This window comes from Nannobrachium achirus (assembly GCF_963921795.1).
Source record: "Nannobrachium achirus genome assembly, chromosome: 11".
NCBI lineage: Eukaryota > Metazoa > Chordata > Actinopteri > Myctophiformes > Myctophidae > Nannobrachium > Nannobrachium achirus.
In genome coordinates, this window is record NC_137820.1 from 46,081,761 (window position 1) to 46,209,260 (window position 127,500).

A 127,500-nucleotide genomic window follows, 5' to 3' on the forward strand; every position below is an offset into this window, starting at 1 on the left:
CACCTATGACTTATAGTCAGAAAGTTGAAAAAAAAGCCTTTATTTATAACTGCTTAACTCTACTCTCCTAACTGCTAGCTGATTCATCCTGCCTTATTGCCAATGTTCTCAGCCAGAATCAGAATGCTTGTTACATTCAAAGTAATTTCTGCTTCTAAGACTCTCTGCCAAAGTCATTTTGGAATGTAACAAGCATTGTGATTGTCTTAGGATATAGGCAATGAGGCACAATGATGCAGCAGCATTGGGAGAGTATAGAGCTTGTGAAAAATGTAAATTTGACCAAAAAGTGAGTTAGGCAATTTTGCAATGAAGTTAAAGAATTGGAAAATGGTACAAAATGAGATCCATCAATAGCATTTGAGCAATTTTGTGGTACATCATGAAGAATCTTAGTTCGCTGCTGACAGGATCGATTAACCTTGTGTAACTTATCAGAGAGATTAACCTATAAGAACCGTGAGAAGTACTCAATAAATAGTAGAAATAGTCTGTTACAAGTAGGCCTACAAATTCATTATTCAAAATGTAGGCTATTTGAGTAAAAGTACTAAAGTATTAGCATCAAAATGTAGCAAAGAACCAAAAGTAAAACTACTCATTATGCTGAAGGTCCCACTTCACAAGTTTTCAAATGTATAAAATGCATAAGAAATCCTTTGAAAATAGTAGATCCGCAAGCTCACAATGCATCACAAGGCAATGCGTTGTGAGCTTGTAGATTGGCTATTTTCAAATAGCCAACGTTTAAATGGAGCTGAAGTGGTAAATGTAGCCAATGTTTTGCAATAATAATCAAAATCTACAAAAGTAACTAGTAACTAAAGTTTTCAAATAATTGTAGTGAAGTAAAATGTACAACATTTGCCCCTGAGATGTAGTGGAGTAGGCCAGTGGTTCTCAAAGTGGATTTCAGGGACCTTCTAGTTTCCTTTATGGGGGTCTAAATTGACCTTTACAAGTCTGTATCTTTGACAGTGTACAAATGGAACCAAATGGGCCTGTTAGGATCCATTTGGTTCCATTTGTACACTGTCAAACTTAAGGGGAGAGCCCGGGAGACCCTCAAATTCCAAAGTTTGAGAACCACTGGAGTAGGCTAGAGTAAAAGTATAGAAACTTGGGAATACTCCTGTAAATTAAAAGTACCTCTCAAATTTAACTTTGTACTTACTTTCCACCACTGACTAAACAACTAAACTAAACGGTCAAAGCTGTGGTTTAAAGGAAGATAGAATACTGACCAATGCGTAGGCTGAACATGATTCTTGTCTAAGGTCCTGTTGTATGATGTCTTCTTGTCTAAGGTCCTGTTGTATGATGTCTTCTTGTCTAAGGTCCTGTTGTATGATGTCTTCTTGAGGTCATAGTATTCTAACTGGGTGTCTGACTGGTTGTCTCCCTTTCTCAACACTTCCCGTCTTACTTGTCCGACAGGTGCTATCCTGGTCTATAAGCCACGCCCCCTCACTCTCAACTAACAGCCACGTGATGACTACAACAATCAAATAATTTATACAAATAAAAAATCTCTTATGGAATCAAAAGATACTGTACAATGAGCTTCTAATATTCAGATAATAAAAACAAACACAGTGATTCCTGTTTCCTGGCCGGCCATGTCCTTTATAGACAAACAATACTTACGGCCTACAATGATAATGCCGGCACATTGTTTGTCTTGGTGGGGCAGAGCTTTGTTCTGTTTATACATCCATAGTTGTAACAAAGGTCACAGACAGAAGTCTGAATAACAAACTAGTGCCCCATGCAGGCACGGACTGGTACAGAAGATCGTTCCTGGCATTTGTGGTATTCACTGGCCCTAATACAGCCCTAAGACACCATTATGTTTTGGTTTGTATTTTTTGTCTCAGCTGTGGCCCCAGAAAGTGTGTGTGTGTGTGTGTGTGTGTGTGTGTGTGTGTGTGTGTGTGTGTGTGTGTGTGTGTGTGTGTGTGTGTGTGTGTGTGTGTGTGTGTGTGTGTAATAAACGTATGGGTAATAAACATTATGAAGATTGTGCTGCTTCAGGTGCTCCCCCAGGCAAAAGATCATATTTGACCTGGACCCTATTAATTCTAGCCATGAATAAATTATTATTACTATACTAGTTTTTAGATTTCTAGTCTGTCTAGGTGAAAAAAGTTGTAATGTGGGGAAGCAGGGGTCATCAATATGTACGTACAGACTAGATGTGGCAAGACTTGGCCTCGTAGTCCGTGCCAAATTCTAGATTTTGTTTTTACACACTATACTGTGTCAAAACGAAATGTTCTTAGTTTGATCATAAGTCCAAATTACTGAATGTCAGTCTCCAGGTTCTCTTCAGAATATGTATAACACTGATTTACTATGACACTGGCACATTAGGAGTCCACTAGTAGCCTACTAGTGGTTCTCAAATGTTTTATTTGAGAGGACACCCATAACCAAATGGACCTGTAAGGGTCACTTCACTGTCATCTGGGGACACCCTAGCTCTGGTCCATAGCGTTAGTGAGTTAGGGAGAACTCCACTGACGCTATGGACCAGAGCTAGGGACCCCCCAAAATCCCTCTTCTAAAAGAGCACTTACAAGTGTAAGTAACTGTACACATTTCTGAGCGGTACTCCAACATCTGGCTTTGTCCGGTCAAAAACCGATGGGAAAACGTGTTAAAAAATGTCCGGGGCCTCAATAGGGCCTCAATGGCTTGGGCTATCTGTACCTCAGTCAGTACATCAATCAATCAATCAATCAATCAATCAATCAATCAATCAATCAATCTGTGTGTGTGTGTGTGTGTGTGTGTGTGTGTGTGTGTGTGTGTGTGTGTGTGTGTGTGTGTGTGTGTGTGTGTGTGTGTGCGTGCGTGCGTGCGTGCGTGCGTGTGTGTGTGTGTGTGTGTGTGTCCAATTTTACTTACGTCTTTTGTCCACACGGTGGGGCCGTTTCACTATTTTACGTTCTACAACCCCATGATCCGAAGTTCTGAAAAGCAAAAACGAACTTGAATCTGATCCCATAATATTGGGCCTACATATTTTACTATGTAGGCCCAATGACAACACAATTAGTCAGTTGGTTGTCAATTACACACACACACACACACACACACACACACACACACACACACACACACACACACACACACACACACACACACACACACACACACACACACAGGCAGTGGGAATAAAATACAAGACAAACAATAGGCCTATTAAACGCCACCTTGTTACATAGGCCTAGTTGGCTATATTGTAATTAGCTGCTAGCCTACATTTATTTAAATTCAAAGCAGGCCTAAAATATTGTTGTTTAGGCTACCTGTCTTAGATCAGTGGTTCTCAAAGTGGCGTCCGGGGACCCGGACCCCAGCTAAATGATGGTTTAAGATAGGAGTCAAATGGACCCTTATTGGGTGTGTACTATGTAACTGGACCCTCCATTTGTTTCCATTTGGAACACCCTCGGAGTTAAATTGACATTGATTTTACAATAGGCTATAATTTAAGCGATAGAAGTGACATTAAATGTTTGGAAATCACTACTAGAGCCGTAAAAAGCTTCTCTTATGGGGTCCCTTGCGTATCTTTTCAAATGGGGATCCGCGGGGTAAAATACATAAAAAAAAGAACCACTGGTCTACTAAAATATTGTTGTTTACCGTTTTAGATGTCCTTGGTTGCCCTGGTAACCAGGTAGCCAATCACACCACGAGAGTCGCTTCGAGCGATGGGATGTAGTTGTACTCTCGGACAAGGAATATCTACAAGGAACAGACAACACCCGGAAGTTGGCACGCCGGGTGGCCACTTTTGGGTGGCGGAAGTGACGAAGTGCTCATAGACGCTAATGTTAATTTTGGGTGGCCAAAGTGTCATGGCGGCGTCCCATGGAGCCTGAAATGACGAAAATGACGTTGGTGTCCGTTCCTTCTTTGATCTTCCTTGCTCTCGGATAGGAAGTGACGTCCTGCCAGTGCAAGTGGATGGAAAAAAAATTGCAGCTGCAGGAAAAATGGCTACAAACAGCGCACCGCTAGAAGGTGGGGAAATTCATATTTATTATCATAATTATTTTTACTGTAAACGTGTACGTATACAACTTTAAACCCCGTATTTAAAGAACGTTCGCCTGTTGTAGTTAGACGTGTACTTGGGATCTTTAACTCCATGACATAAGCCATTATTTCCTCGTTGCTGGTGCTTGTAGGCTACTTTTGTTGGCAGAGCTGTGGCTGAGTTGCTTTAAAGTGTTGAATCAAGTTGTTCCAAAGTTCACGAGAGTGATCCGTGCTTGATCTCATCAGGATGATGCTATAGTTAAATGTTATCGGAGCTTCTGCGTGCTGAAGAAGTCTGTTTTTCTGCTGCTGTCTGTCTGTGGTTAGGAAGCAGGGCTATAATATGTGGGGGTTGTTGTTGAACCCCTTGCAACAAAGTTACTAAAACTGTACTGGCAACTGCGAACAGAGTCAGACATATCCCTCAAATGTCCCCAGGAGTTGTTATAACAGTTTCGTTATATGACAACTCCCCAAGAGTTTTGTATATCCACTTGTAACTCCGAAACTGGTACAAATGGGGATTTTTACTGGTGCTTTTGGTTAAAACATTTTTCTCACTCAGAAGTCGTTAGGATAAATGTACCCTGGATTTTACTGTGTGTGTACCCCTGAATGTAAGATAATATAGCCTACTGCAATTAAAACTATTACAGTTCCGGAGTTAAAGTTATTTTTCATGGAATGTAAAATGTATATACAGATGATATACAAATGAATAGTTTAATGAAATGCCCAGGAAGAGGGGGCATACTTATGAGAGAGAGAGACAGAGAGAGAGAGAGAGAGTTTAATCTGTGCATAAAACAATCCCAAATCAATGTAAAGCATTAGAAAACAGTCAGGGAAGGCAGTTAGTTATAGTTGCAACTGGCTAGCAGTGAGCAGTTGTTGACTCTTCCACAGTCAGGTGAGTGTCAGCCGACAGGTGAGCAACATTATCCAGCAACATTATCCACATTCAGTCAGTTATTGAACCAGTTTTCCATGTTTAGTTTAACATAAAGAGAATGCTCCCAGGTCACCACCAGGTATTATATATTTTTGTGTCAGAATTTGAATACAGTAGGTGTTTTATATGTTTTCTTAAAAAAGATAATGTTGAATTTGAATTATAATGTGCTTGTTTATTTACAACACTGGGGAAAACACTGGGTATTGCACTAGCCTGTTTGTTGAAAACAGAGGCTCAATATTGGTGCAGAAAAGCTTAGTCGCAAAGTGCTTTATCTATCAGTCTCTCTTTAGATAGTGCTGCTGCTGACCCAGGCATTTTTACCAATGGTGGTTAACAACTGGAGAAGCAAGAAGTAACACAATTCTCTGAGCCTTACTGTCTCTGAGAGAGAGAGAGAGAGAGAGAGAGAGAGAGAGAGAGAGAGAGAGAGAGAGAGAGAGAGAGAGAGAGAGAGAGACTGATCATGTGTGAGGATGTAAGTGCTTGTTGTAGGAAGGAAGTAAAAGAACCATGAGAAATAGTGTGTGTGTGTGTGTGTGTGCGTGCGTGTGTGTGTGTGTGTGTGTGCCGTGTGCCGTGTGCACGTGTGTGTGCGTGCGTGTGTGTGCTCACTTTGGGGTGTAATCTGGTGAATCAGCAGCTTGGACAATTAGGCAATCCTCTGCATTACACATTCCATAAATCTAGAAATAAAGTCTAGTTTTTAGGCTTCTTAGCTTTGCAGGCATTCACCAATGCACAAGTTGGTTATCTTCAAGGATAGCCTTTGATTCCACTGATTCGTGTTGTTATTACTTTACTGTCATCATGGGACACTGGCCTTGGGGACGACATGTGGAAGACTGTAGCTCACATCTGTGTACCCCACCACCCGATCTAACACCATGTCCCCATGACAGTAAAGCCTGATAGTGCTGGTGTCAATCTTCTGCACACAATGCGCCAGAGCACGACGTGTTGTGCGGGCTGCAGTGAACCCGCATGCAACTAAATCTAACTTAAAACCGAGAAAGCATCTGTGTTATTTTAGATTTGAGCTATTAGATATATCAACATAAGTTTTTCAGAGGACCCCTTAGTTGAGAGAGAGATGAAGCATGTGTGCTTTATGTGTGTTTTAAATCTGCGATTCCACATAGTTTCATCGTTTGACAGCACAATCATCATTGTATTTTGGATTCATGTCAATTTGTGTGTTCAGATATTTAACCACTTGAGCCGTCATTACCTAATAAACTTGACCTTTTACTCTGTACTCTTTTCCCCCTCTACCCGTCCCCAAACCTCTTTGCCGAAAATAGACGATATACGAGCTCACAACACCTCGCAGTGCAAGGTGTTGTGAGCTTGTAGATCTGCTATTTAGAAAGCATTTGTAGAATCGGTTAAAGGGTACTGTCGTGCTGTTTGTATATACTGTAGGTCCAATGTTATGAACAGGCCAGCGTCAGTGATGGTTAGCCCATAGGAGAACATCCGGCGCTGCTCTGTATCTTTACTGAATCTTTATTTTTGAGCGGTGGTTACACCGTCTCCTATACGTGGCCGTGTGTGTATGCGTGTGTGTGTGTGTGCGTGCGTGTGTGTCTGTATGTAGCCTGCAGGCCTGCAGTACCTTTTATGACCACACATGTTAAGGGAGGGGCGCTGTTGTTCAGGCCAGGCCAGACCAGGCACACACACACACGCACACACACACACACACACACACACACACACACACACACAGGGGGGAAGGGGGGGGGGGTAAACCACCGCTCAGTTCACACGGGTGTGATTTTTGTTTTACCCAGGAGCAGCGGATGACCATACAATACATAAAGCTCATAAAGTTACCCTGGTTACTTATTTCCCATGTTTAATGGTGTTGTTTTGCACTTTGATGGGCTTCTGTTGTCAGTGCTTTGTTAACATCTGCTATACTATTGGGAGTGAAAAAGCTCAAGGCTTTGGAAAGCTTATATCACTACAATATCAGCCCTATAGTGTTATTTGTCAGTAGAGGCCACGTACCACAAAAATACCCCATCCAGCTTCATTAGACCAAAATGGAAAGGACTCAGGAGATTTTCCTCACTCTAACGTAATAGAAGATCTTAAAATAGCCTGTGTCTTGTTTGTTATTGCGAACCCTTTCCTCCAGTCAACCAGGCTTTTGTATTGGAGTGTTGGGAATATTATTGGTAGTATCGTCTGCCTTGACAGAGTAACAGCCTGCCCAGCTTCGTATTGTGGTCTCTCAAGACTCCAGCAGTGAAGTTATCTTCAATATGTACTTGACTCTGTACTCCCTCATATGTCGCACTACCTGCTTCCTTTTATGGACTGGAAGAACTTGGGCCATCTTGGGTCATAGCTTTCTTTTATTACGGGAGGTTGGCTCCATTCTGTTATCGATCCAGTAGTGCTTCAAGTGCATAAAACATTTTTCTTTCACTGTAATTAGGGTAGATAGCCGACATCTGTACTATTCAATTATTCATTACCATTTAAACCAAGGCTGCTCACTGCACATTAGTGAACAGGACATAAGGGATAAATGTAACCCCTGCACAAAACCAATTATTTCTTTACAGTAATACAATTTAAAATAGTCAGACAGAATGTTTTGAATAAACATACACTATTCGTGTCTTTAGATCAACACCATTTTTCGCTTATAACAATATATGTGAAAAATAGTATTACTTTAACTTTAACTAACTTTAACTTATAAGATAATATCCAATACAAAAGAACAACTTTCAATCTAACCTATCTTCATATAATTGGTCCTCACTAATGATATGGTACCATTTTTGTCTAATTGGTCTGTGTCTAAGAGGAGGGCTGTGGATAGTTCAGACACCCACCTACCGATGACATCATTATTGATGGGGAATACAAGCTAATAGAAACGGTCTGCTTTCTATTCCTGGAAAAGTTAGCATGCTAAAATGGAAGCCATTGTTCTAGCTTTAATGAAAAAAATAAAAAAATAAAACCTGCTTAATGATGATGTCACTGGTAGGTGGGTTTCAGATGTGTCCACAGCCCTCCTCTTGAGAGACAGACTCAGCATTAGTGAGGACCAATTATAGCCTATGAAAAATGTAAATGGGTGACGTCGTCTTTTAATTCTCTTTAATGCATATATTTTATAACAAACTAGTGATGACCGTCTTGTTTATCCAGGCATTGAAGTTTAAATTATGAAAAATTCCCCTTTACATAACATGGATGTCATGCAATAACATTGGCTTAAAACTAAAAGTGTATGTGGTTTTAATGTGTGGACCTGTGTGAACCTCATTTGAATTATGGAAATATGTTTTAACCGAAACGTCCACCACCTTGAATATTACAAAATAATAGACAGCAGAACATTCAACTGGATGGTTCTACCTCTTTGAAGATTGACTGAAGTCTTAATAATAAATAAACAACACCTCTATTCAATTATGTGAAGAGAAAGACTCAAAATTAGGATCTGCATCTGTGCAGTGCACCCCTCAAACAAACCATTACATTACATAATAAGTTAATTTAACAACAATGTTCCCTCATTTGGTTGAAGGTGTGTCAGTTAGTGAAATCACTTGGTGAAGGGTTGTTTAGTTTACACTAGAGATGTCCCGATCTCGTTTTTTTAGCTCATTTGATTTTGAGTATCTGCCAATACCGATTTTTCTTTTAATATATATACAGTATTAAAAGAAAATCCATATATTTTTCTCCCGATTCCGACCTTTTGAAAATCACCCGATCTCGCTGATCACCCGATCCGATCGAGGCATCCCTAGTCTAGACTTAAATAGTCTAGATCAATCCAGCACGTTACCAGAATAGCCTGAGTGGCTTCTCTTCACACACTTGGTAGTGAAATGTTTAACGAGCTCTGCTACGTTGTCACTGCCTGCTGGAGCGTGGCCACGATGCTGACATTAACGCAGCTGATGAGAAGACAGCGGCAGGCCTGCAATATGCCACTAATCCACAACTTTCCAACATCCCATCGTGCATTGCGCAGAAGGTGTTCTTCCGGTGCTGCAGCCGAGTGTGATCTACAAGCTCACAACGGTTGCATCTGCGACGCGACGTGAGCTTGTATGTCTGCTGTTAACCGGAAGTGTCCCACAGATAATGCAACAGTAAATTCTCGCGGAAACAGGTGGATAAGGGCTGGGCGATATATTGATATCATGTTGGTTGATATGAGACTAGATATTGTCTGGCATCTTGATGTTGCAATATCGTGATACTGTATGGAGTAATTGTTGTGTTTTCCTGGTTTTAATCAATTATGCCTCAGAACCTTTCATGAAGAGCAAAAATATCCCATTTGCTCATCTACCCATCAGATCTAGGAAAAGGATGGTTACCATAATTACTATCACAATATGCACATCAAGGATTATTTTTTCACAAATATTGTACTATTCTATTAAAGCAATATTCCGCCGCGCCTCAAGGGGAAATCAGGCCGATCCGGCGCATCTCACGTCGGACACATATAATTGAATAAAGATGGCACTGGAGCAACTCGATTGGAGCCTTTTTATTTTAATAGCAGGATGCAAAGCACAGGAAAAAAAACTGTCGACAAAGTCGACAATGTTTCCTACATCGACATTGAACAATGATTATTTTTCTGTGCTTTGCACCCTACTATTCAAAAAAAGCCTCCAATCATCTGAGTTGCTCCAGTGCCTTCTTTATTCAATTGTACTATTTGATTTGTCCTACTAGGACTGCTAACACAGCAAGGAGGGAGACAAACGCAGTTTTATAGCAAAGTTGTAAAAACAGTGAGAAAAAGATGGGGAGACGGGTGCAATAATGATGGTACAGAAAAAGAGGAAGCGAGACAGAAAGACAGAGAGATGAGACAGTAGTAGAGACTGACTGACAGTCGAGAGAGACATGAGAGACAAAAAAATAAATAAACAGAGGAGAGAGAGACATGCTTGTGAACTGAAGAAGAGTTACAGACAGACAGTCAAGGTGCACGCAAACTCAGACACAGAGAGAGAGGCGGGGACAGACTGAGAGTGAGACACAGAAAGCCCTTTGACTACCGGCGGCAGGCCTGCAATATGCCACTAATAAGGGCTGGGCAATATATCGATATCATGTTGTTTGATATGATATGATATATTACTAGATATTGCCTGGCATCTTGATGTCGTAATATTGTGATACTGTATGGAGTAATTGTTGTGTTTTCCTGGTTTTAATCAATTATGCCCCAGAACCTTTCACGAAGAGCAAAAATATCCCATTTGCTCATCTACCCATCAGATCTAGGAAAATGATGGTTACCATAATTACTATCACAATATCCACATCAAGGATTATTTTTTCACAAATATGGTACTATTCTATTAAAGCAATATTCCGCCGCGCCTCAAGGCGAAATCAGGCCGATCCGGCGCATCTCAAGTTGGACACATATAACTGAATAAAGATGGCACCGGAGCAACTCGGTCGATTGGAGCCTTTTTATTTTAATAGCATGATGCAAAGCACAGTACAAAAACGACAAGTCGGCAATGTTTCCTACATTTTTTCTGTGCTTCGCGCCCTGCTATTAAAATAAAAAGCCTCCAATCATTCGAGTTGCTCCAGTGCCTTCTTTATTCAATTGTATTATTTGATTTGTCCATATCACAGCCCTACTGGTAACCAGTGTTGGGCAATATTACTTAGGAGAGTAATCGTTACTTATTACTTATTACTCCTTGGAAAAAGTAATAATATTACAGTAATATATTATTAGTAATTCGTTACTGCCCAACACTGCTGGTAACACAGCAAGGAGAGAGACAAACGCAGTTTTATAGCAAAGTTGTAAAAACAGTGAGAAAAGAGATGGAGAGACGGGTGCAATAATGATGGTACAGAAAAAGAGGAAGCGAGACAGAAAGACAGAGAGATGAGACAGTAGAGACTGACCGACAGTCGAGAGAGACATGAGAGACAAATAAAACAACAAACGGAGGAGAGAGAGACATGCTTGTGAACTGAAGAAGAGTTACAGACAGACAGTCAAGGTGCACGCAAACTCAGACACAGAGAGAGAGGCGGGGACAGACAGAGTGAGACACAGAAAGCCCTTTGACTACCTTGCATGCCAAATTCCACAACTGCACAATAGCACCAGGCCAGCCTGAACCCAGCACAGCCAGCCTTCAGCGCCACAATGGCAGAGAGAGAGAGAGGGGTGGGGGGGTGATCATTGGATGAATGGGTTGCTTTGAAAAAGTGCCATGTCATTTCAGGATATCAAAACACAGGTTACAGCAATGTTTTGCACATGATGTCACACACACACTGCTAATATTAGATGACACGTAGGTATGTTAGGCTGGTTGGCTATTTCTTAAAACAGGGATTTGAAGACTAAGGTTCTGCAGAAGAACTTCCGTGTTTGATAAATGTCCAATTTCCTTTGCTATTGCTCCAATACAATAAGGCCACTTAAAGTGAATCGGTGATTCCTCGCACATACTAGTTTCTCTGTTTGTTTTAACTGTTTGATTTGTAGGGAGGGCTTCTTTAAACTGCAGTGTGTCAACATAATTCAAGACTAAAGCCATGTTTCCATAAACTTATTCGAATTAGGGAAGCGAATTATCAGAAATACGCATTAAGACAAAGCGAATTTAGCCCGTTTCCATTAAACTGGTGAAATTATGCGATTCTTGGGAGATCCTGCCTGGGTCCGTGTAACCGACGTGCTTTAAACACTTCCCGAGGGCTTGCACACAGTGCACAGAGCTGGGATGGGGCAGATTTTTTCAGACCGAGAGACGTGAGGGCACTGCTGTGACTCGCTGCACACGCATCCCGACCCAGAGCCGCGACGCACCGCCGTGGAGAAAGTGCGGCCGGCGGGAGCACAGAGCAAGCGACTCCGGCCGGGGTGCCCCGAGGGGCGTCCCTGAGCCGAGGCGGCCGCCCCACCGCCCGGTTGAGTCCTCCGGGCAGACTGCATCCTGCAGCATCGCAGATGCGAGCTGCTGTGAGCTTGTACGGCCACTTTTGGTACGCGCAACAAGGTGTGATGACGAAGGGTCACTACTCACTCCGTGTGTAACAACCGGTTTGTTTTGTGGGCTAACGCTATACAATAGACGTTAATTAAGCTGCGGGGGAAAGTGTTATAGGAGGACGATATGGACCAGAACGTCATATTTTATTTGCATTTATTGTCTGACCCGTTTCCATTCACTTAGTTTATTCGATAAAGCCTCAAAATCCTAACCTGACTTGCGTCAGATGGTGGCAGTAGTGCGTAGGCTACCGCTCTACTTTACCATCTGAGATCTCTCGGGCAGACTCGATGTAAGGGGCGGGCCATTTTTTGAAATTCTTTAGCAGGTGATTGGATGTGGCCGTCTCTCTGTCACAGTCTGGGAGTGCCAACTCCAACCACTCATATTGGCCTGTCTGCATCCACGTGGTCTGCAATCAGACTCTATTGGCTCAGAGCCGCTCAGATCAACTCCCACCGAGAGATCTCAGATGGTAAAGTAGAGCGGTAGCCTACGCACTACTGCCACCATCTGACGCAAGTCAGGTTATCAAAATCCTCCTCCTCCAAGCGGATAATCTTTTTTGCGGATAATTAAAGTTTATTCGCATTTTGAAGTGTTTCCATAAAAACATTTTGCGAATAAGCCGTTAATGTGCAAAAAGTGGCTTTATGGATAAGTCTATTTATTATTTTATTCTATGTATATATATATTTTATTTTAATCTCAGTTTCTACTCTACTGTGTTTCATGCTAACTGCTGTTGCTGCTGTGACACCTGAATTTCCCCACAGGGAGCAATAAAGTTCTGTCTGTCTGTCATAGAGAAGTTGAAGTTTTAGTTAGTGGCCAGCTATCTGAATCTGACCAGTGCTAAATCTAATCAATATGAATGTCATACATAGGCAATGTGGAAGTATGTGACCTCACTGTTGTCCTTGACTCCACTAGCAATAAAAGTAATTATTGGTTTTGCAGACATGACAAATGACAATCAATAGTTGCCAAATGTCAGGCATTATTGGTTGTCCAGAGATGGGACAAATGACAGAAGGGTCAATAAGGCATTAAAATGTGAACGTTGATTGACGGGGCATTCCGTCAAATGCATTGAAATTGACCAGGTTTTTAATAGTACATTTTAACTTGTAGATTGGCCATTTTAAGCCATTTTTAAATGTTAATGCGCTTAACCAGGCATTTTCTATGGACCCCTCTGTGCACTGCCTGTGCATTGTATCAGTAGGGGTGTCATGACTTCCCAAGGCAGCATGAGTCAGAATCAGATAACGTGGCTGAAACTTGTGATTATCTTTCTTTTCCCCTCTCCCTGCAGGCTGTAGTACTGTAGCTACTGTATCAAAGGCTTCATTTACACTGGGGAGGGACACTGTCTGGGGCTGTTTCTCTAGTAGTCCACCCATTCTTTTCACCTCCTTTTCAGCCACACCACAAATCTTTGATGTGATTGAACCAGTGCAGAACTGTTAAACTGTTGTGTGTGTGCCACCCAATTTGTGGACTTTGCTTTTGGAGGCTTTTTGACGTCCTTACTGGCCAATAAGAAGACCTTCTTGGTTGGAAACAGCTGGCTACCAGCCAATAGGGATGCATTACGGGCGGGGAAAGGTAACTGCAGATTTTGTGTGAAGCAAGTGACAGACAGACAGTAGCAGTGATTGGGGTAAGCAGAGCAAATAAATGTTCTGTTTGGGCTTATTTATGCAAATACACTGCAATATATGAACTTTTGATGCCTTTTAACTTAATGAAATTCTTCATTATTTTGATAATAGTCGATCTAAAAGCTCATAACGTGTTACACTGTTATGAGCTTGTAAATTTGCTACTTTAGAAGATTTACAAAATTGTTCACATTTAAATTTTCTTTTTGTCCAAACTCATTTTTGGGACAAAATGCCTCAAATCATGCATGCAGCGTCACATTGCGTTAAAGGCCGCAGAAGACATGGCACCCTTTTCACATTGGCCTTTATAGCGCCACCAGGAAGCCACAATAACATACCTGACCTGGTGGAGACCTGTGGTCGGAAGAGCACTGCTTCTAGTTTTAATAATAATTTTGGAAAAGGAAAAAATAAATAAAAATACAAAATAAAACAAAATAAATGAAAAGGGTAATTTAAAAAACAGCTTGCGTATTAGGAGGACGGTATGAGTCACCCGAACCAAGAACAGGTGTTTTTGATTAATCTATTATGGTTAAAATGGAGTTTGAAGTTACAATGGGTTTGTATAGGAAGGGGGTGTGTCTGATAAAATGAATATCAAATATCTAAATATTGAATCAAGCAACTTAACTGTCTGGGGTGTTTCCAAAAGCCTAATTAGACGATAATATGATTTTTTAAAATCAAATACTGGACTGTAGTGGAGAGAGGGAATTCACAATAATTTGGGATTTCAACAAAAAAGAATGTCCCAGCTCTTTTCCATTCAATGTGATACCCCTCTACTATGTTCAACGAGTCCACTGCTTCAGGATGCAACAGGAGCAAGCTTTCAGCTCCAAGTGTGTGTGTGTGTGTGTGTGTGTGTGTGTGTGTGTGTGTGTGTGTGTGTGTGTGTGTGTGTGTGTGTGTGTGTGTGTGTGTGTGTGTGTGTGTGTGTGTGTGTGTGTGTGTGTGTGTGTGTGTGTGTGTGTGTGTGTGTGTGTGTGTGTGCGTGCGCCAGGCAGACAGAGCAGAGGAATTGGCCTATTTCTAAATTATTTCAATCTGATTAAACATTTTCAATGCAGCTAATAGCATTTACTTTTCATTATTTTTTTTACCTTGTCCATGTCAAACGTGTAATTATTCATTACATTATATCCTCTTGTATTTCCTGTCAGAAATCTTATCCATCATCAGCATTTTCTCCCACTCTTCAGAACATGGTCATGTGCCAGCAAGGCTTGTGGAGTAGACATTTGGCTGATGGTTAATGTTGATCTGTGATCTTTTATGTGGTTCAACAACTAACTTTATTTTATATCATCTTTTTACAGGTGTTTAAAGAATCTTTGTCCGGCAGCATTTTGAACCACTCTGACCTTCCAGCTAGTTCCATTCATGGCACCCTCCAGTTGACACCATGGCCCAGATATCTAGTGGTAATGGGTGCAAGTTGGACGTCCCCCCGCCTAAGGGGGTTGTGGGTAAAGAGGAGGCCCTCCGCATGGAGGAGGAGGCTTTCGCTAAACTGCAACGGGGCAAGAGAAACACTCTTCCCGCTCCGCTGCCCTCGTCTTCCTCCACGGCCTCCTTGTCTTCCTCAAAACGCGCCGTGTCCGCATCCACAGCTGCTGCTGCTCCTCCTCAGCCCTCGCTACACGCCGGCAGACCAGAGAAGGACCTCATATTCTTCCCAGAGACAAAGAAGCCACCAGAAAAGGATAAGTTCAGTGACATTGACGTGGACAAGTTGACCAACGAAGAGCTGGAGAAGCTGCTACTGGACGACAGCTTCGGTTCCAACAGCATCAACGCCCTGGGCCGGCCCTCCTCGCTGCTGGGCTTCAACCTCAGCCACTCGTACCCGGGGGGTCACGCCTGCAACCCCTCGCCCTTCCAGAGCAACCAGTGGACTCCCGTGCTCTCCACGCCGTCCTCCGGCTCCAACGTGTCTACGCCCACCCATCAGCCGGGTCCTCTGTTCCCCACCGCCCCGTTCCCCAAGCCGGGGTCCTTCCAGAATGGATTCACGCCAGCCATGTCTCCCTTCATGTCGCTGCAGGCCCAGCAGCCCTCCTTCATGGCGTTCACTCCCATCCCGGCCGCATCGCCCATGGTCTTTCAGCAGCCTCCTGTCGATCCGCAGATGGCCAAGCTGTTCGACAAGATCGCCAGCACCTCGGAGTACGTGAAGAACGGCCGGTCGGCCAGCATGGAACTGGACTCGGTACCGCAGGCAGGGGGGGTGACGGGGGGTGCTCTGACGCCCAACCCGCCGCCTCAGCAGCCAACGGCTGTGTCGGCAGCGGCGGAACCCTCGAGCATCAGCCGCTTTGATTGGTTGGACCTGGACCCGCTTAACAAACGTAAGGCTGAGAGTGAGGATGCCCCCCCGGCAGACGGGGAGGCTTTGGTGCCAGCAGGAGTGTCTGCTGGGGACCCTTGGGATGCCGTGTTAGAGACTGAAGGGAGTAACAGCAGTAGCCCGCAGACCGAGCCCAAGGCCTCGCAGTCGATTCGCTCGCAGCCCAGGAGGGCTTCCACTGGTGCAGCCGTCACTCGGAGCCACTCCCTCAACATCCCTGGAACGTCCTCTCCACACAAGCCCAGCAATCAGGTAGGAGCATTTTTGAAACACTGAAACCTGTGTCCTGTCCTATCACATCCTATCACATTGTTGGAACACTGAAACTTATCCTATCACATTCCACACCGCCATCAGAATATTGAGCATACTACTACATGCAGGTCCAACACTGAAGTTGATTGCCTTAGTTCACCATTGACAAAACAATTTTATATCTGAAGGGTTTGTGGTCTTTAATGGTAGTAGAGGCTAAACTTAGCTACTTAAAAGAGTCAAGAGTTACTTTGAAGCTCAGGCCCGGGTGTCCCGCATGAGCGACCAAATGTCTACGACTCTGCCAAGAATGTTAGAAAGACGCTGGCTTTGTCAGGGGAGATATTGCATTATGAGCTTCAGGCAATAGTTATCAACCAGTAGATGTCCTACAGTACCCGACACCAGGGTCTAAATCTTTCAATGGCAGATAGACAGAGTAGTGCGATTCGAATGGGGGGACATGCTGCCAGTGTGGAGAGACACAGTGAAATACATCAGTGTGTTCACATCAAGAGCAACAAAACACAACCACAGCCCAGACAATGAAACCGAATGCAAGTCAGGTTTCACCAGAATAGAAGGTTGTGGATGTTGTTGCTCAGCCAGAACCAGAATAGTCAGAGGTCCATCAAAGATATGTTGTCCTATTTGGGGAAAACAAATTCTTGAAGTTAAATTTGAAGCCTTCTTACATCCATGTACATGCCCACATTCACTCAAAAGCTCTGGCAAAACAGTCATTTGACTACTTTGTCCTGTAATTAAGTTGTTCACTATGATTAGCCTGCCCACTAGTTGACCCCAACATTTACTCTTGACTTTGTTTTGAGGCATATTTTATCCTCTTGTTAGAATAATCTCATGTAGCCCATCTGTCTTATGTCATCATTACCACACTTTATTTGTACAATAACATACAACAGATTAGGAGCTCCTTGCTGGCAAAAAGTGCACTATTCAATATTCACAGAAGAGAAGTAAAGAGCAGGTGACAAACATAAATGGCTACACATAACATGCAGGCACGGACACATTTTGATCTCAATGCTGAGTATAGCCCCTTGGCCCTTGCACACAGAGTCAGTTTTTGATGCCTGCATGTTTTATGTGATATTGTTGAATAAAACAAAAGGTTTCTCTTTTTTGCAAGGATGGCTACATATAATCTGTTGTATGTATGTATAATAACTGTATGTATGTACAGTATAATACCTATATTCATATACCAGTCACTCACAGATGGCACTTTTTCATGTTTAGCTGGAGGGAGGACAGTTCCCTATACCGTAGTCCATCCATCCAGACTTCACTTGATTTGGAATAGAACTCCAAAAAGACTTAACTTGGAATGGCTATTGGGTGCTGAACTAACTTGAAATACTGTCACCTACAAAAATATTGGCTGATAGATGATGCTGAAGAATCACTGTTGGGGAAAAAATAAGTAAATGGAATCAACCAAAAGCATATATTAGTCAAATCAAATCAAAGATCTATTTCCACAAAGGTATACGGTATTATGTGTCAAGCTAGCAACATACGCTTACATAAAAAAAAATATATATATTTAACGTCTAAAAGGCAAATATTGCACTTCATTTAAGTAGTCACTAGTCATAATTCTGTGGTGTCATAGTGTAATACGTATAATGTCAATCTATAGGGTTGTTGTTGAACTTGTATAATGTACGGTAGTTTCACTCACAGCATCTATAATATGAAATTGTCTTCCTCTAACATGAAATCATCTTCCCCTCCTTGTTCCCTATATATATTATATAAAATATACTTTTAAATACACATCCTATTTTACTAACCCACACATTGTGTGCCCTGTTCACTGTGAGGAGGACCCGTCATTCTCTACTATTGGGACATTGTGTCATTCCCTCTTTTCCCCCTTTTTTGTCTTTTCTCAAAAAGCCTATTTCCGGCTTTTGTGTGTGTGTGTGTCAGGGCAAAACAATTGTCCACTGTGCTGTGTTGTTTCCCACACAAGCTGATGATTATAGCCTAACCTTAGAGCAACAGCAGCCATGCAAGGCTCTGATATCAGAGAGTTGTGCTTCGTATCTGTAGGCCCGAACAAACATTTGAAACGTTCCGGCTGTAAAGAGCACATTTCCTTCAGCATAGGACTGAGACGTCGTGTGGACTGGAGAAGGACGGATTTAATGATTCATGAATGTCTGGGAAAGTAACCGTATGACAAAACCTCTTAGTGGCACTGGGGATGAAGGATGTCATTCCTCCCTAAAAGGACATGAATACACATTGATCTTAGTCGCAAACCCACAGTCATTTAACACATTGTGCAGTACTTTTTACTTGTTGTCTAGACTTATCGTCACCTATAAAATGATACGGCCCCGCTGACAGTTTTACTACCCAACCACTATGAGGGTATCATGTTACTTACTGAGCAAAGTTAAGAAAGTGCAGATGAGATATGTGCATGCTGCACAGTATGTTAGTGTGTGCATACAATATTATGTGCAGTGTGTATAAAGCAGTGTCGGTGTTCTCTATACTCAAACTATGCAAGTCGTGTAGTGGCTCCTAATGGTCTGCTCCCCACTGCCAACAATGACATCGTTGATATACCTCAGTGTTTCTCAAATGGGGGTACGTGTACCCCTAGGGGTACGCATAGGTACTACGCAGGGGGTACATGAGAGAAAATGGAAAATCTATTTTACTGTTATGTTTAATGATAAAACATTGACAAATGTATGTGAACGTGCTGCTCTGTAAAACTGTAAACCAAATTAAGTACTAATTTTACTGTTATAGAAAACAGCCTACTTACTTTTATTTTCAACAGTCGATTAAAGGGGGTACTTGGATCCAGCAATCAGGAATAGGGGGTACCGAAGCCCAAAAAGTTTGAAAACCACTGATATAGTACCTGATATCAAGTATTTCCTCTCCCGTTTAAACATCCTTCTATAAGATTCTGTGTGTGAGTACCTGTCCTTTATGCATCTTGAGAACCGCCTGACCGATGACTTCCACGGGAGTGCGGTGCTCGGCGTGAAGTCGGTCGGATTGGCGGTTGTCCGACCAATATGCCCAAAAAGAGTGGAGATCCGGTTGTCCAGATCCGACCAATATGCCAATAGGGATCTCTAAATGAATGGGCATAAAAGGGACACAAGCAGATAGTCAGATGTATACAGATATCACCATATGCTGTATGTAGACATAATATACAGACAGACAGACTGATCAATGTGATCATGTCAAGATGTGTGAAGATGCAGGTACACGTTTATCATAATCAGTACTGTACAGTTTGGCCTAGCGTGGAAGTTTTTGTCTTACATGCTAATTGCTGCAAGCTACATTCCATAGTCTGTCTATTGTATGGTGCTGTGGTATAGCATTGCATTTCTCTCTATTCATTATGTCAGTAATGAATTGCTCATTTTCATAGTAAGCGTAGGCTGAATTATCCTAATATCTACGACCAGCGCTGTGTGTACAAGTGTCATATGGTGTATGTGTGTTTATCCATTTGTGTGTCTGTGTGTTTTGTTGTTGTCGGTGCATGAATTCACACGTGTGCATGTGTGTGTGTTTGTGAGAGTGCGCGCGCGAGAGAGAGATTGAGTCATACAATACATGCATGCGTGTTGCATCACCTGCATGCCATATTATGTGTGTCTCCACAGTCCACACTCAACTATATGTAGCAGTCTTGTGGAATGGAGTGACGTTACTTTGTAGTGAAACATTAGACTGTGGCGTTTGTCTGTATGTTATGTCTGGCGGCTCTCTGTTTGTTAGACATGGCTTCTGGTTTGGCTAACGCCAGCCTTTGATGTTCTGAGTGTCATTCTGTGCCTGTGATGTGATGTTATGTGTGTGTGCGCGCTGTGCGCACATCTAGTGCAGACATCATATGATTCTATTGTTAGTCACAGTCAGTACTTGCGTGTCTGTTTGTTTGTCAGTGGAAATGTTGTTTCATACAGTACATCATGTGTTTGAGAGCTCTAGAGATACTGGTTGTGTGTGTGTGTGTGTGTGTGTGTGTGTGTGTGTGTGTGTGTGTGTGTGTGTGTGTGTGTGTGTGTGTGTGTGTGTGTGTGTGTGTGTGTGTGTGTGTGTGTGTGTGTGTGTGTGTGTGTGTGTGTGTGTGTGTGTGTGTGCGTGTGCGCGCGTGTGCGTGTGTGTTTTGATATCAGCAGTAACAAGTCCCTGCAGCTCCTGTGTGCCCTACAGCATATTCCCTCACAGGCCACACCCACTCTAAGGGGTTGCCATAACAACATCTGCACTCACAAGATTTGAGAATGAATGTGTGTGGTGGTGTGCGTGCGTGCGTGTGTGAGTGAGTGTGCGTCTCTTTCTGTGGTGTTTGGTTGCAGTCTTTGTGGGTTTGTATGTTTGTGTGATCTTATCTGAGTATGCAATGCATGTATTTTGTGTAGGAGATAGTGTGTGTCTTCATATTGTGTGTGTGTGGTTGTGTGGGTGTTTGTGTGGTCTAGGCAAGCACAATGCTGTGTGGACTTACTGGACTCACAATGGATAAAAAAAAACTAATGTTGGCCCGGAAGCTGGCGTGGGTCCGGGCACCCTAGGCTGCAATGCCAGCCTGACAGTGTGTCGCGGGTTCGAATCCCATTCCCGACGACCTTTGCTGCGTGTCACTCCTGCGTGTCACTCCCCATCTCCAGTCAGTTTACTGTCCTATTAAAGGCATAAAAGCCCCAAAATAAATATTAAAATAAAAATAAAATTCAATATGGCAAAATACAATTGTTGCCAACTCAGAGTTATGGGGGTCCTTGAAATTAAAAGGTTTGAGAAAGGTTTATTCTACAAGATAGTTCCTAGGAACTTCCTACGCAGAGATTGTCAATGTCTGTGTCAAATAGACAGAAAGACCTCTGTACCAAAGACCTCTGTGTCGAAATTAGTTAGACTTATTTGTCATTGGGAACCGGACGGCAACTACTGGCGATGGCAGGCCATGAGGCGATAGTGGAAAACGTCGCCCAAAAACATGAACATTTTTGGACGATTGCCCGCTGTCAAAACGTAGGGTGACTCTCTCTCTTTCTCTGTCTCTTTCTCTCTTTTCTGCCACTTTCTTTGCATACCTGCCTCCCCTCTCTTTCTTTGACGATAATATTTTATCATTGAATCTCTCCGTCACTGTTTTTCATCTCTCTTGACTCTGTCTTCACAGTACCTACCTCACCCTTTCTCCCTCTCTTGCACTTTCTCCCCTCTGTTTTATCTCTTCTCTCCATCTTTTCAGACTGCCTAACCCCTGATTTATACTTTAGTCGCGCACGGAAATAGCCAATCTACAAGTTCACAACGCACTGCAGTGCACCACGTTGTGAGCTTGTAGATTGACCGCTCTTGGTACGAGACACTGGCACGCAACGAAGTATAAATCAGGCTTCAAAGCTCCAGTCTGCAGATAAGAAGTAGCATAACAAACACACAACTACCTGATGTCACGCCTAACTGCACACAGTAACGCACGCACACGCACGCACACACACACACACACACACACACACACACACACACACACACACACACACACACACACACACACACACACACACACACACACACACACACACACACACAGAGAACACAGTGTTTGTTTCCTTGTGTGTGGCGCGTGTGTGTTTTATTTCTGTATATAAAACTGATTCTGATTCCTCTCTGGTCCCTGAACACCACATTCATTATTACTTAAAAACAGGGTTGTTTTTCTCCAACTAGAAAACTATTGCCCACATTAAAGATTTTTTTGTTTTTGTTTTGTACTAGAGCTTGTTACTTGTTCTGTTGTAGTATGCTACGTGCCTCACTCACGTGCTACTCTACATACAAAGCCAAATATGTTCAGAACTCAGCCGCCTGCCTCCTAACTCATACCAGGACATGACAGGCTAGCACATCACCCACCAGGACATGACAACAACACGTCACCCCTACTCTCAATAACCAAATGAACTCTGTGATCCTGCTGCTGACATACAGTGAGTAAGGCAAAGCAAGGCAGTTTTGTTTGTAGAGTACATTTCAACAACAAGGCAATTCAATGTGTTTTACATAGAAGATCAAGCAAAGAGAGCACAATTATACAATATGACTTTTAGGATGCATAAAACATAAGAAGTTAAACATAACAGATACAGTTACAGTGCAGAAGAGAGATGGGGGGAAGAGAGAAAAGTAACATGTCTTAGTTATTATTATTATTTGTTTGCAGTTTTCTGAGTTTGTTTTCAGATATGTGGTACATAAAAACGAAATGCTGCTGACAGAAAGCAGATCTTTGCCAGATTACCTGAGAGATCTGGATGGTTCATGATAAGATCCATTTAAAGCTTTATTGACCATCAATATTGCAGTAGTAATTTGAAATCAATTATTTGACACAAATGGAGCCAGTGTAAGGATTTAAGAACCGTAGTGATATGCTCCACTTTCTTGATATTAGTAAGGAGTCGTTCTGAATCAACTGCTGTCACCTGATGTTTTTTTTAGGGAGACCTGTAAAGTCACTGTTACAGTAGTCTAGTCTACTGAAGATGAATGCAAGTTTTCTAGATCCTTATATAAGTTTAACACAGTACTTTTTACTGTATAAGGATGTAAATGCATCTGCAGTTCTGCACTCCACCAATCGTTATATCACTCAGAGAATGCTCCTCTACTCCAGAAGAACACCATTAACATTATGTTTTTGAGATGTGTAAAATATACTGCTGCATTGCAACTGTTGATTAGCGATTAATGATTTATTGAATCCTAATAGTCGGAAAGTGTGTGTGGAGGGAGGTCCTCACTCCTCAGTCCTCACCTCTTATTGAACCAGGGTGTGAGGTTAGTGAAATGAAAGCTGATGCTTTTTGGTGGCCACGCACGCAACACATACTGTATGTATTGTTATAAACTGATGATAATCATGTGAACCTTTGTCATTTTCCCCCTCTACATAAAATTGCTTCATCGAAAATAGCCGATCTACAAGCTCGCAACGTGTCGCGTTTGTGACATGTTGTGAGCTTGTAGATGTATTATTTTCGCCAAATGTTCTCCCCCCCAGAATAGAGTTCATGATGGTTTAAACTAAATACACATGTTAACATTGCACAGTGTTTTAATCTCTTTCTTTTAACACCTCCACGTCGTTCTGCTCCAAATGTTGCCTCATTAACTGCAATTAGCCCTTCGCTATGCCCCTCCTAAACCCGTGCTTGCCCAATGCCACGTTTAGCGACAGGTTACTAAGGCGGGTGCCTTGGCAAGCTGCCATGGCGGCGTGCAGCAATAGCACCCAGCTGCAGACTAACCTGCCTCAAACGCACGTCTAGGAAGAAAACAATAGCCTGTACTAAAGTCAGATTAACATACAGTACACAAGTGTTACCAGTTATATTTTCTCATGAAGTGCTCCTAAATTATTCCTGTGGGTTTGTGTAGGTCAGTGCAATCCGTTCTGTTTTTGTTTCAGTGTTTGTGACACGGAAGCGAGTGGGTGGGACGTTCGCGAACGAATCGAGTCTTTTGAACGGCTCTTTGAAATGAACGATATGATTCGGTTCACAGTAGGGAGCCGTTCCTTTCTAATGAACAGTGTTGGGAAAAGTAATACATTTCTTTACTTAGGTAAACATATCTGCAATCAAGTTTGGAATGTTATTAATGTACTTGAGTAAAAGTAAAATAGTATTGGTATCAAAATGTACTTAAAGTAGCCTACCAATATTAGAACGTAGGCCTACTCATTATGCAGAATGTCCTGTTTCACAGGTTTTCCAATGAGTAAAATGTAGAAAAATCATTTGCAAATAGCTGATCTACAAGCTCACAATGCATTGCAACGTGACACATTGTGAGCTTGTAGATCACCTATTTTCAAATGCCAGAAATGTATCCAATGGCAAAAATGTATAGGCCTATTTGGGTGGAAGTGATTTACAATCATAATCAAAATCTACAAAGTAACCAGTAACTAAAATGAGGCAGTCTTTTGAACGGCTCTTTGAAAGGAACGGATCTCAGAGATCCGGTTCACTTCAGAGAACCATAAATCCCATCTCTATCTAGCAGCCAGACTCGCGGTACAGCGATGCGCGCCGCCATGGCAGCTTGCCAAGTCAGCTGCGTTAGTAACCTGTTGCTAACTTGGCATTGGACAAGGACGGCTTTAGGAGGGGCATAGCGAAGGGCTAATTATCCTCTAATTACTCTCCCATTATAGCTCTCTGTTCTTGCCCCGTATTTAATCTGCGTGTGAATCTCATTCCTCTATACGCTCTGCGGTTTTTAGGGAGGAAGTTGCAATGCATCGATACCATCGCGGATTCCCGTTAACACTGTGACTCACTGAGCAAGCACTTCCCACCGTCTCCCCCGGCCCTTCACATTGTGTGTTGGTGGTAAAAGTGTTGGTGGTAAAAGTGCAAAGGAATTGTGGGAAATGTAGTGAGGAAGCGTCCAGGTCATCTGGGCTTCCAAGGAATGGACGCCAGAATGTATTGCTGGAAGAATAGCTGTGTGTTTTGTATTTGCAAGCAAAACGTGAAGTGCATTGATTCAACTGGTGAGAGTGAGAAGTCTTTTCCTTGGTTGTAATTTACTTGGAGCTGGGTGATTTTACTACCACACTTAAGCCTATTATACTTAGTTTTTCCGACGTGTTTCCCCAAAACTGCAATTTTTGTTATTATTGAATATATATAAAATAAAATAATAATGGCATGCACAGTGCACACAATAGGGACATCATGTTGAAAGTGCTTAAAAATGTTACCAGGACATTTATGCCCCAATTATGACGTTCCACAAGTCAATCTGGGGTCAAGGAAGAACATGTGCCCTCCAAATATGGAGAGTAAGCAGCCAGTCCCATTACTAAACCCCCTGCCTATACATTCTCCTATAATTCATTTTAAATGTATTTGTTCTAGCATGATACATTATGATAACTAGCCCTTACCCGTTCAAAGATATGAGCTCCGAAATGATGTGCAGTGTGTGGGTTATGGGATGTGCACTGTGCACACAGTATATGAGGGATGGAAAGTAACTTTAACTGGTGCTTGCATGATAATATGTAGGAGCATCAATGTAAGAAATACCCGTTTCGTTTAATGGCTACAGAGATACTGTGTACCGATCTGCATGATTTTTGGACAAAATCTGTAACAGGGCAAGACAAACGACCCCCCGGCCCCGCCCGCCCGCCCGCCCGCCCACACACACACACACACACACACACACACACACACACACACACACACACACACACACACACACACACACACACACACACACACACACACACACACACACACACACACACAGAGCTGGTGAAACATGTTGCCTCATGCTAGATGCAGAATGAATATGCCTCAAGCTAGATGCAGAATAGATATAGATACACCATAAAGCTAATATACAGCAAACGATTTGTGAAAGTGACAAACGGCCTTCACAGTTATGTCAGGTGTGTTCATATGCTGATGGTGATGCGATTTCAGATCAATTGCTCCAGCCACCGAGGAGAAACGCTGTTACAGACAGACAGACAGACAGACAGACACTCAGACATTCGCAAAATTATAGTATAGATATACATATAAAGTATATACATAAATTCAATATTAAAACAGACCAGGATAATAAGCTAAGCTTTCCTATTAATAAGTGGGCTTAAGGAAGTGATTTAAAAGATCTTGTCACTGAAATAGAATTAATAGATAAAGATCTTCATCTGCATAAAATGTCAACATGTTTTCTTTAATCCCTTGGTTTTCTTGATGAGAGATGTTATTCTCATATACATAGTGTCAGAGTCAGAGAGACAAGAAGTCAGTGACTTCCTGTTTGAAAGGGGAAGTTGATTGGTTCTCAGCACAGCTGGGTCCTCAGATGTAAAACAGGCCTGGACAAGATAGCAGATGTCACTGACCCAGCTGTGTGACCCAACTAAAGTACTGTATATGTGCAAAGCTCTGTTTACTAAAATACATGACAGTATGGCGGAATGTCTAAAAGTAAACACTTTTTAGAATGCTGTCTGACTTGGGCTTCTGCCCAAAATGAATGCTAGTGCATCCAAAATAGGCTTGTTGTTCTCCATGAATCACTGTCTGATAATTTGCAGGATGAGAATTTAACTCGACAGTGAAATGGTGCTAAAATGTATCTAGTATCATGCTGACCCTGTCCTTACTGATGCACAGTTTACTATCAGAACCGTCACAGCTTGTCCGTATCCATCCGTACTGGTAACGCCTGACACTGTGGTTCCCCTGACACATCACTGTGACATCACAGGTGACATCACAGGGATGTCAGATACTCAGAGCAGGGATAACGCCTGACACTGTGGTTCCCCTGACACATCACATTATTATTGTTATGATTATTAATTTATAATTAATATATTAAATCAACAAGAATTAATACATTTAACATGACATTCATGGCTGGCAGCAGGCTGTGTTAAAATGCTATTAATGTCATTAACCTTTTATTTTTGTATTAGAAAGTATCTGTTCTGGCAACGTTTAAAAATACAGTTTTGTATGACACGAGAACACAGCATGATGAATCTGTTGAGACAGAAAGAAAGCGATGTGAGTCATGTCAATGTTCCCACAAGGGGGGATAGCTGTGGGGGGCTTGGAGTATTGGTCAGTGTGTGTGATCTGAGTGTGTGTGCACATCTGTGTGTGTTTTCTTTTATCTGTGTGAGTGAGAGCAGTGTGTTGTTTGTGTGTCGGGGGTTCATGTGTATTTGCATATCTGTGTGTGTTGTTGTTTGTGCTCCATGTTTGTATATGTGTATTTTGATTTATTTGTGTGTAAGTGCACAAGTATCTTTGCATGGTTTTGCATGTCATGGGTTCATGATGTGTATATTGTGCATTTGTGTGAGCTGCGTTGTGTGTGTGTTGTGTGAATGTTTGTGTTTCGATTCAACCAATCTTTTTTCAATCAAATTATTTTCTGTCAACACCAAATCTCGTCGCCATAAATAGCAGATCTGCAAAGTAGTCACATCGCATTGCAATGTGACGTGTTGTGAGCTTGAGCGTGTTGTGAGCTTGAGCTTGTAGATCTGCTATATTTGGCTTATGTTCCCCCACAGAATATGGATGGTGGGGTTCAAGTGGTAAAGGGGTTCCGTGTCTATGGTACTAAATGAACAGTGGACCAAACAGGCATCTGATTGGCCTAGACCAGGAGTCTTCAACGTTTTCAGGCCAAGGACCCCTTAGCTGACAGGGAGATGAAGCAGAGACCCCACTATATTGTATACAATTGTGTTCAGATGTTCTTCGATTTCATCGATAGATTCATAGACGTGTTTGAATGCACTGTCATCAGTCTATGTTGGATTCGTGTTCATTTGTTTTTTTAGACATTTAACCACTTGAATCGTCGATACTTAGTAAATTTGACCTTTCACTCCAAACCTACCGTATTTTCCGGACTATAAGGCGCACTTAAAAGCCTTTAATTTTCTCAAAAAACTACAGTGCGCCTTATAGTCCAGTGCGCCTTATATATGGATCATTCATTGACATTGACATTCCCTTTAGCACAGCTCCATCTGTTGGATGCATAACGCAACGGTAGTCTATTATGTGCGCCTTATAGTCAGGTGCGCCTTATATATGAAAACAGTTTGAAAATAGACCATTCATTGACAGTGCGCCTTATAGTCAGGTGCGCCTTATAGTCCAGAAAATACTGTATTTGCCAAAAATAGCCAATCTACAAGCTTGTAGATCTGCTATTTTTGGCTAAAGTTCTCCTCAGAGGGATACAAGGGTTCAAGTTGTTCATTTAAAAAGATTATCCTATTACACAAAGATTTGGAGGACCCCCTGTTGTACCTCTGAGGACCCCCTAGGGGTCGCAGACCCCCTGTTGAAGACCCCTGGCTAAGACTCAGAAGTGCAGGGTTTGAGCCTTTTGAAAAACATATGTTCTGTAACATCTTTCAGTGAGGTCTTTGGGGCTTGCTATTTTTACTTTTCTTTTTTCTTTTCATTTTCATCGTTTTTAGTCAGATTTTGCTTAATTTAGGGTTAGGGTTTAAATGGAGACTGGGAACCGAGGCCAGAGAGGGAAGAGAAAATGCAAAACAGCTGCCAGAATCAAACCAGGGATGATTGTACTGTATCTAGTTCATTCAGTGGTTTTCACCTTCTTTCTTCTTTTTTTTTTGCCCCCAAGGCACACCAGTGAACAAGTCGAGATCTCAAGGGACACCTAAATTCATAGCAAAAATAGCAGGTCTAAGTTCACAATCTGTCATGAGCTGGTAGATTCCCAAAGTCCCAAAGTGTTCTCAAGGCACGGGAGACGAGAACAGGTGCGCTTCCTCTGATTGCTGCCACTGATTTGGGCAGTGGGTGCTTAGCTCTAGGTACAACTGAATTCAAGGATCCACATGAGTGGAAAAAGCAGCACACCAGAATGAAAATACAAGACGGGCTCAGATATTAAGTTCCATTTTATTCTGAACGCTTCACTCATGTGGATCCTTGTTCTCAAGGCACACCTGTACTTGTCTCATGGAAGCCCGCTTGGGAACGACTGATCTTACCATATTCAGTTAGTAGTGTGCCCCTGTTTTCATTATTTCATATTCATATTAGTCTGTACTGTGTGTGCATATGTGCCTCAAATAGGCCATGTTTCACAGAGAACTGGTCCTATCAAGTTTTCTTTTAACCCGAGTTGTACTTCGTTGTCGCAATGCAATGCTTTGTGAGCTTGTAGATCTGCTATTTTTAAGAAAGAATCAGGCTTATGTGTGTGTATGCACTATGCAGTTAATCCCCATGCACTTTGTACAAGGACATAAACCTGATGAGAATCCTGAAGAAATTCGACATTGTTTTGTGAAATCCTCACTTCCCAAGGGGACCGTTCTTAGGGTTATGGGTTAGTCTTGAGGTTAGAATTAAGGTTGGGTTAAGATTAGGCATGTGTTGGTTAGAGGATAGTGGAGGATTATGGTTTACCAGATGAAAGGTCTCAAAATATAGTGTTCCAAATATCACAGCGATAGACAGACAGACAGACAGTGAGGGAGGAACCATCATGTGATATAGGGGCCTCATACCAGCCGACGGGTTTCAACACATGACAAGTTGAGACAACACAGGCGTGTGGAGAATGATGATGGCTGTTGGAAGACATGGCTGTGGCTCTGTGGTGGAAGAAGTACTCCGGTATTTTACTTAAAGGACGACTTCACCCATTTTCAACCTATATTCATATAATTGGATTCCCCATCATCGACGTACAGTCCAACCTAATAGAAATTGCAGGCTTTCTATTCCTGGAAAGTTAGCATGCCATACAAGGAAGCCATTGTTCTTGCGTTAATAATAATAATAATAAAAAAAAAGAAGCAAAACCTGCCTAATGATGATGTCAATGGTAGCTGGTCTCCTGAACTGCCCACAGTCCTCCTCTGAGACACAGACAAAAATGTTCAGATGGAGGTCTACGGCCAAATACATATCGATTTGGGGATCCTTGACACAAAAGGTTTGAGAAGCACTGCTTTAAGACATGTGAGTGTCTCTGCAGTCATTAGCTGTAGCAGCAGCAGAAGCAACAGTGGTTGCTGAGGGTTGTACTTTCTGGAGGACTGGCTCCGTTTCTGTTCTTTTTGGGTTCCACTGCAGGTCAGCGCTGGACCATCTGTATTTTTAGATGCTTTGAACTTAGAATTCTATTTTCAAGTGCTAAACACGGAGCGAGCTTGTGCGAGCGTGCACTACATGATTGTGACAACTGCATGCACGCAGACAATGTCATACTGTACATACACAGCTCAGGCATGTGCTTGAATTTTGAAAAACGTGCTGGCAAATTTGTGTTACTTAGTTACCTTAGTAAAATAATGCAATGCATAGATAGACATACATACTTAATTGTCCATAGCCTAGTATGACCACAGTATAGGCTCTTTATATGTTCAAAGTGAAGGAAACCAAATGTCATTCCAACATTGGGCTGGCAAAAAGTGACTGATTATCTGTGGATTCCTTTAAAATGTGTGGGAATGGGAATGAATAATAATCCACCTTTTTCCTGCTTGGATTGTGCCAATAACATCTGCTGTTCAGATTCTAAATTAATGATCATCTTCTGTATGGACCGTTACTCAGAACAGATACTGTACAATAGGCCAGGGCTGTTATCCATTAAATAAAGTCTTATTGGACTAATAATCATAGGAATGTGTCAACTAATCTAATTAGTTGATTTAATCAACAAATTATCTGCAAATATATAGTGTACTGTACAATCAATGAACAAAGGTTATGTGTTAAAGGTTATATGTCTGCAAACACTTACATATGTTATTTAAAGTCATATACTGTATATATAAGTACTAACACTGTATTAAGTGTTTTCAGTCAATTGTCTCAGCCGTTACAGGTTTACTTTAACTTGCTGTAACACAAGTTGGTTTATTGATTAAAATTGATTACAGTACTAATGGATAGGGTAATTTAGGACTTGGTTGCACATTGGTGTCGCACACCGATGCGATGAGTAGCCTACAGTATAACTCGATCATAAGGTGTAAAGGTAGCTCTCCACTGCACCAGTTGCAGTAAGGTTGGAAAGTGTCTGTTGCCGAAAATCTGCTGTTGAATGGCCAGTGGGTACGCTGTCGTGTCATGGCGCAAGTTGTATGGAAGCGTCGAATCGACCTTTGAATAGCAGCGGGCTCATTGTTGAAAAAGATGCCGTTGTCAAGCCATAGGTTATTTTTAGCACCATACTTAGCCGTCTGTCGATGTCGGGCTGTAGACTCTCAAGTGCATTGAGCAACTTTTTTTTTTTTTTTCACACATTCCAACCGACTGATCTCCCGACGTAATTCGACTGCCAGTCTGCAGTAATTTGTAGTACTCTGTTTGGTGGAGAGCTACTAACTAACCCTAACCCTTTAGCAAAAAGGTCACGCTGCAAAAAATGCAAAGTGCTGTCATGGCACAACTGAAGTCAGCTGTGTGTCTGCTTCAGGCCTCCATGCTCCGGGTCCTGGGGGACGATTAAACTTTCACTTAACAACATTCCACACATTTCTGTGTCTGTGGCTTTGTATCTGCTTCTCCGTCTCTCTCTCTGTTTCTCTTCATCCTTTGGAGATATTCAGAGATCAACTGGTGGTTCTCTCTTCCCTGGCTGGGAAGCGCTGATGATGTCATATTCAGAATTCCGAGCCATTCTGAGCCATGACTGAGCACTTTTACAGACTGCAGCAGGAACACAGGATAAGTCAGGCCGGGCCCTTTCGCTTCTCGTATCCTATGCAAGTCAGAGGAAATGCATTACATTCCTGGCCAGGCAGGCAGGCAGGCAGGCAGGCAGTGGGAAATGTATTACATTCCTGGCCCTGGCAGGCAGACAGACAGGCAAGGAAGCAGGCCCGGCATACAGATAGATAGACAGTATGGTATAGTAGAAGAAGGACTGTCCCTCTGGCAGCCTACGGGCCTCCAGGAATTTCTCATGGCAATCCCTCAGGGAGCTGTCTGGCTATTGTGTGTGCATGCGTGTGCGTGTGTGTGCGTGTGCGTGTGTGTGTGTGTGTGTGGTGCAAGATATACCTATAGAACTGTATCCACAGCAACGTAAACAAAGGCAGAACATCAGTTTGTTTTTCAGAATGCTTTAATTTATCAAACAGAGCTGAGTCTTCAGCAAAGCTGTGTAGTAAACAACTTAGTTGGAAGAACTTGAATTGTAGAGTGGATAGAAAAATAACATGACCTGGGTCACCCCGCGCACGCGCGCATACACACACACACACACACACACACACACACACACACACACACACACACACACACACACACACACACACACACACACACACACACACACACACACACACATTCTGTGTTTGATGTCATCTCTTTTTTGTATTTGTAGTTAAATGACATTCTGTGTTTCTTTGTGTGTGTGGTTCTGTCTCTCTGTGTGTGTGTGTGTGTGTGTGTGTGTGTGTGTGTGTGTGTGTGTGTGTGTGTGTGTGTGTGTGTGTGTGTGTGTGTGTGTGTGTGTGTGTGTGTGTGTGTGTGTGTGTGTGTGTGTGTGTGTGTGTGTGTGTGTGTGTGTGTGTGTGTGTGTGTGTGTGTGTGTGTGTGGTTTCAGGATAAGGTTCGTAGTCGAGGTTTGGTGAAGAACTCCACTCTGGAAGAGTCAGACGCTCAGAATCTGGAGGCGGTTGCCTTCTGTCAGCACATCTCAACCACGTAAGAGCCATTCACATGCACCCTGGTGCTGCATTTGGACAAATCAGTACATAAGTAATGTGGTATTATATAATGGGTTTAGGTGGAGTGGTGATGTAGCCGTGCTCAGGGACCTCATCTCATGGCTAGAACAATACCAACACCCACAAACAGTCCTACTTCTGCCCTGTCTGTCTGTCTGTCAGCTTTTTGAAATTCAAATGTTTGTTGTTATTTTAAAACTATGAGTTATAGTGGAAAACATACTTTTAATTAGTATTGATAATAGCAGATCTACAAGCTCGCGGTTGTGAGCTCCTAGATCGTCTATTTTCTTTAGTTTGGGTCCCAGGGAGACATAAAATTTCTCTTTTGGGTCTCCAGCTTAAAACGTTTGGGAACCACTGGTCTACAGTACCTGTCTGTCTGTCCGTCCGCCTACCTCCTTGCCTGGCTAGTTTGCTGTCTGTCTGCCTGCAGCACACAGTCTATGTGCTCCCTGTTGAGAAGGAACTTTAGGTTCCATGAGAAAATATCTGAGGAACGGACAGCAAAAATAGACTCACTACATAATCATCTCCCGAAACATCTGCCAACACACTGCTGGCATATACAGCATGCACGCATGTACGCACAGTCAGGTTTTGTACGGTTATGATGACATGATCCACTTTGTTTGTGTAAAGAGTGACTTTGAGAGCTATTTCACCTTAAAATGTAAGTTAAAGGGGAGGCAAATTAGAATTGTTAACTTTCAATCAATAGGAGCAACTAATGAAGATATCTGGCCAATGTTTTGGAGTTGCATCATTGCAAGGTAACTGCACATCCCAAACCCTTAGCAAAGTGTCACTTTGTTTTAAGAGACCAAAGCCCAGTAAACACGCATTGTTCTTGTTGTATTCATGCCAAGCTGCACTCCAGGCCTGTTGTTCCTAATGCAACAGCTGAAAAATCACATCTTAGAACTATTTTGTAGAGATCAGTGTTTTCCCTAGACTGTATTTTAATTCATGCATTTTAGGCATCGGTTTAACTCTTAATTTGCATATTGTTTTCTGTGGTTTCGTCAAACGTTCCTGACATAATATGTTTGTATAATATGTCAACAGAACCTTCCATTGGCTTTACTGATGAAATGTTACTTCTATTTGGAGCATTTTTTTTTCAACCCATTAACAAGTTTGTTGCCAAGAATTAAAATTGACTAATGTCTCTTTTGCCAGAATTGCCAGAATTCTACCTTTTTCATTTGTTTAATGTGCACGGGTCATGCACGGATAATGCACGGATGATGCACCACACGTGTGCTGTGCACGCCATTCACAGCTTTCAAACAAAAAAACCTTTTCACGTCAAGGACCCCCAAAATCATATGTATTTGGCTACGGATACCCATCAAAAATATTTTGCACCATGGACCCCCAGAAGTAGGAGCTTGTGTCACCTATGATTATGACCTCTCAGTTCTGTTCTGTTCATAGCTTTTTTTCAAGTAAAGGTGTAAATGTCATGTCTCTTTCTGTTCTGTGTACATCCAGAGTCCGCTCTCGGTTCCCCCACGATGACGTTTCCACCAACCCCGGCTACGTCCTCAGCCCCGTCATCGTCCTGGGCGACGGGGGAGGAGGGGACAGTGGCTGTACCGTCAAGGTGTCCATTGAGATCTCCGACTCCCAGGAGCCTGTCACCTTCACCTGTGACGGTAAGACCACAACACCAACAGCAAACCAATGTCCATCGAGGGCAGAGCTGGAAAAAGTACTCAACTCTTATTTATTGACGAATAATTGTTCGCAAAGTATAACATTCCTCTTGTTGGTTTTTTTTGTGTTTTATTTTATGGGCCCAGGACACACACATACTGTAAAAGCGTAATGAAATGCACACATACAAGCTTAATGAAACACACACTTCCAATGTGCTCCAGCAAATACATTGAATGTATGCAAATGTTGAATTGGATCATCCATAATGATCAGATTTCCATTAGTCATGGTTTTCATGGGGTGTATTTTAAAAACACAACCCCCTCACACACTCAAATCACCCCTGCTTTTTTAATTGTGGTCAACGATTTGGTATAAAATTCCCCTCTCTCTCTCTCTCTCGTCATGATCATTCCCAACACCTAAAAAAAAAATGATGTGTATTGTCCATTATAATGTACTTGCTTTTGCAGAGCACTGAAAATCTGTCTGTAGACGGACATGGCACTCCACTGCTTGTATTGTCCAAAGATCAGCGCACACACACACACACACACACACACACACACACACACACACACACACACACACACACACACACACACACACACACACACACACACACACTACTGTACAGACTAGTGTGGGGAAATGGAGCTGATTCCAATCTTTAACAGCCACTGGGCCCTGCCTGCTAGCCTAGCAGGAAGCCAATGGAAGGACCCCTTCCCCTTTAAGAGTGAACCACAGAGATTGGAGATAAGAACGCCAGGCGAGGAGGCTCTGGAGGAGGAAACGGCATTCACAGCTGCCAGCTTCCAGCTCCTCTACCCCTCCTCCCTCCCTCTCTCTCTCTCTCTCTCTCTCTCTCTCTCTCTCTCTCTCTCTCTCCTCTTTTCTTGTTCTGTTTTCTTTTCTCCGTCGTGGGAAGCACACCACGTTCCTTTTGAGAACAAATAAAGGTTGTGCCCTCACCCAGACGAGCAGAAGACAGGCTGTGTTTCTTGTTCCCTTGCCCACTGTGGTAGGCCAGGGCAACTTGTTGGCAGTGTAGCCGAGTGTGTAGGACATGCCACCTACACTGCCTGGGGTTAAAGAGTGATAGAAAATGTGTGGGCCAGTGTACTGTGGCGCTGTGAGGCGTTTCAGCGGTGAAGAAAAGGTGTTTGTTGGGTTCAGGGGTGAAACGATTCATGTAAGATTCGGTTGAATTGATTGTCTGAAGATTAATAGAGTTTTTGTTTATTATTTGATATAGCCTGGGCAGTGGTAGCCCTGAAACATGACGGCCGACACCGTATCTCACGACCGTCATGGATTGATTGATTGATTGAAGACTTTATTAGAAGTTTGCATAGGAAAAGGTACAGTTTCATGACGGTACAGTTCACTGGTACAAGGTCTACTAAAAGGAGATCCATGAAAAGACTAAGCTTATTTCCACTGGGAACCATTGAAGTATCTCATATAACATTGAATGACAGACAAATAGAAAACAGTACTATGCAGTAGATATGTAAAGAAAAAGAAAAAAGAAAACAGTAAGTCTAAACAAACAGTATATACAAAGAAGGGGCAGGGGAGGGTAGGGTTGGGCTAGGTTCATTTTTTTACCAGTTGCGAACGGCTGCTGCCTGTAAGTGGTTTTTCAGGGCAATTTTAAAGGATGCTAGTGATCCACACTCCTTTATGGCCTTCGGTAAGGCTTTCCACATTTTGGTGGTATAGCAGAAAAACGAGTTTGACCCTTTGTTGGTTTTGACTCTGGGTTGGAAGTGATCTGTGGCGCTGCCTCTGGTGTTGTAATTATGGACATCTTTAATGTTTATAATGTATTTTGACAGGTACTTGGTTATCATAGTGGTGTAGTGTATCTTGTACACCAGGCCCATTGCAAGTTGCTGGATGAGGATTGGTTTCGGGTGGATGATGTTAAATTGCCGCTTGCGTCTACACAAACATTCAGATTTCAAAAATAAAGTGCTTAATCAAGGCTCGCACATGTCTAAATACTCTACGTCCTACTAGAATTACCTGTATCCTTCGTATATAGGCCTAGAATTATTGAATGCTTTAACCAGTGAAAAATAGCAGATATACAAGCTCACAGCGTGGCACCGAGTGCCGCGCTGCGAGCTTGTAGATCTGCTATTTTTGAAAAAGTTGTGAAAATGTGTGCAAATCTTTGAATATATGTATTTTCAAAGCTAACGTTTGTAACTAAAATTTTGCTTCTGGGTGGTCCCTGGAACTAAATATTTTGAGATGGGGGTCCGTGGCCAAATACATATCATTTTGGGGGTCCTTCACATGAACCACTGACATAGTAGTCTCTCAAGAACAGACTAACTGAGAAAAGGACCTTTTCTTTGACGATTGCTGGCCAGATTGCTGACATAGAAACACCGGTTTTTCAAAAAACCTTAGAAGGATTCAAAAGACACTTATAGAATCGGGTCAAAATTCTAATTTTCACGTTTTTTCAAAGTGAACTTGTATATCTGCTGTTTTTCAATAGTTAAAGCATAAAATAATGATACGCTATAATGTGTACCAGTTCTAAATGGGTTAATAAGAAGCATTTTAATACGATAGTTTTCTGTTTTTCCATGTATTTCATGGTTTTCCCCATGCGCACGTTACAACCGATAGATGGGTGTGTTGTTTGTGTAGACGTAAGCGGCAATTTAACATCATCTGCCCAAAACCAGGTCAATCCTCATCCATGACGGCCGTGAGATACGACCATCATGTTTCAGGTCTAGGGCCGTGGATAACCCTGCCAGATCTAATTGTATTCCCTAGACATCTAGACAGGGTGTAGGTACAGCAGGCAACCAATTTGAATGACATTTTTGTAATCTAAAAATAGGTCTTTGCTGCACATTATAAAATGTAGATGTAAGCCATTTACCATGAGAGGGAGTGGGTTGTTGGAAACAAACAACCCTGAAACAGTGGTAAATCAGCCAACAACCCACAACCTCGAATGGTAAATTGCTTTTCTACCACTTTTACCATATACAGTAAATGAAAGAAAACACAGTCGTAACTTGCAAGGATCTTTAGTTACACAATCATTAATTGTTTCAGTGGGCGCGGTCCATGAGCCAACTCAAGGTTGTTGACTGATTTACCACTGTTTTAAGCCAATCAGAATCCAGTATTTGAACATGTGTCCACAAAAAGTGGTAGAAATGTCTGTTTGGGTTCATATAACTTGTGATGATCACAAGTTACAAGTTACTCTCTTGATAGTCTTTAGTTAATTGAGCCTTAATTGAGTAAGGTGTTTTGTTATTGGATGTGCACTGCTGTCACTGATGCCAAGCTCCCTGCTGGCCGGCATCCAATCACTGCCTTCATGTCAAGACTAATAATCCTAACGGTGTAACCCAGGGACGTGCAGAGAATGTAGCAGACCTCCAAGCTCACAACGCGCCGCACTGCGAAGCGTAGTGAGCTTGGATATCGGCTATTTTCGATTGATTTTTTCGATTGATTTCTACACAGACTCCGAGAGGGCAATTATTTCAACATAAGATGCTGCATTCAAGTTCAGGAGAGTTTGGACAAGGCAATTCTCTTGAATGCTGCCTTCAAGTGTGTTATGAAAAGGGGAGCATTTTGCATTTCTTTCACCGTAGTGAAAACTGCATTCATGGTCTGGAGAGAGCACTTTTTACAGAGGGATAAAAGGGCAGGGGCTCAAGCCCCCTTTTATGTCTATGTGTGCACGTGCCTGGTTTAACCAACTTCTGTCTGTCTAGGGCTATGCACTCTCCATCGGAAAAACAAAGTTACTTGTTTGTGTGTGTGAGTGACAGAGAGTGATCTGATAGTACTCAGTGCCTGGCAAAAACGTGTGTCCTTTTCTACTCACTGTGTGTCAACCTTGTCCCACTAACGCTTACAATAAAAGCATGTCGTCATGTGTGTTTGTGTCCAGGAACACTGTGTCTCACTCTTTGTAACAGTCATTAATGTCTCACTTCCTTTCCTCTGAACAGCCCGGTCTAACTTCAACAACCTTGGAAGTGCCTGCTTCCTACTCTCTGCTTTAAAAAAAAGAAAAAGAAAAGTTAGTTCTGTACTTCCTAGAAACCTCACCTTCTCGGTGTTCAGTTAATGTCAAGTTCCACATTTCAATTCTTGTCAACTCAAACTTTGAGGTTTGATTCCTGGCTCCGGCAATGTGTCAGCTCGGATATGTTCATTTTATTTCAAAATGTAATTATATGATGAACACCTTGAGATGCATCATCTTGATTTTGACCTATATCTGCATTAGTTGATGTGGCCTAAACTTAAAGGTATTGTCATACAACAATGTTGCCCACCAAAAATGTACAAGCGCACAACGTGTCACGACGGTGAGCTTACCTTGTAGATTGGCTATTTTCAGCTAGCGACACCATCATATAACTAGAAAATATTGTTCCTTCGAAACAATTGTGGGCTCGCTTCAAGCCAGAAAACAATGGCTATAAAAGTACAAAATGTCAAGATCGCAGGCAGTACTCTCTTTGACGTTACTGACACAATCGGACACTGCATGCATGATTTGAGGCATTTTGTTCCAAAAATGGGTTATGCAAAAGTTGACTACGGTTCAAGTGTTACGGGGCAAAACGTAAAGTGGGCCGGTATAGCGCCACCATGAGGCCGAGTGATGTAATTATTTTTCCATTCATTCTTAAAATCATTATAAATCTCCTCTCCGAGTTTTGAAACTGTAGCCCATATGGTTTGCGAGAGAAAAATACTTTAAAGTGATTTTTTGCATTTCCCCATTATAAGTCAATGGGGAAAATTAAGCGCGGTTTTTTGCCAATTACGTCGCCATGGTAACGCGGATCAGAAACGAAAGATAATAGCACACCATTCCCGGCCGAGCCGCACGTTTTGATGTATATATTGCGGGGGGTTGCGTAAATGGTCCGGCACTAGTTACATGCCAAACTTTGGGGAAACGCCATGCATGCATGCCTGTCTGCCTGGCTTAAGTATGAGCGAGTACAATAAGTGTTTTGCCATTGCATGGCAGGCACACGTAATAATGACAATATCTAAAGTGTGCTCGCCTTACAGGCGAGCCCACAATGATGTATAAACCAGAACCACACTCTGTATTGTGCACAAGTAGGCCATGTATGGCCTACTTGTGCGCCAGCAGAGCGTGCCATGAGGTGCGCTCACCACTGGCGTCACCACTACATACAGGCTTAAACAAACACAGACACAAACATACCTACATACGTAGCCGAACGCAGTACTTGCGCGCTCTGCTGGCGCAAGTAATAAAGCTTCAGTGTCTTGAGTGTCCAGAATGAGACACAGCTTTAGAAACCAGATTTTAATCGCATTCTGAACCACCTAGGAATGTGGTTCAAATCTGTTTTTTTTAACCAATTATTTGTACCCCTTTTCGCCCCAATTTAGTTGTTGTACCAATTGATTCCTCCCCACACACATTTCTGTGTTGTCACTGCTGTAGTAACCTACTGACTCACTCACCTGCCAGTGAGGAGCCCCCACCAGGAGGACATAGAGCCTTCGTCCTACTCCTCCCGCCCAACACTCCCTGCTGACAGGTGCCGCCCAGCCCGTAGGAATACATGCTATGACCTGTATCATCCCTTCCCATCCGGCTACCCTCTCGCACAGACGCCCGACATAGCCGGTTGCACCACAGGGGATTTGAACCCACAACCATAATTTTAGTCAAATAAATCAACTGTATATTGATGATATATAGTCAACTAAAACTAGAAATCTTGTCAAAAGACTATGACTAAAACTGTCAAAATTAGAAGAAAAAAAAAAAAACTCTTTCTGTGGACGCTGCCCCCTATTGTTGTCAGCTTGAAACCAGTGAAGATAGTGCAGATTAATCTCTGTTCACTTCCTACAGTGTTCTTCCCAGGTCAGGTCTAATTTCCTTCCTTCACTCTCCAGCTTCCTACGTTCCTCATTTACATTTACTTTCTCTCACTTCAGAGTTGAACTGAGGTCACTTTGCGTCCTGTGTCCCAGATTCCTTGGGCACTTCCTATCCTTTCTAATAATCCCTATTAACCTTATTAACACTCTGGCTTCCTAAAATAAATACCCACTTCCTACTTGCTGTATATTAGGCCTTTTCACCCATTAAGACTTGAGGCCCATTCTACAAATACCTTCTAAAATAGGTAGTTATCAAAATTATGACATTTCTTTCAAAAATGTTCAAAAATAGTAGATGTACACAGCACGGCATTAAAGAGTGAGCTTGTATATCTGCTATTTTTGAATAGCCAACTCTAAAAGGACTTTGATGCTTTCCCATTGTTAAGGGTTTAATTGACATCTGGAGCTTCTAGTTTACTTTATGTTCAATGCCCGCCGGATCCTTGCAGTCCATTTGGTCTTTCGTTTCCGAGGGTTCTCGCTGCCTGTTTCCTGGTTGACTCCCAGGGTTGTGGTGGGCAGTGGGTGCTGACCCAGTTAGTTTGTGTTTGGATTCCTCTGATTGGCTACAGTGACCAAGGTCAGATAGCTGCACTCAGGAACAATGGGCCTCAGTTCTCCTCAAAGCCTAGACAGACAGACAGACAGACAGACAGACAGACAGACAGACAGACAGACAGACAGACAGACAGACAGACAGACAGACAGACAGACAGACAGACAGACAGACAGACAGACAGACAGACAGACAGACAGACAGACAGACAGACAGACAGACAGACATCTCACTGCCTGTCTGTCTTACTTGTTTAGTTTTTTGTATCTTCGTTTTCGCTTATCCTGTCCTCTCCATCTCTCTTTGTATCTCTGCCTCTCTGCCTCTGTCTTTTTCTTCTAATGTCCCCCCTGACTGTTTGTCAGAGGCCTTACTTCTACCCATCCGTTGCTGTTACCTTTTCCTAAACGCGGTTCTAGGAAAACCGACACGGGGAATGCACTCCTCTACCAAGATAGATGACTGTTCTCTCCTGCTCACCCCCGTTCCAGTGTTCCTATACACTATCCTAGCTGCCTCTCCCCCTGTGTAATGACTTATTTAATGGCTCAGACTTAAGCACCCTGTCATTCTATCCTCGTATTTCTTTCCAATGAGGCGCCATTGGTTATCGTCCCCAAAGAAACCAGCTTCCAGGAGCAGAGTTGTCACATTTAGGCCTAGAATTATTGAATGCTTTAACTATTGAAAAATAGCAGATATACAAGCTCACAGCGCGACACCGAGTGCCGCGCTGCGAGCTTGTAGATCTGCTATTTTTGAAAAAGTTGTGAAAATGTGTGCAAATCTTTGAATATGTGTATTTTTAAAGCGAACGTTTGTAACTAAAATTTTGCTTCTGGGGGGTCCCTGGAACTAGATATTTTGAGATGGGGGTCCGTGGCCAAATAAATATCAGTTTGGGGATCCTTCACATGAAAAGGTTTGAGAACCACTGACATAGTAGTCTCTCAAGAACAGACTAACTGAGCTCCATTTAAGTGAAAAGGAGCTTTTCTTTGACGATGGCTGGCCAGATTGCTGACATAGAAACATAGGTTTTTCGAAAAACCTTAGAAGGATTCAAAAGACACTTTTAGAATCGGGTCAAAATTCTAATTTTCACAATTTTTCAAAAATAGCAGACCTACAAGCTCGCTGTGAGCTTGTATATCTGCTATTTTTCAATAGTTAAAGCATAAAATAATGATACACAATAATGTGTACCCGTTCTGAATGGGTTAATAGGAGCATTAAAGTGCAGTGTGAAATGCAAATTTGTCCTTTTGACGTGTGCCTAATATATTTGAGAAGAAGAGTTGATTCTCTTGGCGTTGATGTCCGACCACAAAGCATCAGAGGATTCCTGACATTCTCTGGAGGGAGAGAGAGAGACATGGGGAGGGAGAGAGAGAGAGTTGGGGGGGTGAATGTATGCTGGTCTTGGGGAGGTTGGAGCCTCTTTGTACTTCTCACTTTTCCTTTTGACCTTTGACCCCTAAACTCCACCCACCTCTCTCTCTACTGGCTTTGAATTGTTCTTTAGATTTTTTATTTTTTTGTCCATTTATTTTTTTGCTAATGCGTATTTGTACGGTATTCTCTGTCTGTCTCTCTCTCTCTGATCTTACTGGTACTGTTACACTGTTTATTATGTGTCACATGTAGTGAAGACACAGTAAATATGACTTCTGGTACTTGTAGACATGCCCAGTTTTGTTGTGGATTTAATTGGAGGGTGATTTTCATGAATGGTGCAGGTCTCTCTTGTGTGTCTCTCTTATGCATGCAGTCTTTATCACTATGCGTCTCTCTTTCTCTTGTCTATGTTCCTAGCTGTCGTTGTTGAACCATGCTACAGTATATTACTTTTTTTGCAGTGGTGTAAGGGGAAGACCACCCATTTTCAATATTGAACTATGTCATAATATACCTTAGAGGAGTTGTGTGGAAATAGAAAAAAAGTTCCCCCCCTTCTGTGTTGCCTAGAACTGGAGGATTGATTTTGGGGTTTGTATTGTAAAGTACAACTTGATGACATCACACATTGTACTTTACAATACAAACCCCAAAATCAATCCTCCAGTTCTAGGCAACACAGAAGGGGGGGAACCTTTTTTCTATTTCCACTAAGGCTGGGACTTTAACTGATTAATTGCGATTAATTAATTACAGAAAATTATCGCACTTCGTTTTTGCACCACAGAACTTTCAGTTTCGGTCATACCGATCATAGCGATGCACCAACCAAGAAGAGACAACAAACGCAAAGGGAGAAGTAGCCAATCAGAGCGCTTTGCTTGGCCCAGTGGATGCGAAATTTTGATTTTAATTCACTCGTACAACAAAATGTGTTTTACTTGAACAAAAATGCTTCTCAGGTCAAATATCGATGTGCGATTAATTGCGATTAATTAATCACAGAGCCTGTAATTAATTAGATTAAAGTTGTAATCGCATCCCAGCCCTAATTTCCACACAACTCCTCTAAGTTATATTAATGACATATTTTAATATTGAAAATGGGTGGTACAATTGTTTTGTATTTGTACCTTTAGGTATTTGTATACGTTTACTTCTACTCCACTACATCTCGGATCCAAATATTGTACTTTTACTCCATTACATTTATTTGAAAGCTTTAGTTACTACTAGTTAACAGATATTAATTATAATAGTTGTACTTCATATGTACGGGTGTGTGAGTCTGTATGTCTGGGGCAGACGTCTCATGGCCATATCTGCGCACATCAGCTAACACTTTGGATGTGTAGAACATAGATCCTCCTGTCAGCACTGTCTGGGGATATCATAAACAATCAATGGAATGACATGTGCATAAATGGGCACGGTGCACGAGACACACCTATCATTTCTGCTTTTCGCTACAGTTAACGGGTGGGGCTACCGTACTTCACATTCAATAATTTGATTCCCTTTGTCTCTCAAATACCGGCAGAAGTGGATGTCTCAGTTGACGCAGTTTTCCACTTGGGGTGATTTGATGGCGTGAGAAATGGGATGTGTAGCGTGCGTGTGAAGAGCGTCATTTGAGCGTGTCTCGCACTCGTTGCGTCAGAGTTGGCAGCTCTGCTCACTGCGTCTCCATTTCACCGAGCTGTCCAGACTCCTCATCCACAGCATTCCCATTATTCTTTTCATAATAAACATCTTCTCACTGGAATTGGTTAGCTGTGTTTTGTTGTGTTACAGACTTTAGGAGTATAGAATAAATATAAAAAAATGTTCAGAGTCTGATTAACACATTAAGACCTGGAACGCCAATAATGTACGTTGTTATACCTTTCAGTCTGGGAACCCCCTTATTTAACATTTATTTTATTTATTTATTTTCAGGCCTGGGGACCCCCCAAAATCGTATTTGAACTTGGGAGTTGAGGCATTACATTTATCGTTTCCACTGATAAATATTGTGAAAATAGCCGATCTGCATTGTGATCTTGTAGATCATCTATTTTCATAATCGTTGCCTCTTTCTTTTTTGGCCAATGCTTGACCAGTTTGTTGATTAGTTTTGATTACTTTTTGTAATTATCAAAGAGGTCTTAAAAGTCCTTAAATTGTCACTTTACTGTCATCTGCCCCAAAAGGAAAATCATGTGGGGACGCCACTGGGTGTCCTGACCCACAGGTTGAGAACCCCTGATCTACACTCCCTCCCCAAGACCAAATCAGTTGTAGTCAGCAGTGACAAGGGACAATGGGGAATTGGCATAACAAGTAAATTAGAAGAAACTTTAAGAAAAGAAAAAAGGAAAAAGAATTCTATGCTGCATCTCTGGAATCAATGTATAACACTACAGGCATAGGAAAATAAAACCGCTAAAAACAATGGTAATGGTTTACTTAACATTACTCATCATTTGTTATGGGAAATGTCTCTTCCCATTTCCACAGAGTTATGATGCTATGACATACTGTATCATAGCCATGTAATTATGCAGTTTTATGCTGTTCCGTTTCACCTCTGTTCTGTTCTGGTTTATTCTTCCCTATTCTACTCTATTCATATCCGTCTGTTCTATTCATTGTATCCTATTCAGGTCCAGTCTAACGCTAAGAGATGGTCTATATCATTCCACTGCTGGGTGTGTGCTTGTTATTCGGTCTCCCCTTATTCTGTGTGTGTTCGTGCAGCCATGCGAGCGTGTATGTGTGTGTGTGTGTGTGTGTGTGTTTGTGTCCAGAAAGTTCAGTGTGTGCCTAGTAAGGCTGGGCGATATTAGGAAAACCTTCGCTATTCGATAACGTTGTTGAATACCTCGATATCGATATTACTCACGATATTAGTAAAAACAATTGCATTATATCGTTTTTAAAGTTTTTCTGCTTTAGGTCCACTGCCTGCCTAACCCAGATAATGAACAGCATATCCATGCATGCACATTGCACAGTACACATAGAATAAAGAAATGAAATGCCTTATTTCGATTTTCCAACAATTGATTTATTGAAATAACCACACCTGGTTACAGATGGACTGCTTTTTTGCATGTGATACGTGCATGCATAGTGTGCCTGTTCATTAATTTGACACATACACCAATACCTCATTTCAAGCCGTCTTCGTCGATATGTATACCTTGCATGTTGATAAAGTACCTCGATATAGGTACATTTTTTATATATTGCCCAGCCTTAGTATCTAGTCATAGTGTCTGTGTGTGTGTGTGTGTGTGTGTGTGTGTGTGTGTGTGTGTGTGTGTGTGTGTGTGTGTGTGTGTGTGTGTGTGTGTGTGTGTGTGTGTGTGTGTGTGTGTGTGTGTGTGTGTGTGTGTGTGCGTAAATTTAAATCCTCTATACTTGGTAAAACGGACCTGTAAAAAACATATTTTGGTACGCTTTTACTTCACTTCACACAAATTCATTTGCCAATAATAGCCAATCTACAAGCTCATTTTGTAGCCTATTTTTGTCAAACATTCCCCCAGAATAGGGATGCTGGGGATTCAACAAATGTGCCATTTTAAGTTTTAAGCATTGGATTATCGCGATATTATTAATCGCAATTTCGCTACAATATGTAGCAAAATTTAATTTTCCATCCCTAGCAGCAACCAAACTGTATGTATTTAATGTCTTGTCCTCATTGAACATACTGTATGTAGGCTGTGTACTGGGCTGTACTCACACACACACCATCATTATCATTATACCATCATCATCATCATAACCTTTATTTAGCTAGTGTTCCCCGAAATAGAACCATGTGGGACTCCCTTTTCCAGGGTAATGGGATCTAACACAATGTCTCCACACGAGACACATGGCTTTTGAACCAATGTATGAATGTACTAGGCCCTAAACCGGCCTTAATGAGAACTTTGAAGTCAATAAATAAAGCAACGTAAAACATTTCTTATCAAGAGCAGCCCTGATATCATCTAAGACATTCAGGCATGCCGTAACAGTACTATGATTTGTACAATGAAAACCATACTCCATAGAGTTAAAAACACACACACACACACACACACACACACACACACACACACACACACACACACACACACACACACACACACAATGTGACCGGAGGGACATTCTCAGCGCAGATTGCCTAATTAGTTGCAGCTTGTGTAAATTAGATGTTAGTTCCACGCTCATTGTGACCACAATGCATTCTCTACCAGTCTGCTGTGCTGCTCTGACAAATCCAACCGTGTGTGCGTGCGTGCGTGCGTGCGTGTGTGTGTGGTCAGAGAGCATGCCAAAGACTCCTGAGAAGTGCCAAAGCATCAGAGTAATGTGTTTCGTGTTACGTTACATTCACACCCAGTGCATAAACGGTACAAACCGTCTTAGTGCGCTGTTTATACAAACAAACCAGGGCTGTCCACTAATCCCTGTTCACCACTTACACACCTAGATGGAATTGAAGGCTGCAGCATACTCCAAATTGCTAGTTAAGAACTACCAAAGAAAGATCTGAAAGGAGTCATTTGGATCTTATTGAATTATCTCACTGCTCCCTTCTCCCCCACCAGTGGCCAGGGACCACTGTTGTTGGGCCCAAATAACTGCCAAAACACATAGATTTTAATGATGATATAACATTAATATAAAATCGTTATGCCAATAAATAAGAATTTGAAGTATACTACTGTATGATAGTTCCTTTGAGCCAAGGTGGAACACAAACAGTTGATGTTTCATTTATTTATGTGTCATTGGACGTGGTGATTGTCCAGTTACATTTATTGAGCCAACGTTTTGATGACGCGAGAGACAGTTAATAGCATACAAGTTGATTCATTCTGTTTTTTATTAGCGCTTGAGTTGGAAATAGTCACCGATTGAACTTCCTTAATCAATGGCTCTGCTCATAATAAGCGATGAAAAACGGTTAGGTTCCGTACGGAACCCTTGTTCATTTAATACCGGAGGGATGACCCCCCTATGGGACAACGCCGTCTCGCGTTGCAACAGAGTAAACTCATGCACTCCCGTACGACGATTCGTCGGTAGGGCTGTCACTCAAATCGGGGGCACCGCCCCGAGTGTATAAAAGCCAGCCCATGTAACATGGCGTCCTCTAAAACCGCTTCTCTGATCGCGACATACGAACAGAGGGGCCTAAGCCGGGGGGTCATCCCTCCGGTATTAAATGAACAAGGGTTCCGTACGGAACCTAACCGTTCATTATCATACCTTCAGGATGACCCCCCTATGGGACACATAAACTCCCCGAGAAGCCATAAACCGACACTCTATCTCCAACCCACCCCCCAGCAGCGAGGGGACACCGTCCGCAACGGACGTGACCCCTCCCCACCGGGAGGTCCCAGACCCACCGGGCCTGGGTGTCAGAGAGAGAGAAAGAGAGAGACCCTGACAGACCGAAATCTGCCTTATTCACTAATAACAGACAAAAGGTCTGCCTTATAAGAACACAGTAAATATAAGGGAATCCAGGGTCCCCCAATACCCCCATGGCAGCGGCATGCTGAACCCAGGGGAGGAAGAAAAAACCACCCCTTCACACCGTAGAAGGGGCAGCCGCACCTAGCACTGAATGCGCCAACGCAGATGGCGCCACCTCCAGGTGGTAGTAAGCCGCAAAGGTAGAAGGCGAAGACCAATTCGCCGCCGTACAAATCTCCATAATGGAGACACCTTTGGTCAAAGCCCAAGAGGTCGACACACCCCTAGTGCTATGGGCCTTGAGTGCCTCCGGCACTACCGAACCCGCACTAGTATAAGCCAACCTGATAGCGTCCACAATCCACCTAGACAAGGTGGGTTTGGACACCGCTTTTCGTTGACGGGCGTTGCCCATAACCACGAAAAGCTGGGACGTAGACCTGCAGCCCGCAGTCCTGTCACAGTAGGCCTTCAAGGCCCTAACCGGACAAAGACAGTGGAGACGTCTGTCCTCCTCCGAGGCAAACGGAGGAGGGTGAAAAGCCGTTAAGACAACCGGCTCCTTAGGAACCACCTGGTTCTTGGGAATAAACTGCAAATGCGGTTTAAGAAGAACCTTAGAATCCTCATTAAGGAACCTCATACATTCAGGACTCACCGAGAGAGCCTGAAGGTCGCTCACCCTTTTTGCCGTAGACAAGGCAAGCAAAAGAGCAGTCTTGAGACTTAAATGTGACAAAGAAACCTTCTCCAGAGGTTCAAATGGAGCCCGACACAGGCCCTCCAAAACCACCTGCAGGTCCCACGCAGGGAACAAAGATCTAGTCACAGGTCTTAAACGGTCCACACCGTGCATGAACTTAATGACCTCAGGGACTTTAGACGGGCCTTTGCCAGACACCCCCAGGTGACAGGCATCAATAGCCGCCAAATAACCCCTTAATGTCGAGAACGCCAGACCACGGTCCAAGCGGTCTTGTAAGAACTCAGTAATGTCTTGAACAGACGCTACATGAGCTACCAAAGGTGGGTTCCGAAGTCCACACCAGTCCTCAAATGCATTCCATTTCCCCTCATAAGACGCCCTCGTAGAGGGCGCCTTAGCACTCTGAATCGTAGCCACCACTGCTGGAGAAAACCCAGCAGCTAGCAGATTCTCCCTCTCACGGGCCAAACCCAAAGATTTAGACCTTGGGGGTCGGGATGGAAGATCTCGTCCCCTGCCTGGCGGAGCAGATCCCTGAGCTGAGGGAGCTGCCACGCTGGTTTGTAGAGGAGCGGGGTGATCAAGGACCTCCATGTTCCCCTGAACGGTGCTATCAGAAGCACCTCCAGGCCGAACCTCCTGACCCTCTCCAACGTGGGAAGAATCAATTCCAGAGGTGGAAACGCATAAAGCAGGCCCTTCGGCCAAACGTTCGCGAACGCGTCCACTCCCAAAGGGGAGGGCCCCTTCACTGCAAAGTAAAGAGGGCACTTCGCGTTCTCCTGGGACGCAAACAGGTCGACCATCGGTTGACCGAACCTGCCGAAGATCTGTCTCACCACCGACGGGTGCAGGGACCAGTCTTCGTAACGAGGCTCCCTCCTGGATAACAGATCGGCGCCGCCGTTCTGGAGACCTGGGACGTGGGAAGCCCTGATGGACCTCAGGCGCCGCTCGCACCAGAGAGTCATCCTGCGAGCCAGCTGGTCTAGTGGACGCGATGACAGACCGCCTTGTTTGTTGATATAATACAAGGCCGTCGTGTTGTCCGTTCTGACCAGGACATGGCAACCCAGAATCAGGGGCTCGAACTTCTTGAGCGCCAAGAAGACCGCCATTAATTCCAAGAAATTGATGTGATGCTTGAGCATCGCCGGGGTCCAAAGACCCCGCGCCGAGCGACCCTCGTGGACGGCTCCCCATCCTAAACGACTGGCGTCGGTCGTGACCACCTTGTGTGACACCACCCCGCCCATCGTAACCCCGCTCGTCAGGAACGCTATGTCCCGCCACGGGACCAGCGTGTCCATGCAGGTCTGGGAGACCACCACCTTCTTGTACGCTTGACGAGAAGGAATCCTGAGAGAAAGCGCCCAACGCTGAAAAGGTCTCATATGAAACCTGCCTAAACGTAGAAGTTGAACAGCTGATGCCATCAGACCTGATAACTTCATACACTCCCTGTATAGGACCACCTGGTCCAACTGGAAGGAGTTCAGGCACGCCAAAAACCTGTCCACCCTCTCCTGAGAGAGACGGGCGGACAGATCGGTCGAGTCCAACAAAATCCCTATAAAGGAAATTTGTTGGGCCGGAATCAACATACTTTTTTCGAAATTGATGTTGAAGCCCAGCGCCGTCAGATGAGCTAACACTGTCTGGGTGTGGAGCGACGCCTCCAGGCTGGACCCCGACGAAATTAACCAATCGTCGATGTAGTTTGCGAGTCTGATTCCCCGCTGCCTCAGTGGAGCAATGGCCGCTTCGGTCACTTTCACAAAAACCCGAGGGCTCAGAGACAGACCGAATGGGAGCACCGTGTATTCGTACAGGCGACCCTCGAAAGCGAACCGCAGGAACTTCCTGTGAGGAGGATAAATCTGAATGTGCTGATAAGCATCCCTCAGGTCCACAGAGCAGTGGAAATCCTCCTGTCTCATTGAATTCAACAGGGCCTGTGACGTCAGCATTTTGAATTTGAACTTTTTTAGGTGAACGTTCAGACACCTCAAGTCCAGAATAGGACGCAGGCCGCCCCCTTTCTTTTGAACCAGGAAATAACGGCTCCAAAAGCCCAAACGGCTCTGGTCCCGTGAGAGCTCCACTATCGCGCCCTTGCGCAATAACGAGCTTATTTCCTCCCTCAGAGCATCTGCTTTCAAGCCGCGGGCTCGAGTGTAAACTACTCTGCTGGATAGCGGGGGTTGGTCCGCGAATTGCAGTCTGTAGCCCCTTGTCACCGTACGTAGCACCCAGTGATTTGGATTGCATAGTCTCCATTGTTCCAAACAGCGTGCCAACGTGTTTTGGAACGGGGGAGAAACCCGTCGGTTGTGCGGGGGAGAAGACACGTCGGGGATTAGCGCATCCGTATCCGGGAAGCGCACTTCCGTATCCGGTGACGGCCGCGCCGACGGGCGTGACGTCAACACGTTGATCGGTGGGTGAACAGGAAGAACAGAACGTGCAGCCTGTGAGGCATGGCTCGTTACAAAACATACACTTTTCCCGGTGCGGGGAAAAAGATCTACGCTCACTCCCTGTTCTGAGGCCTTTATTAGTTTCCTGCGCGGAAAACGAGGCCGACTCAAACCCAAACTCACCGTGCCCGACGCTGTCTCCTTCACGTTGGTTGACATAAAACTCCTGTCCTGAACTAAACCTGGCACGGTAGTGCCGCTCAGTGGAGACAGAGAGATATTGCACAGAGGAGAAACCTGACCACTGTAATTGACCGTTAACATTGGTGGGAACCTTTTGCATGTCAGAAACACTTCTTGATTGTAACCTGTCTGCCAGACTGGAAAATCTACTGTATTGTGAGTGACTAGAGAACCCTGCATGGGTGTCATTACACTGACTGGCTGCATGCAAAATGGCGTCGTCTGTGCTAGTGTAAGAGGAGGAGGAAGGAACACACATTGTTTCTTCACACAATTCTTTATTCCACACATTGGACACAAAAGCGGCAACATATTCACTTTCCCTGCTTGGGTTAAAGGATTTAAACAAGTGCGCTTGGGGGGAGGGGGGCTCTGTGCAGTCAGAGACCCCTGAAACAGTCCAATGTCATTTGCGCTTCCCCTTCCCACGGGCCCTGAAGGAGGAGGAAGGAGGGGGCCTGGTGTCCTTGTGGGGAGGGCGGCTGTCCTCCCGGTTGGGCACTACCACCTTACTGCGGGGTTTAGACCCGCCTGAGTAGGAGGGGGTTCTGGGAGGGGGGGGGGTTGTAGGTCTTGGCCCTGGCTGAGGTAGAACGGCCTCTGTCAGGCTGGCGGCCGCGGGAGGCACGCCCACGGTCCTCCTTTTCCTGTTTGGGCTCCGTTGTGGCCTCTAGGATTTCCCGGGTGGTCTTCCTAGACTCCACTGTACCCTTGAGGAGCTCCAACCCGCCACCCATGAGGGTGGTGGGGTGCCCAGGCAAGGCCTGCATGACCTTGTTGGTTTCACCCTCGGCGGAGCCAACTAGCTCCACTTTATCGAGCCACCTAGCTCGCTCTGACTGGATGGCGTAGTCCATCCCGTGACCCATCCATTTGATGGCGTGGACGTTCACGTCAATCATCATCTTAAAGGTCTTTTGCAGCTCCGCAGCTGTCTCAGCGGGCACCCCGTCGAGGCCTTCGACGAGGAGCTTGGCGGAAGTGAGGAGCATCTGGTTCGCATTCAGGTCGCGTGCGGCGAGTGCAGCGCACCTGTATGAATTCCTAGTTTTGGCAGAGTGGGCTTCGTCCTCCGAGATGGCAAATCCCGGGGGCTTTTTAACAGTGCCCAGGTTGAAAGGGGGTCTGCCGTTGGGCCCACTCTTGCGGAGATCAGGCTTGATGCTGCCCATGAATGATTGGGCCAGCAGGCCATCCATGTTGGGGCATAAAGGGATGCCAATCTTCTCTGCATCGACACAGTCGATCAGAAAGTCCAACTTTTTAGGATCCTTGTGGTCGGTCCATGTTGAGTGGAGGGCACTCTGGAAGCCCGGAACCACAGGTAGTTTGGACATGCGTGGGGGGGGGGCGGGAGTGGGGTCCTGGCCAAGGACCCTAATCTCCCCCTCCTGCCCGACAGGATTGGCAGCGATGGGCACCTCGATGGCACATCTCACAGCAGCACGCTCAAAGATAGTCAGCTCATCAAAGTTGAAAGATTCACCACTAGGGGCCGCCCCACTCTCACCCTCCGCCGGCATGGTGGAGGGAAGGGAGGCGTTTACAGCGGGGGAGGGGGTTGTGCCCTCGGCTTGAGGGCTCACCATAACTGTATCCTCCGTCTGGCTGGAAGGTTGTTGGAAGGAGGAGAGATCCTCACCTTCTTCCTGGTCATCCTCCTCGTCGAATTCCTCGCCGCTCATCCTCTGTTCCTCAAGCGAGTCGCCATCGTGGGCTTCGCCGTCGCTTGCGTGGTAAGAACGCTCGGAATTCGCCCGCCCGGAGGAAGCTGTGGCCTCCGCCGAGTGGAGGAGAGGAGAACCGCCCTGTTGAAGGTCATCGAAGGACAGGGATCTAGCCACCAAAGAGCCAGCCACTCCCGGCATGGGAGCAGCTGTGGTGGGAAAACAGGCTCTCTTACGTGGAACGGCGGCAGCCGAACCCGTGGGCGAGAGAGTGGGAGCCGGGGCCTGGTTACCTGGAGCAGTGGCAGTGGGGCGAGCACCAGGACCGTTGGTGTCGCCGCCAGGCGGAACGGCTGCAGGCTGCACCCCGGGCCGGGGAACAGCGTGGGGGCGTCCAGTGCCGCTAGGCCCCGGAGCAGGACGATCTGGTTGGGCGCCGCCGGATAGCGCCGAGAAGGAACCAGCGCTAGCCGAAGCCAGGTCGAAGCGGCCTCTCAGCGTGGCCGCGTCGTAGGTCAGGCAGGCCGGACAAGAGACACCCGGGGCCCGGGACGGCGGAGCCAGGGCACCGATAGCGTGCGCCACACCCAAGCAGGCAATACAGAAGGGGTGACGGTCGTCGCCTGCGATAATGTTGTTACATTCACGGACCCCACAGGACTTGGGAACGCTAGCTAGCAGCTTGCTAAGAGAAGGGCGTTCGTTAGCAGACATCGTGGTGGAGAGCTAAGAGGCTAACAGCTAGCGCTACAAACAACTCACGGACGATGAAGGCCTGAGGGATCGGTGGAGCGAAGAACTTTCGAAGAAAGGTACGTAAACCCCGTCGAACTGGAACTGGAAACAAACTGTGAAGTTAGACGTACGGGAAACTTTCCGATAATACCCGTGGGCGTCTTCCTAGACGCCGCCGAAGGCTGTAGATTGTAGAATTTTAACCGGAATGGCTGAGTTCGTTCTGTCGCGATGAGAGAAGCAAAAAGAGGACGCCATGTTACATGGGCTGGCTTTTATACACTCGGGGCGGTGCCCCCGATTTGAGTGACAGCCCTACCGACGAATCGTCGTACGGGAGTGCATGAGTTTACTCTGTTGCAACGCGAGACGGCGTTGTCCCATAGGGGGGTCATCCTGAAGGTATGATAATGAACAGACTCTGCCCTCCAATACAGAGCATTTACCTTCATGTGTGAAAGCATCTGAAACCGACATTCTCCTGTTCCATGCTACATGATGTGTGGAAGGCCAACACCGACCTGATTCCCTGGACATTTTCCAGTGTTCAAATGAGAAAGGGGGAAAGCATCTGTGTCATTTTATATTAGAGTTGGCTATTCAAAAATCGCAGATGTACAAATCTTGAAATCTTTTGCAAATCTTTGAATACAATATTTTTAAGCAAACATTTTTAACACATCTAAATCTTTACTGGAACAACATATTTTGAGATGAGATTATGCGACCAAATTCATTTAATGTTGGGGGTCTGTAGCAACTCATAATGTAATAACGGCTCATAATGTAATAAGGGCTCATAATGTAATAAAAAAAATGTAATAAAAACTCATAATGTAATAATCAGCTCATAATGTAATAAAAAAACGAGCGCATAACGTAATAACAGATTTTTCAATAATGTAATAATGTAATAATGTGTTACATTAAGAACCTCCACATTGGAGGCTCATAATGTAATAAAACTTCATAATGTAATAATGGCCTATTTTTTTTGTAAATATCATGGTATTTGCGACCGACCTCCAGGGACCCCCAGGGACCCCCAGGGACCCCCTGCCACCACCGCCAAATAGTGCAAAAATGACCAAATCAACACCCCAACTGGGCTGCTCATGGGGGAATTCCCAGGGACCACCGACTCCTGCTACTCCAACAGTCCTTCACCTTCATTGGTTTAACTTTGCCCCGCCCCCTCCCCTCATTGGCCGAAAGTTTATTTGGCTTTACTCATCAACTGTTTGTCGTACAAACTTGTGGGTGGTGTCAATTGACTTGATTAAGAGTCCTTAACCTTAATTGGTTTAACTTTGCCCCACCCCCTCCTCTGATTGGCCGAAACTTTATTTGGCTTTACTCATCAACCATTTGTCGTACAAACTTGAGGGTGGAACCAATGCCACTCACAGGCCTTTTTGTGTACATACTGTGACCTGATGGTCGCTTATCTCCTGATTAGGGAGCCTTACTGGTATCATGGTAGTATCATGTCAGTATCATGGTCATTATCCTGGTCAGTATCCTGGTCAGTATCATGTCAGTATCCTGGTCAGTATCATGCCAGTATCATGTCAGTATCATGGTCAGTATCATGCCAGTATCATGTCAGTATCATGGTCAGTATCATATCAGTGGCATGGTCAGTATCCTGGTCAGTATCATGCCAGTATCATGGTCAGTATCATGTCAGTATAATGACCGTATCATGTCGGTGTCATGGTCAGTATCCTAGTCAGTATCATGCCAGTATCATGGTCAGTATCATGTCAGTGTCATGGTCAGTATCATGTCAGTATCATGGTCAGTATCATGTCAGTGTCATGGTCAGTATCATGGTCAGTATCCCAGTCAGTATCATGTCAGTATCATGGTCAGTATCCTAGTCAGTATCATGTCAGTATCATGGTCAGTATCCTGGTCAGTATCATGCCAGTATCATGGTCAGTATCATGTCAGTGTGATGGTCAGTATCATGTCAGTATCATGGTCAGTATCATGTCAGTGTCATGGTCAGTATCATGTCAGTATCATGGTCAGTATCCCAGTCAGTATCATGCCAGTATCATGTCAGTATCATGGTCAGTATCATGTCAGTATCATGGTCAGTTTCAGTCAGTGTCATGGTCAGTATCATGTCAGTGTCAAGGTCAGTATCCCAGTCAGTATCATGCCATATCATGTCAGTATCATGGTCAGTATCCTGGTCAGTATCCTGGTCAGTATAATGTCAGTATCCTGGTCAGTATCATGCCAGTATCATGTCAGTATCCTGGTCAGTATCATGCCAGTATCATGTCAGTATCCTGGTCAGTATCATGCCAGTATCATGTCAGTATCATGGTCAGTATCATGGCAGTATCATGTCAGTATCATGGTCAGTATCATGTCAGTATCATGGTCAGTTTCAGTCAGTGTCATGGTCAGTATCATGTCAGTGTCAAGGTCAGTATCCCAGTCAGTATCATGCCATATCATGTCAGTATCATGGTCAGTATCCTGGTCAGTATCCTGGTCAGTACTAGTAAGACACCTGAGGGTGGAATGCGACCTCAGGGTGACATGCGACCTCGCCCTAAAGGGCGAGGTCGCGCCAATTCTTGACTATCTGGCCAACCACAGCGTTTCTCTGACGATTCTAGTTGTTATCATTCTGGGGGGAGTTTGTTCATGTTTTTGTGAGGGTATCAACCCTAGGAGACACGGGGAGAACATGTGAGGGTATCAACCCTAGAAGACACGGGGAGAACATGCAAACTCCACACAGAAAGGCCCTATCGCCAACCCCACCTAGGGTGTGAGCGATAGGGCCTAAACATGGAGATGTGTAGAACACTATATATGAAGATAGTCCAGTCCATCATGTCATATGGGACTACCGTCATAGACAGTAGCCATTGTTAGGCCAGAGTCAATGGCTGTCTGTCTGACTGTCTGTACAGGAAGTGATGTCACATGACATACTTTTTATGCCCATATATGAGTCATTCTGTACCACATCTCCATGTTTAGGCCAAACAGGTTTGCTCCATTTCTCCATGTATAGGTCCAAATGACCTCGCCCTAAAGGGCGAGGTCGCGCCAATTCTTGACCATCTGGCCAACCACAGCTAGTTGTTGTCATTCTGGGGGGAGTTTGTTCATGTTTTTGTGAGGGTATCAACCCTAGGAGACACGGGGAGAACATGCAAACTCCACACAGAAAGGCCCTATCGCTCACACCCTAGGTTGGGTTGGCGATAGGGCCTTTCTGTGTGGAGTTTGCCTAAACATGGAGATGTGGTACAGAAGGACTCATATATGGGCATAAAAAGTATGTCATGTGACATCACTTCCTGTACAGACAGTCAGACAGACAGCCATTGACTCCGACCTAACAATAGCTACTGTCTATGACGGTAGTTCCATATGACATATTGGACTAGACTATCTCCATATATAGTGTTATCCACATCTCCATGTTAGGACTCATATATGGGCATAAAAAGTATGTCATGTGACATCACTTCCTGTACAGACAGTCAGCCATTGACTCCGGATTAACAATGGCTACTGTCTATGACGGTAGTCCCATATGACATATTGGACTAGACTATCTCCATATATAGTGTTATCCACATCTCCATGTTTAGACAGCCAATGACTCCGGCCTAACAATGGCTACTTTCTATGACGTTAGTCCCATATGACATGATGGACTGGACTATCTCCATATATAGTGTTATCCACATTTCGTGTAGCCGCCCTGTACAGGAAGTGATGTCACAACTCGCTGACATCACACTGACATCACAGAGGATACGGACGGTCACAAGGATACGGAAGGACACTCAAGTGACACGGTTCTTCAGAGTATATGCGACCTTCGGTCGCAATAATGTCAGTATCCTGGTCAGTATCATGCCAGTATCATGTCAGTATCCTGGTCAGTATCATGCCAGTATCATGTCAGTATCATGGTCAGTATCATGGCAGTATCATGGTCAGTATCATGGTCAGTATCATATCAGTATCATGGTCAGTATCATGGCAGTATTGTAGGCTATATCATGTAGGGAAGGAAGGTCACCAGTCTCTGTCTGTCTGTCTGTCTGTCTGTCTGTCTGTCTGTCTGTCTGTCTGTCTGTCTGTCTGTCTGTCTGTCTGTCTGTCTCACTATCAGCAGGATCACACCCTTATTACTTCATAATGTAATAAAAGTTATTTATGTAATAATTGCCAATTGTTTTTGAAAACTATCATAATTATTACCTCCATTGAAAAAGGGCCAAGACAGAATGTCCGTCCACATATATAATTACAGTCTTCTTGAATTTTTCACCAGCATAAATGTATAATGCAATACCTTTTAGTCTCTAATGTATCTTGAAATATTATCTATACAATCAATATAGTGTAGGCATATGTATATATGTGTATATATTATAGGTAATAATTCAATCAATATCTACAATATTATCTACAATCATCTCGCTTGGTGGACTAACTTGCTCGGAAACAAGCAGTTATGCTTCTGTGTGTTCTATTTTATTTTTAATCGTCAACACTATGCTAGCACTGCTCAGGGTGTACATATACTGTATATATTTTGTTGCAGACTGTGGAGCCTGAATTTTCCCTGCTGGATCAATACAACTTTTATCTCTTATCTTATACATTAAAACACTTAAAGGATTGGTCTTTTCAAATAAGTAAATTAACCATCTTTCTTTCAAAAACTCATGACAAAGACCTTGTCAAAACATGTTTTTATTATCTTATATATTATATATATATATTATATCTTATCGGGTCTTTTGGCCAAGTTGGCCAATACTACACCCCTCCACCATGTTTTGTGCAAATCAGTCTGGACATTTTTGTGTGATCCTGCTGATAGTGAGACAGACAGACAGACAGACAGACAGACAGACAGACAGACAGACAGACAGACAGACAGACAGACAGACAGACAGACAGACAGACAGACAGACAGACAGACAGACAGACAGACAGACAGAGACTGGTGACCTTCCTTCCCTACATGATATAGCCTACAATACTGCCATGATACTGACCATGATACTGACATGATACTGACCATGATACTGACATGATACTGACCATGATACTGACCATGATACTGACCAGGATACTGGCATGATACTGACCAGGATACTGACATGATACTGGCATGATACTGACCAGGATACTGACCATGATACTGACCATGATACTGACATGATACTGACCATGATACTGACCATGATACTGACCAGGATACTGGCATGATACTGACCAGGATACTGACCATGATACTGACATGATATGGCATGATACTGACTGGGATACTGACCTTGACACTGACATGATACTGACCATGATACTGACATGATACTGACATGATACTGGCATGATACTGACCAGGATACTGACATTATACTGACCAGGATACTGACCATGATACTGACATGATATGGCATGATACTGACTGGGATACTGACCATGACACTGACATGATACTGACTATGATACTGACCATGACACTGACATGATACTGACCATGATACTGACATGATACTGGCATGATACTGACTGGGATACTGACCATGACACTGACATGATACTGACTATGATACTGACCATGACACTGACATGAAACTGATCATGATACTGACATGATACTGGCATGATACTGACTGGGATACTGACCATGATACTGGCATGATACTGACTGGGATACTGACCATGATACTGACATGATACTGACCATGACACTGACATGATACTTGACCATGATACTGACCATGACACTGACATGATACTGACATGATACTGACCATGACACTGACATGATACTGACCATGGTACTGACATGATACTGACCATGACACTGACATGATACTGACCATGATACTGACATGATACTGACCAGGATACTGACCATGCCACTGATATGATACTGACCATGATACTGACATGATACTGGCATGATACTGACCAGGATACTGACATGATACTGACCAGGATACTGACCAGGATAATGACCATGATACTGACATGATATTACCATGATACCAGTAAGGCTCCCTAATCAGGAGATAAGCGACCATCAGGTCACAGTATGTACACAAAAAGGCCTGTGAGTGGCATTGGTTCCACCCTCAAGTTTGTACGACAAATGGTTGATGAGTAAAGCCAAATAAAGTTTCGGCCAATCAGAGGAGGGGGTGGGGCCAAGTTAAACCAATTAAGGTTAAGGACTCTTAATCAAGTCAATTGACACCACCCACAAGTTTGTACGACAAACAGTTGATGAGTAAAGCCAAATAAACTTTCGGCCAATGAGGGGAGGGGGCGGGGCAAAGTTAAACCAATGAAGGTGAAGGACTGTTGGGAGTAGCAGGAGTCGGTGGTCCCTGGGAATTCCCCCATGAGCAGCCCAGTTGGGGTGTTGATTTGGTCATTTTTGCACTATTTGGCGGCGGTGGCAGGGGGTCCCTGGGGGTCCCTGGGGGTCCCTGGGGGTCCGTGGAGGTCGGTCGCAAATACCATGATATTTACCAAAAAAATAGGCCATTATTACATTATGAAGTTTTATTACATTATGAGCCTCCTATGTGGAGGTTCTTAATGTAACACATTATTACATTATTACATTATTGAAAAATCTGTTATTACGTTATGCGCTCGTTTTTTTATTACATTATGAGCTGATTATTACATTATGAGTTTTTATTACATTTTTTTTATTACATTATGAGCCCTTATTACATTATGAGCCGTTATTACATTATGAGTTGCTACAGGGTCCTTGACATGAAAAGGTTTTGAGCACCACTGATAATAGCAACTTAAGTTTTTCAGAAAACTGTTAGGATTTAGAAGGCATTTGTAGGATAGGCCTCAGATCTTAAAGTGTTAAGTATCCTTACAGGGATCAACTTAAGTATAACTTAAATACAGAGGCCTCTTGTTATTTTAATGAAGCTGTTATTACAGCTGAGAAGGCGAGCAGCCTGCAGGTCTTCTATCATTAAGCTGTGGCTGTGTAGCAGCAGCTAATTGCAATTCATTTGAAATGTCTGTAAAACCAAGGACCCATAGGCGACTCTAGCCTCTTCCAGCAAGGGGTGCACGACCTCTATTACCTCATGCACGCGCGCACAGCGCGCGTGTACGACGTTCGCGCGCGAAGTGCGCGCGCGAAAAAGATTGCGGATATTAGCGGTTTTGTAATGTTGTTTTAGCGGATTTCTGCAGTTAATTTTGTACCCAAATGTAAAAATAAGTTACTTGCGGTTATCGGTTTCAAGTTAAAATCGGTTCGGTTCTACACGGCGGCAGAACCATTTTGGGCTTAATATAATAGGGTTTATAAAAGCATGATCTGACTGTCTTAGTCTTACCTTGGGCTGGTCAGGAGGAAATGGTTCAGTCACGCACAGTGAGACAAGAGTCCTGGCTGATAGAGCCTGAGGTCTGTGTTTTGTAGAGGAAAGTCAGGTACAAAATGATCCTCTCCATGTGATGTTTCAGGGCAAGCAGCTATATTATAATATCTACCGGTAGTCACGTCCATAGTAGTGAAGAGCTCGAACTCCATGCTTTATCTTTAACAGATGTTGTTTTCAATTTCAATACTGGCGCGTGGATATGACATCACATGAGGAGGGGAGGGGGGGGCTGCCTGGAGCTGCCAGCCTCTATCACTACCACTAGGGGGTGTTGTTGTATTCGGTCTGAGTGGATGTAAAGTTACATTACAAAAAAAAAAAAAAATCAAAATGGCCGCCTGGCGGCCAGGGGGTGCACGTGCACCCTAGGACACCCCTTAAAATCGCCTATGCAAGGACCCCTTAGTTGAGAGAGAGATGAAGCAGGGACCCCCGCAATCTGTTCATAGATATAGTTTCATTGTTTCAAAGCTCTTTGCCGAAAATAGCCGATCCACAAGCTCGAGGCGTTGTGAGCTTCTAGATCTGCTATTTTTGGCTAAAGTTCTCAGAATATGGACGCTAGGGTTCAAGTGGTTAATATAAGAAAGGGGGAAGAAACAAGTTCCTATCGCACAAAGATTTGGAGGACCCCCTGTAGTAACTCTGATGACCCCCTAGGGGTCCCGGACCCCTTGATGAAGACCCCTGCTGTAAAATGTATATACAGATCCTTCTCAAAAAAATTAGAATATTGTGTAAAAGTAAATATTTTTGAAACTTTCATATATTTTTTGAAACTTTCATATATTCTAAATACATTGGACATTCAGTGAATTATTCCAAACCTTTTTTGTAACAATTTAGATTTTCTATGGCATACAGCTCATGAATATCAAAAGTCCATATTTCAAAATATTACAATATTACACGAGACCACTCAAAACAAGGATTTATTATAGAGGAATGTCAACCTTCTGAAGTCAGAGTTGCTTGAAGTCCAGTGGGAAGTTTCCTACGTCAGTTATGATTTGGGGTGCCAGGGCATCTGCAATGCTTTTTCACACAATATTCACATTTTTCGAGAAGGATCTGTATATTAAAAAAATCTAATTTTCTTCTGCTGTTTCCCTCTCCTCTCCTCTCTTCCAGTGAACTCTCCGGTGGAGTTGTTAATCAGCCAGACATTGTGCTGGGTTCATGACGATTTGGATCAGGTTGACATCTCCAGCTATCTGCTTAAAGTCTGCGGTCAGGAAGAGGTGTTGCAGAAGTAAGTGTACACACGCACATATATATTTTTAAAAGGTGTTTTTTTTTAGCCTTTCTGCCTTTTTATTTTGGATAGCACAGTAGAAACAGACAGGAAATGGGGAGAGACAGGGAGTGACACACAGCTAAGGTTGTCGGGATTTGAACTCGCGACACGCTGTCAGGCTGCATTAGAGCCTATATGTGGTATGCGCCTGGACCGCTAGGTCAGTGGGCGCCTCACACACACGCACAATATTTTCACGACGTACCTTTCCTTTATTCTCTTTGTCGCTTTTCTATCATTAATGTGTTCTATAAATAATGGTTTAAAGAGACTTGAATGTATTACTACCGGTAATTAAATTCCAAGAGCTACAACACTAGCTATTAATGGTGCCTATATTTGCCAAAGCAAAGTTGTCAAACTCACATGCTAATCCAAAGTACGTTCGCCTGACTGCATGGCAATAGTAAGTAATACTTTTAACTATATTACAGTTTATCTAAAGTAATGAATCATATTAGTCAAAGCTGTAAGTCATGTATTTTGTGCTTTTGTGTGTGTGTGTGTGTGTGTGTGTGTGTGTGTGTGTGTGTGCGTGTGCGTGTGCGTGCGTGCGCGTGCTTGCGTGCGCGTGTGTCAGTAAACACAGCCTAGGAAGCCACGAGTACGTTCAGAACTGTCGGAAATGGGAGAGTGAGATTAAACTACAGTTACTCTCTCGCTCCACCATGAGGAGAGACCTGGCCCGCACTGTAAGTAGTCTCTGTCGGTCTGTCTGTCAGACTACTCTGTGTGTGTGCGTGTGCGTGTGCATGTGCGTGCTGTGTGTGTGTGTACTGTATGTGTGTACTGTATGTGTGTGCATGTCACATTTTCAGGCAGTTTGTTTGTCTAAATGCCTGTCTTTCTGTCCAGTTATCTATCTGTCTTTCTGATGGTTTTAGTCAGTCCATTCTAGTTCCGTTCAAATGATTTGAATCAGTCCACAATCCAATCTCACTTGACAATTAATTGTCATACAAATTATTCCCGATGAGCGATTTAATAGTGTTTTTGCCATTGAACAAATGTGGAACATGTGAGGAATCCTGTTTGTATTTTAGGCTTTGCAAACAAATCACACCGGACAGATGTGACACAAATAACTTGTATATATAAAGAAATGACTGACATATTTTTTTATTTCATCCTTTCAAAATATCACAACTTGAGCTTATAGATCTGACATTTCCGCTTCTCTTGGAAAACGTTCAAAACGTATAAACATTTTTCAACATGCGATTATCTCAAATAAGGATCATGTAATAATTATGTGGCCTAGTCCACAGAATGTTAACCCATTCAGAACGGGTACACCATATTGTGTATCATTATTTTATGCTTTAACTATTGAAAAATAGCAGATATTTAAGCTCACAGCGCGGCACCGAGTGCCACGCTGCGAGCTTGTAAATCTGCTATTTTTGAAAAATCGTGAAAATTAGAATTTTGACCCAATTCTATAAGTGTCTTTTGAATCCTCCTAAGACTTTTTGAAAAACCTATGTTTCTGTGTCAGCAATCTGGCCAGCTATCGTCAAAGAAAAGGTCCTTTTCACTTAAATGGAGCTCAGTTAGTCTGTTCTTGAGAGAATACTATCTCAGTGGTTCTCAAACCTTTTCATTTGAAGGACCCCCAAAATGATATGTATTTGGCCACGGACCCCAATCTCAAAATATTTAGTTCCAGGGACCACCCAGAAGCAAAATTTTAGCTACAAACGTTCGCTTTGAAAATACATATATTCAAAGATTTTAACACATTTTCAAGACTTTTTCAAAAATAGCAGATCTACAAGATCGCAGCGCGGCACTCGGTGCTGTGCTGTTAGCTTGTATATCTGCTATTTTTCACTGGTTAAAGCATTCAATAATTCTAGGCCTAACTTAAAGTGGTTCTATGGTTGGTTTCTCTGCAGGCAGAAGATGACAGTTCTGTGGTGGATCTGGACAAACACCTGTCTCAGGTAGACAGGCCTGTCAGAGAAAACATCACCAGGTACAGAAGACAAAATATATACTTGCTGTCGGGCACAAACCGCTGATCTCAAGGTTTTACCCTTTTTTTGTACAATTAGTTTCCTGTTCACTATTAATGACATGCCCAAAATAGGGACAAGATGGTGAAAGTGGTTGATATACTGTTCAAGGTTATGTTTTTATTTTTATTTTTCGTTTTAAGGATTTTTTTCTATCTTAGCCTTTTAACTCATCTCTCTTATTTCGGTTGTAGCTGTCATTACACAAAATATACTCATAATATACATATGTTTTTTTTTGTTATTCATGTAGGTCTATTTCAGCACTATAAGCACTAATTTTCTATTCTCTCTCTCTCTCTCTCTATCTGTGTGTCCATGTCTCCTACGTGTGTGTGTGTGCGTGTGCGTGTGTGTGTGCGTGTGTGTGTGTGTGTGTGTGTGTGTGTGTGTGTGTGTGTGTGTGTGTGTGTGTGTGTGTTTGTTTTTGTCTCCCCCCTCGCTCTCTCTTTTTGTCTGTCTCTCTCTCAATCTGGCTCTTATCTTTCTGCCTTTGTCTCCTCTCTCTCTCTCTCTCTCTGGCTCCGTCTCTCTCCCTATATCTCTGTCTGTCTGTCTTCTCTGTCTCTCTCTCTCCATCAGACAAGGTCTGGCAGACTATATGGAGGGCTATCACAACCAGGTGAACATCTGTCTGCAGAACGAGGTACTGCCGTCATGCCACTCATTCATGTGTCGTTTCCCTGACACTGTCTACTGTGCTGCCTTCATGCCATTCATTCAATGTTCCCTTTCCCTGACGCGACCTTTTGTTTGCCAACGGGTCTGAACCGGAGGTAGGACTAGGGAGCGCTCCGCTGTGTTCACTTGAACTGCGCAGAGCCGAAAGTCTGTCCCTATCGGTACGTAACTTGGACTTGATCCACATGAGACACCGCCGAGCGAGTCGCTGTGTCGAGCCTCCGTCGTCTCCACCGAAAACAAGCGCTGTGCTCAGACCAGTTGGGAAACCCAAACACGCTTCCCAGATACTGTGTCACGTAAAGAATGTCTGGCCTGCTTCTCTTTGTCATCTTATTGTTGTTGTTGTTTATTTCCTTTTGCTTTGAGGTGAGATCATGGTTTTGTGGTCCTTTGATTTCCCATCTCTCTCCACTGTCATATGTAACAAAAAAAGAACAAAACATGACAGGGTGGAAAGAACAACAACACTTATCCAGAGAATGGGTGGAGAAACACGTTTGTGTCTTGTTAAGTGACGATTTGGGTGCTGTCATTTGACCATTTTGGCTGTAGATTTAACCTGCTGTGATATCGTTGTGGTTACAAGACGGATCAATTAAATAATTTGCCACGGCTCTACTGCCTTGGCGAGGGAGAGAGAGAGAGAGATAAAGAGGAAGAGATCTAGAAAGGACAAAGAGAGAGAGAGAGAGAGAGAGAGAGAGAGAGAGAGAGAAAGGGTGATGATGAATGAGTCATTGGATGAATGGATGACTGTGAGAATTAAGTGGACAGACGGAGAGTGAGGTTCCTGGAAAGCGTACTTTCTAGCATCCGAACATCTGTTTTTCGCCACAGTTTACTGTTGTGGTGTAATTGAGTGCAGATTGAGACAAACCAGGGTTCTTATAGCAGAGCCTCGATTTTACAAACCTACACTCCTCTCCTCCTCCTCTTTTCCACTCTCAGCTGTGGAGTCCACTTTAATTGGAGCTGGCCAAAAATAGAAACACGACATACAGTGAATCTACAGTATAGAGGACCAAGTACATATGGAATGTGTAATTCTCAGTAAAATGCACACATGTGTACGTTACACGCATGCATGCATTTAACTGCCTGTCCCACAGTTTACAGCATAAAAGTGTTAACGTTTGAATTTGTACCTGAACAATAGGTTGTTCAGTAAATGGAATGACATTGATACATTCAGCCAGTTAAAGGGTTGTATTGATTGTTTATATGTTGCCTACGTTTGTAAACAACCACCATTTAAATGTGTTTCTTATATATATATATATATACCGGTATATATATATATATATATATATATATATATATATATATATATATATATATATATATATATATATATATATATATATATATATATATATATATATATATATATGTGTACCAAATACAGTTTGCAGCAACACAACAGGAACCCTCCTGGGTCTTTGAGAGGGTTTCAAATGGACCCTTACAGGTCCGTAGCTCTGAGCTGAGAGTGTACAAATGGAACATTTGCACATTCAGAGCTATGTGGTCCTTGAAATAAAGAAGAATCACTAGACTAGAGTAGTAATATTTAATAATACACACAGATGCTAACCTTATCTTTGTGTCTGTGTCTGTGTGTGTGTGTGTGTGTGTGTGTGTGTGTGTGTGTGTGTGTGTGTGTGTGTGTGTGTGTGTGTGTGTGTGTGTGTGTGTGTGTGTGTGTGTGTGTGTGTGTGTGTGTGTGTGTGTGTGTGTGTGTAGAGTTCTCAGTATAAGACGGTAGACAGGGTGATACAGACGGTGAAGAATCTGTGCTGTGCACTGGACGAGGTGGAGACTCAGCCAATCACAGAGGCCGTTAAGAGGCTCCGCCACGCTGTTAATCTGCCCAGGACCCGCTCACCTGAGGTAGGATGGATCAACACACACACACACACACACACACACACACACACACACACACACACACATGCCAGGCCTGTCTCAATTATTACATGATCGTCTGATCACAATTATTTGGAGATATTTGTCATAATCATTTCCATGTTGAAAACAAAAAACTTATCTATTGTGTGTCGAGTGGCTATTTCCACTTTTATTCAAGTGTACAATTATAACAATTTCTGTATACGTTAAGTTAAGTTAAAAGGGAATTTATGTAATATGTTCAATTCTCATTGCCAAAAACACAATGAAATTGTTAATCACAATTATATGATATTTAATCGTCAGGTAAAATGTGTCTATTCCAACAGCGTAATTGTGTTTCTGTTGTGCAGATTGGGTCCAGGTCATCGGGAGGATCATCAAATGGTGAGACACACACACACACACACACACACACACGCACACACACACACACACACACACACACACACAAAAACTATGTTATTCTGACAGCACTTGGAATTGAGAAAGTTCAAGGACCACACATTGACGCTGGACTGGAGATATCGCGTATCATAAAACGACTCTACTGTAGGTATGATGCAATAGCGGCTTACGTGAGAATAAACAAGTCTTCTGAGATGAGATGACCATAAGACCCACCGTGACCTTTCCATTACCTTTGACCCCACACATCACTCCAGGACAGGGTAGAGATGTATGTTGACGGTGCAGAATGTTGCACATGCGCTACGTAGAAACACACTGGAGCACTGTTTTGGGAAAACCGGAGGATCACAGTGGGTTGTTTTGTGTGAAGAAGCAACACCATGACCCCTCCGTGATCCTCGCTCCATCAGTGGTTGCCCGTTTGTCATAGTAGCCACCTACGAATATTCTGGCATAGGGATGGGTGATTATACGGAAAATTGAGGTCTACTTGGTTATCCCTATGAAAATAAAAATAGAAAATAAAAATATCCACGGACCCAAATGACCCAATAGACTACAGCAGTTAAAGAGGGACAAACAGAAAGTAGATTAAATGTACTGTATGTTGGAAAAACTAAAATTCAAAGTGAATGGGCTTAAGTCTGTCTCTGGGTTCCTATATATTTTCAACAACAGCTTGTAACTAAATAATAACTACATTTTATCCACTGGAACACAGAGTCTTTCTTTTTCTCCTCCATTTTCTGAAAAGTAACTTTTTGGACAGTGACGATATATTATATACCCAGGCCAAGCATATCACTCAATGCAGCTTTAAATTCATCTTGTGAACACTGCTAATATTGAATGTCCTCTCTTTGGTGATTCTAAAAAACTGTCCTGGCTCTGACCTCTCTACCACCATGTCAGGTCACAGCAGCGCTGTGGAGGAGGGCATGTCTCTCCTGACGGAGGCCGTCTACGACCTGGCCAAGCTCTACCTGCGCTCCTTCTGCCCCGCGTCCTCCTCCTTCGTCACCTCCGCCTCCTCTTCCTCTGACCCCTCCGCATCTTCCTCCTCCTCCTCCAGCGCCCCCAACGCTGGCGTGGAGGGGGAGCTCTCGGAGGGGAGAGGCAGCCGCGAGGCTTCGGGGACCACAGACCACCTGCAGTTCACGCTGTTCGCCATGCACGGCATCCCTACCAACTGGGTCAGCAGGTAATAAGACAGAGAATTATGTGAACGTTGAGTGTTTTGACAGGCACTATGAGCTGGAAATTAAGTTAGGGCTGGGTAATAATCTTGCTCATGTAAGTTAATCGATTAATTGAGAAGCAGGTTTTTTTTTGTGATATTTAGTATTATTTTTTAAATATAATTGATTGATTGAATTCTTCATTAGACAGAGATGCAACCAGCACGAGCACGAGGTCCAGTGACACATTTTGGCTAAAAGGATAAAAAAGGCCTGGGGACTTGTAGTCCTATGTATTCAATTCATCAACATAGCATAACAATGATACCAAAGTACAATATCATCAACAACGCTATATGTACAAAAGAGTAAAACAGGGGGGAAAGTAGGCAGTGTGAATGCCATCATTAGCCAGATTTCAGACTCAGCTGGAGCTTGAGTCTGCCATTGTGCCCTGTTTTAGCGATTTCTGGAGGGGAGGGACTTTGACGGCAAGGATTGGTTATTTGTTAAACCCACCCCCACCCCCTGCGCTAATTGGAGGAGCCGTCATTTCGGCGCCAGAAATCACTTATTATGAACACAAATCGAGACCAGAGAAACAGTCCACTCTGAGAGCGGCCGGGTCTATGGGCTGGAATCAGGAACCATCATCTTTCTATGGCATTCTTTGGCCTCCTGAAAGGCCTGTCTGAAGGAAGCCAGTAATCCACATAACAATGAATTGACATGAACAAATTATAATAGATTATTTTTATAATCAACGTATTTGTTAAGTCTGAATAACCACTTGAGCCTTGTATCACACAGAACTTCATTCAATGGTGGCATAAGTCTTATGGCGTACAAGCTTTTAAATAATTGTTCATTAGCTATAATCAAGGCAAAAGTTTGAAATAATTGTGATAGTGATATTTCGGCTGATATTCGGGCCTTTCTGTCTGGAGTTTGCATGGACTCCCTGTGTGCCCTAGCCAGGGTAGGTACCCTCACAAAAAACATGCAGTAATCTTGGACTCTATACTGCCTCCCCCTGGTAAGCCAGGGCGCCTGATGGAGGGGAAAGGAACTGGTGGGAATAACGTGTAGCTTCATCGTGCTACGACCCATCTGGGAAATTCCCCGATGGGTCAGGTGAAAAGAAGCAGCTTGGACTCCTTGTGCATTGAAGGAAGCATGAGTGCAGTTTGTTGCTCTCCCCAGGTTGGCAGAGAGGGAGAGTAGCGCCCAGGACAATTGGCACTGACAGAAAAAAATGTATTATTATTTTCATCCAGTGCAAAAAAACAGTGATATTTATTTGAAGACATAAACTGAAGTAATTTAGCCCATCCCTAAATAAAGTACAGAAAATTAAAAGTCCTGTTTAATCTGTCTAACCCACATTAACACTGTACACAATGGTCGACATTGTATAAGGGCCCATTTCATGTGTTTACCCTGAATTGGTCCTTTTTATCCTATTAGCACTGTATAAAGCAGTAGTCAATATTCCAGTCACCCTTCATGTATTTATCCTGTTTTAATTCAGCAGCAGCACTGTAGTCATTTCATCTTATTCTTATACATACATATTATGCAAAATTAGCAACTAAGTAGAACCAACTAAATACTGTTGTCCACTGTGAGCTGTCTAGTACAACCAACCTCGTATAATGATGGCCACTGAACAGTTTTGGGGATCAAGTGCCTTGCTTAAGGCTTGTCAAAAGGGAGAGTACTTTTGACTACTTGATATACTGTATACGTTTCTATGTGGCGGTTCAGTTAGACCTCTTCACATAAATCCTTTGATGAATAAAGTTTTTTTAATAACACACTAAGGGGTGTTATTAAAACCTTTCATCGTGAACACCCACTGGCTCAGTATTATTAGAGCCTCCTACGCTCCGCTTCACTTCTCAGTGCTCATGTACACGATGAGTTCTCAAACATCCTTTACTCACACACGCATGCACGAGCGCGCGCACACACACACACGGTGGGGAGCAGTGACTTGACTTGCTGTGTCTCTGAGATTCTGAAATACACTGTTCTGTGCTGTCGTCTTCAGTCACCTCTAGCTTTTAGACTTTGACGGAAATGTAATCGTCTGGATAAATTAATGAGAATTGCCTTTAACTCTCCCTACTTTGAATGTTTATAACCAGGGGTTCCCAGCAAAGTTAGTGAATACAGTTTCACAATCATTTAAAAACCTTTTACCATATTTTGTACTTTGGCTATTAAAAAATAGCAGATCTGCTATTTAAAAAAAAGGACCAATAGATTAGAATATTAATAATTCATTGTGCAATTATTTATTTATTTTTAAGTGAGCATTTTTAACACAAATGGAGGTCCATGGTAGATAGCATTTTTGGATGGTGGGGGTTCCGTGCCCAAAATACATTTGGGGGTCCTTGACATGAAAACGGATAGCCCTGTTGTCTTCCCCTCCTTGAGCGGCGGCTCGGCAGTGGCTCCAGTGTTGTCATGGTGCGTGTCTTATTTTTCCACCACGGTGTCTAGTTCCACCCTGCTGCTTTTATCTGCACTGTGTCTGGAACAGAGCTGAGCCAACGTTTCCACTCTGCACCGTCACACTACAGCACGGATGGAAGGAAGTACTCACGTTTTGTGTACTTAAAGGGATATTTCAACTTTTGGTCATTTTATCATCTAATCAGGCTTTTATGAACACCCTGGACAGATTTTAATTTGTTTGATTCAATATTTAGATACTTGATGTAAATGGTATCAGTTCTCCTCCTCCAGGGCTTCTCCCCATACACACCCATTGTAACTTCAAACTCCATTTTAAACATGATAAATTCATTAAAAACACCCATTATTTCTTTCTGGTGACTCATACTACCCTCCTAATACATGAGCATATCCCTAAGTAAATTTATCAGTACCACAATGTAGAAATGCATGGTTACAAGTAAAAGTACCTCAACTTACTTGAGTGAAAGTACACAAGTATTGCAATCAATTGCGATTAATTAATTACAGAAAATTAACGGTTTCTATCACACAAAGATTTGGAGGCTCCCCTGTAGTAACTCTGAGGACCCCCTAGGCTAGGGTCCCGGACCCCCTGTTGAAGACCCCTGCTTTAAGTGGTTAACGTTTGTCCGTGCATGTGGGAGAGCTTCTCTTCCTTCGAGCTGTACTGAAAGCCACCATGCACCAGCTCTGGTCATGTGCCATTACTCAGTACAAACCCCTAATCAAATTGAATCTAACCTCCGCTTTAAGGGTCATGAAAACTACTTAAAACAGATAAACAAGCATGTAAGCCAGTCCTGTCGGAAGAGGGAATGATAAAAATCAGCTGGTGTGGTGTTTGGTTGCAATGAAAACATCTCTGATATAAACCGTCCACTCCAAAGGAAGGGAAAAAAAAGAGAAACACCATACTGTTAAGCAGCATTTTTTTTAAACCAAACAATAGAAGAGATGTATTTCTGAATTCTGACCGTCCCACTTCTCAGTGGGAGACCAGTTTAAATAGCACTCTTCAAAGCCCTGTCGGTGGTGTAGTGGTTAAGACCCCCACCTCCACATGTGTTAATACATACAAGAACTTAAGCATCCATTTTACACACATAGATTTAGACACATAGATGGACAGACAGACAGACAGACAGACAGACAGACAGACAGACAGACAGACAGACAGACAGACAGACAGACAGACAGACAGACAGACAGATAGTACATATGGTTCCCTCCTTTTTTCCCTCTATAGTCTACACCAAATGTCTTCGCCAACGCTCACAATGCAATGCAGTGTGAGCTTGTAGATCGGCATTTCTTTGCAGAATGTTTGCCTTGTTTTCAGCGAATGTTTGCCTATTATGACATACCCAAAATAGGGACACTATAGGGGTTTTAAGTGCTTAACACGAATCTCTTCCTACAGTTTTCCATGGCCATCCAGTGGGTGCGTCTAAGCAGTCAGTGTAAAGACCTCCATAAAGACAGAGGAACTAGTTAATGACAGCCTGTATAATGCCAACAGAGCCTCTGCTCCAAGATCTATTTATAATCCTGTACTGTTGAATGTTGCTGCGGAGAGCTCATACCAAAGACACCAATCATATTCAGCTCATCGTAGCACCAGAACAGATATTCGACTGTCCCAATCTGGATTTATTGTCATGTTTCAGCTCATTTAATGTAATGTTGTAATGCTGCTGTTCCTTATTAACTCAGACAGTGTGTCTGAGACTGTTGTCTAAGCTTGGCAGGGGACTTGTGTGTCCTTGTTGCTCCACTAGCGCCTCCTACTGGCCGGCCGCGGGCTGCTGGGAGGACAATGGGCTCTAATGCACTGCAGCCATAAATTGAAAGAAATTGGGCCTCTTCCTTACTTCCTTCGTAGGTGTTTACCAATGATACTAATGAAGGCTCTGTTCCATTCTGGTCAAACAAAGTCAGGGTGCTGATATTGTGCATGTTGGCTCACTGGAATGGGTTTTAACTCTGATATTGTACAAATGGAATTAAGAAGTGTGAGAACAACTGTGGTACTTGGCATATTGTGGATATTAGTATATTAGTAAGTGGTAAGACGTGTGAGTGTGAAGGAAGTAGTTTTTTTTGTTTACCACTTTCAACCTGCCGTCCCTATTTTTGTCATGTCATTATATATATCCACCTGTTTCCGCGAGAATTTACTGTAGCATTATTTGCGGGACACTTCCGGTTAACAGCAGACATACAAGCTCACGTCGCGTCGCTGATGCAACCGTTGTGAGCTTGTAGATCACTCTCGGCTGCGGCGCCGGAAGCTGCCTGCACATTCTGCGCAATGCACGATGGGATGTTGGAAAGTTGTGGATAGGCGATTTTTTTGTAAAGTGTAAAATAGGGTTTACTGTACTGTAAGTGGTTCATAACGGATGCATTCACATCCTAAAATACATCAAGTCTCATGAAAACCAATGGCACTCGGTGTGTTGTGCTTTGACAGTGAACCTCCTCACTGTCAGGTGTAAAGAAGCAGCTGGTGACTCTGTGTGTATCTGAGGAAGCATGTGGTCGTCTAAAAACTCATCAGAGCTTGGCAGGGACCACACAGTACACATGGGGGGGGGGGGAGAGAGAGAAAATAAAACACAAAGGAAATGTATCGTAAAGTGCTTTGGACTAAAGTGTTCACCCAGAAGTGTTTTCTTTTTTTTTCTTTTTTTTTTCTTTTGTAAAAACAACATTTAACCACATTAAGTGTAATGGCCAATATTATTGTTTGCTGGCAATGTTGACCAAGATAAGAATTGCACTTAATTCTAGTTTAGCACTTATTTCAGCTCACATTGGGTATTAATAGTAATATCAATGTAAAATATAAATACTGTCTGTTGACTCTGCTTTTGACTGTGTTGTCGTGGCTAGCGTGCCATCTGGTGCCCCGGTGGCTTGCAGTGTGGTGTCACCCTGTTCACCACACAGTATTGCGACAGCATGGCTGGCCATAGCGCTGCCAAGCACACACAGATGGTGTTGGGTAATGGATGAGCCTGTTTTCCTACAAAATGTGTCACTTGGCCGTGCTCGTATATAATATTTGTATTCTATCTTCCTCCCATGTGTGTATGACACTGTGAAATTCCTCTGTGTTAGTTTAACTCCTGAGAGTATACAAATGGATGAATTACCACTGAGGATTTTACTGTGTACTTGCCAGGAGAAGTGGTAATATCATGCAACAAAAATGTGATGTGATGTGATCGTTTTCTTTTTTTATTCATTTGGTTGCATCATTATTTGGAATGTGAAATTGTAAAATAGGCAGGGAAGAGCTGAGAAGTGAGGGAAAACTTGGTTCGTGTACACTAGTTATTAACGTTTTGTCATTGTTGTTACAGTAATTGGTTATGAAGTAATGCATGGTTTTCTAGACATTTCCAGACAGGAAATAAGATGCAGTCAATCAGAGAAATGTAAGTATCTTATTTCCTTATGTTTGCTTTCAGTTTTGAGAAGTACTACCTGATGTGTGCCCTCACCCACAACGACAAAAACCTGTTTAAACCAGTTCAGTCCAAGAAAGTAGGAACCTACAAGAACTTCTTCTATCACGTCAAATGGGATGAACTGTAAGTTACCTCTCAGCTCTGGATGACTCCTATCTTCTCCTATTCACCTCCTCTTCTCCTCTCCTCTCCTCCCTGCCTCCCGCTCATCAAGCACACAGTAGAGTTCTCTCATAATAAACAAGCAATTAACACATCCAAGAGTAAACATCATCAGCCCAGTGCCACATTACATCGCCAACATGCTGCCAGTCTTTAGCTCCATGTCTTCTTCCTTCTCTGTCTGTCTCAGAATCAACTTCCCCATCGCGGTGGCTCTACTGCCTCTAGAGTCGGTCCTGAGTCTGTCTCTTTTTGGGGTGTTGAACCAGAACACCAGTGGCTCTCCCGACTCCAATAAGCAGAGGAAAGGCCCTGAGCTTCTGGGGAAAGTCTCCATGCCCCTGTTTGACTTCAGACGGTGAGAGCAAAGCTTCATTTATCCATGATGTGACTGTGTCCACACTGAGTATACAATACTGTATTCCTATCATCTCTGTGTTGTCAGTCAATGTTTAAATGTACACCAATTAAAAATTCTAGCTTTGTGTGTGTGTGTGTGTGTGTGTGTGTGTGTGTGTGTGTGTGTGTGTGTGTGTGTGTGTGTGTGTGCGTGTGCGTGTGCGTGTGCGTGTGCGTGTGCGTGTGCGTGCGTGCGTGCGCGTGCGTGCGTGTGTTTCTTTCTCAGGGTTCTGTCCAGAGGCACCAAGCTGCTGTGTTTGTGGACATCTCCCCAGGGGACAGCAGCTGCAGCAGGCCCCACAGGGGGGCGCCGGAGAGCCCTGGCTGAGAGGATCGTGTTACAGGTCAGTACGTTGTTGCCACCGTCCCTTTCCCACCCGATCGCTGTCACTTGCCATGAGTCAGTTCTCACCAAGAGGGCCGAGTGGTCCTCCTCGCTGGTGGTGACATAAACTATCCCTAAACCTAACCAGGTAAAATAGTAAAAAAAATCGAACCTCTGTTCGAAGTGGAGCTGTGTGTGTGTGTGTGTGTGTGTGTGTGTGTGTGTGTGTGTGTGTGTGTGTGTGTGTGTGTGTGTGTGTGTGTGTGTGTGTGTGTGTGTGTGTGTGTGTGTGTGTGTGTGTGTGTGTGTGTGTGTGTGTGTGTGTGCAACAGCGCCCCTCCCTTAACATGTGTGGTCAGAAAAGGTTACTGCAGGCTACAGACAGACACGGAGACAGACAGACCCACACACACGGCCACGTATAGGGAGCTCCACACAGCTCCAAAAGTATTTTAGATACGGTAATTTAACCATTTTTTTGACGAAGCTGAACTAGTTCGGGAGTGAAAAAGCGGGCGGTATTGTTCCGATCCCGAACTAGTTAGGCCTATATACTGTGTATACAGTAACCCTATTAAGCCTTACCGTAACGTCGGGGTCGTCCGTGGATGGTGGCAGTTGACTGCGGTTTGTTTACATTACACGTTGACAACATTGCACCGCTGGAATCCTCCATTTATCCAATGCATCATTCTGCCTTTAACCTTCTTTTTTTATGGTAGAGAACAACCTCTTTTCACGGCTAGATGGCCAAATAATGATCGGCTAACATTAGCTTTAGCCTATACATAATGATTTCTCACAACATCCTGCTCATAGTCATGTGACACGTGTACGTCATTACGTGCACATGCACGCACGGGGGCGTTGCGCAATACAGCACAGGCCAATGGACAGAGTCCTTGGCAATGTACATTGGGGTCTGGTGACATCTAGTGGCACAAAATGAGTTAATGATGTAAACAAATTGCACCGATTAATCAAATTAAACAAATTCATTAAAATAAGCTCTGGTGTGTACGATATATGCGTAAAATCACGTCTTCATGCATGAATGTGTATTTACTGTATGTGTTCAGGTGGACTTCCCCAGCCCCGCCATGGATGTGCTTTATGTGGGGCCCGCCCCGCCTGCGGCCCCCAGCCCAGAGCCCCCCACAGACCTGGAGGAGCTGGACGCGGACCTCCGGCGCAAGCTGGAAAAGATCTGCAGCCGAGCCTCGAACTTCGGGTAGGAGACAGTCAGATAATCTGGAGAGGGCTTAGGTCACGTTTACACGGTAACGAAAAGAACAGAAAACGACAGTGCCATTGCCAGAGTCGTCTAATCAGAGAGTTTTGTCATTGCGGGATCAGAAACAGCGCTGGTCACATGGTTCATTGTCACTTTACCCCTCATATACTTCAATGCATTCTGGAAACTTCCAGTTCGTGGTTTGTCACTATACGCCAATAGATGTGTGTGTAGAAGACCTGTTCCCTGTTGAATGGGAGTGATTGCTTGGGTGAGCTCCCCACTTTGAGTTAGTTAATTGTCGCTGGTGGAACACCTTAGCTCTAGTCTTTTTGATGTGCTCCTTGTAGTTGAGGGTACGGTCTAGGGTTACTCCCAGGTAAAATGGGTGCTGATGGTTTTTGTCTTTTAAAGTAAAAGTTGTATGGCTCTTGTGCCTTCCTTTAGAAAGAATCACATACACTCTTAAAAACAAACAAGAGCTATTTGAGAAAATATGGGGGAATTTTATTCAGTATGTTAACACATCGGATGCCCAGATTGCCCACGTTGTGTCTACAAGTGTCAATTTCTTTGATGTCGCTGGAGGCCCACGACGCGTTTGACGCGTTGTACAGTAAACTATACTGTACTGTAGCTACTGCACTTGGCTACCGCGGTGATGAAACAAACTCCATTTCCCAACATGCAGCGCGCAATTACGTCACCTTGACGTGCTGTGTGTCTCGTTGACTTCCTGTTTAGCGGCTGCACAAAAATGCTGTTTTCTCCGGATTCTCTTCCTTTTTTCATTTTTTTCTCAAAACGGCAGCCTCTTCTACATGCCGTAACACAAACACTGTGGCTTAGAAATGATAAAAAACAGTCCTGACTGAAAGAAAAGATTTTCGCAAAATAAACAGGACATACTCGGATTACATTTACTCGGATTACTTTTCTCGCCAGTACTCTCGCCGGTAGGTAAAATGACGCGTTGCCATGGGCACCAGCAAATTAAGACGTCAAAACCACGTGGGCGTCCGATGTGTTAAGGGCAATGATCTTTCCTATTTGATGGAGGAACCGGGAGTAGGGTAGCTGCTTTTTCTTTTTCTCTCTACGGTCGTTTGTCTGGCCTTGTGGCATAGGAGTCTGGATGTTGATGTGTTGTATGTGCTCTTTGTATCATAGTTATTTTATATTCTTATGTGTCGTGTTGTATGGCTCAAGAATCGAACCCGCGACTCACTGTCAGGCTGTAATATGTGATATGCGCCTTAAACGCTAAACCCCGCAAAATGATGTTTGGCTAAAAGTAACATAGCATTTTCCACCTTACATGCCGACTTTGAATGGACTGTGAGAATGTACCTTCTAGTCTACCGTATGCTTGGCATAGTGATGCCAGGGTGTGTCAAACCACAAACCGGTATGCGGTTTGATGAGAAAATAAGGTTGACACCAGGAAGTAAATAGGGAATTTAAGTGCACTTAACTGACACAAATACAAACACATCCTACTTACATTTACTGTATGTAATTGCACAAGTGGAAAGCCACCAAGACAGCTCTGTGTGTGTGTGTGTGTGTGCGTGCGTGCGTGTGTGTGTGTGTGTGTGTGTGTGTGTGTGTGTGTGTGTGTGTGATTGCGTGCGTGCACTGTGTGCGTGTGAGACATCTATCCCAGCTGTCTGCCATCTAAATGCCCTCTTATCCCTGCTGCCAGCCAGCACTCTGTCTCTCTGCCAGCCTCCTGGACACACAGAGCTCCATTCAATGGATATGATTGGATTTGCCCACTTTTCGAACACACTGAGTGTGTGAGCAGTGCTTGTAGCTGACTGGATAGTGCACCGAACACAACAGTGTCCCCACCCAGTTTCATTTTACCTCCTGGAGACTTGTGTTGCGTGTCCATCTCCATCCATGCAAAAGACAAATACACTTCACATTCAGTCTGTCCCGGTAAAGGGTAGAAAAGATAGTGATTCTGAAGTGAACCAGCCTTTACAAGGTTGTTTTAGGCTTGTTTTGGATGGGCCTTGTTTACATGTATGTGTTATTAAGATCAGATCGTGAGCTGGGTGTGTCTACCCACATACAAATCTGTGTGTAAATACGGTGAAAATGCATTATAGACTGATTTTAATCTGATTGCTCAAACCACCTCTAAAGTTTAGCAATCCTATTTATATTCTCATTTATTCTCATTTAATTGAGTATTCAGTGCTTTTATACTTGATGTTTAAGTGGTTAGATACGATCAGATACATGTCTAGTTTCACAACTCGCAATGTAATGCTATAATACACTTTTAAGCTAACTGCTGCCTCTCAACAGCTCAGCAATAATCTGCATAATTATTACTGTTGTGTGTTAATGTTCTGCTTATCGCTGTCATTTTAACCCTTCTTGTGCCTATCCCGAACAAGTTCGGCTTTATTTCAATCCAATACAATATTCTTTTTGGTATTTTACTTACCCTGAGCTGCTTGTAGAGATGTGGGTGGTCCTGGGTCGTCCTACGCTTTCCAACGAGTGATGCTAGATGGTCCGACAATTTATTCCATTGAAAATGGTTTAAAATAAAGTTTAGAGCCCCCCCAAAAAAACTCAATCTATACTGTCGGCGGCGCGACGTATTCCGGGGTGCCTATCCCGATCTAGTCCGGGATATTTAATAAAATGAATTAATTAATCGGAGGCCTCAACGAAGCACCGGTCTAAATTTCCATCCATGGCCGGGGCCGAGACTCGGCCATCCACGGCCCGTAATCGGGCAACGCCGCCGCATCGCGCCGCCGAATCCAATACAAAGTCACATCTTTAGAGAGCATTTTCTCTGAATTGTGTTCCCAGACCAAAGACAACGTTTTTTTGCGACTAAAATAGCTTCAGATCGGGCTTCTAAAAAATAAAGAAGCTAATGGCTAATTGTTAGCTAACTTCCTCCTCTCGTCATACATAACAGTGGCTGGAGTGAAATCACAAGGCACTACGGGCAGTGTCGACGGAAGCTAGAGCGAAGGCCTATAGAGATATTTCTGGCACTCTAGCGGCACCTTGTGGCCCGGGGCACTATGGGTTAAGAGAGCCTTGCGGACAGTTTCACATGAATTTGAGAGCCAGTTGAGTTTCATTTCCCTAGCTTAACTCTAGCTCTTTACACTCCATCTATCACTCCCCTTCTCTGCCTTCTCTTCTCTCTCTCTCCCTGTCTCTCTCAACTGTACCTTTCTTGGTTCTGTTTTCTGTCTTTCTCAATCTGACTAACACCCACCCCTTTTCTGTCTGTCTGTCTGTCTCTCTCAGGTTGAAGCGAACCGAGCAGCAGTTATTGTGGGACCACAGACTCCACTGTCAAAGGGACCACCAGGCCAGCCTCCCCAAGGTCCTGGCCAGCGCTCCCAGCTGGGACTGGGCTAGCATTGCTCACATCCACTCCCTGGTCCACCACTGGTCTCCGCTGGCTCCTGTCACGGCCCTGGAGCTGCTTGACTCCAAGTAGGCACAAAGCATGACTATTTTACTCCTATTACACTGAAGACACATCCAGTCGACTGTTTGTTTTATAATTATCTTGTAGTTAGCATTATGCTAAATATGTTATCGCTATATTATATAACCAGATAACTAACTTTGGCGAACGATAGCGGGTCAGGGGGAGAGAAGCCCGCAAGGTAATTGCTCTGAGTGTCATTTATCTTCTCAGCATAATAAATACTACAGGAAGTTAACTATCTGGCCACCAAGGCTTTTTTAATTTGGTATCCATGAAACAATTGGGTTTATATGGGTTGGAACAATTACAGTTTTTATTGTTGTAATTTAGAAAACAATAAAAGTACTGTTGGTGGTTTTACCCAATTAGGCCCTATTTTATATTTTAACTAATTAAAAATGGGAGATCTCTTAAAGTGTTGGGGACAACTCTTTATGAGCTTGTAATTAGTTACTATGAAAACCTCCACCTGCTGTCCTTCCGTCAGTCCCTCCATCTGTCCGTCACGCCACGTCACACTTTTGGGCCTACTCTTATCTCCGGCACCGTTGCCCCTATCCATGCCAAACTTTGCACACACACTCCTTGACTGGCAAACCGCAACCTCCGCCCCTGAGTTCTCACATGCCCCTCTTCTAGCGCCACCATGAGCTTGCTTTTTGCAGACAAGATTAATGGACACTGCTCCTACAGATGTTGCCTAAAAATCACGCACAGCGGGACACAGTATTAATTTGTGTATACATGCGACCTGACCATCTCCCGATTAGGGAGTCTTACTGGTTTTATTTTACTTTATTTTGTTAGAATGTATTACGCTAGAATTAACAATTCAACTTGGAGAAAATGCTGCTTTAGTTCTTACAACAATGTAAAATAATTACATTCTCACTAAAGGAAGTTCAGAGAGGTAATATTAAAGTCTGAGGTACTCAGGTGGGACAGTGGTAAAGTCCCTGCCCACCACCACGGAGGTCGTGGGTTCAAATCCACCGTGGTGCATCCGGCTTTGTCGGGCGTTCATGCAAACACAATTGGCCCGTGTTTGGGGGAGTGTGATATTGGTCATTGTACGCACTATATGGGCCATCTGTCAACAGAGAGTGTTGGGGCAGAGGAGTAGGATGACGACTAAATTGGGGAGAAAAGTGGGGTAAGAAATAATTGCCATTGAAATAAACAAATATATAAAGATTAACTGTCAAACCAGTTGTTTTGATTCCATGCCATGCGTTACAACTAAGTGTGTGTGTGTGTGTGTGTGTGTGTGTGTGTGTGTGTGTGTGTGTGTGTGTGTGTGTGTGTGTGTGTGTGTGTGTGTGTGTCTGTGTGTGTGTAGGTTTGCAGACACAGAGGTGAGGAGTGTTGCTGTCAGTTGGATTGAGTCCAGTACAGATGATGAACTAGCAGATTACCTGCCTCAGCTAGTACAGGTATACACACTCTCTCTCTCTCCCGTCTCTAGCTCGATCTTCTCTCTTTTGCTTATACTACAGTACATCTCTGGCTCACAGTTTTTCTCTCTTCCATGCCCCCTTCTCTTTCTCTCCCCCTTTCCCTTTCCCTCTCTTTCTGTCTGCCTCTCTCCATCTCTCTCTCTCTGTCTCTCTCGTTGCTAGGCGTTGAAGTTTGAAGTTCATCTCCGGAGTTCTCTGGTAATCTTCCTGTTGTCCAGAGCGCAGGGAAACATCAACATCGCCCACTACCTGTACTGGTGAGGGACCAGTAAAACATGCACCGTTCTCCTCTATGTGTTCTGTGCAGATGTTGAATTGGCAGTGCTGTCTGGAAAAGGGGTCCAGGGGTGTCGCACCAAATTCTGGGCCCTGGGTACAAGGATTGTAGGAGCTTGTAGATCTGCTATTGTTGTATTATTTCAAATCCTGTTTCAGTGGTGTCAGTGGTGCTCAAACCTTTTCATGTGAAGGACCCACAAAATTATATGTATTTGACCACGGACGCCCATCTCAAAATATTTAGTTCCAGGGGAAGATTTACAAACTTTTTCACAACTTTTCAAAAATAGCAGATCTACAAGCTCGCAGCGCGAGTGCCGCGCTGTGACCTTGTATATCTGCTATTTTTCAATAGTTAAAGTATAAAATAACCAAGGCCCCCTCCACCGTGGGCCCTAGTAACTCAGTCCCACTTTTCCCCCCCTTGTGACGCCCCTGAACATGTTTCCAAAAACTGGGGTTTGTTTGTTGACGTTGGGTCGTCTTGATTAACTCTTTCTCAGTCTGAACGCACATATACGCATTATTGCGCAAGAGTGGCCCAGCCTGGTCGCACATATACGCACTAGGTGATTAAAAACGCAATAAATGATAATGATAAAAAAAAAAATATCGGCACACCTTTTTTATCACCAGACCGGCTTACCCAAGTATCGGCACACCCCATCTGCGTGCGTGGAGGAGGGGGGAGGGCCCAGAGGGGGATCGGTGTTTTTTTGTCATGGACTTGCTGTGTACACAGCCTTGACTAGCTTAGCAACTTTGACGGAGCCGATTGAAACGAAAATGCTTGGAGTTACGGTACATACCGAGATCATTGATTGTGACCACATTGACGTGCACGAAACGCGCACGCGAAGCTTCCCGGGGGGGGGGGAAGGATCCGCCAAATCGCCATTATATTCCAACTAGCCCTTACCCGTTCAAAGATATGAGCTCCGAAATGATGTGCAGTGTGTGGGTTATGGGATGTGCACTGTGCACACAGTATATGAGGGATGGAAAGTAACTTTAACTGGTGCTTGCATGCTAATATGTAGGAGCATCAATGTAAGAAATACCCGTTCCATTTAACGGCTACAGAGATACTGTGTACCGATCTGCATGATTTTTGGACAACATCTGTAACAGGGCCAGAACCCCCCCCCCCCCCCCCCCCCGCCCGCCTGCACACACACACACACACACACTCCCCCCCCCCCCCCGTGTGTGTGTGTGTGTGTGGGGGGGTTTGTGTGTGCTTGTGCTAATGGCCTGAACAACAGCGCCCCTCCCTTAACATGTGTGGTCACAAAAGGTACTGTAGGCTAAATAGATATAGATACACCATAAAAATGCGAATATACAGCATACGATTTGTGAAAGTGACAAACGGGCTTCACAGTTATGTCAGGTGTGTTGATATGCTAATGGTGATGCGATTTCAGATCAATTGCTCCAGCCACCGAGGAGAAACGCTGTTTCATACAGACAGACAGACACTCACTCACTCACTCACTCAGACAGACATTCGCAAAATTATAGTATAGCTGGGGAGTTAGAATCTTCGCTGGGTAAGTACATGAACCGACGAAAACAAAACAAAAAGAGGCACGTGGGATGTGAAGATGTGCCGATGGCTTGAATGAATGAATGCACTCTAGATCATAATACAATAATAAAAATTCCCGGCTAATCTGAGGACAAGCCATTTTAGCGGAGACTGGGAAAGAGTTAACATCACATACTTTGAGGATGAGTTCCATTTAGGGCCGAGACACACTGCACACAACAAGTCCATCACGGAACGTCTTGTTTTTTCCTTTCAGTGTCCATGTCAACAGGACAGACCGGCCACACTGCTCATGTCCCAATCTAATGTTGACTTTTGGCATGACAGTTCATTTATTTTGACCATGTGCCGGTCTTGAATAACATCAAAATAATAGACACTAGACAGTGGAAATGGTTATCATATTAGCATTATTTACCTAACTGGTTCCTTTTCACTATTGTTTCAATTACTAGCTAATTGATATCCTTGTTTCTTTGTAGCAAATACTAGCTTTCTTGATTAACTTTTTCAGAAAATTTGAATCAGGTTGATGTTATGGCAGCATAGACCATAATAGAGTTAATGTTCTAGACGGAACAGAGAACAAAAATGCACAAAAAGAGAGAATGACATGATTGTCCCTGTGGTCTTTGTCCTCTCTCACAGGCTATTGAAGGACGCAGTGCAGGACGCGGCCTGGGGGAGGCGCTATGAGCAAGTCCTGGGGGTGTTGTTGTGTCTGTGTGGCGCAGGGCTGAGGACGGAGCTGGACAAACAGACACGCCTCGTCACCCTGCTGGGGTCCGTGGCTGAGAGAGTGAGACAGGCTGGAGGGTCCACAAGACAGGTGTGTGTGTGTGTCTGTCTGTCTGTCTGTCTGTTTGTTTATTTGTTTGTTTTGGAGAAATGGAGAAGATTTGGGATGCGTTCTATTAGTACTTTTTTGAGAAGTGAGACAAAGGTGTGTTTGAGCAAGAACCAAAGGTTGTGGGGGGAGGCAGAACTGAAGTGTCATGGAGTGACCTAGCAACACAGTAAAAAGGGTGTGTGTGTGTGTGTGTGCGTGCGTGCGTGCGTCTGTCTGTCAATGTGTTTGTCCGTGCATTTATATTTATATGTGTGTGTGTGTTGAGCAGGTGGCTCTCCAGGAGGGTTTAGAGAACATTCAGAACTTCTTCCAGAGGGGAAGCTGTCGTCTCCCCCTCAGTCCCAGTCTGGTGGCCAAAGAACTGAACATAAAGGTACCAGGCTCCCTCTCAGCGCTCCTACACTGTTTGCCTTTCAGGTGTCCTACTGTCTTTTTCTCCTACACTAATCTTGTGTAGCCAGATAATCAGAACTCTCTGCCCACAGACACATCTGGTGACCTCTAAATTGGTTTAAAACTAGCTGGAAACAATTCTGAAATGTAACAAATTATGTGGAGCCAATGCAAAGACTTTAGGATGGTACATCATATTGGGACAATATCAGGATTGGTTTTCAAGGCAGTGGACATAGGTTTGTCAGCACTGGTTTTCTCCATTGTCCAAGCCCCTAAATTGAATATAGATGTCCCCATACATCTAGCTATGCTACTCCTACTACTCCTATACATTCCCTCTCAGCTTTCCTGACATCTGTCTCTCCTACAGTGTCTGTCTTATCTAGAGCACCTTTGTTTCTCAATTAAAAAGATCAAATGTGTTCTGTTACTGGAGCTCTAACGCTGACATGTGTTATTGTGTTTGCAGGCCTGTTCCTTCTTCAACTCCAATGCAGTGCCTCTGAAACTGGCTCTGGTCAATGCTGACCCACTGGGTGAAGAAATTAATGTCATGTTCAAGGTACACAGGCATAAATACAAGATACTAGTCCTGTGGGTATGCACACTCACAGTATATGAGGGATTGAATGTAGGAGTCTCAGAAGTAATGTTGGAGAACCCAGACCGGTGCCCGTTGGGCAGAACAGTCACCATTGACGTCCAGTTGGACAATACCCGTTGTATCAGTCTGTGATGTCAGTATTATGACGTCAGCATGCAGACAGACAGCCATGGTGGCGACACTGTTTAGTATCAGTGATCTCAGCATGCTCATCTCCAAATTTGGGCATTGTTTCAGCAAGCGGCTGTTACCATGGAGGATGTCAGCATGCTGATCTCCAAATGTGGGCATTGTTTCAGCATGCGGCTGTTACCATGGTGGCGACACTGTTTAGTATCAGTGATGTCAGCATGCAGACAGACGGCGGACGCCGAACGGACAGACATTCGCTAAATTAATAGTTAAATGTATAGATACACGCAGGAAACACTAGATCAGTCCTGCGGAAGGCAGAACATTGCACCTTCTGATGGCCTGTGTGTGCGTGTGCACTCTAGGTGGGAGAGGACCTTAGGCAGGACATGTTGGCTCTTCAGATGATCCGAATCATGGACCGCATCTGGCTGCAAGAGGGACTAGATCTCCGTATAGTGAACTTCAAATGTATCAATACTGGCAAAGACAAAGGTAACGTGCTCATGCTCGCATGCAGTCAATTCACATGTAGCCATTATCAATCAAAATATGAAAAATAACGTGTGTGTGCGTGTGTGTGTGTGCGTGTGTGTGTGTGTGTGTGTGTGTGTGTGTGTGTGTGTAGGTATGATAGAGTTGGTTCCATCATCAGACACATTAAGGAAGATCCAGGTTGAATATGGAGTCACAGGTTCTTTCAAAGACAAACCACTGGCTGAGTGGCTCCGCAAATATAATCCTGCTGAGGATGAATATGACAAGGTATTATCATCACACATCAACAAAACAATTTATCCAATGTAAACTAATTTCAGACAGTGTTAGTGAAACTAAATTATTAACAGAAATCTTCTCGATATCTCTCTTACCTACCTCCCCTTTTATTCACTGAATTCAGCATTGAATAAACGGGGAATGAAATATGTACATGTTTGTACAATATGGTCCACATTTGTACTGTATATATATATTATGTATAACATCCATAATACATAATGTGTATATACAGCACACGTAAAAATGTTTTTCTATAAAATGCATGATATCTCCTGTGTCATACATGCTGCACTGTACACACAAGCATGAGCAAACATACACACGCATACCGTCTCTGTCGGGTGGAAACCTCATATGTTCAAAACTGTTACTTTTCAGTTTACAGTTTACAGTTTAGGCATTTAGCAGACGCTTTTAATCCAAAGCGACTTACAATAAGCAGATACAACATCAACAGGATTAAAGTAGTAGATCGACGAGCTCAAAACGCGCTCTTGAGACGGAGATGGTGGAGTAGAAGTAAAAGTATAGGAAAGAATTGAGGCGTTACAGAACTTGAGTAAAATGTACTTCGTTACTTTCCACCACTGGATGCATGTGCCCTGTTAGACAGGTCTTCCTGCAGAGCCCATGATAAACCTGTTTTCTAAGTATCATTTGTGGTGATAAGGTCATCTGTACCAAAACATGTGCATTTTTGTTGCGAGCAGCAAACACTGTCGCGCCCCTGTGAAGTGTTTTGTGCAAATCCATTCATAACTGGTCGTGATATCCTGCGTGACAGTTAAGCAGACAGACGGTGGAAACCGTATCTTCTTGGCAGAGGTAATAAACTCAGTACTGCTGGTATTGAGTTTCTGTCGCTTCATAAAACTGAGCTGACACTTTGGAATCAGCCTGGCATTTGCACTGTGAAATGTTTCTCTGTCATTTAATTTTATGTACATTGTAAGAACAGATAAGCAAATGAGTGAAGGCAGTATTTCCTCTCCAACCCTTTTGTTTTTAAAAGCCAGAGGTTCCCTGTACTTCAAAGTTATTTAATGTTACAACTATATGACCTTTAACACCTTTTAAATGTGACACCCTTACTCCCTACTTCTTCCAAACACTGACCCTGGAAATCCACTGAAACACTACCAGCCCCTACACACGCACGCACACACACAGTTAGAGTATTGTTTATCTTGCACGGTGTGTTTGTTTGATTGTTGAAAATGTTCTTCTGAGATGACTTTAGTATTGCAGTATGCAGGCCCTGTTCTCTATAAAGAACCTTTGTAACATGAATAGACTAGACTAGAAGACCTAAAATCCAGCCAAAAGTGAAAAGACACTGCATCGATATGCTGGCCTTGGCTCAGACTGTAGGATCTCGTCCAGATCTTGTCATAAAAACGGAATGTGTTTGATAATCAATTGGAATGTGACTGGCATTACTCCCTTTTGATAAGCACTTTATAAATAGATGTATTGTTGTTAGTGGTCGTATTACTAGTTATTGTACTGATGTTTTTCTAATATTCTAATGGTTTCTTTCAGAATATTCACAATTTCATTATTTTCTGCTTTGTCCCCCCCCCCCCTCTCTCTCTCCCTCTCTCTCTGTATGTCCAGGCATCAGAGAACTTCATCTATTCATGTGCAGGGTGCTGCGTGGCGACCTACGTGTTGGGTATATGCGATCGCCATAACGACAACATCATGCTGCGCTCCACGGGTCACATGTTCCACATTGACTTTGGCAAGTTCCTGGGCCATGCACAGATGTTTGGCAGCTTTAAAAGGTACAGCATGTGTCTGATGTGTTTTCATTTCTTTATCACACATACCCATAGCCTTAGCCTTATTTATTCATAAGGACAAGAAAGTGAGAGTAACGATCTATCTTTTAAATTAAAATCTGTTTACCGGTAAATGCTATTTTCTGATTGTCCTTGTGAATAGTGAATATGGTTGTGGGTATGTAATAAACAGGTTATTAACTTGCACTGGTAGCCGTGTATGATTATTTTCATTAGACAAAATAATTTATTTTTCGGTAAATGCCTACTCTTACTCTTGATACTTTTGATACAAATCCTACTCTTATGCTCAAATTCCACACGCTGACCTTCAAAGCAGCCAAAGGTACGGTTCCTCAATACCTCCAAACTATGATCAACCCCTACGACCCCACCCGCTCACTTAGATCAGCCAACACAGGGATGCTGACAGAACCCTCGCTAAAAACCCCAGGACAAAAATCCACTCGTCCTAGACAATTTGCCCTCCTAGCCCCCAAACTGTGGAATAAACTCCCTGTCGCACTTAGAACTACAGACTCACTCCCTAGCTTCCGCCGTGGACTGAAGATTCACCTCTTCGGACTCCACCTAAACCCATAGCACTACCATAACACTCCCCTTCCCTCAATGACCATACACGAAGCTAGATAGCATTTTTTAGGTTTTTTAGAAATGTTTTTTACTGCCTAGGTGCGTGGTCTACCTATGTTATTGTTTTTCTAGATTGATATTCCTATGCCTTGTTATATTGTTGTTGATATACTGACATATTATCTTGCTTATTATATTGATGTATTACCTGCTTATTGTAAGTCGCTTTGGATTAAAAGTGTCTGCTAAATGGCTAAATTGTAAATTGTGCCATATCATTTCCTCTCTGTCTGCCTTGTCCTTGTTGTGTTGTCCAGTAAAGCAACCATTCTTCATGGATAATGTTTTTTTTTAAAAACAATGTCTCTGCTAGGGACCGCGCTCCGTTCGTCCTGACCTCTGACATGGCCTATGTGATCAACGGAGGAGAGAGGCCTACCAGTAGATTCCAGCTGTTTGTAGATCTCTGCTGTCAGGCCTACAACCTGATCCGCAAACACTCTGGACTGTTCCTCAACCTCCTAGCACTGGTGAGACATGCATGCCTAGGGGGTCCTCAGAGTTACTACGGGCAGTACGGGGGGTCCTCCAAATCTTTGAGTGATAGAAACTTTTTATCTTCTTTTTTTTATATTAACCACTGAAAACTTTAGCCGAAAATAGCAGATCTACAAGCTCACAACGCCTCGCAACGTGAGGTGTTATGAGCGTGTAGATCTGTTATTTTCAAAGAGGTTTGGTGTAGAGGGGAAAAAGAGCAGACTTAGTACAAGACTGAAAGGTCAAGTTTATTAAGTATGGACGGTTCAAGTGGTTCAATATCTGAAAACACAAATTGACATGAATCCAAAATACACTGGTGGTTGTGCTGTCAAGCGATTAAACTATATGGAATCTCTGAAAAGGTTGTGGGGGTCCCTGCTTCATCTCTCGCTTAACTAAGGGGTCCTTGGCCTGAAAACATTGGAAGACCCCTGCACCAGACTGTGAGTCACAGAAAGGCAGACACACAGTCAAACACAGACAAAAACCAAAACATGCACAGACAACACGTCAGCTGTGACAGGGACTACATGCGTGGTGGGAAAATTGGGAATTGGCATAACTAAGAAAGGTTTGTTAAAATAAATCAAATAAGGACACCAAACTAAATCAGTACTCCATTTAAGTTAAAGGCATATAATAGTATGATACAGTAGGTCACGTGGTCTGAAATAGTCTGGAACTCATGTCACAGTGTAATCTGCCACTCGCCCCCCAACAACAGCTGACCAGTACAGTAAGTAATCTAAGTACAGTCAACTAATTTGATTGGCTTATAATTGCGCATTCCCACAATGACATCATAAGAATATTAACTTATATTTTAAGATGACTTCTTAAGATGACAGTACCCCTTTAGGTGACAGTGCCCCTTTAAGTCAACTTAGTCCAAGTCTAACTTTTTTCTCTGTTTTTCCTGTATGTACTTTATGTCTGTACTGTCTGTCTGTATGCATGTATGGAGGGAGTGTGAATGTGCTTGTCTTGCATTCTTAACACCTGCAACACACTGTCCTGCAGCACGATGAATGTCTCTGGATGGTTCCGTGCTTGCGTGCTGTCCTGGATGTGTCCCACCAGTATAGGACATGTTAAATGACTTGTCATGAAACGGGGACAATGACATTCCATGATGCTATAACTGTACTGTATGTCCTCTATTCACCGCGTCCTACTTACCTGCTGGAGGATTTCTCTAATTGGTAGTTTTGTTGCAAAAAACACTGCACTGAGGCTGTATGTAGTTAGTAGGACCGTTTATGTGTTTGCGTCTGCGTCCAATTGTATAATATTGCAATATGCAATCTAATAGTGTCTGTAACGTGTCCCCGTCAGATGACGTCATCAGGTCTCCCAGAGCTGACAGGTTCCCAGGACCTCAAGTACGTCTACGATGCCCTACAGCCTCACAACTCCGATGCAGAGGCCACCATCTTCTTCACCAGGTACCGCCATACATTGATGGACAGTTTAGAGCAGTGGTTCTCAAACCTTTCATGCCACAACCCCCAAAATAATCATATTTGAACTGGGGACCCCCTCCCACCCTGACGAGCACTAAGAGTTGAGGCATTACATTTTGTATACGGTTCTGTTGTGAAAATAGCAGATCTACATGCTCACAACGCCTCGCCTTGCGAGGCGTTGTGAGCATGTAGATCGCCTATTTTCACAATTTCTGCCTCTAATATTTGACAATTTGGCCAATGTTTAATTTGTCATTTTAGATGTCCTTAAAGTCCTTAAATTGTCACTTTAGAAATGTGCAAATACCCTTCACCCACTTAAACTTGATGCTGGTTTGTTTACTGTTGAGTGAGAAAACAATGTTGCACATTAAGGTAATCATCTGGGGACCCCCCCAAAATAATTTGGTTGAGAGCCACTGGCTGAGATGGTTGTGTCACTTTGTTCTTTTCAGGAGAACACTGGGTTATCTCTGGAGTCTGACACTGAATATATCTCCTCAGTCTCCTCACCTCTCGCTCTCTCTCCTCTCGCTCTCTCTCGCCTCCTCAGGTTAATTGAGTCCAGCCTGGGCAGCGTTGCCACCAAGTTTAACTTCTTCATCCACAACCTGGCTCAGCTGCGTTTCTCTGGGCTGCCGTCCAGCGACGAGCCCATCCTGTCCTTCTCGCCGCGGGTCCACACCCTCAAGCAGGACGGACGCATCCGCCACGCATCCATCTTCTCCTTCCAGAAGAGATACAACCCCGACAAGCACTATGTGAGCTACTCCACCCATCACTACACTGACTATAATGATCAATACAATACAATAATAAATGTATTGTTCATGATCACGAGTCCCCATTCCCATTTCTAAATCCTACTGGATGTTAAAACTCCATGTTTAAGGATTCTACGAGGATATTACATTGATTAATGCGTTTTTTGCTATTTCGGCTATTCGTGGTATGACTGGCAATTTTTCTAGAAAAATTAGCTTCACCTGATTAAAATACAGTATGTCTAAAGGAAGGAATGTAATTTCACAATTTCTCTCTTTGTAACCCTTTCCTCTTCCTCCCCTTCTCGTCCTCCTTTTCCCCCTCTCTCCGTCTGCCTCTGTCTGTATAGGTGTACGTATTGAGGCTTCTGAGGGAGGGCCAGACTGAGCCTCAGTTTGTCTTCAGGACGTTCGATGAGTTCCAGGAACTTCACAACAAACTCACCATCCTCTTCCCACTCTGGAAGCTACCCAGGTACGACCCTCTGCTGCCCTCTGCTGTCTGTTCGTGTTAAGTGAGATGGACCTGGGAGTGGAGTTTAGTGGTAGGCTGTTGCAGTATCTCAAGCTAAGAAATTATTTCAGTTATTAGTTCAGCAGAATGTGTGTGCTGGCAGCTGCTTGGATAGTATGTACTGTATCTCCTTCCTTGTCTTTGCACTACGTCTGTAGTCCCGTGTTAACAGAGATCTCGGCCTTCTGATATGTCTGGTGACATCAGTATCCATGATATAGCTGCTAGAATAGCAGTGAAAATGGCCGCCAACAAATCTGTGCCTGCTGGTTTGGAAACAAACCCAATATGAAGGACCACCCCAAAGAATTTGGATTGGATATATAGTGCAATGTAGTTCCTCTCTAATGGTCTAACTGTTTCCACCCAGTTTTAGCAACAAAGGCTGGGAGATAGTCACCAGTCTTTATTGTGAGCAAAGCATTTAGAGACTGGATTGTGAGTCTGAAAATGTAGGTTATTTATGCTTCTGGCTCCTTCTGATTTCTGCATTCTTTAGATTTCATAGGCATGGCCAGACTTTGTTTTGGCAAGCCTATTTTGTCTTTAAATATATTTCTACATAAAGATCTTTATATTGAACGATTCTTCTTTTTTTTTGTGCTAAGATAAGGTTTTTGAATGAGCTGAGAACAGAAATGGAAAGACGTGAAACACAATGCAGGTCTCCAGCACAGCTAGTATCAAACCCGGAGACAAATAGTTAGATAACCACTTAAACCCTATAGCCTATATGGTTGACCGGAGTCCCCCAGGGCTCCATACTAGTGTCTTTTCTGTTTTCTGTTACTACCAGTGTTCCCCATTTTCAACACTCTTTAGTATATTTTGAAACATTAAATAATTATTTTTCTCACCTACAGAACCGATATAAATTTTTTTCTTGCCTGATGCCAGAAACGTGTCAAAAGTTTGATCTAATCCAACTAATGAACCTAGTTTAACGGGTCGCCGTGGTGACGGATGGTCCTATCACAGGCTGTGTGTTGGTAAACCGTGCCATCTCTGTCTCTGTGTAGTTTTACAAATAAGATGGTGCTCGGGAGAACACACATCAAGGACGTAGCATCCAAGAGAAAGGTGGAGCTCAACAACTACGTCCATAACCTGATGAGAAGTTCCACGGAGGTCACACAGGTCAGAGGGGAACATGCATTACGTACCTATACTTTACACACACACATACAGTATGTAACACACACGTTACTGTATATGCAGCGTAGCGTACTATTTGTTTTATTTAATTATGTTTATTTAACCAGGCAAGTTAATATTATTTAGATCAGTGGTTCACAAACCTTTTAGCTCAAGATCCAAAAGAGAAATTAGACGTTTGCCCAGGACCTAAACTAGTGAAAATAGTAGATCTACAAGCTCACAACACGTCGCAAGCTTGTAGATCGGCTATTTTCACTACTAATTTATAGAATTGCTTTGATTTTTCTTTTATTTCTTCATTACATTTCTGAAAAAGATCATTTACTTTGTTTTGAATTCATGAAAAATGTTCCTTTTTTGGGGGGGAATGCTTTTTGAAAATGTTTTGAAATAATAATGCACACAGAATGAGTGGCACCTACACACTGTGTGGGCGTAGCCGTTAAAATGTTTGGGGGTTATTGTGCTCTGTATGTTTGTCGTGATGAAGGTCTAAGGACCAAAACGTTGGTTAATAAATAAAGTATTACTGCAGGTCCTAGACAGTGTGCGTGCATGCATTTCTTGCTCACAGTAACATGCTCATGCTAAGTGTTATCTTTAAAAACAAAGAAGGAGTTGTAATAATTCCATGTTATATCTTCTCTCCCTTCAGTGTGACCTCATCTACACCTTCTTCCACCCGATCGCACGAGACGACAAGACAGAAGCTCTAGTGGCCAAAGCAGCAGGTGAGACAGTCCACCAGTGGGCACCGGCCCACAGGTTGAGAATCACTGGTGTAGAGGGAAAAAAGGAGGGGACCAAGTATAGACCCCACTCGACACTGTACTGTATATACAGTAGCAGTGGTTCCCAAACTTTTTAGCTCAAGGCCCAAAAGAGAACTTGGATATTTGCCCGGGACCCAAACGAATGAAAATAGCAAATCTACAAGCTCACAACGCGTCGCGATGTCGACTTGTAGAACTGCTATTTTCTCTACTTCTTAAGCATTGTTCTTGGAAATGATTATTGTTTGTTTTGCAGAGCCTCCACCTGTGAGTCCTACGTTGGGTCGTGTGGAAGGGGAGGTGAAGCTGTCTGTTTCCTACAGGAACAGCACGCTGTTCATCATGATCATGCACATCAAAGACCTGGTAATCACACACACACACACACACACACACACACACACACACACACACACACACACACAAGTATTGTGTATTACTATACAACCATACCCTCATTGGATAATACATTCTTGTACTGAGTAAACTTTAGGTTCACATTACAACACCAGACCAAGACAGGCAGTCCGCTCAGAGAGTGGGCGAGGTCTATGGGTTGGATCCAGGCTAGCCTGGGATCGCTTCCAATTTCGGGCTTTTGATCCAGTCGGGAGCGGATGGCGTCCTACGTAATTTTGTAGTCAGAACGGACTACACTTTGGCCGGAACTACCAAACCGGAATCAGTTTGAACCCAAAACTATTTCCCAAACTCAATGACATAATTTTAGTAGCCTGCCTACCCAATAAAACCCTTGGTGCGGCATCGTTTTGCTTATTTTTTGAAAAGTCTGTTTGGTATATCCATCTTTTAGTCCAACTTGCAGCGACTGGCAAGACTACACTCCTCTAGCATTTAAAAAAGGATTGGGGAAACAAACGGGGAACCAATACAAAGCGACGCTGCTTCTGCCATCCGGTCTAGACCGGATCAAACAACCTGTTTAGTAAAGGAGCACCAGGCTTTCCCCCGAGAAAGCCTGGTGACGCAAGGTTAGATCCAGGCTAGAAAAATAGCAGACCTACAAGCATTAAAAGTCTGTTTAATTGATTATTGTCAAGATAGTTCTGGTGTGGATTTAAAGAGGTACACACAACAGATAGACTGTTACAAATAACTATACAGACAAACAAACAGAAAGGCAGAGACATGCAAACACAGAGAGAGACAGCACACAAAAAACAGACGATTCTAATCAGAGACATTATGCATGCTGTATACTCCTATCTAACAATCTTGTGCCGTTCCTGTTTTTCTGTCTGTAAAGGTCTTTGTGATAAACCTGTTTGCATAAAGCATTCCATGATTTTGTCTTGACTAGATCCCCATTGAATAGTTGCCCTCTGTTTGTGAATGAATCTCCTCCTCAGGTGTCTGAAGATGGCACAGACCCAAACCCATATGTGAAGACCTACCTGCTTCCGGACCCGCACAAGACTTCCAAGCGCAAGACAAAGTTCTCCAGGAAGACCAGGAACCCAACCTTCAATGAGATGGTAATGGACACACTAAACACCACAACCTTGCAGACAACAACGTTTATGAGTTCTTGCTTTCAAGATTCAAGGTTTCTATTGTTTTGTCTTATATACGTAAAAGTATCAATACTGCAATATAGACATACTCTGTTACAAGTAAAAGTCTGGAATTCAAAATATACTTGAGTAAAAGTACAAAAGTATAAGCATCAAAATGGACTTTAAGTACCAAGAGTACCACAAGTACCAAAAGTACACAAGCAGAATGTCCCATTTCAAATGTATAAAAATCTTTTGAAAATAGCAGATCTACAAGCTCACAATGTGTGCATCCGAGATGTAGTGGAGTAGAAGTATTGGAACTAGGAGCACTACGAGTTGAGGCATTACATTTTGTATAACATTGTTCTATTGTGAAAATAGCATGCTCACAACGCCTCGCGTTGCGAGCATGTAGATCGGGTATTTTTACAATTTCTGCCTCTAATATTTGACAATTTGGCCAATGTTTAATTTGTCATCTTAGAGGTGTTAAAAAGTCCCGAAATTGTCACTTTAGAAATGTGCAGATACCCCCTATACACTTACACTTTATGTTGTTGGTTTGTTTACTGTTGAGTGAGAAAACAATGTTTGATATTAATTTAATCATCTGGGGACCCCCCCAAAATAATTTGGGGACCCCCCTGGGAGTCCTGACCCTCAGGTTGAGAACCACTGCTTTACACCACTGTAAATGAGCACACAAAGCAGATGGTGCTGCTACTGGTGTTTACAATGAGACCTCATGAAAGATGTTGGATGTTCACTTGTTCTTCCTTCCTCAGCTGGTGTACACCGGCCACAGCAAGGAGAGCCTGGCCCTGAGGGAGCTGCAACTGAGCGTGCTCAGCGCTGAATCCCTCCGGGAGAACTGCTACCTGGGAGGAGTGACGCTGAGACTGAAAGACTTTGACCTCAGCAAGGAGACGGTCAAGTGGTACAAACTCACTGCTGTCCCCTACTTCTAGATGCCCCCCCCCCATTCCAGGAACCTGTTTGTCTAAAGTCCTCCCAACGTGCCCTTGAAAAGGACTACACAGGACAGTGTTGTTGTTTTTTTCTTTCTTTCGGAAAACGGACACGGATGTCGGAAAACTGAACCTTTTTATCAGGCACTCTTAAAGAAAAGCGGTGACGTTTTTTTGTGTGTTTTTGTTTTTTGTTGTTTTTTCTGAGGTGAAAGAACACCACCACCTCCTCACTCCATCTTGTTTCTCTCCCTCTCCTCTCATTCACTAATTGAGATTGTTTCTGTGACCAACAATCTCCACTCACATTGTTGCTCCCTCCTTTCTCTCTCTCTCTCCCTCTCTCTCTCTCTTCCTTAAACCGCGCTGCAGAACTGTAATGTTTTGTACATTATTTTGACGTTAAAGGACCAAAAAACAGCTTACTTTCTGAAGAGATATACTATATAGACTGATGCATTTATTTTTTATGGAAATAGGAGAAAAAGGCAGGGGGTGAGGGATAATCTTTACAGGGTTTTCTTTTTCCTTTAGATTTTTTAATTAAAAGACATAAATTAGACAAACTAGGAGGCACACTGGTGGGGGGGTGCTTCTAGTAAGGCTAAACCAGTGCTACAGAGATTGTCTTTTTGTAGGCCAGCACGTATAAGTTATGTCCACTGTGGGTTCCCACCACAGATTTACAGTGGAACTTCCGCATGATCAGTTACGAAAATAAGCTCTGCATCAAACAAAGGAAGAAAACAAACAAATAAATTCATTATTTTCAAAAGTTTTCTTAAACAAGGTGATTTCTGCAAAGCAACAATTTTTTGGACAAATAGCGAGGGAACCCACTGTGAACCGACTTCCACGGTTTAGGACTACAAACTTTTAACACTGTTCCCTACAACATGATGTGCCAAAATATTTAAAAAAGGCATTAAAACTACTCCACCCTGACAGGGAAAGGAACCGAGTGCCTTCGTTTGTGCTCACAATCTCAACTTAATCTCCACTGCCTGGCCTTAATATTGCCGTAATCAAATATATATTTTGTTAACATTGTGATATTTCCCTATTATTATTATAAAAAAAAAACAAAGCGAAAAAAATCTGTATTCTGTAAAGCTATGTCAATAGTTCTTCCAGAGCAAATCAGTTCACTGGAGCAAGATTGTAAGGATCATCATGTTTGAACTTCTTGGAATTTATGGACTGCTACACTACCAGGTGTTTTCTCCTTGTCATGGTATTCATACATGACTTCCTCTGGCATACACACACAGACACAAATCTTTTCCTTTTTTTTAATCATAGGCTTTGAACACACACTTGTTGTCACTTCAAGATGGCCTGAGGTTTAAGTTGCCCTAAAATCATTTATCTGCATGAACCTTGTGGTTGAAATGGACTTAAACCAAGCGGTTTGAACTTGATGAAAGCGTTCAGGAACTGTAATAAATAATGGAATCTATAAATAAGAGCTCATCATCACAGACTAGAAATGTATAGTGTGTGTGCGATATATGTGTGTATATACAGAGAGAACAGGAATGAAATTGAAACTGGAACATTATCAAATTGAAGATGATGAATGGGTACTCTCTCCCGATTGGATAAAATTGGCAATCCACCTACATTTATTTTCTGTTTATTAACACTACTCTGTGTGTGTGTGTGTGTGTGTGCGTGTGCGTGTGTGTGTGTGTGTGTGTGTAAGAGTGAGAGAATGTGTGTGAATGACAACTACAAATTTAACTGCACATACACAGTATACGTACCAGTAAGACTCCCTAATCGGGAGATAAGCGACCGTCAGGTCGCAGCGTGATTTTAGGGCAAAATGTGTAGGAGCAGTGTCCAAAAATGTGGTTCAAAAAATCTGCCTGATGGTGGCGCTATATGGGACATCCATATTGATGAGATGAGTGTAGACATACGTATAATGAAGTGTATGCACTAACACGACCTGTGTGTATGCGGTTGTGTTCAGGTTACAATACCACAGTTTCTCACCAGAGGGTGCCCTCCTCCACAGTGTTTAGTGATTTCACACCATGCAGGATTTGGTCATGAAAATCAAGTTTTACAGACCAAGACCATCTGTAGGAATAAGTTCTTATTTCATGGTCAGCACAAATGTGGGGTCCCAAACAGACTAGTTTAGAACCAGAGACTTTTACCATTCACTCGTTTAAGATTCCCTATGTGATTATATAAGATCTCTGAACACTTTCACATGCTCCATGCTGTGGCAAAATATCTAGTCATCTGCTTGTAGATCAGCGTTGATGGGCTAACTTTGTGTCAAAGCACCCACCTGGCTCCTGTGAGCTGTTTTATTTCTATTTTTTTTTATTTTGTTTTACAAAAGGGAACAAGATCCTGAGATTAGCTGCTTTCCTCTCCTAACAAACTACGAAATCTAAAGATGTTTAATAAAGAAATTTAAGAAGAATTTATTGAGACTTTTTTTTCCTTTTTAATCTACACAGTAAAAATCCCTTGTGTTAATTTCATTTATCCTTTTTGTAACTCTTGAGTGTACAAATGTACATTTGTTCACTCTCAGAGTTGGCCTAAAATTAACACAGGATGTTTACAATGTATGATGACCTGAGAGCTTCACTCACACCATGGATGGTAGAGATTTGATCCACTGTTAGTAAATGTAGACACGTCGAGGCAGAATTTGTATTAACATGGCCAGTTATTTATTCTTAATTGGGTGACTTTAACCAGGTTGGATCATTCATCAGTGTGTGCTGTAATCCCTCCTTCCTAAAGCAAATTAAATGTTTTTTTTGGAACAATGTTGGTGTCAAACTGTTTTGTGTTCTGATATAATTTGATGGATAAACAAGGTATTGTGAACATTGAAGGTATTGTGGACATAGCCTACAATGTCCCAACCAGTTAATGAGAGAGAGACAGAGAATTTGTGACCAACATACGTTACGTACTGTAGTTGGTAATACATATTATCTGGGTTCTCATAACAGGACATATTTTAGGTAATAATGGGCCAGAAAGGTGATTGTATTCAGCCAACAGTGGTCTTGATTGTGGGCAGAGGGTTAACCTGGTCTGAACCCGGACCTGTGGCAAGATGCTAAATGCCTTTCCACTTGCCAAGTATCCATGGGTAACATGAACACACAGCTTGTTTTCAAAACAACTGTCCCATTCCCAAAGACGTTTCACTGAAGCAGATGGAAGTTAAGCGCCCAGCTTAACCACTTAAACCCTATTTGACGCTTCATTCTATATGGATCTACAAGCTCACAACATGCATCGTGTTGTGATCATGTACAGTAGATGAGCTATTTTTGCTATTTCTAACTATTAATAACAAAAAGAAAAACATGGGGACAAATTGAAAGTGGTTAAGGGCACAATTTTACAGAGGTTTAAGGAGGGTAGCGCATTATCCATCTACATTCATGACTCATCTTCCCAGCCCCTCTGGAGGTTTTGTATATAACATGACATTCACAAGCTCATCTGCATAAGCTTCAGGCTACCATTGCAAACAAACTGGAAAAAAAAAGAAGAAAAAAACAAACAGATTTCATGTTGTTGATGAATTATCCATTAGGATTTTTCTGTATTAACATAATGTTTACTTGGAAAGTTCAACTGATGTATGCAGAGTATCATAAAACCATAATTGTACGTACTATATGTAGTGAAAATAAAACATTTAGCCTTGCTAGTTTTGTAACATTACGGTTGGGATTTAAAATGGACCATTGGTCTATTTAATGTAGATTCCAAACAAGGCAGATCTCCCCGTCTCCTCCTCTTTCCCCAGCTCCCCCCATTCTGTCAAAAACACCCACCCAACAACAGACCTAGGCAACCAAAGCGTGAGAAACTTTGCTGTTTACCAGCAGGCTATTTCAGCTTTGTTTTGTCATGTCAAGTGGAGAGAGGGAGGTAGTATAAATATATCTACCACCAAGATGTTGTAGAGAGAGTCTGGCAGGTGTTCTGTGAAGGGAGACAGATTGTTGTCAAACTCTGTCTCCCTTCACTGAACACATGCCAGATTTGTGCTGCTTTAGACCCAGAAGTGACAAACCGGAGCTGGACAAGACCAGCTCATTTTCTAGAGGAGGGTTTCCTGGGGGAATATATAGGCCTACTAGCTACTAGGAGAATAAAGAACAGGGGTGTTTTAATGTTGTTTATTGAGTTGATTCTGTAGTTCTCAACTGGTCTGTCGGGACGCCCAGAAGGGATCCACACATGGTTTTGGGAGGGTCCCCAAATGACAGTAAAGTGACAATTTAATTTGGTCCCCAGATGACAGTAAAGTGACAATTCATTTTTTGAATACCTAAAACAATTACTGCGTCAAAGGTAATCAACAAACTATACTATGAAAACTGGTCAAACATTTGCCAAATTGTGCATAATATAAGAAATAGGCCTTGCGTTGTGAGCTTGTAGATCGTCTATTTTCACAATAGTTATACCGGTATGTGTGGAGTCAAACTAAATGTAATGCCTCAACTCCAACAATTCAAAGTGCCTGTCAGGGTGGGGGGTTCCCAGTTCAAATATGATTATTTTGGGGTGTCCCCAGTTCAAATATGATTATTTTGGGGGGCTGCGGCCTGAAAAGGTTGAGAACCACTGGGCTATCACGTTAATTTACCAGTACCCAGCAGGTCTGCCTTATCTGTGAGACAATCTATATACTGTAGAGACACATTTCTTTGCTATATTTGAGCGCACTCAGCTCTGGTGCGATTTAAGCAGTGCTCAATCAATGGGGGGCAATGCATGCAAGATCATACAGATATTCACAAGTAATGACTTATTGAGAAGTCATCTTTAAAGATGTCTTACTTTGCTTCAGTCATCAAATCTGTACACCATTTGGCATTTTAAGGCTGACATTGTACCTATGCTAGTAAAGCAAGCCTGATAAAAGTATCAAATATGTAAAAACAATGTAACAGAACAGGGAAATGTATATCTGTTAAGAAGTTTTGGGAGGACCCCCAGACCCCGGTTGGGGAGTTCTGCGCACCCCCAAAAAAAGAAATCTCCTGAATTCTGACAGTCCAATGTTGGCAACCCTGATAAAAAACATTATGGCAATTTTCATATTAGCGAATACACAGAGTCATACTAGATAGTAGTAGTGATACAAACCATCTGTTGTTTTAGCGGATATAAAGCATTGTTTTGTATCTTTGTATTTAGCCACATTTTGACAATGACGGATTAACCAAACCTGAGAAAACATCAGATGTGTCTTTTGAGGATTAGAATAGATTAGTGCACTATTGCACTAACTCTACACACAAGACCAGCCAATGACAGATAAATATGAAGTTTGCTGCTGTTTTGTCACATGAAGAAAACATTTCAATATTAACAATTAGCCTACCAGTGGTGCAATGAGGGACTTAATTTAATGTATATGAGCTTATACAGTCTTTCGTTTCACCAGTATGTGAGTTATATATTCATTTATCTGCATTGTTTTGAATCTTTTCCTGATTATATGAGCTTATGTGCTTATATAGTCTTGCAGTATGGATGTATATATTTATTTCCCTGCATTGTTTTCTTTTGCATCTTTTCCTTTTGTTTTTTGTATTGTTTTAGTCTTTTGCTGTTTCCTCTGTAAACGACTTTGTAACCCAGTTTTGAAAGGTGCTATAAATAAAGTTTTATTATTATGATTATTATTATTATTATTATTAGCCTATTAGTAGTAGTAGTAGTAGTAGTAGTAGTAGTAGTAGTAGTAGTATTGATGAAGTGAAGATCAATAACAATATGTTGCCAAACTAGACAATGTAATGGAATGACAGGGGATGGAAGGGCATTTCCTGCATTAACCGCATAAACCTGCTCAAATGACAGATTCCCACTATGAAGATGTTCTGTTTCATGAGAAACTGGAAATGAAACTGGAGCCTGAAACCACTCCTGAAGCTGGATTGACACAACAACGTTTCTTATGCCTATTAGAAATCGCTTACTCTCCCTCAGGCTGTTGTGACCAACCCAAATATACTGACTCAACTACATGTATCTTGTATCTTAATAAACTGAGTTACGTATGTAGCCTACTAGAAGATAACGTTTTAAAAGATCTGGCACCATAAGATCTTTATGTTCAGAATCCACTGTACTGCATTAGTAGATACAACCTTTTCAGGCCGCGACCCCCCAAATAATCATATTTGAACCCCAGTTCAAATAATCATATTTGAATGGTGGACCCCCCAGTTTAAATCTTATATTTTATTATATTATTTATAATATATTTTATATTATTTATCTTATATTATTTGACAATTTGGCCAATGTTTGGTCAGTTTTTATGGTATAGTTTGTTGATTACTTTTGAGGCAGTAATGGTCTTCTTTGGATGCAGTAATGGTCTTTTTTTTTTTCATTCGGTTTCTTTATAGGTAAATGGTTGTCTTTTTCAGCTAAATGTAAGATACTTAAGAAGTACAGTTTTAGTATAACGATGCATTTCATGCTATGGACGAAACATTTAAACAGCATCCTGTCTGGCTGCATCACTGTCTGGTACAGCAGTCAGCAGCCGTTCTGCTCCCAACAACAAGGCTCTACAGATGGTGATGAAGACAGCCCATAGCAGTAGCACGTCAACAGGAGTGAGCTACCAGCCATGCGGCAGTGGGACATCTACTGCAGTCTACTCCAGGTTCCACCAGAAGGAATGATGTGGAAGAATATTGTTCCTTCAATTGAAAAACCAACAAGAAAGCACTGACCTGTATTAGCCTATATTGCTGGTGGCAGTATGCACTGCATTTATATTTCTGATAGGCCTACTTGTGTGCGACACATGATCATGTTGGACATTAATTTATTAAAAATAATGTAATAAACTTAGATCTACCTTAGAACTAATCAGGTGTCTCTGAATCATTTGCCTCAACATCCTGATCCTGTCCACAGTTCCTGGACAAAAATAATACTGAAGTCTCAGTATGATTATTTTATCCAAGCAGCTTGGAGAGAAGCACAGTGGTACAATGTTCCTTGAAATAATACAACAGATTTATGTGGTCTTGAGTTACACAGTGTACCACTGGCAGTTGTTCAATATGAAAGAGGAAGATGAATGCCTAAGTTATGCTCTGTAACAATAGTCAGGTTTAAGGCTGTCATACTAGATAGGCTCCAATGTCAAAGACAGCATGGCTGGTTGGTCTACTCTAGGGGTATGATTTTTGCTTAGGGTGCGAGAGGTCCCGGATTCAAAACCTGGGCGATTTTAGGCTCCAGTCTCCACAAAAGCACTAATCAAACAAGGTCGATAAGTCAGTAGTGAAACTGTGACTCCTTTGTAAATGTGCCCTCGTGATTTCACATCTGAAAGAGGAATAGATCATTACATAAGTTACAACATGTTCATGAAAAGGTTACAACATATAGGCACATGTAAGACTAAGACAGACTGTCCTTGATGAGTAATAGTCCGTTTGTCCCTGAGGTGGGGTCTGAAATTTGGTATATAGTTTTTTTTATTGGCCTAAAATATTGTCTATATACATACACGCCTGTCAGCATTAAGCAATTTCTTTTATAGGGGGTAAAGGTTTGGGGCCAGTCACTTACTATACACTATACTATAAAGGAAAGAAATACCCCAAAAAATCTACTTTAAGTAGCATGTGAGGGGTCAAACTAGTGTTTTTTTAATGATTCTGAATCCATTGCAAGCATTTGTTTTGCATGAAAAACATTCCTTGGGCTAAAAACAGCCCGACAAAACTGTGGTTTAGTGATGAGTCATCACTTTTCACAGTTTTATGGGGGCTGAGGTGGGGTATGAAATGTGGTATATAGTTCTTTTTTTTTTTTTTTTGGCCCAAAATATTGTCTATATACATACAGTCATGAATCCACCTGCTGACGCCTGTCAGCATTGAGCAATTTATTTTATGGGGGTAAAAGTGTGCGGCCCATTCACTTACTATACACTATACTATAAAGGAAAGAAATAGCCCCAAAAATCTGCTTTAAATAGCATGTGAGGGGTCGAACAATTATTCTGAATCCATTGCAAGCATTTGTTTGGCATGTAAAACATTCCTAAAAAACAGCCCCACAAAACTATGGTTTAATGATGAGTCATCACTACATCACTTTACACAATTTTGTGCAGAATTAATCAGAATACAGGATTTACATGAACTCTTATATACAGGAATCACACAACAGAGACAGTCATGGATTGACATTGACACTTTACACAATACCTGGACTGACAGATGTTTTGTGTGTATGCGGAGGTTACCCTTGATGGATATGGATATAGAAGAATTATCAATAAAAGTAAGACAATTCAAAGCTCAAAATGATTTCTATGAATACAACTAGCATAAATATGTAATAACATAGTATAATCGGATAGAAGTTTAGCATAGTGTAACAACCAATAATGTTGATTGATTGATTGAAGACTTTATTAGAAGTTTGCATAGGAAAAGGTACAGTTTAATGACGGTACAGTTCACTGGTACAAGGTCTACTAAAAGGAGATCCTAGAAAAGACTACGTTTATTTCCATAGGAAACCATTGAAGTATCTCATATAACACTGAATGACAGACGGATAGAACAGGAAAAACATTTTAAAAAACAATTAAAGAAAAAGTAAAATAAAAACATACAGTAGGTAAATACAAAGAAGGGTCAGGGGGAGGGTATGGCTGGGCTATGTTTGTTTTTACCAGTTGCGAACGGCTGCTGCCTGTAAGTGGTTTTTCAGGGCGATTTTAAAGGATGCTAGTGATCCACACTCCTTTAAGGCCTTCGGTAAGGCGTTCCACATTTTTGTGGTATAGCAGAAGAACGAGTTTGACCCTTTCTTTGAGGTGACTCTGGGTTGAACCATTCTGTGGCGCTGCCTCTGGTGTTGTAATTATAGACATCCTTAACCTTTATGAAGTATTTTGCCAGGTACTTGGGTATCTTAGTGGTGTAGTGTTATCTTGTACACTAGGCCGTTGTACTCTGTCACCCCACTCTTAACTGGTGAGTAGCGGTGAGTTGAGTCTGATAGGGAAGGTTAAGCATTACCCTAATTACCGGTAGTTTGTTTTGGGCTGTTTGGAGCTTAGTTCTTAGGGCTTGTGGGGCGTCCCGATACCATACATGAACTCCATAGTCAAAGAGGGGCTGGACTATTGCACCAGCTATGGTCTTCAGTGTGTTGAAATTGACCATCGGGGCAATCCTCTGTAGGAAACGAGTTTGTTGGTTGATGATTATCAAAATATTTAAAGATGTGTGCCCCATCAGCTGGCTCAAAATAACACTGGCTCAAGATTTGTAGGGTAGGCATAAGGCTATATGGTGTTACAATTAGATTTAAATGCTGTTACAGTGTAACAACACCATTGTTACACTTTCATGGTTATTTTAAGCTATTCTTCCTTGTTTGCTGTGTATAATCAGAAATTAAATATCATTGTGGCAACCAGAGAGTTTGACTAAACCCGTTTTAGTACTCAAACTCAGAACTCGCCACATTAATGTTGTTGTTGCGAGTAAACATGCAACCAATAGCAGGCTCGTTGGTCTAGGGGTATGATTCTCGCTTAGGGTGCGAGAGGTCCCGGGTTCAAATCCCGGACGAGCCCAATTTTAGGTGCCCAGAGCCTAAATTCTAATGCTTAACTCGGTTGTCCCACCCACCCACAACATCCCAAAAGTTCTGCTAATAAAGTCATACGACACCGTTTCTCCAGATCTGTTTCGCTCATTTGCCTTGACTGCAGTTTGCAGTGATGTCCACTGGGTGCCGCTTAAACCTCAGTTTACATGCACTCATCCCTATGGGACTCGTGACAGGAAAACACAATGACAGGAAAACATTTGCACACGAAAGAACACACACGTCTTTTCAAGAGAAAACTTTGCAATTTGCACTGAATACATGTTTTGTACCGTATCAAGCTATTGAAGCGGCGTCAGAAACGTGAGCATCAACGACGCCAGCTGCAACTGCTCTGTATCATGTGTCAACGTGTCATCAACATTGAGCATTTTTGTTTTTTTTATACAAGCCATTTTAACCATTATTTACAGCATACATTATTTCAAAGATAGTTCTATCCTTTTCCCATATGCCTATTAGGCTAACTTACTAATTGAAAATCCACATCTATGAGTATGAGCATATCGTATCAAGGTTATGTTCTAATATTCAATTCATTCATTCTTTCACATTCAAGTACCCTTAAATGACCTAGGTCATTTGAGGATACTTGAATACCTAGGCCTATGTGGACGTAGACACAATAGGCTACTATAGGACAAATTAGTCATAGTGCAAGTGCATCTAGCCTATAGCCTACTGACTACTGATATCAATCATACTACAGGAGTTTCAGTTTGACTATTTAATCAGCGATAGACAATAGTCAGCGTGGTCAGCCCCGTGATTTGGGTAGCAATGTGTGCACACTGACTGCACACGGTCCACAACACAGCGCTCTATTGTCATTCTTCCGGGGGCGCGCCCCCTCCCTCTCTGGTTGTGCACTCGGCTGGGCGCCGCCACTACACCGAGCGCCCGTGAGCAGAGATAAACAAACACAATGGATTATAATATGATGTATGGTGACTTTGCGCCCAGCCCCGCGTCCCCGTTGACTTGGCGTGAATAAGCAGACATGAAGTAATGTTCTAGAAAGAAACTCACGTGCGCGACCATGTTGGAATATTATGCTTGGTCATCATTGTGTAGCAGTAGGACACGGCGTGTAGTAATAATAGAATAAAACACTGCATAAATAGCAACAAAAGTATATTTTGGGATGCGAACTGGAGACATAATATAGGCTACATATAAAATAAAACATTGCAGCCTGAGCCTCTATAGGCTATCAAAGAAAATATGGGGTGTCCATATTTTCGTTTAATTCTCCCCTTAGTCTTTGAATTTGATTTATGGGAATTTAAAAGCATATTGATTGATTGATTGTTTGATTGATTGAAGAATTTATTAGAAGTTTGCAATAGGAAAAGGTACAATTTCATTACAGCACAATTAAATCACTGGTAAAAGGTCAACTAAAACTAGGAGATCCTACAAGCTTTACGGCATTTACACAGGAACCACTTCATGTATCTCATATATTGAAAGAGTATGCATAGGATAACATAAAAAAGTTATATGTTTTTAAATGTAGATTTAGAAGGCTATTTTTTTTCTTTTTGTATCTTGTGCAATTTAGTTTTCTGTGATAATATGTGATTTGATAAGATTTTTCTTTTTATTTACAAGATTTAGACGGCTATTAATCACATAATCACCTAAATCCGATGTGATTAAAAAACATTTCGGATGCAGGATGAAGGGCGGTGGAAAAGGGTAGGCTAGAATCTCTTGTAGGCTATACCATGAAGAAATATGGCCATTCTTCTCTTGTAAACATATGCCTATAGCCTACAATGGTGTTTTCGTTTTCCATAGCCTTTCCATGTGTTAATTAGAAACCCATTGCCCTGCCCATGTCAATAGCCCCCCCTTACGTAATTAAAATGCCATCTCGATGCTCGAGTTGGAATTTTCGTTACAACACTACTGAGTTTCATTCCGTGTGCACAACTCTTTCAATCATTCATATGAGAATCATTGGGGAGGCGCGAGACAGCCACCTTTTGCACCCGGTTCAGTTCCGCCCAGGACGCTATAAAAGCTGCGTCGTGACCAAACTATCATCACAACAAACAACTCATCCTCAACCGAGAGAGAAGAACACCAGTTACTGAAGAAGGAACCTTGAAAGAACACTGCTGAAAATGGACAAGTGCGATTGCAACAAATGTGAGTGTTTTGTTTTTTTAAAGAAGTCATTGTATTATTGCTCTAGAATGTGTTTCATGTTTTGCACTTGAAAATAACCTGTGGTTCTCTTCTGTGACTTGTAGCTGGAACCTGCAGCTGCGGTGGATCCTGCTCCTGCACCAACTGCAACTGCACCTCATGCAAGAAAAGTAAGGCTTTACCATTTACCTCACAAGTTTAGTTTAAACGTTACCATTTCTACACTGGTGTGAATTCATAACAATTTTAGGATGAGATTTTGACATCCAACTAGTGTATCCTTTTTAGTAAACTATCATTGTATAATCTGTACCACATTACTTTTACAAATTGTTAAAAGTAGGCATATTCAGTATTTTTGCTTCAAATGCAGTTTGAAACTGCATATTATGACAAATTTAAAGGGGTAGTTGACTTTTTTTCCCCTTCTATTGATTACTCATGCCATGGAGACTTGAGTTGAATAATCTTTGGGTTTTTGTCACATTCCTAAGACAATAATTTGATTTACAATAAATTTGCTCCCATTATTCTGGGTGGGGACCCAAATGCCCCATCCGGAAACAATTGGCGTACATTTACTATCAAATTCTGTCTTAGGAATGTGACAAATACAAAAATATTGAACTCAAGTGGTGTGAGTAATCATTAGAAATGTAATTTGTGGGGTGAACTACCCATTTAAAGCTTGCAGCTTGCTGTAGGCTAATATTGTCAATGACACACAGGTGTCACACTGCCAATGCCAATCCACTAACTAGCTTACTCTTGATTCCCTCCCCCCACTCTGCAGGCTGCTGTCCGTGCTGTCCCTCTGGATGTGCTAAGTGCGCGTCTGGGTGCGTGTGTGAGGGTGGCAAGAACTGTAACACTGGCTGTTGCCCCAAGTGAGCACGACATGACCTGGCCTAGTGTGTGTGAAGATGAGGGATGGATGTGCATCATCTACTGTCACTGAGAATGCCTCCTATTGCAGTTACAATCGTGTGTTGTTTTTTTTACTTCATGTAAATGTGAATTAATAAATGCATTCTTCAAAAAGCAAATGGTTATACATGCTTCATCCTTAACTCTTACTTGCCTTCATATATCAGACTAGCAACAGATGTGTCATCTGTATTGATAAAATGCATGGTATATAATAGCCAACATGGTTCTCAAAATGCACAAGTTTCCATGTGGGCGTGGGTGGTGGGGGGGTATGCATGTAACATTATACCTGGGAAGTTATGCAGGCAAAAACTACTTCTGGCCTTAGCAACCCATACATCCAAAAAGTCTATCTGATTGCATTAAATTAAACTACTTTGCCACTTAATTTGCTCTTCACTTTATGCATGTGATACACTCTTATGACAGGAAATGCACTCCTACAATATCCATATAGACAAAACTTTACTATAAGCCAGGTTCATCAAATGTTGAAATTCAGAAATAACTTTAATTTCAATTTGGTTTGAATCATTGACTGGGTAATTGTGCTGGGATGACATGCTCATGTTAAGGGGATTTGTGGTATTGTACTATACATAGCATCATGTGAGGTCAAGATGCCTAGAAGTAGCCTAATGTTTGCCAACTACCCTGAAATTGGCAAAACATGTTCAATCCTTTGGAGAAACCTTTTTTTTTTTAAGACAAATGTATTGATATGATCAGACAAACGACTAACGTCAATGGAACCACAAGTGAAAATGGTACAGGAAAAGATCAAAAACACCTGTTCAGAAGGGTGTATTTGGAGGAGGGCACTCAGGGCAGTAAAGTAAAGCTTGTTGAAAAAGATTTCCACAGAGTGTTTCAAAGTGTCCAAATAAAACTATAACTGATATGATTTTAAGCATGATGGTATTTTGTTTAATATTAATATGCACTCTCCTAAAATCTGTGGAAGTTCCACCGATAATCTGTTCGAGCAGATAACTCCATTCGAAGTTGGCTGCTCCTGATACACTATAGGGGTCCTTCACCAGCTGTGAATAAAGGTGTTAATGTCTGTCTGAGCTCTGTTGATTGTAAGTCAATGGCCCTTTTGCTTACTGTCAAGTCAAATGAATGTCCTGTTCCTTGGTGTCAAATATATCACTTTGGTCTTCCTGATCTGAACCATCTGTCTGTCTAGGCCCTGTGATTTGTTTATTCGACATTGTATGTAAGCCAATGTATTCTTGTAGTTAGAGACTTTAAATCCTATCACTCGCCTATCGCAATGTAACATGTACTCATAAGTTATAACATAAGACTCAATTATTACAATCCCAAATAAGGAATATACTTTCACCATGCCACATTTAATGCATGTCTTAGCCTCCTGGCAGTCTTAAGATTGACATATAGGCCAAGTAAATAAATAATTAGAAACAATCTCTCAACATGTCATGATGTAATGTGTTGTTGTGAGCTGGCAGATTGCTTTTTTAAACAATGGCTTATATTTCTTTGTGACTCAGTGGCACATTAGTTCATTATGTATTTCATTCTGGTTAAAAAATATTGATCACTTATTTTGAATGTCTGTGGCAAAAATAAAATAACGATGAAAATAAGCATATGGATACTCCCACTGCCATACAGATTGATTACATTTATATATACATTTATTCAAATAAATCCCGGAAAGCGGATTACAACCTGACATTTGATTATTTCATATTTTTTATGTATTCATGATCATTACATCATGTAATGACTCACTATTCTCCGCCAACTTATTGCATCATGGCATCATTGCATCATGTAATTTACATGATGCAATCAGTTGGCGGAGACTGATGTAGTGAGTCCTTATTTTAGAGTAAATATAACGGTTTGAAGAAGCGGAACTGACGGAACAAAATATTGTTTCAATCAGGAATGTTTACATTGAGGCTCACACCGGAAGCGCGTTGCGTGAGCTCGACGAAGATGTTCGCTTGTTATTACTAGATTAAGATTGTTTACGACGCTATCAAACAGATTTGTTCAGGTTTGTTTGGGGGTTGTCTCTTTTTTTGTTTAAATTAAACCAACAACAAAACTAAAAACATGCCGAAGGTCGTGTCCAGAAGCGTGGTGTGTTCCGACACTCGAGACCGAGAGGAATACGACGACGGAGAAAAGCCTCTCCAGGTCAGTGTTGGAGTTGGAGAATAACTAAGTACATTTACACAAGTAACACTTTGAGGTATTTGTACCTGAGTTTTTCCTATTTCCAGTACTTTTACTTATACTCCACTGCATCTCAGATCCAAATATTGTACTTTTACTGTGACCGTACCAGCGTTCCCAGGTTCTATGTTCCCCAGGTTCTATGTTCCCCACTTACTCCCACAAAAAAGGTTCTATGTTCCCCGCTCATCCACAAATGCAGGAAACATTAATTTCAAATTATTAATAACAACTCTAAACACACAAAACGGAACATAATGGGGAGAAATTACAAATAGTGGGACGGCGGCACTAGGGACAGCTGAGCCTTAGTCCAGGACAGGGGCATTTGGACGAGTGGGCACCTGGACAAGTAGGCACTTAGGGATGGAGACATCTGGGCACTAGAGACATGTGGGAACCTGAGCAACTGGACGAGTGGGCACCTAAATGAGGATTGCCCACATGTTCTTAGTGCCCAGATGTCCCACCATTTCCTTCATTTGAATTGGGAACAACTAACATTTTTGGCTGGGGAACATAGTTCCTTTTTTGGTTGAGTGCAGGGAACATAGAACCTTTTTGGGGGGGAAGGGGAGTGGGGAACATAGAACTTGGGGAACATAGCCCACTTTTACTTCACTACATTTATCTGAAAAGTGAAAACTTAAGTATTGTACTACATTTTTTATTGTACTACATTTTTTATTGTATTGACTATACTTGTACTGTTCTCCATTTTTGTCTAATAAAATATTCAATCAATAGTTACTAGTACTTTGTAGATTTTGATTACTAATACAGATACATTTCGGCCATTTGAAAATGGCCGATTTACAAGCTCACAATGCGTCATCTGCTATTTTCAAGGGATCTTTATACATTTGAAAACTTGTGAAATTATATTTATGTATCATGTTCTACATATTGAGTACATTTTAGATTTTATACCAATACTTTTTTTTTTCTTTTTTACTTTTAACTGTATTTTACTTGTAGAGTATTTCTACATTGCAGTATTGATACTTTTAGTAACAAATGTACTTTTTCCACCTCTGCTCCAGGTCTACTACTGTCTGTGCGGTCAGATGGTTCTGGTCCTGGACTGCCAGGTGGAGAAGCTGCCCATGCGGCCCCGGGACAAGGCCAGGGTGATCGACGCGGCCAAACATGCCCACAAGTTCTGCAACGTGGAGGAAGACGAGAACATCTACCTCAAGAGACCCGACGGCATCGAACGACAGTACCGCAAGAAATGCGGGAAGTGCGGCCTGCTGCTCTTCTACCAGCATCAGATGAAGAACACGCCGGTCACCTTCATCGTGGACGGGGCAGTCGTGAAGTTCGGACGAGGATTCGGGAGCACCAGCGTCTACAGCCAGAAGGCACCCGAGCCGCCCAAGAAGGTCCGTGTGATGATGACCAAGCGGACCAAAGACATGGGTAAATTCAGCTCGGTCACGGTCTCCACCATTGACGAGGAGGAAGAGGAGATCGAGGCCAGAGAGGTGGCGGACTCGTATGCCCAGAACGCCAAGGTGATCGAGAAACAGCTGGAGAGGAAGGGGATGAGCAAGAAGAGGTTACAGGAGCTGGCCGAGCTGGAGGAGGTGAAGAAGGCAAAGATGAAAGGCACCCTCATTGATAATCAGTTCAAGTAGTAGAGTATGAATCACCCTAGCCCTGATACATGACTGTCATACTGTATATTACGTATATGACAGATGCCCGTCTTGTGAACCAAGGCTAGTTATACCCAGGACAGGACAGTCTCCCTGTGGGGTGCAGACTTTTGACACGAAAAAATACCCCTTTTCTTGGGAACTCTGTGCATCTCTGTGGTTTGACAAGGTGGGACCAGCAGTTTATCTGAGGTGTCTGCAGGACATTAACCACACTTATGTCTTGTTTCATACTAAGTTGTATGACGTGGAAATACCGAAAATACAAGCTGAGCTTCTTTTTTTTTTTTTTTTTTTACGTGTGTCAAGTTTTACTTGTAATACATGCCCAAAATATGGACACCAGGTTATAAGTGCAAAGAGAATAAGGACAACTGTGCTGGTGTGTTCATGGGTGCTTGTACATTTAAAACTTGGGACACGGGTAAATGTGTGCCACAGTTTTCACTTTTGGCTGAGAGAGGCATGCCATATATATGGTTACTTGTTATAGTTTTGTAAAATAAATTGTTTCAAAAGATCTCTGCCATTTCCTGATCTTATTTTCTGTGTACCTGCTCTTTCGGTCTTCATAAACCAAGATTAAATCTACAGTTTTATGATGAGTCAATTCAAATCCTGCCTTGTCATTGTTTTGGGTGTCTACTTGGTCTATGGTCTGTCAGACTGGAACATAAAGAACGGTTGCAGGATTTCTACAGATCCTTAACCTTCTAGTCTAGACCTAGTAAACTGGACCCGAGTTTGCTCTATACTTGGACCACTTTTTTCTGTCTACACCAAAAATCTCTTTCTGCTAAAAAAAAATACCCAGGTTGTAGGCATGTCACAATTATGCTTATAAATGGCCCAATATTAAATATATTTTGGCCATAGTACATTATTTATTGACTGTTTATTCTAAAAACGTAGCCTTTATTGGATGAGACATGTATGGTTGTAGGTATAGGGGTCAACAGGAGAAAATGAATTACTGATATATTTGGTCATATTGGTCTATTATGATTAGTCTATATTGATTAGTATGGCAATAAAAGATGAGTGACATGTATGCAATCTCTAGCATAGTGCTTTTCCCATTGCATAACAGCAAACATGGACCACAAAGTCAACACAGTCAGACCAAACATGTTATCTATTAATCTACTAACCTACACTAAACTCCTGTCCTGTGACCTTATTTATGTGCCTGTCGGCGTATAATATGACCCTGGTGCTCAGGGTTGCAGTTGGTGCAGACAGTTATTTTCACCCTGGGATCATTAACCCTAGCCATGTCATTTGTGACATGATTTCAACACAAAACCTTCAACCTATAAGTATATTGTCACGTACGCCCCTCGACTTTGTTGTTGTATGCTGAATTTTGAAACTAGCTGATATGAAAGCTCACAATGCAATGAATCGCGAAACACTGATCTTGAAGATCGATTGACATGATGACAGGTTAACGTGGGAAAATTCTACCTTAATGTGTTCAGAAAGGGGTGACAGAGAGCCTAAATTATTTACCCCATTGATTCTGACCCAAATGCATTTGGGTCCCCATCCAGGCCCATGCATTTGGGTCCCCATCCAGAATCAATGTGGGTAAATGTACTATAATTGTTTTTGTTTTGTTTTAGGAATTCAATGAATTCAAAAAAAGTCTCCATCGTGGTGTGACTAATCAATAGGGGGGGAAAAAAAGTCATATTGGGGGTGAACTACTCTGGTTGGGGGATGGGGGATGTCAGAAAGAGGAGTCAGAGGAGCCTGTAACGTAATTCTGTGATTTTTTTATGACCGGTATGTCGTTTTGTGTGTGTGTGTGTGTGTGTGTGTGTGTGTGTGTGTGTGTGTGTGTGTGTGTGTGTTGGATTTTATTTGTCTGGTCCACCCATAGAGTTGGGTCCATCCATAGGGTCCACCCCACAGTAAAATATAGGGTCCACCCTTGGGAACAGAAGGTGGCAGTAATGCACCAATACGCTGGACAAGACGTCCAAGTCGCAAAACAACAAGAAGAAGTGAAGCAGTACAACATCCGGTGCTTTGGACCAATCAGGGTCACGTCCAGAAGTGCCGGGGTAAATGCATGTCAAACGGCACACTGCAAATCAAAACCAAAACACACCGTTTCACAACAATACAAGCTCTAAAGTGGAATAAGGACATCACTATTTACATATAACTGGACGAGATACCAGGTAAGTTGTTTCACACATTGTTCCACCCAACACCACATCAAAATGTCAAATGTCTCAAGATCAACCTGAACATGACAGCTAAACGTGTATTAAGCTAGTGTGGCTAACTAGTTAGCAGCCCATTCATTTTCCTGTCCAGACATACCGCTAAACGGCATAATGAAGGCTGGCGCTGACGACGTGTGGTTAAAGTTAAGTGTCTCATCGTCCAAGTTCACCTCCGTGTTTAGTTCCGTAGTCAGTCTCTAGTTAGCCTGGGTGAGTGGGTGCCAAGGTGCCAACTGCCAACATGGTGTTAAGCTAGTAACTCGGCTAACCACGGGAGGGCATGCGCGCGCTGCTAGTGTTGTTGATCTCAGCTTATGCTGTTCATTTGGTTCCATTTGTACATTGTAAGAGTTTAAGACTTGTATGAATCAATTTTAGACCCCCTAAAAGGAACCCACAGAGTCCCTGGAATCCACTTTGAGAACCACTGGTCTGGACTCTGGAGCAATGGTTCTCAAACTTTTTCATGTCAAGGAAGGACCCCCAAATTGACACTTATCAGCCCGTGGACCCCCATTTGAAAAGATATGCCAGGGGACCCCCGTTAGAGAAGATTCTTACGGCTCTAGTCATGTCCCCGGACCCCACTTTGAGAACCAATGTTATGGAGAGTGTAACAGCAAACAGAAAGGTCTGCAGCTTTTATTTAAAAAGTGTTTACTGTAACACAACTAACATATTTGATGAATTGACCCCAATGGAAACCATGCAGCCTTAGGCTTTCTTGGGTTTAAAATCCTCTCACCAGATCTTGTATTGTACTGTGCTTTCCTGTGCTTGTATTTGCAAACTGTTAATTCAATCAATCAACAGCCTGCATGTTTCAAAAAATGTTCCAGATATGTGGTGCATACAAATTGAACGTAGCCCCTTTCATTGATTGATTGAATACTTTATTGACATTTAGCAAAATAGTGCAATTATACAATAATGCAAAAAGCTTAAGCACCACTAGCTCCTTTCGGAACCCCTCACTCCACTGCTACGCAGCTCCGAGATGGGGTTCCTACTGGTCGGCTGCCGAAATCTTGTTGTTGGATCCACGATCCGCCGTTAGCGATCACTTCTTACCTTTGATGAACACTCTATCCAAAAAGTAACGGGCCTCTGTGAAAGTATAATCGTTTTACTTTTTAAGCGTGGAACAACCTCGAAGCACTGGGGTGAAATGAAGACTTTATATCGCTCGAAAGACCAGCCGGCTCTGTGTTTTCCCGTGTTTTCCCCGTTGTAGTCTCGCGTGGCCAGACTGTTACCTCCGCGATTTGGTCAAATGCTCACAGCCACGCGAGACTACAACGGGGAAAATACGGGAAAACGGAGGCAACAGTCTGGCCACGCGAGACTACAACGGGGAAAACACGGGAAAACACAGAGCCGGCTGGTCTTTCGAGCGATATAAAGTCTTCATTTCACCCCAGTGCTTCGAGGTTGTTCCACGCTTAAAAAGTAAAACGATTATACTTTCACAGAGGCCCTTTACTTTTTGGATAGAGTGTTCATCAAAGGTAAGAAGTGATCGCTAACGGCGGATCGTGGATCCAACAACAAGATTTTGGCAGCCGACCAGTAGGAACCCCATCTCGGAGCTGCGTAGCAGTGTAGTGAGGGGTTCCGAAAGGAGCTAAAGCACCACAAAGGTCCTTAAGGGCTTGTTTCCATTGTGGTCCTGTCTATTCAAATCATAGAGACATTTAAAGACATACAATACTATACAAGAAATCATCAACAATATGCAATATGTACAGAAAAAGAATTGGGGAGGGTGTCATTTTAGGTGATAAGCTTAGAAGACACCTGAACCCTGTAGTCAGTTTATACCGGTGTTACGAGGGTTCCGAAAGGGGCTAAATTGAACGTTGCTTCGCCATATTTAGTTCTGACTCTGGATTCAGAAAGTAGACCCATCCCAGACAAAGTATTACTAATTATATATAAGTATAATTACAAGGATGATCTTCTTGACTGCCCTTTTCTAGAGTCTGCTCCTGTTTGTCAGTGATGTTCAAATGCCAAACATGAACATCATACTCCACAAACTGTCAACATAATATTGTCTAAAAGCATAAAACGTTTCCTGCCCTTTCTGTTCATTATCAGATGGGCTGCTATGGCAACATTAGTCCTTATGAGCCATAATATGAATTGGGGCTAATAGCCCAGCCAGGTGGGGGCAGCCAACCACTTTCTACTGGATAGTCTTCCAAATCCTCAAATTCCTTGCCCGGAAAGAGGATATTGATTTTTTAATCTGTGCCAAAACCACAGCTAATGTCTGTCTGTGCAGCTGAGTGCTTATGGAGCGGTGGCGGTGGGGTGCAGAAATGTTGTCGAAGCTAATTCACACAAATACATTCTTTCTCATCCTTTAGTTGCTTACCTATTCTTAATCTTTCCCCTCTCTCCCATTAGAGCAATGTACACTTTTAGTGAGCTCTTGCTGAGGCAGGCTGAGGCAGGGTTGGAATCACATGTACTGTTTCTTCATTCATACTGACTCTCTTTGACTCTCTCTCTGTTAGAGCTATGGATGCTGAGGGTTTTGGGGAGCTCCTGCAGCAGGCAGAGCAGCTAGCTGCAGAGACAGAAGCCGTGTCTGAGCTCCCGCACGTGGAGCGGAACCTCCAGGAAATCCAACAGGCCGGGGAGCGGCTTCGATCTCGCACGCTGACACGCACCTCGCAGGATGCAGCCGACGTCAAAGCGTAAGAGATGTACACACAGGCACATACATGCACAAGTAGCTCTTAGTCTTTCCTCTAAAGCCAGCAGAAATGAATAACTGAAGTATGCTTACAATATGTGTGGCATACTCTGCTTGGAACACTCCTCCTTTGAGGCGATATGGGTTAAATATGGCTGGGGCACATATTTAACCCTTCCTCAAGTCAAGTCCTACAAGATGCGGGTCAGGCAAATTAAGTTCAAGAAAGCAAGAAACGAGTATGTGTGAGCCTGTGAGGTGGGGCTGTTGAAATTAGAACAATTAACAGTCTCATTCACCCATTCTACACGAGTGAAGCAATTACACATGGCGGACATACATAAGTAAAACAGTGACGGGAGACTAATTTGTGACTCGCGAGCTTGTCCATCCATCAATGGGTTTCTCTGTGCTTAGCAATTGAGGAATCAGGATTCTCTGACCATCTCTCTGCATGTTTAGAACTTGGATGCAATGGGAATGATTTTCTTTTTTTTATAATAATAAGTACCCAGTCCAAGTACTTCCAGTTAATGAAAACCCCAAAAATGCAGGTAGAGAATAGAGATGTGGCATGCCAAGTAGGTACACTTTATTCGAAAGGGCATAAAGGGGGTTTGGGGCGTAGGAGGTAGAGTGGCCGTCTTGCAATCGGAAGGTTCCTGCCTCCCGGTTTGATTCCCAGTTCTTCCTGGCTGCTTGTCAAATTGTCCTTGAGCAGGACATTTAACCCATAAATGCTCCCAATGAGCAGGTTGGTGCCTTGCATGCTTTCCTCCACCGTGGGTGTGTGAATGGGTGAATGGACGTAAAGCTCTTTGGAGAATTAATGAGCTGTACTGTAAATGCAGCTTTAAGATTTAACATAAACGAGTGTGTTGGACAGTAATTCCGAATGCAGAAGGCATTGCATGTTGTTTGGGTTCCGAGACGTTTTTCTGAGACGAATTTACCTGTTATTCAGAGGGTAAAAGAGTCAAGACCATTATTGTATTGAATAAGCCTCTGTTTTTGTTGTCTTACGGGAGGTTACCTCACAGCACTTAACTCAGTGAAATCAATGCCAGCATGGATGACTGGCTTAAATTAAAACATAACCTCTTGTATCTGGGAATATCATGGGTTTCACCCAGATGCCAAAGAACTATTATAAAAACTGATTTAATAAAAAACCTCTCCTCTATTCAAACTGTCTCGTTTTTAAAAGTCTGTGTCTGTATTTGGTGCAACAATATCACAGCATCAATTTAACATTATTATGATATACTGTAGTAACTATCTTTAATATCACAATTCAAATCCTATCCATAACATTAACTACTCTTAGTCTTTATGGAGTGCAGCAATGTTTCGGTGAGCTGGCCAGGCATGTGGAAAATGGAGATCCATGGAAAGGAGATGTTAAGTTTTGTAATCTCTGCCAGAGAGCTGTTTTGTGGACTTTAGTGTTTGTTTGCACTGGCAGATTCGTCTGGTTTCCAGGCTAACTCAGGGGTACTACTATGGGCCTTTTTTCGTCCATGCTAAACCCTAAACCCCTAAACTTATTTTTTTTACTATTTTGAAAAACAGACAGACAGACAATACTGTGTGTGCGTCTAGCATCACCATGAGCCCAATTCTTGCGAAACACATTTTTGGACACTGCTCCTACCGATTTTGCCTTAAAATCACGCAAAGCGGTACACAGTATCTCTAAAGTCATGTCATCAACATGGATCTGTCCCATTTCCCATATTCCCTCCTGATTGGCTACCATTGCCTTCTAAAGTTTGTGTATGCGACTTGACGGTCGCTTATCTCCCGATTAGGGAGTCTTACTGGTATTTGGTATTTCCCTGGAATGTCATGGCATTGCTAGTCTCGAACCCTGGCCTACCCAGGACCCAGATAAAATCCTTTAGAATTAACACATTGAATTCAAATAGCTGAAAAAATGCCGATCTACGCGCTCACAATGCAGTCGCAATGCACTATAAAATTATCCAATCTTTAAATAATTTACATGTTTTCATTGAATGTTTATTTTACTACAGATCTTGAAAAGATTGAATGTTTATTTTACAATGCTAGCACTGTAGTGTGCACGGTTATCTTCTAATTCAACAAAGAAATCACTACTCAATGATAGTCAATGTTCTGTTAAAGTAAATCAGTTCTGCCTCTTCAAGACTCTTGTGTGTGCCCCGCAGTTCTCTCTTATTGATGGCTGCCACTGAGCTTCAGGACTCATATTTTGTGTGTGTGATGATCATTTCTGACGAGATTGTCTTGTCTCACAAAAGCTTTCTGCTGTTTTCTAGAATCTCTGATTAAGTTTGGTTGATTTTATCTTAACCTTTACTAGTTTCCCCTAACGTCATCTCTTGAAAGACTGACCTTAATTAATGTAAATTATACCCCTTAACTACAAACCTAACAAACATTCCAATGCCCTCTAGTGGAATTGTTGGTTAATTACAAGTTGTCTTTCAGTCCTATGCTCAAATTTTTGCTCTTAATGCTCTTACTTTCCTTCTGTCCAACCTTCTCCCTTATTCTTGAGCGGTGTTAACCGCTCCTACATCTGGCTTTGTCTGTATGTATGTAATGTATGTCAGTCCCACACTTGGCTCATTGGCCAAGCTTTGCGGGACACTTAACGAAATTAACTCATAAAAGGCACCGCTCATTTCACACTGGGTGTTATTATTTTCTTTCTCTCACTCCATTCCTACCAACTAATCTCCATCTTGTTTTCTTGTCAGGTCCATACTTCTTGGTTCCAGAGGACTTGATATCTTCCACATTTCTCAGAGGTTGGAGAGTCTGAGTGCTGCCACCACCTTTGAGCCTCTGGAGCCAGTCAAAGACACTGATATACAGGTACGTTTGCATATCTATAATATATTTACCAGTAAGACTCCCTAATCGGGAGATAAGCGACCGTAGGTCGCTTATCTCCACAAATAGGGCAAAAATGTGTTTTTCCAAAATCTTCCTGATCCATGGTGATGACATGAGTGTAGACATGCTGTGTAGTGATTTTCGTGATTTTAGGGCAAAATCTGTAGGAGCAGTGTCCAAAAATGTGTTTTTAAAAATCGGCCTGAAGGTGGCGCTATATGGGACAGATTCATGTTGATGGGATGAGTGTAGACATACTGTGTAGCGATTTGCGTGATTTTAGGGCAAAAACTGTAGGAGCAGTGTCCAAAAATGTGTTTTAAAAATCGGCCTGAAGGTGGCGCTAGAAGAGGGCCATGTGAGAAATGAGGGGTGGGGTCTCCGCGTTGCCTTGGCGGACGAATAGGTACCGGCCCCGGCTCTCCCGGACGCTCCTAGCCCGAGTTACGGCATTTTATGTGAGCTGCAGTGGAGGGGGTCCTCCACTGGGGGCGCCACCACTTTTGCATCCGTTCTGGAGCACCAGGAGTGGGTGGTCCCCTGGAATTCCCTGTGAGCAAGCCCGTTGGGGTGGTCATTTGGTCATTTTTGCACATTTGGTCATTTTTTACACCTGGGGGTCCCCCAGGGACCTGGGGGTCCCTGGAGCTCCGGGGGTCCTTGGAGGTTGTAGTTTGGCAGGTAAGGAGTGTGTGTGCAAAATGTGGCATGGATGGGGGCAACGGTTGTGGAGATATGAGCAGGGGAAAAGTGTGATGTGTGACGTGTCACTCACGGAGGGAATTCTTTTTACACCTGGGGGTCCCCCAGGGACCTGGGGGTCCCTGGAGCTCCGGGGGTCCTTGGAGGTTGTAGTTTGGCAGGTAAGGAGTGTGTGTGCAAAATTTGGCATGGATGGGGGCAACGGTTGTGGAGATATGAGCAGGGCAAAAGTGTGACGTTTGACGTGTGACTGACTGACTCACTCACTGACGGACGGACAGCCGGTGGAGGTTTTGGTAGTAAATGCGACCTACGGTCGCAATAAGATGTTCAGGTAAGCCTGTATAAGATATTATAGTCTTGTTGTATGAGATTATAATGGTCTGTGGCATAAAACTGAATTTAGGAATGCCCTTCTTGCTGGATATATTGATGGTCTAATGTACATTACAATACTGATCTTGATTACCCAGCCAGCAAGATGTATTCCTATACAGTGTGTTAGTCCTCCTGTTTTGGCTATTTGTCAAGCATGCAGAGATAAATAGTTAAGGGAAGGCGTAAGGACTGAATAGGTTTTCAAAGTAGAGAAAGAAATTGGTAATAATTCTTGCTTGCTGAATTTGGGAGGTAAGGTAACTTTACTAACTTAGGCTGTGGAGATATACATTTTCCTCATTGAAAGAATTATATTGTGAAAATTCATGAGCAATTTATTTTCACTTCACTGATCTCCTCTACACAAAGCCTGTTATCCACACTGGAAACATGTTTCCAGACCTTTCCACCTCAGTGAAAGTAAGACAGCATAGCTGTGGGAAAGCACAACTTTAGTTTATCTTGCATTTTTTTCTACACTTCCCTTCTACTTCACTTCTTGTTTCTGTTGGACCGGCGGGGATTTGTTTTTGCCACAGCAGCCGCTGCAAACCAAACGTTCAACTAGTTTGATCTCTGGGTGCACGCTGCTTAGACAGCTATACATTACCAATTCCACTGCTCACACCCTGGATTGCTGTGTTGGCACTGTGCTTTATACATGTTTTTAGGTGAGAGAATAAGGCCGGATTTAGACTGCCATCAAATCCAGACCAAATCTGATTTGGTTCTCAAATCTGATCTTTTGGCCTGACTTTTCACACTGTATTTGCAAGTGACACAGATCTGATCTGTGCGTTCTGACTGATTTTAACAGCGTCAGCCCAAAGCTGCCCTGCGTCTACATCTGCTTTGGTTGCTCGGGTTGCGCAGCAAGTGACGCTTGGCCAGTTTGATGTGACTTGCATGTGACCTGCATATAACTCAATGGGGTGGATGTGGTTGCTGCTTTCAGACTGAGTCAGATGTCCTCCTCAGATCCGCCTCTGGATGTGGTTTTTCAAAATCGGATCTCATGTGACCTGCATGTGACCTGTCTAGATTTAGACTATTTAAAAAAAAATCCACTTTTGATGTGACTCAGATCTGATTCAGGCTAGATTTCAGTGGCAGTGTAAAGCCGGCCTTAGTGTAGGGTAGGGGGGGGAGGCAGGGCCAGGGCCGTCACAACAGCTATAGACCTGACTTAAGTCAATGCTGTTACTTTTGTATCACTTCTTTGCTAGCCTAGTGTGTACCTTCTGTGGTGCATGAAAATATTTCTTTGCCCTCAAGCCATTTGCCAGACAAAAAATAAATAAATAAACGGTTATCCACAACTTTCCATCATCCCATAATGCATTGCGCAGAAGGTGTGCGTCAGCTTCCGGCGCCGCAGCCGAGTGTGATCTACAAGCTCACAACGGTTGCATCTGCGACGCAACGTGAGCTTGTATGTCTGCTGTTAACCGGAAGTGTCCCGCAGATAATGCTACAGTAAATTCTCACGGAAACCGGTGGATAATTTACATATTTATCAAGGAATACAAAATAATACTTTATTAATACTACTAATTTATGGATCAATCCAAAACAGAAGTGGTAATGTCTCCCCAAAAACCTTGCTTTTACATACGCTACCGTGAAACTATACTGACATCAATACCTGACGGTCATTATCTAGCTGCAGCTTCATACAGTGTATCGTACAGACAGACAGACAGACACAGACATGTGGACGGGGGGCGTTAACATACATTTTCTTCGAAATGTATGAACTTTTGTATTTTCACGCTGGTCCAGAGGCAGACTCAGCAAGTACAACCCATCACGATCACAGCGCTTGACTATGCAGATTGCATTGTCTCGGAAACAGAGCAGAGAAAGGAAGGGCACAACAGAAGACGGAAGCATCGCTGCTGTCAGCCGTGCGGTCCTCGAGGTAGTCAAACACTTCAGATATCTCTGTCTGCCTCGATGGAACAGGATCTGAAGTTCCGGAGGGCACTTGCCTGGAATGCCTTGTACGGGATGAGGAGAGTGGTAATCTGAGATGGGAGATGACCTCAGGAGGCGGCTGTTTGTGACTCCAGTAGAATCGGTACTGCTGTACAGGGCAGAGACACGGCAGGAAAAGGCCCTGTTGATGTCACATGGGAGGACCTCTACAGGGCCTCCTGTGGATCACAGACACGATAAGACCTTTATTGATCCCACGAGGGAAGTTCAGTCGCCAAAGGTGGTACCGCATTTAAAATACAGATTACAGGCAAAGAACAAAGTACACCAGTAAGACTCCCTAATCGGGAGATAAGCAACCGTCAGGTCGGCAACCTCATGGTGGCGCTAGAAGAGGGGCATGTGAGAATCAGGGACGGAGGTTGCGGTTTGCCAGCCAAGGAGTGCTTGGCATGGATAGGGGCAACGGTGACGGAGATAAGAGTAGGGCCAAAAGTGTGACGTGACGTGACGTGACGTGACGGACAGACAGACGGACAGCCGGTGGGGCTTTTTATAGCTTTTCAATTAGCTAGACACAGCATGATGGAAAGACATCACAGTTGAAGCAAACCATCAATACACAGGGTCAGGGACTTGGAACTGATGGCAAGCGAACTGACACTGTGGGAGCCAACCCAAGGCACAGCTAGGGAGGGGACGGAGGCGCACCACCTTGTAAATTAGACACGCTGCAGAGTGCAGAGCTCCGGACTCTGATGCTGGATAGTGGGGAGTGGAGCGAGTCCTGAGTTGGTGTTGTTGGCTAGTACGCACCAACTCGGTTGAAAGTGGAAGAACATAGACAGCGACGTGTTGTTAATGATGGAAATACGACATTTCTGAGAATTTCAGCCTGCTGTTCTTATACGGCTGAATGGAAACTATTTGAATGATTATGCAATAGTAATTGTGATTGGCTCAAAATAATTGATCAGTTGATTATATAATAATTGTGACCGACCTAAGTCATAAAACATTAAATAATTAATTATACTTGATAATTGAGTACATGTTGGCTAAACATCATTGCAGCATGGTTAATAAGTATGATTGTATTCTTAATCAGTCTCAGGACCATTTTTGTCTGTAGTTTTCAAATCAGCACACTCTCTAAAATGCATTAAAATGCAACATAATAACATACTATAATTAAGCTGGATTACAAGACAAATGCAAGTTAAACCAAAAGAACCCTAGCATCCCTACTCTGGGCATGCCATAACAGGCAAACATTCGAGAATAATTAGGTGAACAATAGGTGAAAATAGCAGATCTACAAGCTCACAACCCCAGCGTCCCTATGTTGGACATGTCGTAATAGCCAAACATTTGGCATGTTGTGACAGCAAAGTATAAGGGGTGTAAATGTCAGAAATAAAACAAACCGTGGTATGCTGAAAATGGTCATTAGTATAAATGTCATGTAATGAACCTAAGTCTGACATCACTGCCGCTAGAGGCCGCTATAACAATAGTAATTATGATAACAATAATAGCTTATATAGCGCCTTTCACGAACCCAAGTACGCTTTACATCAAAAACAATTTGCCACAAGCCTGAGAGAATAAGTGTCTTTTCAAGGCAGCCTTAAAAGAGTCCTGTGTTGGATCATGGCAAAACTCCATTGGGAAAGAGTTCCACAGGGTGGGGGCTGCATCAGTGAGTGAAGGCTCTGTCCCCAAAGGTTTGCTTGTTTGGGGAAATGTCTGTGTTCCACAAATAAGCAAATTAATGAGGTAAGGATATTGCAAGTGGGGCCCAACTAATTGTCAAAAAAACAAGATTTTAATGATTATATAACAATGCAAAAAAGCACAAAATACCATGATAAAAAAATAAATCATGTTATTTATTATTACGACTTTGGAAAATGATTTGTCATTGAAATCATGGTAATTTGTCATAACAACTTTGATAAAGGATTTGTCAATGTGATACAGATAAATGGCACCGTAATGTTAGTTCCATTGATCCAAGCCAGAACACAAATAAAGATGCTCTGAAAATGCATGCAGCACACCAATCTGACCACGGACGGGTGAGCGCCAAACGCGTTTTCCAGGATTTCCAAGTGGGTCCTCCTGATCAAGTAAAGATTGAGAATCACTGCTTCAACATAAGCTAATACATTGAAATGTTTGTGAGTAATGGGAGAGTAACAGCCAGAGAGCTGGTGTTTGGATGACCATCCCCCCTATTTTACTGACCTAATTGTTCCTCTGGGAAATTGTTGTGTAGCTACCAGGCCTTGTTAATGTGGGCGCAGGACAAAGGGACATGATGCAGTCATAACCGGCAGGTCATGGAGGCCAGTGGGAGACAGTGTGTGTATAAACTGTTGAACCATATCCCATTTCAGTACATGACGCATAGATAGTTACGCATCGCATAAGTGCTAATAACGTGCCAGTTGGTGTTGTGATTGTTACATCATCTATAATAATAAGATATACAATACATACTACAGTAGCTAGCTCTCATGCACATCCGGGCAGAGGTGTGTAAGAAGACTAGCCTGGCATAGCCAGCCTATATACTAATGCAGCTAACTAACTGCAGTATCTATCTATCCCCTCCTTGTTTTAACATGGGTGGATGTTCTAGCTGAGCTAGGCTATACGAAGACTGCTTGTCTCAGGAAGGGACCACACACTCCAAAGATGATGGACAGGACTCAGTTAATGCTTCATCTTTTACCATGACACGTTTTGCCGCTTTGTCAGGTGCTATATGTACGGTAGTAAAATAAACAACATTAAAATTAAGTGTAATAATATATTGGTTTATCAATATTAATTTGATACTCGGCTCACTTTCAACCAGGCTATATTTGTTAATATATTTGATAAATTCACCTGACCCCACTCAGGTGGCATTCTGTTTGGGCAGGCAGACCTTTTAATGCATGGATCTGCCGACTTCATAATAGGCCGGCGAGCGTAACTGACTGAATCATTCCTCATAGTGAAACACGCATGCGCAGCAATCACTCTCGGCCAGTGTTCCCATTTCCTCGTTCTGCTCAAGGCATGGTAGATTCATCATGCTGCCTTACCCACAAACCTAACGCAGAAATGTATGTATGTATGCATCTAAATGATCCCACAGCCAGCAGTATATACAGGCACATTTCCATATTTACTGGCCGTGTTCATCAAGATAGGCTATTGCATGCCTATCACTTTGTGTTTCCTCCTCCACACACAGTCAGTCTGCGTGCTGCTCACAACATCCCAAGTACATACACATCATCACTGTCTGGTGGAAACCTTGGTTGTCCAAAACAATTACTTGAAATTTTAAATAACTATTCTACAGTTATTAACCCCCAATCTCTTTTTTTCTCCTTTAAATGTAGATATTTTCATATTGTGGTCATTCAAAGGGTATTGGAACTTCAAATAATAATAATAATGATAATGTTATAATAGACACACACACACACACACACACACACACACACACACACACACACACACACACACACACACACACACACACACACACACACACACACACACACACACAGGCAAGTAGAAGTGGAGAAAGAATAGCAAGAGGAGGAAGACAAATGAGAAATTAAGTAGGGTGGAACAGCAGTACTGTCTGGATCCTAATGTTCAAGCAATGTTGTCAGTAATGCCCTTGTCATTATCCACAATGGAAACTTTTACATCGCTGGCTCTCTTTCCCCTGGAGAAGGCTGTGTAGAGTTGGCCATGAGCGAACACAGGTTGAGGCAAGTAGATGCCAACTCGTTCATTCTCTTGGCCCCCTGACCCTTATTGATGGTAACAGAGAAAGCTAAGCGGATAGGGAACTGTCATCTAATGAAGGTGAAGGGAAGCTCACCTCGAATAGTGAGATATTCTTGGTAGGAAGATTGTTTCACCCCTGTT

General features: G+C 42.8%; 3 protein-coding genes across 3 annotated transcripts in view; all 3 read left to right on the plus strand.

The window, feature by feature from the left end:
* Window positions 1–3,974: 3,974 nt before the first annotated feature.
* pik3c2a (phosphatidylinositol-4-phosphate 3-kinase, catalytic subunit type 2 alpha) lies at window positions 3,975–98,795 on the plus strand. The gene is made up of 33 exons (XM_080736763.1): window positions 3,975–4,035; window positions 15,038–16,320; window positions 32,518–32,618; window positions 34,139–34,302; window positions 62,011–62,131; window positions 62,757–62,868; window positions 64,075–64,154; window positions 64,777–64,840; window positions 66,622–66,768; window positions 67,140–67,173; window positions 68,110–68,398; window positions 74,342–74,464; window positions 74,694–74,861; window positions 75,129–75,246; window positions 76,307–76,458; window positions 79,753–79,944; window positions 81,282–81,375; window positions 81,562–81,656; window positions 83,879–84,059; window positions 84,349–84,453; window positions 84,946–85,038; window positions 85,578–85,707; window positions 85,841–85,977; window positions 87,610–87,779; window positions 88,744–88,900; window positions 90,249–90,358; window positions 90,933–91,140; window positions 91,494–91,618; window positions 92,677–92,794; window positions 93,471–93,546; window positions 93,845–93,954; window positions 94,959–95,084; window positions 95,894–98,795. The coding sequence occupies exons 2-33, from the start codon at window positions 15,124–15,126 to the stop codon at window positions 96,074–96,076; spliced, it is 5,280 nt and encodes a 1,759-aa protein (XP_080592889.1). The 5' UTR covers window positions 3,975–4,035; window positions 15,038–15,123; the 3' UTR covers window positions 96,077–98,795.
* Window positions 98,796–110,790: 11,995 nt separating this feature from the next.
* On the plus strand, window positions 110,791–113,220 carry steep1 (STING1 ER exit protein 1). Its single transcript, XM_080737722.1, has 2 exons — window positions 110,791–111,013; window positions 112,096–113,220. Exons 1-2 carry the CDS (start codon window positions 110,930–110,932, stop codon window positions 112,690–112,692), a joined length of 681 nt encoding a protein of 226 aa, XP_080593848.1. The 5' UTR covers window positions 110,791–110,929; the 3' UTR covers window positions 112,693–113,220.
* Window positions 113,221–114,787: 1,567 nt separating this feature from the next.
* nup93 (nucleoporin 93) overlaps window positions 114,788–127,500 on the plus strand; it is a 46,354-nt gene continuing 33,641 nt past the window's right edge. Inside the window, exons 1-3 of the mRNA XM_080737460.1 lie at window positions 114,788–114,902; window positions 117,473–117,655; window positions 120,402–120,519. Coding sequence (XP_080593586.1) covers window positions 117,477–117,655; window positions 120,402–120,519 — 297 coding nt within the window. The 5' untranslated portion in view covers window positions 114,788–114,902; window positions 117,473–117,476. The remainder of the gene's footprint in view (window positions 114,903–117,472; window positions 117,656–120,401; window positions 120,520–127,500) is intronic.

Coding starts and splice junctions, on each gene's coding strand:
- pik3c2a (XM_080736763.1), top strand. CDS start 15,124: ATGGCCCAGATATCTAGTGGTAATGGGTGCAAGTTGGACGTCCCCCCG. Junction 16,321..32,517: donor CACACAAGCCCAGCAATCAG/GTAGGAGCATTT, acceptor GTGTGGTTTCAG/GATAAGGTTCGTAGTCGAGG. Junction 90,359..90,932: donor GCCACCATCTTCTTCACCAG/GTACCGCCATAC, acceptor TCGCCTCCTCAG/GTTAATTGAGTCCAGCCTGG.
- steep1 (XM_080737722.1), top strand. CDS start 110,930: ATGCCGAAGGTCGTGTCCAGAAGCGTGGTGTGTTCCGACACTCGAGAC. Junction 111,014..112,095: donor ACGGAGAAAAGCCTCTCCAG/GTCAGTGTTGGA, acceptor CCTCTGCTCCAG/GTCTACTACTGTCTGTGCGG.